The 113933-nt window shown below is 41.6% G+C and overlaps 2 protein-coding genes, 2 non-coding genes and 1 pseudogene across 8 annotated transcripts; 2 read left to right on the top strand and 3 right to left on the bottom strand.

Annotated features, from left to right (window-relative positions):
• Positions 1-16356: 16356 nt before the first annotated feature.
• On the top strand, positions 16357-20169 carry MIXL1 (Mix paired-like homeobox). Its single transcript, XM_034947910.3, has 2 exons — positions 16357-17185; positions 18621-20169. Exons 1-2 carry the CDS (start codon positions 16793-16795, stop codon positions 18924-18926), a joined length of 699 nt encoding a protein of 232 aa, XP_034803801.1. The 5' UTR covers positions 16357-16792; the 3' UTR covers positions 18927-20169.
• A 4076-nt stretch (positions 20170-24245) lies between these two features.
• LIN9 (lin-9 DREAM MuvB core complex component) lies at positions 24246-103994 on the bottom strand. 5 transcript variants are annotated; one of them, XM_003814925.5, is made up of 15 exons: positions 102994-103994; positions 95045-95077; positions 91585-91679; positions 89705-89809; positions 81520-81653; positions 80189-80314; positions 71672-71829; positions 61887-62020; positions 60152-60271; positions 59476-59577; positions 44806-44886; positions 32071-32196; positions 26437-26616; positions 26189-26286; positions 24246-25697 (listed from the first exon to the last, which is right to left on the bottom strand). In XM_003814925.5, exons 1-15 carry the CDS (start codon positions 103364-103366, stop codon positions 25592-25594), a joined length of 1971 nt encoding a protein of 656 aa, XP_003814973.4. In that variant the 5' UTR covers positions 103367-103994; the 3' UTR covers positions 24246-25591. The 5 variants fall into 5 exon arrangements, with proteins under 5 accessions (XP_003814973.4, XP_057157182.1, XP_008966050.3 ...); XM_057301199.2 differs by having other exon boundaries at positions 103512-103994; XM_008967802.4 differs by lacking the exon at positions 59476-59577.
• LOC112438707 (small nucleolar RNA U13) lies at positions 98145-98246 on the top strand. Its single transcript, XR_003027084.1, has one exon. It is a non-coding gene; the product is annotated as a small nucleolar RNA U13 (small nucleolar RNA).
• Positions 103995-109932: 5938 nt separating the features above from the next.
• Positions 109933-110036, bottom strand: LOC112438675 (small nucleolar RNA U13). The gene has a single exon (XR_003027051.1). It is a non-coding gene; the product is annotated as a small nucleolar RNA U13 (small nucleolar RNA).
• A 1467-nt stretch (positions 110037-111503) lies between these two features.
• Positions 111504-113933, bottom strand: part of LOC100981857 (Y-box-binding protein 1-like) — a 3600-nt pseudogene continuing 1170 nt past the window's right edge.

Genomic DNA, 113933 nt, shown 5'->3' with positions numbered 1-113933 from the left:
CAGTGTGTGCTGAGGGGAGGAGAGAAGGGCAGGTCACGGCCCTGTCTTCAGGAAGCCAACCATCCACAAACACAGCTCCAGGAATGACACGAGACTGTGTGTTGCTAACTTGGGAGGTTATGAATGTGCTGGAGTTGAAGAAGTGAGTGATGGAGCATTGGAGGGTTGCCGTGGTGAGGTTAGACTGTGGTATCAGGCAGACCTGGGTTTGAGTCCAGGCTTGGCTGCCAAACAACTTGAGTAACCAGGTTTTGGGTAAGTTACTTGGTCCTGTCCCAAAGCCCCAGCAACTTCATTTGTAAAATAAATTGTGGTATCTATACAATGGAATATTATTCAGCCATAAAAAGGAGTAAAGTTCTGATACATGCAATAACATTAGATGAACCTCAAAAACACTACACTAAGTGAAAGAAACCAGGCACAAAAGATCACATCTTGTATGACTCCGTTTTATTTTTTTAAGAGACAAGGTCAGCTGGGCATGGTGGCTCACGCCTGTAATCCAGCACTTTGGGAGGCTGAGGTGGGCGGATCACTTGAGGTCAGTAGTTGGAGACCAGCCCGAGCAACATGGTGAAACCCCGTCTCTACTAAAAATACAAAACTTAGCTGGGCGTGGTGGCACACGCCTATAGTCCCAGCTATTCGGGAGGCTGAGGCATGAGAATCGCTTGAACCTGGGAGGCGGAGGCTGCAGTGAGCCAAGATCATGCCACTGCACTCCAGCCTGGGCGACAGAGCAAGACCCTGTCTTGGGAAAAAAAAAGAGACAGGGTCTCTCTCTCACCCAGGCTGGAGTGCAATGGTGTCATCATAGCTCATTGCAGCCTCAAATTACTGGGCTCAACTGATTCTCCTGTGTCAGCCTCCCAAAGTGCTGGGATTACAGGCATGAGCCACTGCGTGCAACTCTAACCATCCTATTTAAAAGTGTAATCTCCACCCTATTCCCTATCCTCCTTCCCAGACTATATGGACAAGAAATCAGGGGTTAAGTGTTGGCCCAAGTCACTACCAGTTGACGGAAAAGACCCTACCACTTCTAACAAAAAACATAATTATACCACACTAAATTATTGTATAATCATGTATTGATTTTGTTTATTGTCCCCAAGATGGCTGAGATTTTGCTGTTTTGTTCCCTGCTGTGTTCACAGGGCCTAGAACAGGTAAGCTCAAGCGAGGTGCTCCATGAATACCTTGTGAATGTGTCAGTTCCCGGAGGCCAGGACGTCTTCCAGGAGATGCATGGAATGGAGGGGCCGGGGCCAGAGAGAAGGTCTGGGGCTGAGTGAGGGACCTTAGGGGCTCAGAAATCCTAAACTTCTGGCCAGGCGTGGTGGCTCATGCCTGTAATCCCAGCTTTTTTGGAGGCCAAGATGGGCGGATCGCTTGAGGCCAGGAACCCTGTCTCCACAAAAAATACAAAAATTAGCCAGGCTTGGTGGTACCTGCCTGTAATCCTAGCTACTCAGAAGGCTGAGGCAGGATAATCACTTGAACCTGGGAGGCAGAGTTTGCAGTGAGCCGAGATCATGCCACTGCACTCCAGCCTGGGTGACAGAGTGACTCTGTCTCAAAAAAAAAAAAAAAGAAATACTAAACTTCTGGTTGATTTTCTGATTGTTCTGAGAGAGGTTGGGAAGGAGGGCACACTGACCAGATGGTAGGTTCCAGCAGAGCCAGGGCATAACTGTTTTTCCCCAAACGGATTGTCTGAGTACACAGTTGTCATCTCAAGGTCCAGTCCCTCTGGGGTTCCCGTGGAAGAAATAGCTTCATTCCTGGATGCTCCTCAATGGCTGGAAGGGAGTAGCAAAGCTCTGAGACAGGTGACTCTGGCTTTCCCATGGTCTCCAATGGAGTGCCAGGAGTCCACAGGGTAGTGGCAGAAATGGAGTGGGGTTTGGAGGGGGTGAGCAGACCCATCTATACCACATACAAGCTATGGAAGCTTGGGCACTTCATCTACATTCTCAGAACCTCAGTTTCCCAACCTGTCAAATGGGAGAAACAGTGCATAAAGAGTGGATTGTCGGGGAATTTGTCGAGGTAATAATGCACAGAACACCTAGAAAAGTGCCGAGCCTAGCACAGACACTGCTTTCTCCTTCTTGCCATAGGCCGCAGTGGGCTGTAGAGCTTCACTGGATTGTAGAGTCACTGCTCATTTCTAGGTGGGTGTGTTTGAGAGCAAAGCCTCAGCAGGTTTGCAACTGGAACCTCCATGCAGCGCACTGTTGATCAGAGTCCACGAAAAGGTCTTGTAATAAAAGCCCAACATATTCATTCCTAAGGGTTTTTATCGGTGGTCAGATGAACACACGACTCCATCTCCAGCGGAGCCGGGGAAACGAGGGGAGCTGCCTGGGCAGTTTGGGGCCACCTTCTGTCTGCCAGACCTGGTGCGATATGATGGACAGTGAGGGCCTGCCCCAGGGCCTTCTACAGAGCCTCAGACACTGGGGGTGCGGGGAGAGTCTGGATCATTGAGGGGACACACATCCAATCCCAGCACAGGAGGGTCCAGGTGGCACCAGTGAAAAGCCCACCAGGCATTTGGCCGTCTCCGTCTGTCCGCGCTGTTCCTGCAACTCAACACGGCACCGCTCGTTTTCCATTCTCTGAAGCTGCCTCCGGCAGATGGCTGAAATGCCCCTCTGAGCCAGGAGGCACCTGCGCTACGTGCGGGAAGTGGTCGGACTCCCAAGGTCATCTCCTCTCTGGAGTCATTTCCTCTCCTGAGATGACAACTCTGTTCTCAGAGTGTCCTTGATGCTCAGGCACTGCAGGTTCCCTCTCTGCACCCAGGGTCCCAGGACAGGTCCAGAGCCCCATCATGGGACTTGGTGAGAATCTGGAGCTGGTGCTCTTCCGGGGCCACTCTGGACAGGGATGAGGAAAGTTGATTGGAGTCTCTGAGGCAGAGAGAGGGAGAGGAGCCAGGCCTCAGGCTTTCCAAACCCTTCTCCTTCTGGTGATTTGAGGTTGGTGAATAATCCTTGTGCTGCTTCCCTCTCCCGGCTGCTGGCTTTCAGATCATATTTCACTGTTCACTGAGGTTTCTACCAAAGAGTGCCAGGAGAAAAGAAAAGAGATAAAAAATACCAAATCGTTTAATGAGATTATCTACTTGCAACTCTAAGTTTAAAAAAAAAATTGGCCAATGGGGAGAATAAAACCTGACCAAAAAGAGTACTGGAAAGATTATAGGTTGATTTCAATTCTGCCATATTTTACCTTCTGATGTACAATTGAGAAATGGTTGAAAATAAGTTAATACTTAAGTACTGTACACATAGGGTGTTCCAAAGACTCAGACAGAGCAGTTAAATTTCCAGATCCCCTACCAAAGCCCCCAGAGCCTGCTCATGTGGTAGGAAGTTGAGTTATGATTATGGAGTCACAGAATTCTAGAAATCCTCTATTCCAGTCTTCGAATCAGGCCGCATATTGGAATCACCCGGGGAGCTTTAAAAACTCCTAATATTGGGGTCCCACCCGCCCCAAGAGACCCAGATTTCTTCCATCTGGGGTGCAGCCCGGTATCCAAATTTTAAAAATGCCCCCAGGAGATTCTGATATGCAGCTAAGTTTGGGAAGCTCCCCATCTTCTCCTTTGACACATCTGGAAACTGAGGCTCAGAGAGGAAAGGCCTCACCTGAAGTTACCAAGGCGGCCTTGCGGGCCTCCATCCCTTGGGCCCAGTTTCCTCAGCATGTTGTCACAAGTCCCCTCCTCAGGGAAATCACAGATTCTCATTCCTGATAAGCGCTGTCCTCCCGCATCCCATCCCCCCTCGCGCCCTAGGTGTGACTGATTGGCATGCTAATTCCCCACCGGCATCACCCTCTGGGGGGCTTCACAAGTACCTGTCAGCTGACCACTTCCTCTTGCTGCTCCTCCAAGGCTTCAAAAACCCAGGAGAAACTTAATATGGCCCCAAGACCCTTTCATCCCATGGCTGCCTTTCATCTGAACCTTTGAAAGTGCCGTGAAAAGTTTCAACTATCAAAGAACCCCCAGGAAGAAGGCAGCAGGCAAGGACCACTTCCCCATTTCAATGCTGGCAAAACTGAGGCTCTGGGAGAAGCTGACAGTTGCTCCAGGCTGTAAAGCTGCAAATCTTCAGCTCTGCCCTCTGGTTCCTTTTTGAGATAAATCAGTTGACAGAAACCTGTAGGGGCTGAAAGAACCCCTGCTGAGTCTTCCAGAAAGAGAGAGTGAACCAGACAGTTGCTCTTGGGTGGACACTGTCCCTTGTCCTTGTCCTTATCCTCTTGAATCTCAGCAACTTGAATGGGTTCCTTACCTCTGCACCCTCAGGAGTTGGGGTTCCAGCATTTCCTACAACCACTGCCTGAGCGACCACCATTTGAGCTGGTCACTGAGTTTGCCATTAACATGGAGTCCTGCCCACCAGGAGCTCACAGACCAGATGGGATCCAAGATGAGCACACCTGAAAAAACACTGATTTTGCAGAGCAGTGTGGTGAGATGTGACAGACTGGCAGTGTGAGTGCCTGCCAGGGGCCTGGCCAGGTGGAGGCCATGGACGGCAGGAGGGGCTGTCGACTGAGCTAAAGTGAGTGTCTCCACCTCATGAAATCTGCAGCATCAATAACATCAGCACCAACATTAGTGTAGGAAGAATCACCAAGATACTCCATGAGCAGTGGTTTGTAATGTGTTCATTACTATGCACACGTTGGTTTTGGCTTGTATGGGCAGGGCTGTACAGCTTAAAAAATGTAAATATGCCAGGCACAGTGGCTCACACTTGTCATCCCAGCACTTGGGAGGATCGCTTGAGGCCAGGAGTTGGAGGCGAGCCTGGGCAATATAGCGAGACCTCATCTCTATTAAAAAAAAAAAAATTCAAAATTAATCAGGCATGGTGGCATGCACCACCTATAGTCCTAGCTACTTGGGAGGCTGAGGTGTGAGGATAGCTTGAACCCAGGAGTTGGAGGCTGCAGTGAGCTATGATTGCACCACTGCACTCCAGCCTGGGCAATAGAGTGAGACAGTGTCTCAAAAAAAAGGTAACTAGGTAAGCTCATGTGTTCACTGCTGGCACATTTTGCAAAAGAGAAAACCGATGCTCAGAGAGGTTAAGGGACTTGCCTGAGGGCCAGCAACTGATGAGGAACTAAAGTGAAGACAGTCGGGCATGGTGGCTCATGCCTGTAATCCCAGGACTTTGGGAGGCCGAGGCGGGTGGATCACCTGAGGTTAGGGGTTCAAGACCAGCCTGCGCAACATGGCAAAACCCTGTCTCTACTAAAAATACAAAAATTAGCCGGGTGTGGTGGCAGGTTCCTGTAGTCCCAGCTACTTGGGAGGCTGAGATCACGCCACTGCACTCCAGCCTAGGTAACAGAGCAAGACTCCATCTCAAAATAATAATAATAATAATAATAAAATAAAAAATAGGGCGAAGACAAATTCAAGAACCTGCACTATTTGTAGTGTTAGAGTCTTGACCCAGCAAGGGCAGGACCTGTCAGAGCTCATACAGGAGGCCAGCAACAGAGGCACCTTCGCCCCTGCATATTTATTCATTTCTGAAGTGTTCATTGGGCATTATCCAGTACCACATTCTGGGCTGGGGTTGGAAGTGTGGTGAACAAGGCAGACCCGGCTTCCGACAGTCTCCCAGGGATGACAGCCCATCACACAGGGAATCCCGGTCCACGGAGATGAAGAGTGCACATGGGAGGGCTGACGGTGCCCTGCAGAAGACCTTGACCTGGTCTTGGGGTCTGGGCTCTTTTAGGGTGTCCTCACCCACATTTCCACGTGGGACAGACCTCAAGCCATCTACCTAGCTCAGGTCAGGAACTTTGATGGCTGTGTGGGTGGAAGGGGGAGTCACTTGGACGGAGCTGTGTGTGAGGGGGTGCCCCTGTCTGGATCCTGGCTGTGGAATGACACCCAGCCACAGTTTAGTATTAGGCCTGAATGGATGCCTGCTGCGAGGAAAAGCTGTGGGGCTAAACCAGGGAGACTAATTTTAGGGTCTGAGATGGATGCTCGCCCAACAGCCTCCACCAGCCCTTCCTTCCCCAGGCCCTGGCTGGTGCAACCCCTTCACCCCTCAGACTTAGGGTGCCTCATGGAGGCCCAAGTAAGAGATGCGAGCTTGTCCTCACACCATGCTCTCCACCACGCCTCATTCTCTTTCTAGGAAGCAGAGGCCTGCTCACGTTCCTGATCTTCTGACTTAGCGGCTTTCAAAACATCTTTGAGTCTAAACAAAGGCTGTCGCAAAGTTCCTCGCTCAAGACAGATCTCTCTCAAGGCCCTCCTGGAGTAAATGTAACTATGTTCCTCTCCCACCCCCAGACTGAGCAGGCCTGGCCCTGGTCAAGGCAGAGATTATTACAGATTTTGTAGCATCCGAGTTGTACAGCAGACACAGTAATACCAAATATTTGTGCCCTCAAAGAAATTATATTCTGCTTAGGGGAACAAGATTAGTTTACATAAAAACTATACATGAAATTTACATAAATTTACATATGTATATGCACACACAGAGAAGGCTTTATTTGAAAGGGTTGATAATGGCTACCCCAACATAGATTTATTTATGGGTTTTTTTTTATGGTTTATGTTTGATGTATCTGTAGTAAGCATAGAATACTTTGTTCTTTGTAGAGACAGGGTCTCCCTTTGTTGCTCAGGCGGTCTTGAACTCCTGGACTCAAGCGATCCTCTTGCCTCAGCCTCCCAAAGTGTGGGATCACAGGTGTGAGCCACCAAGCCTAGCCTAGCATATAATATATAAAAATATTACACTAATATAATATATATATTATATATATAATAATAAGAGAAAATTTTACAAAAAATAGGACTAGCATAAGGTGATAGAGAACAGCACATAATTAACAGAAACACTGTGATGTGGGCAGCTCCGGGCAGAGAAACCTTGGTTTCCAAGGGAAGGAGGACTTGAACCAGCTGTGCAGCAAGGTGGGTGGGTGGGACTTGCAGCAGGAGGAGGAACCGTCTTAGGCTAGAGAAGGAACAGGGAGTGGAGAGTGGGGTATGCGAGGTGAGGAAGGATGGCCTAAAGCAGGGCCAGATGGCTAGGCCCTGGATTTGGTCCACCTTGTTCTCATTCCAACAACCTGGTGCCTATTGAGCCCGTTCCCTCCGCCTGGGTCATCCTCCACCCCATGGGGTGCAGGGATGAAAGGCCACATCTATGAAATCATACATAAAAGGCCTGTCTTTGTTGCCTCTGAGAGCCACTCAGGGACTTCCAAGCTGGGCAGCGCCTGGCAAATCCTCCGTTAGGCCTGCAGGAGGCAATGTGGATAATTAATTAATTTATTTATTTATTTATTATTTTTTTGAGACGGAGTCTTGCTCTATCGCCCAGGCTGGAGTGCAGTGGCGCGATCTCGGCTCACTGCAAGCTCCGCCCCCGCATTCACGCCATTCTCCTGCCTCAGCCTCCCGAGTAGCTGGGACTACAGGCGCCCACCACCATGCCCGGCTAATTTTTTTTTTTTTTGTATTTTTAGTAGAGACAGGGTTTCACCGTGTTAGCCAGGATGATCTCGATCTCCTGACCTCGTGATCCGCCCGTCTCGGCCTCCCAAAGTGCTGGGATTACAGGCGTGAGCCACCGCGCCCGGCCGGCAATGTGGAGAATTTAAAGCAGGTTCTCCTGCTGCAGTGGACCAAGAGTGGGCTACCCAACTGGAAATTTCCCAGGCTGGGCTCCTGGGCTCAGCACTGCCCAGACAAGTACCTGCTTGCCCCAGTCTGTGCCTCCAGCCCAGGAACCCAGGACTGAGTGTGCAGGAGGTGGGAGTGGCCTTCCAGAGTGGGCTCCCTATCCCCAGCTGCTTCCCCAAGATGAGGCCTGGGCCTATGCACCCCATCCCTGCTAGAGCTACCAGAAAGGATGCACCCTCTGTGTGGCCCGATGCTGGGTGTGTTTCTGATGCCTCACTGAGGGTCACTGTTAGGGGCTGTGGTTAGGGAAGTCCCTTCTCCCAGACTTCTAAATGAACAGTTGTAAGCTGATCCACTGTGTGGCCATCTTGCCACCTGTGCTGATATAGCCTCCAGCGCCTCATTTGGAGTAAATTTAACAGATAAGAAAAAATTCCTGGAGACATCCAGAACTCAACCCAGAGGCCCCAGAAACTTGCACAGGACAACAGGGGAGAAGAGATGGGCCTCCCGGATAAAGGGTTGTTGGTGGAAGGAAAAGCATCCCCCTTGATTTTCCTTGTCTGTGTGTCCCAGATCTTCCTCTGGGGCCGCTGGGTCCTCAGGGTCCATGCCCCACAGCCTCATGCCTGTGCTGGGGGTAGAGTGCGGTCTTCCAAGCCTGGGCCCCAGCCTGCCTGCTGTGCTGGCTCTCTGCAGGCCTGGCACATTCTGCATTTGTACTTTTGTTCACACCTCTGCTCCCAGGGTCCTTCTCACGACCTACCTAAACCCTGCCTCCTTTCAGGCTCGGCCCTGGCCCCCTTCATCCAGAAAGCCTCCTCCCCACACTCAAACCCGCCCCTACCTCTCCACCAAGCCCATATTCCCCAGACACTGAGCACAGCCAGGTGTTCTGTGGGGGGTGTAGGAACTAGGGCTTGGTGGCTGTGGCTTGTGCAGCCTGCCCTGGGGAGGATTCCCCAGAGGAAAAGTCATGCTCACATCCGGCACTGCACTCCTCCAGCCCCTGGCTCCACAGGGAGGGACTGGGGCTGTCGAGTCTCCTCTGGGTTCACAAAGCGAGAGTCACCTCAGACCAGAAGACCTTGCCTTCCCAAAATGGTACTTTTGTTCTCATGCTCACTATCTTCTACCTCTCTCAAAGACGCTTTTTTTTTTAAGCTTTTTATTCTGGAAAATCTCAAATATACACAAAAGTAGAGAGAGTCGTAGAATGAATCCTCATGACCTAGCTTCAACTGTTACCAGTTTCCAGCCGGCAACCTTGCTTCTTCTCCATTTCCCTCTCCTTCCCTTAGCCTCAAACTAGATTATTTTGAAGCAAATCCCAGACATTTTATTATTTCATCTGCCAAAATTTCTGCATATATCTCTAAAAGACGAGGAGGCTTTTAAAAATATGACCCCAAAATCACCATATAAACTAAAAGAAAATTAACCACAATTCCATTATCTCACATCTAATGCTTAAAATGTCCCAACTTTTCCTAGAAATAAATATTTACAGATAGTTTGCTTCAATCAGGATCCAATCATTGCATTTGGTTCATATGTCTTTTAGGTCTCTTTGAATCTATAGGTTCTTTTTCTATCTCTATCTTTTGCAGTTGCTTTGATTATCTGATGAAGCAGCTGGCTGTTTATCCTGTAGACCCCGCAGCAGTCTGGTTTTTGTTGATTGTCTTCCTGTAGCGATGTGGGGAGAGTTCTTGTTCCCTGCAGTTCTTTTGAATAGGCAGTGAGTTCCAATGCTGGATTCGATTCTGGTTTTATATTTTGGCAAGAATGATTCATAGGTGGTAGTGTGTATTTCTACAGGAAAATAGTTATCAGTAGCCACGAAGGTCATTGCTTAGGCCCATTATTGGATCAGAGGTTGCCAAATGGGGCTATTCTAACTGTAGCATCCCTTCTTTATTTACTAGCAGAATACTTCCATAAGGAGGAACTTTTCTTCGTCAGCAGTCTGTTTACCTTGTGTTGCAGTAATACAGAAAAGGCAGGACAAATGCTTGCCTCCTTCTCTTGGCTAACCAGTTTGCAGAATTAAGCATTTTTTCCCTAGAACCTTCCAAGGGGATCAGTTTTGTTTCCCCAGGATCATCACAAAATAATAGATTTTAACACATTTAATGTGTTTCAGTCTACTGCTGTTATTTTTCTTATTGATGCTCACACTCTCATATGTTTGGCTAGTGGGAGCCTCCTCATATTATTTATTGAGAGTGTTTGCTACCTTGGTAGATGGTTACAGTTTTCTTGTCTTCAGCTATGACTATTCCAGGCCTGTGGTGTTTTTTTTTGTTTTTGTTTTTGTTTTTGTTTTTGAGGCAGATTCTTGCTCTGATGCCCAGGCTGGAGTGCAGTGGTGCGATCTCAGCTCACTGTAACCTCTGCCTCCCGGGTTCAAGCGATCCTCCTGCCTTAGCCTCCCAAGTAGCTGGGACTATAGGTGTGCGCCACCATGCCCAGCTAATTTTTGTATTTTTGGTAGAGACAGGATTTTGCCATGTTGGCCAGGCTGGTCTCGAACTCCTGACCTCAAGCGATCAGCACGCCTTGGCCTCCCAAAGTGCTGGGATTACAGGCATGAGCCACTGCACCTGGCCCAGGTTTGTGTATTTTTTCTCCCAGGCCTAGAATGAGCCATTTCTCAGTGGAGTGTTTTTTTCTCTTGTGGGAAATGGTATGGAGAGACGAGAGTCTGAGTGCTAATGGCTTTCAATGATCGCACAATGGGCAACCATGTTATAAACACAGCTCTCTTTGGCACTATTTGTACAAGTGATAAACCCAAAGTGAATGCAGATTTGGGGCAATATATGAGAATGAGCTGAGTGTAGGTCTAAGGGAGATTCCCGAGAGGGGTGAGTCGGCTGAGCCAGATGGACTTCCTCAGTGCAGGCCAGCCACTCACCCAAGCAGCCAGGCTGCTGAACAGAAGAGATTCTTCTTACGTACTGCAACTCGGGGCCTGGCCTGACACGAGTTGGTGCTTGGAGCACGTGAGTTCAATGTAAAAGAAGAGGTCAAAATTATTTCCTCTTCCATCTACATGAGTACAGAAAGCAGGTTACTATGAAGGCTAAATGCCAAATCGCCTGAGAGAGTAGAACTGTTGATTTCAAACCACATCTTCCTAGTGCACACTGAAATGAATGAGGATCTATTTGAAAGTGTCTTATTATATCCCAGATCCTCCAAGAATCTGTGTTTGATTAGATAACAGAGTGGCATTTTACCTGCAGGATGTCTTCCAGCGATTACAGGCAATCCAAAGAGACAATGTTTGGGAAATACACACCCAATGTGTGCAGGCTGGGACAGAGTCCAGAATTGATCTTAGGTTACTCTGGGTGTCTGCTAACACTTTAATAAATTATTTGGGGCAGGGTGCAGTGGCTCACGCCTGTAATCCCAAAACACTGGAGGCTGAGGCGGGCAGATCACTTGAGGTCAGGTGTTTGAGACCAGCCTGGCCAACATGGCAAAACCCCATCTCTACTAAAAATACAAAAAAATAGCTGGGCATGGTGGTGCGCACCTGTAATTCCAGCTACTTGGGAGGCTGAGGCAGGAGAATTGCCTGAATCTGGGAAGTAGAGGTTGCAGTGAGCCGAGATTGTGCCATTGCACTTGAGTCTGGGCGACAAGAGCAAAACTCCGTCTCAAAAAATGAATAAATAAAAATTAAAAAAATAAATTATTTGGGAGCAGAAAAGACAAATATTGGCAGATTCTATGTTCTCCTAATGCCTCTCTCTTTACTTGTCCTTGTCCAGTATGACTTCATGCAAGATATGTGATACACATGAATTCAATATCATGTTATATCCCACAGAGTCAGTGAATGACAGCAGAGTTTCACTGTATGGTTAGAAAATAATTAAATGAGGTTTAAGTCAAATGACAATGTTAAAGAAACTTATATTATTATTCCTTAGTAGTATCATAATTCTTTAGCCAGCAAGTGACCTCAAATTGTCACTTTTGAAGAAAGATAATTTACGAATGCTACAGTAACGTGTTTTTGTTTTTTAAAGACAGGGTCTTGCTCTGGTGTCCAGGCTGGAGTGCAGTGGTGTAATTATAGCTCACTGCAGCTTCAAACTCCTCCTGGGCTCAAGCAATCTTCCCACCTCAGCCTCCTGAGTAGCTGGGACTATACGTGTGCACCTCCATACCCGACTAATTACAATAATATTTAACACGCTTTTTGCCAAATCTATAGGAGTGTGTCAGGTATAAAATGAAGTAACGGGCTGGGCGCGGTGGCTAACGCCTATAATCCCGGCACTTTGGGAGGCTGAGATGGGCGGATCACCAGAGGTCAGGAGTTCAAGACCAGCCTGGCCAACATGGTGAAACCCCATCTCTACTAAAAATACAAAAATTAGCTGGGCGGGGTAGCACACGTCTGTAATCCCAGCTACTTGGGAGGCTGAGGCAGGAGAATTGCTTGAACCTGGGAGGCAGAGGTTGCAGTGAGCTGAGATCATGCCACTGCATTCCCACCTGGGTAACAGAGTGAGACTCTGTCTCAATAAAATAAAATAATAAAATAACAACTTTGATGATCTAGAGTTGTGATTAAACAATAAAAATGAGAGTCTAGAATTCAAGTCTAGTGTATTATTTTGTACCAACTGGATACCTCTCTGTATATACACATAAAAGGTTATCAGAGCCGGGCACGGTGGCTCACACCTGTAATCCCAGCACTTTGGGAGGCTAAGATGGGTGGATCGCTTGAACCCAGAAGTTTCAGACCAGTCTGAGCAACATGGCGAAACCCTCATCTCTACAAAAAATACAAAAATTAGCTGGGCATAGTGGTGCGCACTTGTAGTCCCAGCTATTTGGGAGGCTGAGGTGGGAGAATCACCTGAGCCTGAGGAGGTAGAGGTGGCGGTGAGCTGTGATCCACTGCACTCCAGCCTGGGTGACAGAGCAAGACCCTGTCTCGAAAAAAGTAAATAAAATAAAATTATCAAAAAAGGGTGATTGGCCGGGTGCGGTGGCTCACGCCTGTAATCCCAGCACTTTGGGAGGCCGAGGCGGGTGGATCACGAGGTCAGGAGATCGAGACCATCCTGGCTAACATGGTGAAACCCCGTCTCTACTAAAAATACAAAAAATTAGCTGGGCATGGTAGCAGGCGCCTGTAGTCCCACCTACTCAGGAGGCTGAGGCAGGAGAATGGCATGAATCTGGGGGGTGGAGCTTGCAGTGAGCTGAGATCGCACCACTGCACTCCAGCCTGGGTGACAGAGAGAGACTTCATCTCAAAACAAACAAACAAACAAACAAACAAACAAAAAGGGTGATTTGCTGGATGACGGTTTAGAGCTGTGCTGATAGATATGGAAGCTACTAGCCACCTATGGGTAAATTCAAATCTGCTAAAATGAAATGAAAAATTCAGTTCTTCCGTCACAGTAGCCCCATTTCAAGTGCTCAGTGCATACACTGAAGAAAGGAATATCAGTCAAATGTCAGGTTTGAGAATATTCTGCTAGTTGTTTCAGTTCTTCGTTTCAAGTATGCAGATATAAGTTTGGAAAACTTCTGGATTCTGTTCTCTGAGGTTGAAATGTTATTTTAACTTTATTGGTTAACTGTGTGGATTGGGGTTGCAAAAGACTCCTCTGTGTGAGACGAGGCTTCAGGCAAAAATAGTGGGAGGAAGAAAAGGAATCACTATTTTAAAATACACGTTGGGTTCAGCATCTATTGTGTGCTTGGTTTTTGAATGTATATGGTGCCAAATACACAACAACAAACAAGGCTTCTTAACGAGGGGATTTAATCACTTTCCTGGCACATTAATACCTTTTGGGGGGTGTTGTCTTTCAGTCTGTTGTAACCACTGGTTCTGAAATAAACTTCAGGAATTGTGGAGGCCTGGGCAGCCAGAGGAGAGGAAATCAAAGTGAGGCCAGGATCAAAGGGGCAAACAGCGCTGCGGATCTCAAGGTGGAAGCAGAGCCGTCGACTCCCCTCGGCTGTCTTTTCCTGGTTTTCCCTTTAATAAATACCCAGGATCTCGGCCAGGTCTTAGGCAGTGGAGGGCCTGACTTGAACAACAAAGAGAGCCCGGGGAAGAGAGTACTTAGCACTTGGGGAGGAAAGACAGGCCTCTGTGATATTTGGGTGATTCAGTGACAGGAACCGTGGTGGGAAATGTTGAGGACGCAGAACAGGACAGTGACCCCAAGTGGCCCCATCCTGCCCAGACTGGGCTGCTGTAGAACCGGCCCCGGATCCAGATAATCATGGGTTTTTTTTTTCCCTACTGCCTCTTGTATTTACTGGTCTTCCCCCATTATACAGGAAGCATCCTTGAGGATTGTCTTCTATTTCACCTTGCCTTCCCTTGTGTCTATTTCAAGTTACTGACAGACTAAATGTAAATAATGGCCAAAATCTCTCAGCGAATCAAGTGGTGAGCTCGCCCAGGTGCTGGAGAGGGAGGAATCCAGATCCTAATCTCAGTGACTGCTGTCTTCAGCTAACCCTGAACTTAAGTTTGCTATGCTGGAGCTGGTCAGCTGATGTGCTTCTGTAGAAAAAAAGCACTTTATGGAGCTTTATACATCACAGGGTATCTGTTTTGGGAAAATAACTTGCAATAATTATTTTAAAAATTATATTGTCAAGGATAGGGCTCTTCCCATTTTCCTATTGAAAAATTGAATATAGAAGAATTAGCAAATGGATATGTGATATACATATCCATTGTATGCCTGCAGCAGGGTAACTGAGTCGGGAACCTAGAACTTGGATATAGTGAAAACCATTTATATGTTTATAAGTGTCTGTCAAAGAAGAGAAGTAGCAAATCATTTTAATTTCAAGTGCTTTTGTAGAAACTCAATATGACTTCTATCTTTCCAACCCTAGTCAATGAAAATCCCAAGTGAAATGGGAAATCCACTCGCATGGAGAAGTAATTTCTTTTTTCTTTTTCTTTTCTTTTTTTTTTTTTTTTTGAGATGGAGTCTCACTCAGTCACCCAGGCTGGAGTGCAGTGGCGTGATCTTGGCTCACTGCAACCTCTGCCTCCCGGGTTCAAGCAATTCTCCTGCCTCAGCCTCCTGAGTAGCTGGGATTACAGGCTTGTGCCACCACGCCCGGCTAATAATTGTTTATTTATTTATTTATTTATTTTGAGACGGAGTCTCGCTCTGTCACCCAGGCTGGAGTGCAGTGGCGTGATCTCAGCTCACTGCAAACTCCACCTCCCAGGTTCACGCCATTCTCCTGCCTCAGCCTCCTGAGTAGCTGGGACTACAGGTGCCCACCACCATGCCCGGCTAATTTTTTTTTTGTATTTTTAGTAGAGACGGGGTTACACCGTGTTAGCCAGGATAGTCTCGATCTCCTGACCTGGTGATCCGCCCGCCTCAGCCTCCCAAAGTGCTGGGATTACAGGCATGAGCCACTGCACCTGGCCAACGGATGTTGGCTGTTTTGGAGATGCCGGGGAATTAACTTTTTTTTTTTTTTCTGAGTCAGAGTTTCACTCTTGTTGCCCAGGCTGGAGTGCAATGGCACAATCTTGGCTCACTGCAACCAAGAGAAGAGGGGGAAAGAAAGGAGAAGGGGTGGAAGGAAGATGGAAGGGCAGGCGGTAAGTATATCAGCTGCCCAGAAGAGCCTCAGGGGCTACACAGGACACAGTCCCTGCCAACCCCACCCCTTACCACAGCCAGGAGAGAATCAAGCCCAAAATTCTTCTCTGCAGCAGCTCCAAGAAAACTTTCCGCTTTGCCACCTGGAATGTCCACCCAGGATAAAAAGATCCAAGCTCTTCTGAGACTGTCTTTTGACCTTCTAGAATGCAGAGACAGGACGGGGATTGTGCCCTGAAAGATCCTCCCAATAAAGATCTCCCTTTGAGTCGACCACAGTGAGTGATCCCCGTGAAATCAGCGCTCAGGTGCTGGGAGCAAAAAGACCTGGGCCTCTATGTTCCTCTCTTGAGTTCTTGCACTGTGGTGGGGCAGTTCCCATAGTGGACCATGGGTTTCTCTTTCAATAAGGAGAGCTCAGTGACATCCAATTCGACAGACATTCACTAAGGGGCCTAGCACCGCGCCTCACGCAGAATAGGTGTACAAAGCAGACACTCAATAAACTCAGAAAGGGAGAGGTGGGTTCCTGCTTGCTAAGACTTTATATCTAGCAGATAGAGAAACCATAACCATAGCACAAAGTAGAGAAAATGGGAGCTTTCAGAGCCCCAAGGGGCAGAGGAAAGAATGATGATTCAGGGCGCGTGGAAACTTCATGAGGTGGCTTTCATCTCCTCCCATCCAATAGACGGGTCTTAAGCATTGTTGAGTATCTCCAGAAAGGCCAAACTGCGCCGTCTCCTCTGCTAATGGGGCACGTTGCCAACCCCGCCCTACCTAGGGTATCTTTATTGGTGGGCCCATGGACATTCCAGCCAGACCCCCCCACCCCCCCTACCCATTTAATCAGGAGGAATGCGCTGCCCCCTGGATCCTTTATCTTCACCCCCCTCCCCGCTTGGATTCAGGATGTGTTAGGGAGGCTTGCAGAAGACAGGGGCCGGGCTGTTTGACCAACCTGGTACAGGGTCTAGCACATAGCAGGGGTGGTAAATAAATAGCTTTGATGAGGACAGACGGGACTAGGGCAAGGCTCAAGGCCCAGGCCATGTAAGGCACAGGCCAGGCAAGGTGCTTCCGCCGCTCTTAACGGGGATTTGACCCGGAGAAGAGAGTTCTGTCGCCTGCGGCCCGCGCACCCGGGCCCCTCCGGGCTGCCCCTCCCAGGCAAATAGTCCTTCGGGGATGTGGATTGCGCCGTCCGGGCGGGTGGGCGGGGAAGGACACGGAGGGGGCCGGGACCCAAGTTCACGCCTCCCTCCTGCATCCCGCAGCCGGCGGAAGCGATTATTCCCCGGCGTCTGGCGGGGCCGGGGGCGGGCTCGCACCCGGAGGAGACACGGGTCTCCCCGAGCCCACCTTTGATCGCGCCGCCCCGCCTTCCCCGCCCCTGGCCCGGGAGGGTATAAGTGCGGCCCGCGCCCCTCCGAGCGGCGCGCTGGGCTCCGGAGCGATGGCCGCAGCCGAGTCCCGTGCGCTCCAGTTTGCCGAGGGCGCCGCGTTCCCAGCGTACCGGGCCCCCCACGCCGGCGGGGCGCTCCTGCCGCCCCCGAGCCCTGCGGCAGCCCTGCTCCCTGCGCCGCCCGCGGGCCCCGGCCCAGCGACCTTTGCGGGCTTCCTCGGCCGGGACCCCGGGCCGGCCCCGCCGCCCCCCGCCAGCCTGGGCTCGCCTGCGCCCCCCAAAGGCGCGGCCGCCCCGTCGGCGTCGCAGCGCCGCAAGCGCACGTCTTTCAGCGCCGAACAGCTGCAGCTGCTGGAGCTCGTCTTCCGCCGGACCCGGTACCCCGACATCCACTTGCGCGAGCGCCTGGCCGCGCTCACCCTGCTCCCCGAGTCCAGGATCCAGGTGAGGGCCCGCTGCGTTCGCAAGTGCGCGCTGGAGCGGAGGCGCTGCGGAGTCAAGGTCTGGACTGCGGGCTCCTGAGGCCACACCCGGGACGTTGCAGGCACGGTGCTTCCCCTGAGGCTCTGTGTACTAGACTGAAATAGGGGGTGATATCGGCACCTGCTGCACAGGGTGGTTGTGAGGCTTGTGTGAAATAATTTAGGCCTGCACTGAACGATTTCTAACTCTCATTATTTAATATAATAAGGGCTCCTAGGAGGCTAGCCGGTCCCCTGAAATGGCCAGAAAGTAATTCCCAGCAGGAAGATAAGAAGTTTTACACTTTTTCTTTATCCAGGAAGAAGACACAGATGAGGGGCAGTTGGGGTTTTCCTCTGGCTTTGAGTGTGAGAATGGTAGCTGAAAGCGGGGAAGGCTGGCTCGCCAAGTTACCCCCATGCTACTTTCTTGGCAAGTGTTACGTTTTGGGATTAGATTTGAAAGGATGTAGCGAATTGAGGTAAAGCGAGAAGCACCTGGAGCTTGTTTTCAGTTTGAAAAATCTAGTGCAAGGTGTGTTTATTTTTATTTATTTATTTTTTATTTGAGACGGAGTTTTACTCTTGTTGCCCAGGCTGGAGTGCAATGGCGCGATCTGGGCTCACTGCAACCTCCGCCTCCCAGGTTCAAGTGATTCTCCTGCCTCAGCCTCCCGAGTAGCTGAGATTACAGGCGCCAGCCACCACGCCCAGCTAATTTTTGTATTTTTAGTAGAGACGGGGTTTTACCATGTTGGTCAGGCTGGTTTCGAACTCCTGACCTCAGGTGATCCACCCGCCTCAAAGCGCTGGGATTACAGGCGTGAGCCACCGCGCCCGGCCGTGTTTATTATCTAAAGTAATTTAGATCAGAATCTTAGAGTTGGTAAGGAGAAGCCTGCCTTTTTGTCTGTCTGTAGCCCCGTGGTCGGTGTCCAAGCGCAGTTTTAAGTAGCAGCCCTCATTTAAACACTGGGAGAGTGGACTTGTTTTCTCTGCACCCCTGGCGGTCATACAGCTGTCAGTCTCAACAGCTGGCATGAGCAAAATACCTCCCTGATTAGTTTGACAAGGGAGTGCAGACCTTAAAAAACAGGTTTTCTTCATAATTTAATGCAGTTTTTTTCTAAGAATTCTAAGTGCTTCCGTTTTTGTGACCCCATTTTTCATGAAAATTTTTCTAACTAAAGAGTAGATAGAACTAGGCATTATTCCAATGTTTCCATCTGGGAATGGGGAGGCAAGGAAAGCCAGGTGCTCTGAACTTCTAATCGTCAACCCAAGTGCTTTCTGAAGACAAGGCTCTGGAGAGGAAGCCAGGGGATGTTAAACTGGAACTTACTAGTATGAACTGTGAACATAATGTTAGCATAAAAAACTCCAACCAAAAGCAGCTTTTATTTTCTCCCCTCTTCCAGGTATGGTTCCAGAACAGGCGTGCCAAGTCTCGGCGTCAGAGTGGGAAATCCTTCCAACCTTTGGCTAGGCCGGGGATTATCCTCAACCACTGTGCTCCTGGAACTGAAACGAAATGTCTGAAGCCCCAGCTGCCTCCTGAGGTAGATGTGAACTGCCTGCCCGAACCAAACGGGGTTGGAGGGGGCATCTCTGACTCTAGCTCCCAAGGTCAGAATTTTGAAACCTGTTCCCCTCTCTCTGAAGACATTGGTTCAAAGCTGGACTCATGGGAGGAACACATCTTTTCTGCCTTTGGTAACTTTTGAGGATTCTGGGAGAATTCGGGATAAGCTCTGAGGAGCCATGACTGACAGCCTGGGGGAGACACATCAGCATACTGTCCTTTCTGACTTCCATGCTAAGGACATGTCCTTGTTAACCTTGATGATGGTTTTGACAGCACCTCTCACATTTGAAGGTACCCCGCCACTTTGTCAATGATGTTTTAAGCCCACACTCCCACCCCAGAGTTCCCTCATTCGTTTTTACCTGTGTTCTCTCCAAGCCTGCACATTCCATTGGTCTGCATCCCTATGCCTTCTTGCCAGGCCTGTTTTTAGTTTTTGGACTGGTTGTTCAGAACTCATTATTTTCTTCACAAGAATGCCTCAGCTTGACTCAGTTTCCCCTTGTGTTTGACAGCTGCCATTTTCTCCTGGTCCCTCCAAGGCTTATAATCTTAAACTCACTCTACCCCGTCTCTTCAACCCTCATCCTAGGTTTATTACTTTTTAAAATTGGGCCTGTCATCTTCACGTTCAATCATAGCTCCAATGACTCTGCATGCAGATTATTTCGACAGCCCCCTTGCCTCTAGCTTCTCAACTACTTAAAAAAAAATTACCCTCTGTGGGCCAGGTGCAGTGGCTCACTCCTGCAATCTCAGCACTTTGGGAGGCCGAGTGGGTGGATCACCTGAAGTCAGGAGTTCAAGACCAGCCTGGCCAATATGGCGAAACCCCATCTCTGCTAAAAATATAAAACTTAGCTGGGCACGGTGGCGGGAGCCTGTAGTCCCAGCTACTCAGGAGGCTGAGGCAGGAGAATCACTTGAGCCTGGGAGGTGGAGGTTGCAGTGATCTAAGATCTTGCCACTGCACTTCAGCCTGGGAGACAGAGGGAGGCTCTCAAAAAAAAAAAAAAAAAAAAAAATTAACTCTATGGTTCTGTGGTAGCCTCCAGTTGCTACCAAATTATAAAAAGCTTTCAGTTACCCTCCCAGATAACTGATATCATCCTTAGCCTGCAGGACAGCTATGCAAATCTGAAGGTCAACTATCCACAATATATGCTTTGGTCTTAAAGTCACTCCTTTCAGTTTTGAACCAAATTCATACCTTTTGCTTTCAAAACACTCGAGGACTCCCCACCTGCCTTCTGAAGTCTGAAATTTTCTCTAAGTAATCCTGATTTTGCACCTGTTACTTCGATCACTCCATTACCCTTAGCACTTGTTATTGTACTTCCTGTGCAAGTTTTGTGGATTATTAAATGTCTTTCACAAATGTTCCAATGTAATTTCTATTTAAATGAATTCTTCTAGATAACTCCTAGTACAGTGCTTCACTCCACAATTGCTCAGTACATACTATGTGGCCATGAAAGACATTTCTAAAAGTTTCTGCAAATGTAGTTTTTAGCCAGTAATCAATATTATATCAGCAGGCCACTGAGCTGAGAAATTTAATTTGGTTAAAAACATTTTTGCTTGAATGTTTAATAATATTTTATGAGTATGTTGGTTTTGGGAAATTTCTCTTTGCAATTTATAATTCTAAATGTATGTAAATAACCGTTTCTAAGTCAGTCTAAGATCAATTAAAATATTTTGATATTTTGAGAGTTTTCAAACTCCTTTAGAGTCAAAGGAAATGGTCTGTGTATGAGGCAACCACAGGTGAGGTTTCCTTGTAAACTGTGCTTTAAAGTAGGCTCATGGGATGCCATAGCTGGCTAGGGCCAGGACATCATGTCTTGATGGTTACTAGAAGAGCATGAGATTATACATGCCAGATGCCCTAATTTTCAGAGATGTTATTCAAGTGGTTTGTACTTTTCTTTTTCTGAGATGGAGTTTTGCTCTGTCACCCAGGCTGGAGTGTAGTGGCATGATCTTGGCTCACTGCAACCTCTGCCTCCCGGGTTCAAGCGATTCTCCTGCCTCAGCCTCCCGAGTAGCTGGGATTACAGGCGCCCGTCACCACGCCCAGCTAATTTTGTATTTTTAGTAGAGACAGGGTTTCACCATGTTGGCCAGGCTGGTCTCGAGTTCCTGACCTCAGGTCATCTGCCTGCCTTGGCCTCCCAAAGTGCTGGGATTACAGGTGTGAGCCACCACGCCTGGCCTTTACTTTACTTTTCAGGGTAGCAAATCCACCATTTAAAGCAACCAAGAGCTGGGCAACAGAGCAAGACTGTGTCAAAAAACACCACCACATACAAAAATTAGCTGGGCATGGTGGCACATGCCTGTAATCCCAGCTACTCAGGAGGTGGAGGCAGGAGAACTGCTTGAACCTGGGAGGTGGAGGTTGCAGTGAGCCAAGATCGTGCCACTGCACTCCAGCCTGGGCAACAGAGCAAGAATCCATCTCAAAAAACAAAAACAACAAAAACCAACCAAGAGTTTCCAAGCACTTAGGAGTTGAGGAAAAAAGCAAGCAAGCAAGCAAGCAACCAGGAGGTTGGGCACAGTAGCTCATGCCTGTAATTCCAGCAGTTTGGGAGGCTGAAGTGGGAGGTTTGCCTGACCCCAGGAGTTTGAGACCAGTCTGGACAACATAGCAAGACCCTGTCTCTTGAAGGAAAAAAAAAAAAAAAAAGCCAGGCACGGTGGCTCACGCTGTAATCCCAGGACTTTGGGAGGCTAAGGCGGGCAGATCACTTGAGGTCAGGAGTTCAAGACCAGCCTGGCCAACATGGTGAAACCCTCTCTCTACTAAAAATACAAAAATTAGCTGGGCATGGTGGCATGTGCCTGTGGTCCCAGCTAATTGGGAGGCTGATGTGGGAGGACTGCTTGAGTTCAGGAGTTCAAGGCTGCAGTGACCTATGAGCGTGCCACTGCACTCAGCCTGAGTGACAGAGTGAGACCTTGTCCCTGCCATTCCCCCAGCAAAAAGCAGCCAAGAGAACATAGTTGAGGCCTTAGCAGCAAAGTGTACTTACCAATTCTTTGAAAACTGTTTGAAACCAAAAATGAGCTGATAAACATTAGCTATTAACACTGTGCTCAGGGCCCATCCTGGAGGTGCTCAGGAGGTCTCACAATCACAGAGCTTTACATTTAAACTTGTGACTTACATTTAAACTTGTGACATGGCCAAATGAGATACTGCAAATACATCCACAAAACTGAAAGACATATAACACTTTAAATTATGGTCCACTAAGAATCGCACTTACGAAAAAATCTGGTAATTATTTTATTATTGCTTTTATATTGTCTCATGTTGTTTCCCCAGTGAACTGTAAAAATCTATAAATATGTAAATCCTGTTGTCACATTTTAAATTGTGGGATCCTCTAAGAAGCAGCCTGCAGCTCTCTCAAACTCTAAGAGGCCCTAACTGCTAAATGTGTTACAGACATTATCTATTTTATCCTCACACCTACCATGTAAGACAGGGACTAATCTTCCTACTTTAAAGATCAAAAAACTGAATCTAAGTAGTGTCTCACAATTATACAGCTTATAAATGGCATGGCCAGGACTCAAACTCAGCCTACCCATTAGTCTACCACCATACAGTGCCTCCTATATTGCAGTGGTCTTGTTAGTCAGGACTAATGATAAAGTAATGTGATAGGTTTAAAAGCAATCACCAAGTCAGAATTTCTACATGCCAGTCATTACTGTCTCATCTTTCAAGGAAATCACCATGGAAGACCATACTCTTATTCTGATGACATTAATGTTGCTTAGAGCTTTTTTGAAACTCTCATTTGCCCACTCATTACACAAATATTTATTTGTTGCCCATGAACAGGCCCTTTACCAGGACCTGGAAATAAATGGTGAACAAAAACAGAAACAGTCCCTCCCCTCATGGAGCAGAGGCTAGTAGGAGACAAAAGACCTCCAAGAAATATTAATATTAAATTGCAAATGTGCCAAGTGCTGGAAGGAGAGATATATGATCTGGAGACATTGTAATAGATGTGCTGTGGTTAATGAAAGCTTCCTTGAAAAAGTGATGCTGAAGGTGAGATCTGGAAGATGATCAAGAGTTACAAGGAGAGGAGAGGGAACACACTGCATGTGCAAAGACCCTGTGAAGTAACGAGCAGATAAAGAAGGGGGGGGGGCCAGATCATGCATGGCTTTATAGGTCTTGTAAAAGAGTTCTGAATTTGTCCTGAAAGCCAAATGAAGACTTTAAAAGCATTTATAGACAGAGGGATAACATGATCCATTCTGCATTTTAAGATGATCCCTCTGACTGCATTTGAAGAGGGCTGAGTAGATGCTGGGAGGTAAGTTAGGAGACAAGTGCAGTGTTCCAGGCCAGTGATGATGGCAGCTGGGCTGCAAGTAGTGGTGATAATGAAGATGGAGAGAGGTGCATTGATTCAAAAATGCTAATGGGCAAATATTTTTGTAGATTCTCAATGGTTACGAGTGAATGTGACTTTTGGAACTAGCTTAAAGTAACTCAGAACCAAATCTATATAAATAAAAGCCATGTATGTGCTTGCATGTTTGCTCAATCTGGCTTTGATAGCTTTCTTTAGAGCTCCGAAAGTGTGTTAAGCAGTGGCATATCATTCAAATCAATGTATGGCTGACCCAACATGACTACTTGGAAATATAGATTTCTTCCTCCCAAAACAGAAATAAAATTCAACTGTATTCTCCAGCACAGTCCCTGCTGTCAACCCATTAAGGCACTGAAAGATAAACAGTGCTCAATTAAATATGTGTAAAATGAGGCACTATTTAAGTGTGACAAGTAAGCCTTAAGAAATGTAAGACAGGCCGGGTATGGTGGCTCACACCTGTAATCCCAGCACTTTGGGAGGCTGAGGCAGGTGGATCACTTGAGGTTGGGAGCTCGAGACCAGCCTGACCAATACGGTGAAACTCTGTTTCTACTACAAATACAAAAATTAGCCAGGCGTGGTGGCGCGTGCCTGTAATCCCAGCTACTCAGGAGGCTGAGGTGGAAGAATCCCTTGAACCCAAGACCTGGAGGTTGTGGTGAGCTGAGATTGCATCACTGCATTCCAGCCTGGGCGACAGAGAAAAAAAAAAAAAGAAATAGAAAAAATGCACAAAATACCCAATTCTAGGCAGAATATATTAAAATCAACCTTTCACTAGGTCTATACCAGGCCAAATAACTTACCTGCTTAATACCATACCACTGGATGGTATGGTAATAAATAAAATCCGTATCACTGGATGGTATGGTATGGTAATAAATAAAATCCATACCATTGGATGGTATGGTACTTCAGAGAGACTCGGTAATCTGTACTGTTTCCCCTAAAAAATATAACTTAATGGAAATTACAATTCTTCAAAACTTTTTAAACAGAAGGAATGCATATTGACTTGAATTAAATGAAAATATAGAAAATAATAATTTTCATAGATCAATTTATTTAGAATTACAAATATTAAGAATAGAAGATTTATGCATTTCTTAATTAACATAACAGTTTAGCTAAATATAAACTCTGCACTAAAGTTCTGCAGTGGCACAATACCAACAAAGAATACGGAAGCCTTTTTAAACTATACAAAAATTTCAAATGGAAAATAATCTTGTTTCAGTTTTATTATACATTAACATATAAAAAGTCTCATTTTATGAGACATCTAAAGGAATTAAAACCACCTCTACAGCTATATCTTAAACTCCAAATTTGAAAAAAATTTATATTTTGACTTTATAATATTCTATTAAAACGAAGAAAATTCCAAATACATACTTTTTACAAGATTAACATTTTAGGCAGGGTTTTCCTAAAAAAGAAAAACAACCAAAACAAGCCTTTCTTCTGCATTTCACAGCACTGGTTATTATATTTGTTTTCCTTATAAAATCTTTTTACTTTATAAATTGTGTACTGTTGGATTTTAACCAGTAATCTGGTTTAAAAGTTGTGCAAATAAACAAAAAAATATGAAAATAGTGTGTTATCATTTTTTTTTAAAATAAATCTCATAACAATGCACTTTTGACCTGAACTGATGGGAAGACATGCCAAATCCATTTTTAGAAATTTAGCATTTTGCACCTTTTTTCCCCCGTTCCTTCATTTTCTTTCAACAAACAACAAAGGTTTCTTTTATATAAGTTATGATAAATTAAAATATTTATTATTATAAAATGATCTACAGAACCATGTCACATTGCAAGTATATATAACATATACTTGTAAAGTCCACATTTCCCATCTATATTTCAGTGGTTTCCTTAAAACTAGGACTTCCCACACCTCATGATGTTATCTTTTGAAGATTGAGATGGTGATCAACTAAATCAAGTGGAGTTGTAATTTTCTGGATGGAATTTCCACACTGCCACCGACATGAATAAAAAGACCAGGTTTCTTCATACTCTCCATTGCAGCAGTTGTCTGCATGTGTTTCGGTGAATTCATGCACATTAAAAAAAATGGTCAATGTATTCTTCCACGAAATTATATTATGTTCAGATATTTCAGTTTAAAAATATTTGTGAATATAAACATATGTAACATAAGCAATGCTACTGCATCTGAATAATAAAAGAAAAATAAATATAATGCTGGTCAGCAATGCTGGTTTAAGAAGCAGTACAGTCTATTAAAATGCCTTATTTGGAGATTTAAATTTCCCTTGTTTTCCAGCAGTTAGGTTATTTGGTGTTGGAAGCCTATATAAAGGAAAAGAACTTCTCAAAAACAATGTCCCGTGCAGTTGGAATAATGAAATCTTTACTCAGTCTCTGTTGGTGTTATTTGCTGCAAAGGCATGTAAGTTTCCCATCTGGCTCAGGCCACTCTGAATATGTGCAACATGGATTTCTACATTATTCTGAAAGCAACTAAAGAAAGAAGAAACATGGTTAACTACTTTATTTCAAAAAATTAAGAAAAAAATTTTTAAAAGAAGACCTGAATTTTAGTTAGGAAACAGCTATGATAAATCTTAGGGAAGGAATAAATCTCCTCTAATATATTAGCCATAATTCTACTTCAGTAGTAGTTGAACAAATATGCTCTAAAGAAGTAAAGGAGCCACACGGGGGGCTGGAAAGAGAAGATGAGTCTCTCACTGACTGGGGAAGCTCTACCTCTAAGCTCAACCTCCATGCTGACCCCAAACCTAAATATATGTCCTGATTTCTTTATATACAAAATCCATGTGAAATTTCTATTCTGTCCATAGGCTGGATATAAGTGAAAAGCTCTTACAAATATATTTAACGGATAATAATATATGAGTACTTCACAAATATGCATAATTCTTAAAACTTGGACTGAAAATTACTATGAACTTCACATTAAAATGATTAGAGTGTACCTAACGAATTACCTGATATTAGAAGCGTCTATTGTACTCTTGATATCATTTAATGAGTCTGTAAGTGATTTGAATTCAAAGGAATTCAGGTCTCCTCCTTCTGCTAGACACTAAAGGGAAAAAAATTTCAAAATTTAATTGTATTATAGCTCAAATATAGTCATAAAATACCTGATATAATCAATGAATTAATTTCTTAGCAACAAATTAGCGTGGGGTGCTTTGTGTCAAATTAAGAAAATATTTTCTCTAAGATTTACCTTAATTTGTAACAAAATAGCTGTAAGCCTGGAAATTAAGTCTGTCAGATTTTCATTTTCAACGCAGGGCTGTCCTGTTGAGGAATTTGCATGCCGAACAATTTCCTGTGCTTCTTCCTCACACCTGCGTCTCATATCTGTTGGCTGATCTGCAGGCTGGAGCCCCTGGTCTGGAGCAAGCTGAATACAGATGATTGAAGCATGAGACGCATGTTCGAGAAGCCATGATTATTTCTGTATGTGTTTGTGCCCTCTTTTCAGATTTTAATTTTTATAAAACTAGCATTTAAAACTAAAGTGGTACTCTTACCTTAGAAGTTTTTTTCCTTTAACAGTTTCTGATTTATTTTCTATTTTTTGTAATTTTTAATTTTGATATAATTTCAAACTTCTAAAAAAAGTTAAAAGAATAAAACAAAGAACTCTTGGTAACATTTACTCAGATTTACTGTTTATGTTTTACTACATTTGATCTGCCATTTGATCTCTGTGAATGTATAATTCTTCCCGTTACTAATTTAAGAATAAGTTGCAAACACTGTGCCTCATTACCTCTAATCATTCCAGTTTGTATTTCCTTGGTATTTTTGAAGAGTACGAGCCAATTATTTTGTGTAATATCCCCCAATGTGGGTTTGTCTGTTTCCTTATGATTAGACTGAAGTTATGCATTTTTGGGCAGAAATACTACAAATGTGGTGCTGAGTTCTCTGGCATCTTTATTAGAAGGCACGTGATGTTGACCTGTCCCATTACTGGTGATGTTCTCTTTGATCAATTGGTAAGTTAAGTGTCTGCCAGATTTCCCTACAGTAAAGGATTTCCTTTTTGTAAGTACTAAGTAGTTGTGAAGAGATACTTTGAGGCTATGTAAACATCCTATTTGTCATCAAACTTTTACCTACCAATTTTAGCATCTGTTGATGATTCTTGTCTATATCAATTATTACTATGATGGTTGCAAAACGGTGTTTTTCTCACTCTTAACACTGCTTCTGTATTTATTAGTTGGCATTTTACTACAAAGTAGTTTCCCTTAAAAAATGAATTAGTATCAGTATGAACCCATACTGACATGACTTTTATTCTATGGGTTATAATCTCTTACTATATTTATTTATTCTGAAGCTCAAATTGTCCCAGATTTGGCCAGTGGGAACCCTGTCAAGCTGGCCCTTTTTGACACGTCCCCGTAATTTGGGGGCACATTTTACTTCCTTGGCATAATAAGGTGGGCTGGGCTCATCTTCTTTCTCTGCCTCAGGTCTGGAATCAGTCTCTTTTTCAAGGAGTCCTGCTTTTTTAAATTGGAGAACAGAGTTAAGAGACCAAGATCTGGGTCTAGTGTGTTCTTTGCTATTAGGGTGTCTTTGCTTTTGGATCTCTCAGCAGACATATACACTCACTTATACATATAGCATAAAGATAAAATAAACCATGAATTCATACTGATTCCCCCTATTCCCATCTAATGCCACAGGGTTCACTCTAGTCTTCCCCCTCTTCATAACTGCCTTCTTCAACAGTGAGAAACCTGGCTTGCGTTATCCTAAATTTTTTTTTTTTTTTTGAGACAGTCTCACTCTGTTGCCCAGGCTGGAGTGCAGTGGTGCGATCTCAGCTCACTGCAACCTCTGCCTCCCAGGTTCAATATACTTATTTGCTTCTTTGCTCAGTCCTAGAGTACACAGTAAGAGTTTCAGAACTGCTGCCAGGTGTGGTGGCTCATGCCTGTAATCCCAGTACTTTGGGAGGCCGAGGTGGGTGGATCACCTGAGGTCAGGAGTTCAAGACCAGCCTGGCCAACATGTCTCTACTAAAAATATAAAAATTAGCTGGGCATGGTGGTACATGCCTGTAATCATAGCTACTGGGGAGGCTGAGGCAGGAGAATCGCTTGAACCCCGGAGGCAGAGGTTGCAGTGAACCGAGATTGCGCCACTGTACTCCAGCCTGGTGGACAAGAGCGAAAATCCGTCTCAAAAAAAAAAAAAAAAAAAAAAAGAGTTTCAGGACTGCTATGCATGCCACCAAGAGAAAAAATTCTACTAACTAGAGTTCAATGTTTATTTAAATTTTGGTTCAGACTAAAGGTATACAGTCAAAATACAAGTTGAGTATCCCTTATCCAAAATGCTTGGGACCGGAAGTGTTTTGGATTTAGGATTTTTTAAAATTTTAGAATATTTGCATTATACTTACCGGTTGAGAATCCCAAATACAAAACTCCAAAATCCAAACTGCTCCAGGGAGCATTTCCTTTGAGTTTCACTTTGGCACTCAAAAAATTTTGGACTTTGGAGCATTTCAGACTTGGGATGCTCAACCTATGCTATGTTCAAGCTATCTGAATCAGTTTTTATCCCCTTCAGTAAGTTTATGTCACTCCTTTGAAATATAGTTAGGTTCATTTATTTCTGTTTGCATTTACTTGTATTTGTTGGGGAAACAAACACTCAGAAAAATGTCATTCCTTCTTGCTCACCAACTCCTACCCCATTCCCAAATTAGTTTCTAATGTATCCTTTCTGTTTCCTTTTGAAAAATTAAGCTGATACATATACATTGTATTTCCACTTATTTCCTACTCGTAATATACTTTGGAATATGTATGTGTATTTTTGTATTTGCTTTTTGCATCTAATAACATATCCTGGAAATCACTCCGTGTCAGTAAATAGAGAACTTCCTCTCTTACAGCAGCATAGTATTCAACTGTGTGGATGTACCATAAATAGTCAGTTCCCTATGTGTGGGCATTTATGTTTATTTCTAATATTTTTTAATTACCAATAATGCTTCAATGAATAACTGTATCCTTTAATACTTTTCTAAAATTTAAATTGAAGCATACATAAATACATAAAAGTACACAAATCGTAAAGTGTACAGGTTAATGAGTTTTCACAAATCAAACATGCCTGAGAAGTCAGCAACTAGATTAAGAACCAGAATATTACCAATGCCCCAGACCCCCTGATAATGCCATCTTCCAGTACCACCTCCCTCAGGGTAATCACCATCCTGACTTCTAGCATCAGAGGTTAGCTTTTGAGCTTTATAAAAATGTAATCATACATTATATATTCTCTTGTGTCTGACTTTATTTATTTATTTATTTATTTTTTCTTGAGACTGAGTCTCGCTCTGTTGCCCAGGCTGGAGTGCAGTGGCGCGATCTCGGCTCACTGCAAGCTCCACCTCCTGGGTTCACGCCATTCTCCTGCCTCAGCCTCCCGAGTAGCTGGGACTACAGGCGCCCGCCACCACGCCCAGCTAATTTTTTTTGTATTTTTAGTAGAGACAGGTTTTCACCGTGTTAGCCAGGATGGTCTCGATCTCCTGACCTCGTGATCCGCCTGCCTTGGCCTCCCAAAGTGCTGGGATTACAGGCGTGAGCCACCGCACCCGGCGTGTCTGACTTTATTTGTTCAACATTGTATTTGTGAGATCCATCTATGGCACTGAGTTGTAGTCGAGTTCATTCATTCTCATTGCTGGGTAGCATTTCCATTGTGTAATTATACCATGTTTATTAGTTGATTGTAGTACTGATGGGTATTTGGGTACTTTGTGATTTCTGGCTATAAGGAACAGTGATGCTATGAACATTCTAGTATATGTATTTTGGTAAATACATGTTGATGTATCTTTTTGGTATATATTGAGAAGTAGAATTGCTTAGTCATGGTGTTCTCTCTGATATGTTCTTATTTTAAAATCTATATTGTAGTTCCATAAGAGCTTTGAGAAGATTAAATCACTTTACTTCATTAGGAAAGGAGCCTATCACAAATGGCCTTGGGTACTACAAAAAGATTGATGAGCAACCCGTTTCTGCATGTACCATCAGCTTTGTTATGTGTCATCCTGGACTGCATAGTCTGCATGTCTTGTGAATAATTGCTAGTCCAGGGGAGAAAATCTATTTACTAATACAATGCATATTGTTATGTGGATGACTGACAACTATCAGGAAAATAAGCCAACTGTTTAAAAATCTGATATTGCTGGGCGTGGTGACTCATGCCTGTAATCCCAGCACTTTGGGAGGCTGAGGCAGGCGGATCACCTGAGGTCGGGAGTTTGAGACCAGCCTCATCAACATGGAGAAACCCCGTCTCTACTAAAAATACAAAATTAGCTGGGCGTGGTAATGCATGCCTGTAATCCCAGCTACTCGGGAGGCTGAGGCAGGAGAATCACTTGAACCTGGGAGGGAGAGGTTGCAGTGGGCCGAGATGATGCCACTGCACTCCAGCCTGGGCAACAAGGGCGAAACTCTGTCTCAAAAAAAAAAAAAAAAAAATCTGGTATCACGGCTGGGCACAGTGGCTCATGTCTCTAATCCAAGCACTTTGGGAGGCCGAGGAGGGCGGATCACTTGAGGTCAGGAGTTCGAGACCAGCCTGGCCTATAATATGGTGAAACCCCATCTCTACTAAAAATACAAAAAAATTAGCCGGGCATGGTGGTGCACAGCTGTAATCCTAGCTACTCAGAAGGCTGAGGCAGAAGAATTGCTTGAACCTGGGAGGCAGAGGTTCCAGTGAGCCGAGATTGTGCCATTGCACTCCAGCCTGGGCAACAGAGCAAGACTCTGTCTCAAAAAAAAAAAAAATCTGATATCACAAATAGAGGTGGCTTTCCTGGAAACACACAACCTCAAAGTATGCAAATTCAGGAGCATTTTAAACTCAACTGAATCATTTTAATTCTTACCCTGTAGTAGGAAACTCAAATTTTGGATGAAACTGTTGAACCACTCTCATATGATCACATGTGAATGAAAATTCACAAATAACCCTGTTATCTATGTATTTGAAATTCAAGAATTCATAGTTCTAATGCTAATTTAAGGTTTAAAAGAGAAGGCAACAAAATTGTATGGCCAGCATGATCAGAACTTTATGAGAAAAAGCAGGTATTGTTTAAAAAACAAAAACAAAAAAAACCCAAAAAAGACTAAGAAGAAATAAAGCAAAATTTGGTCTTTGGGGCTGGGCACAGTGGCTCACGCCTATATCTCAGTACTTTGGAAGGCCAAGGTAGGAGGATCGCTTGAGCCCACGAGTTTGAGACCAGCCTGAGCAACATAGCGAGACTTCATCTCTATAAAAAATAAACTGGGCATGTCGTGCACCTGTGGTTCCAGCTACTCAGGAGGCTGAGGTTGGGGGATAGCTTGAGCCTGGGAAGTTGAGGCTGTAGTTCGCCAAGATTGCAAGATTGTATCACTGTACTCCAGCCTGGTCAACAGAGCTAGACCCTGTCTCAAAATAAATAAATAAATAAATAAATAAATAAATAAATAAGAAGAAAAAACAATGACAACAACAAAATTTGGTTTCTGGGGTAGTAGAATTAAGAGTAATTAGTTTTCTGGATTTTTCCAAATTTTTTTGGAGGGCCTTATCATTTGTATCTTGAACCAAAAAACTCAGAATTGACAGCTTTCTGTGTATAAAGCACTCTTCAACACTGACGCTGGGAGGAGTAAGAAACTTTATATAATACAGTTCTGCTAAAGGACTTTATGAAGATATTGGCTTGGTATGGATTTTCTAAAGTGTGAAAGTAAAAGGATTAAGCTTCAAATACAAATATGGAGGGAAATCTATACATATCACTTACCTCATAGCAATACTGTTGAACTTTATGCAAAACTTTGTTTAGGTCCTTGTTCAGCTGTTCAAGCTCCAGAACAATTGTTGCATATCTCCGCTGAAATTCAATGCTGATGGGCATGGAATATGATTTCTGAGAAGAGAAAAAAATCAGATCTTGGTAAGAGTTTGTTTTTTAGCAATGCAATTTCAATGATCTAAAAGGAGATTTGACTTATCTAAAAAGCAAACTAAAGGTTATTAAATTTGTCTCTTAATTGTTATAGTCTTGTCTGTGATAATGGCATTGTTATTTAGGAGATTGTCCTTGTTTATTGGAGCATCATGATGTCTGCCATTTGCTTTTTTGAAAAGGAGATCTTCTATAGAGATAAATTAAATGGAGCAAAATGTTAATTGATAAATGTGTAAGCAATGTTTGTTATATTCGTCTTTCAACTTTTTCATAGGATTGTTAGTTGTTAAACCGTATGTTCTCATTTAAAGCATTCTAGTTATTTAAATCAATTGACGCTGTACCTGGAATCAATTCAGTATAGCATAATGGTTTAAGAGCGTGGGTATTAGAATCAGATTATATATGTTCAAATTCCACCTCTATCACCATCTAGCTGTGTGATGTTAAGGAAGTTTCTTAATCTCTCTGTGCCTCATGTTCCTCAACTGCAAAATGGGGATTATAAGAATATCTATCTAGTGGGGTTGTTGCAAAGATTAAATGAGATAATACATGCTAGCACAGTGCTTCCCACATAGAAGATGCTCAATGGATATTAACTTTTTATTGTGTCATCATTCCATATATGCTCCTTACCAACAAGTGTTAATGGACTTTGATGCCATTTCCTTCCCTCTCTTCACAGTACTTCCAATAAATTATACTCTCCATTTCATTCCTGCTAAAAATGCTGGCAATGAAACCTCTCTAGTCAAGGAAAATTTAACATTTCTTTTTTCAGAGGATTTCTGAGAAAGCACGTTGTTATGCACTAAGGAAGCAAAATCGCTCCTTCTAGTAAGTATAGGTAGGGAAAGAAAACTTTCCTAGACCTAGGGAGGAACTACTTATATAGGTTCCAAATCACGGAATTATAGACTGAGCTAACAGAAACCTCAGAGGTCATCTAGTTAAGCCATACCATTTTACAGAGGAGAAAACTGAGGCCTAGAAAAGTTAAATGACTTAACAGCACACACTATTAATGATGTGCTGATTACTTAATGATGACAACAGATGTACTAAATAGAGCTGACTAACGTGCCATGCACTAAGAGTGGTTTTGTTGTTGTTGTTTTTGGGATGGCGTCTTGCTATGTTGCCCAGGCTAGACTCGAACTCCCGGCCTGAAGCCATCCTCCTGCCTCAGCCTCCCAAGTAGCTGTGACTATAGCATGTGCCACCACACCCAGCTTGTTCTAAGTTTTTTTTTTTTTTTTGAGACAGGGTTTCACTCCCGTCACCCAGGCTGGAGTGCAATGACGTGATCTCCGCTCACTACAACCTCTGCCTCCTAAGCTCAAGCAATCCTTCTGCCTCAGCCTCTCAAGTAGGTGGGACTACAGGTGCGTGCCATCACACCTGGCTAATTTTTGTATTTTTAGTGGAGATGGGGTTTCATCATGTTGGCCAGGCTGGTCTCAAACTCCTGACCTCAAGTGATCCGCCTGCCTTGGCCTCCCTAAGTGCTGGGATTACAGGCGTGAGCCACCGCGCCTGGCCTGTTTTGTTTTTTAGAGACAGGGTCTCACTCTGTTGCCCAGGCAGGACTGCAGTGGCATGATCATAACTCAGTGCAGCCTCAAACTCCTGGACTCAAAGGATCCCCTGTCTCAGCCTCCCAAGTAGCTTGGACTACAGGCATGTGCCACTATGCCTGGCTAATGTTCTAAGTGTTTTTAAAGGATTTCATTGAATCCTCACAATAACCCCATGAGAAAGAAGATATTATTGCTTATTGTCTCCATTTTACATATGAGGCCCATGTACTGCAGCCAGTAAGTGGTAACCTTGTGGGATCTGAAGCCAGTTTGCCTCAGAATTCCTCTGCTACTATAGATCTGAAGCAGTAAAAGAGAAAGAGGGGAGGGAATGCCACAGTGGGAGTAGGGAAGGGATAATTTCCACATAGTCCTGGAATCATATCCAGGACATCCTACTTTTAGTTTACCATTGGTGCTTCCTGAATTGCTTCCTATTCGTAAACCTCAGTTTTTGTGAAGTTAAAACCATTGGATCATCCGAAAGATTTTCTATAAGAATGCAGGGATAATGCAGGACATGCTGAATTTAATTTCATTTCCTTGTTGGGAATTGGGGGTTACTGAGGATATAGTGTAACATAAATTATAACTAAGTATTTGATCAAGCCTCTTCTCGGGGAAAAGTGTATACTTTTGCAGACTCAGAACTAGTTAATCAAAATCAAAATCATTAAAAGTTCTATCTCTTACAGCGAATTTGAGGGTGTCAAAAGTCTCTATCTTCATCTTTTGTGTTCAACATTTTAATGAATTAAAGATGTACAAAGGATTTACATATACAGTATACATCAAAATGTATGAAATTGGGAGATGGCTAATGCATTACAAAATGGGGTGATATAGGCCGGGTGCGGTGGCTCACGCCTGTAATCCCAGCACTTTGGGAGGCTGAGGCGGGTGGATCACAAGGTCAGGAGATCGAGACCATCCTGGCTAACACGGTGAAACCCCGTCTCTACTAAAAATACAAAAAATTAGCTGGGTGTGGTGGCAGGTGCCTGCAGTCCCAGCTACTCAGGAGGCTGAGGCAGGAGAATGGCGTGAACCCGGGAGGCGGAGCTTGCAGTGAACTGAGATCGCGCCACTGCACTCCAGCCTGGGCGACAGAGCGAGACTCTGTTTCAAAAAAAAAAAAAAAAAAAGGGGGTGATGTAACTAATCAACCATAAAAAAAATTCCAACACTAAACAGATATATACTTCCTGTCAAAATTATCATCTGGTTATATCTCCAACTTCTAAAAATATTTTGAGCCCCCTTTTTTGAAGCTGTTCTCAAAGTCTTTATCTTTTTGAGTATCTCCCAATGATGGAAAAAATTTCCCTTATCTTCTTAAACATCTAAATAATAAAGGGTTAATATAGAAGAATAAATGTACAAGAATGACCAAACCAATTTTGAAAGAGAAAGACAAATGGAGGGACTTGTACTGGTAGTTATCAAACAGTATGGTATTGACATGGGAGACAAATACACCAATGGGAGAGAATGGTGGCCAGTCTATACTAAATTCCAACACATATGTATATGTATGCCTGGCACATATGTTTGTGTGTGTATGAATATATGTATATTGTTTGGAAATTTTGTATATAGTAAAGCTGGCCTTTCAAATCAGTGGGAAAGGATGAACTATTAATAAATTGGAACAATTATCTATTTGAGGAAAAAAGCTCTCTGTACTCAAATCATTCACAAAATTTTAGGATGTACTGAAGGTCTAAATATTAAAAGAAACTATAAAAGTATCATGAGAAGACAGGAGAATATGTTTATGAATAAGAGGTAAAGAAGCTATTTTAAACAAGTTACAAATACCAGAAAAAGGAACAGGCTGATATAGAGCTGACCCTCAGACAACACAGGTTTGAATGGTGCAGGTCCACTTACATTACTTATATGCAGACTTTTTTTAAAATTAATTTTTGCAACAGCCTACCAGATCGTATAGATGCAGACTTTTTCAAAAGTTACACCAGTGTGCCTGCTTCTCCTGCCTTCCCTTCCATCTCCTCTACCTCTTCTGCCTCTGCCACCTGAGACAGCAAAACCAACCGCTCCACTTCCTCCTTCTCCTCAGCCTACTCAACGTGAAGATGACAAGGATGAAAACCTTTATGATCTACTCCCGCTTAATGAATAATGAATATGTTTTCTTTACCTTATGATTTTCTTAATAACATTTCCTTTTCTCTAGCTTACTTTATGTAAGGATACAGTATATAATGCATATAGAAGATATGTGTTCATCTACTATTTAGGTTATCAGTAAAGCTCCTGGTCAACAGTAGGCTATTAGTAGTTAAGTTTTAGGGGAGTCAAAAGCTGTATGTGGATTTTTGACTGCTGGCGGGGGTTGCACCCCTAACCCCCATGTTGTTTGAGGGTCAACTGTATTTGACTACATCAAAATTTAAATTTTCTGTACTATGGTAACATGCGAAACAAATAATTTTGTTAATATAAATGGCCAATTAAAATACAAAAAGATGCTTAATTCCACTAGTAGCCTTAGAAATACAAAATAAAACAATGAGATTTATATTTCACCTATCAGACTGCTAACAATTTAAAGATCTTCTAACACTAGGATTGAAGAGAGTGATCTATATTTACTGATACTATACAGTGAAAAGCAGACTGTTACATAGTATAACATTTATTTAAAAATGTCTGCCCTTGGCCGGGCATGGTGGTTCAGGCCTGTAATCCCTGCACTTTGGGAGGCCAAGGCAGGCAGATCACTTGAGGTCAGGAGTTCGAGACCAGCCTGGCCAACATGGTGAAACCCCATCTCTACTAAAAATACACAAAATTAGCTGGGCGTGGTGGTGCGTGCCTGTAATCCCAGCTACTTGGGAGGTTGAGGCAGGAGAATCGCTTAAACCCAGGAGGTAGAGATTGCAGTAAGCCAAGATTACAGCACTGCACTCCAGCCTGGGCAACAGAGCGAGACTCCGTCTCAAAAAAAAAAAAAAGGTCCCCTCCTCAAAAAAACCCAATAGTATATATTGTATAGGTATTTATACATTAAAAAATAAATACAAAGAAAGAAAAACACACATGAAACTCAATAAGAATGGTAATTTTTTTAAGAAAAGTATATTCATTTTACACATATACACATACAATTAAAAATTATTATTATTATTTTTTGAGATGGAGTCTTGCTCTGTCGCCCAGGCTGGAGTGCAGTGGCACAATCTCGGCTTACTGCAACCTCCACCTCCAAGGTTCAAGTGATTCTCCTGCCTCAGCCTCCCGAATAGCTGGGATTACAGGTGCGGGCTACCTGCGCCGGGCTGAGTTTTGTATTTTTACTAGAGGTGGGGTTTCACCATGTTGGCCAGGCAGATCTCGAACTCCTGACCTCAAGTGATCCACCCACCTCAGCCTCCCAAAGTGCTGGGATTACAGGCGTGAGCCACCGTGCCTGGCCTAAAAATTACTTTTGGAGGTTGAGGAGGGTAGATTACTTGAGGCCAGGAGTTAAAGACTAGCCTGGCCAGCATGGTGAAACCCCGTCTCTACCAAAAATATAAAAAATTAGCCGGGCACGGTGGCGCATGCCTGTAATCCCAGCTACTCGGGAGGCTGAGGCAGGAGAATCGCTTGAACCTGGGAGGCAGACGTTGCAGTGAGCCCAGATCGTGCCTCTCCACTCCAGCCTGGGTGACAAAGCAAGACTCCGTCTCAAAAAATAAATAAATAAAATAAAAACAAGTCAAAAATATGACATTCAATTAGGCTTGTATGAATAAGGTGAGGCATTTGAACCATTAGAAATAACTAATACATTCTGATAAAAAACCAGGTATGATCACAAAGTAATGAAAGATTTTCTTGTGTGGCTTACAGGTTCATGTTGAAGGCAAACAGTCTGTAAAAATATGAGCTTATAAGGGACAAGATGGAAAATACCAGATTTAGCAGTTCATGATCAAGGGTATGGATTTATTTGACTAGTCCTCTACAGATATTCATTTAACCATTTACAATTTTTTGCTATTACAACAATGCTGTGATGAACATCCTTGTATGCGCATCTTCTGAATGATACTCTAGAAGTAAAATTTCTGGCCCATCAGTATGGCCAAGCTACCTTCCAAAAAGACTTCAATTAACTTATATTCCCACCTAAAGTGTATAAACATGCTCCTTGATGAACATTCAGGTTGTTTCTAACCTTCGGATCTTGCAAACATGCTGCAATGAACATGTAGTCATTTTGGACAAAGGCAAACATAAGTGTAGAAGTTTCCAGGAGTGCAACTGCTAAATCAAAGGATTTGAGCATTTTAAATCTTGATAGATATTGCCAAAGCACCTGTAGAGGCCAGAAGGAACTCCCCTTCACCATCTGAAGGCTCACTGAAAATCACTGACAAAAGAGAGATTAATAGGAAAAAAGGCATACACATTTATTTGGTTATAATTTTATGTGACGCCAGAGTCTTCAGAATGAAGAATACAAAATAAACTGTCAATTTTTGTGCTTAGGTTCACAAAGCATATGGACAGTGGTATAGAAATATGATTGGACACAGGAGACTGAGGCATAAGAATTGCTTGAGCCCAGGAGGCGGAGGCTGCAGTGAGCCAAGGTTATACCACTGCACTCCAGCCTAGGCAACAGAGTAAGACTCTGTCTCCAAAAAAAAAAAAAAAAAAGAAAAAAAGAAAATAAAAAACAAAAAAGAAATATGACTGGACAAACGGTATGATCTAATGCTAACAGACAAAGTAGGGAAATCCAGCAAGGCCTATCTAGATGTCGCTTGGCCTGTCTCTGCGGCAATCCTTCCTACGGGTATGAGGCAGAATCCTGTCTGGAATGGGGGTCTTATGACCTATAGTCAAAGTAGGTCAAATCATTTCTTTATGACCAATTTTTACACAGAAATGTGACGGGCAAGCTGGAGTAATATTCTCAGGTTTTATATAAGGCTGGCTTCTGGGAAAAGGAGTTCTGGTTTCTATGACTTGCTTTGGGGAAGAGGGATTCTGGTTTCTATGGTTAGCCTCAGAAGAAAATGAGAGATCAAAGATAGATGGGCAGAAAAAGGTCAGAGAGAGCTGCTTCTGAGGCCTTCATTTCGGGGTATCATTTTCTGAGACCCTGTACACCCTTCATAAAAGATGTACTAATTTATGGGTAAGAATGCCTACTTGTCTACATCCTCACCAATACAGTGTTTTGTTAAAGTTTCTTAGTTCTGCCAGTCACATACTTGTCTTTTTTTTCCCCCACAAGAAACAGGGTCTCACTCTGTCACCCAGACTGGAGTTCAGTGGTACCATCCTAGCTCACCACAGCCTCAAACTTCTGGGCTCAAGCAATCCTCCCCCATCAGTCTCCTGAGTAGCTGGAACTATACCATGCCTGGCTAATTTTTCTAAAAAACAAATTTTTTTTTTTTTTTTTTTGAGACTCAGTCTTGCTCTGCTGGCCAGGCTGGAGTGCAGTGGCGTGGTCTTGGCTCTCACTGCAACCTCTGCTTCCTGGGTTCAAGTGATTCTCCTGCCTCAGCCTCCTGCGTAGCTGGGATTATAGCTGTGTGCCACCACGCCTGGCTAATTTTTGTATTTTTACTAGAAACGGGGTTTGGCTACGTTGGCCAGGCTAGTCTCAAACTCCTGGCCTCAAGCAATCCAATGGCATGAGCCATTATACCCAGCCCCAATTAAACATTTTTATTGTTCCATTTCCCACCTACTTCCCCCTAATTAGCTTGATAAATATTCATCTTTTACTATTATTTTAATAGGTTAGAGATTAAAATGTCATCCATCTTTGATTTATCTAGGCCTATATGTATATACACCCCTACCCTGACCAACAGACAACTGTATAATTCTCTCTATACTTTAAGTGCCACAAGAGTTATTTAATATGTCACTTAGATTAATCCACATATTTACTCTTTTTGTTGTTTCTTCATTCCCTGAATCTTCATGTTTCTTTTACAAACTTCAAGTTTTTTCTTCTGCTTAAACAAAAACTTTAGCATTTCCTTTAATGTAGGTATTCTGGTAGGAAAGTCCATAAATTTGCCTACAACTGTCCTTGTAACTTTATCCTTGAAGGCATTTTCACTGGTTATGGAAATCTAGGTTGGTAGTTACTTTGTTTCAACCCTGTGAAGATGTCATTCCATTATCTTCTGTCTTCTATTGTTTCTGTGGAGATGGTAGCTCTCAGACAAATTGTTGGTTGCTCGTTTGTACATACTCCCCACTCCCATCCTGCCCTGGGTACTCTAACATTTTTTCACTTTGTGTTTAGTTTCAGCAGTTTTAAGATAATGTGCCTAGGTCGGGCGCGGTGGCTCACGCCTGTAATCCCAGCACTTTGGGAGGCCAAGGCTGGTGGATCATGAGGTCAGGAGATCGAGACCATCCTGGCCAACATGGTGAAACCCCGTCTCTACTAAAAAAAAAAAAAAATACAAAAAATTAGCTGGGTGTGGTGGCAGGCGCCTGTAGTCCCAGCTACTTGGGAGGCTAAGGCAGGAGAATGGCATGAATCTGGGAGTCGGAGCTTGCAGTGAGCTGAGATTGTGCCACTGCACTCCAGCCTGGGCGACAGAGCGAGACTCTGTCTCAAAAAAAAAAAAAAAAAAAAAAAGATAATGTGTCTAAAAGTCACTATCAATTTACTTATCTCATTGGGGTTGATAGGAATTTATCTGTGGCTTGTTGCCTTTTGACGGTTTTGGAACGCCTTTAGTCATTATCTTTTAAAATACTGCTTTTGTCCCATTCTTTCTTTTTCCTTCTGCTATTCCGTTACACATTAGACCTTCCTCACTGTATTTCCTATTTATCGACTCTTCTAAATTTTCCACTCATTTTTATCTTCATGTTTTATTCGGGATATTTTCTTCTGATCTATTTTAAATTACTAGCTCTCTCTTTAGCTGTTTCTAATCTGCTGTGGTTGTATCCACCGAGTTCTTAATTTTGATTGCTAGAGTTTATAGTTTTCATTTGGTCTTTTTTATTGTTGTTTCCAGTTCTCTTCTAAAATTCTCAATTTTGTCTCATCTCTTTTAACAAATTAAGCATTTAAAATATATTTCTAAAAACTCCATTGTCTGGTCTACCTACTGTCTACAGTTGATTTTCTTTTTTCCTTAGGGTTATTGTGTCTCCTATTGTGTCTTGAATTTAAATTGAGTTTTAGATACTATATATAAAAATTTATAGAAATAATTTGAGGCCTATAAAAATGCTATATTCCTCCAAAGAGGACTTAAAGTTTGCCAACTTCCCCCAACCCTTGGTGGGTCTCTGGACTCTAATTTTGGCCTCCAACCCACTTAAGCCTTTCAAGAATGCCACTTAGCTTCTCAGCTAGCTTTTCTGGAAGTTGCAGAAGTCCCCAAGGAAAAAGCAACCCTGAACATCAGGTTCCCCCTTACTTCTTTCCTTCTTTTCCCAGATCCTATAATTCCTTAATGCCTTGTTGTTTGTTTTCTTTCTTTCTTTTTTTTTTTTTGAGACAGAGTCTTGCTCTGTTGCCCAGGCTAGAGTACAGTGGCACAATCTTGGCTCACTGCAATGTCTGCTTCGTGGCTTCAAGTGACTCTCCTGCCTCAGCCTCCCAAGTAGCTGGGATTACAGGTGCACACCTATCACACCCAGCTAATTTTTTTATTTTCAGTAGAGACAGGGTTTTGCCATGTTGGCCAGGCTTGTCTTGAACTCGTGACCTCAAGTGATCCACTCGCCTTGGCCTCCCAAAGTGCTGGGATTACAGGTATGAGCCACTGCGCCCGGCCTCCTTAATGCCTTGTTAATGCTCCAGTGTTCTTCAAGCAGGTTATTTTAATATTTTATTCCAGAGGAAACAGTTATTTACAGCAGGAAGGTTAATCCAAATTACCTAGTCTACTCTTACCAAAAGCAGAAAAAAACCTTAACTTTCCCCAAATAGTACATTCAAATTCTTTAGAGAAGTGCTTCTTTCTCTCCATTTAACTTGAGTAAATGCCACGTTTGAGTTCTGTCACTGAGATGAAGAAGGGGAACAAGGAGAAAGACCTTGAATTAATTGCCTTTTAAAATACTAATCTCACTTCTGCACTTCATCATATTTGCCAACTCTGGATCTAGGGCCTCTTGTAGCTATGGTTTCTGTTTCATTTAAAAACATGCCAGAAAAAATTTTGAAATCTCATAGACATTGTTAAGCAGACTGCTTCATTTTTTCTGTTTACTTCTTTTTGTACTTCATATTCTATGTGCAATTATAAAGGATATGAAAAAAATATGTTCAGCCTACCATCTTTAAACTTTCATTAAATCTTTCATTTTACTTTCTAAAATTTATCCTACAGATAGACACAAACAAATGCACAAAAATATTAGCATTATATTAATAAAATGCTGGAAATAAATATGTTAACAGGAAGTTGTTTAAATTATGGTACAATACAATCATTTTAAAAGATAAGCCAATATATCATAATTTAATTCCATTTTGCATGAAAATAATTTTTAGTATATGCACAGAAAAAGAAATCCATATGGTAAACATATAAACAAACATATTTATAACATATGCTAACTTAATACTATTTATGGAGAAGGCATTATAAAGAACTACAGTTTGACTCATTAAATCATTTCGTAATATTTGAATTTTTATAGGGAAACTATTTTTACATAAATAAAACAAATAATAAAACATATCAAGCCAACTAGATTACTTCTACAGAGTTCTCATATGCTAAGAAGCCAAGCCAACATCAAAACGGTCTCTGGGAATACAAATTCGTTTTACACTGAAGCCTACATCTCCTTGGTTTGCGAAACAACCCAAAATAGGTCTCTATTTGAAAGCAGATAAGATTAACTGGGCAAAGGCAAGCCCACTGCTTTAAAGCATGGAACTTAGAAGAAAACAGTCCTAACTAGTGATATTAAAGGGAAATAATTCATTTATACATAAAGATAGAAGAGATGATAAGGTGACCAGAGAAAAACAGAAGTGGGGTGGAGGAGCACTGAAAAGGCATCGAATATAAAGGGCAGAAGTAGAACTGATGGAAACCAAGAATTAGAGTCCAGTAGGAAAGAAGCACGCACATACATTTCTATGTTTAAGATATGTAATGGCAATATGCTATAGCTAATCCTTTTCATTTTCGGATGGCTTGTGTATCTGATAATACTAATTTCATGTTATGCTTAAATGAGTTAAACTGGGAAATAAACCCAAGTTTTAATACCTGTACTGCTAAAGAGAGCAGTATGATCTTACGCTGAAATCACCTGACATTTTTGGTCTTAAAAATTCAGTAATTTTCGGATAAAAAAAATTCTATAATCCTAAAAAAGGATTGTTCTTTGTTCACTTAGGTATCTACTTTTGCAGCTGTAGATACCTAACTGTATCCACACCTATACCCTTATAACATTTCATTCCAGAGATTCCCAGTGCTACTATTCCCATTCCTGCACTTACAACAGACACTGATCATCAGTCACAGCACTTTGCCCCCTGAGCACAGTCAGAGCCCTCCCTTTCAGACTTCTATACAGTCATTTTCAATAAACTGGAGATAGTACATGAGATAAAACCTATTTGCCATCCTACATATCCTTAAGCAAGATGTGAATTTCATTACAATTCAAAGACTTTCTTAGTGAATAGTGTCTACATAAACAGCTTTTTAAAAAACTCTGGGCCGGGCGCGGTGGCTCACGCCTGTAATCCCAGCACTTTGGGAGGCCGAGGCGGGCGGATCACGAGGTCAGGAGATCAAGACCATCCTGGCTAACACAGTGAAACCCCGTCTCTACTAAAAATACAAAAAATTAGCCGGGCGTGGTAGCGGGCGCCTGTAGTCCCAGCTACTCGGGAGGCTGAGGCAGGAGAATGGCGTGAACCCGGGAGGCGGAGCTTGCAGTGAGCCGAGATCGCGCCACTGCACTCCAGCCTGGGCGACAGAGCGAGACTCCGTCTCAAAAAAAAAAAAAAAAAAAAAAACTCTGGGCCGGGTGCTGTGGCTGGCTGGGTGCTGTGGCTCACACCTGTAATCCCGAGGTGGGTGGATCACCTGAGGTCAGGAGTTCCAGAGCAGCCTGGCCAACATGGCGAAACCCTGTCTCTACTAAAAATACAAAAATTAGCTGGTCGTGGTGGTGTGCGCCTGTAATCCTAGCTACTTGAGAGGCTGAGGCAGGCGAATCACTTGAACCCGGGAGGTGGAGGTTGCAGTGAGCCAAGATTGCACCATTGCACTCCAGCCTGGGCGATGAGCAAAATTCCATCTCAGAAAAAAAAAAAAAAAAGACTTCTGGTAATTATCTTATGAATAAAATTGGCTCTCATTTTTTGAACTCATTAGATAATAAATTAGGATATAAACGTTGTCAAGATAACCTAAAGATGACAACATAGATATTTCCTGACTTACTTATTCTGAAACATTTTTTATAACCTGCCATTACAACTTCCTTGGTCACAGGTATCTGAGCAATTCTAGACTCATGCAAACTGCTGAAAGAACCTAATATATCCATTAATCCTATTCAACTGTACAGTCAATGGCATAATGAGGTCTGGGGCAATGCACTGCCAATTTACTTAGCATATGTTCTGTATAACAAGAGATAGTGATAGCAATGAAGATTTACTGTTGTATGTATGTATGTATGTATGTATGTATGTATGTATGTATGTATTCCTGTATTCATTCATTTACTGAGATAGGGTCTCGCTATCACCCAGGCTAGACTGTAGTGGTAGAATCATAGCTCACTGCAGTCTCTGACTCTAGACTCAAGCAATCCTTTTGCTTCAGCCTCCCAAGAAGGTGGACTACAGGTGTGGACCTCATGCAAATGAGGATTTAAAAATAATATTTATCTGAAGGTTTCCTCCCATAGATATTTTTAAATCATTAGATATAGATGGTCTCACTATTTTAAAATTAGACAAGCAAATGAAGAAAAAAAAAGAAATTCTTACCAATTTTTCTGCTTCTGTGTTCATTTCCCTTAATTTCTTGATATGTTCCTTTTTAATCATGAGAATTTTTGATAATCTGGTCTACAGACAAAGAAGAAATATTTTAGAATAAACAGAGGCATTTAGGTATATTGGTTAGACATTAAATTTCCAATATTTTAGTAAGATATTTCAGCAACAGATTTTAGTGTTTCAACATATATATATAGCATAGCATTGTTTTGTTTTGTTTTTCTGAGACAGAGTCTCACTCTGTCACCCAGGCTGGAGTGCAGTGGCACAGTCTTGGCTCACTGCAACCTCTGCCTCCCAGTTCAAGCAATTCTCAACTCAGCCTCCCAAGTAGCAGGGATTACAGGCACACGCAACCATGCCTGGCTAATTTTTGTAACTTTTTTTTTTTTTTGGAGACGGAGTCTTGCTCTGCTGCCCAGGCTGGAGTGCAATGGCGTGATCTTGGCTCACTGCAACCTCCGCCTCCCAGGCTCAAGCAATTCTCCTGCCTCAGCCTCCCAAGTAGCTGGGATTACAGGCACCCGCCACCATGCCCGACTAATTTTTGTATCTTTAGTAGAGATGGGGTTTTGCCATGTTGGCCAGGCTGGTCTTGAACTCCTGACCTCAGATGATCCACTCACCTTGGCCTCCCAAAGTGCTGGGATTACAGGTATGAGCCAGGGCACCCAACCATTTTTATATTTTTAGTAGAGACAGGGTTTCACCATGCTGGCCAGACTGGTCTCGAACTCCTGACCTCAAGTGATCTGCCCACCTTGGCCTCCCAAACTGCTGGGATTACAGACATGAGTCACCACGCTCAGCGTCATAGCACTGTATTTTATATATCTGATTAAACCGACAAGCAACTATTATTTTAAAAATCCATTGTAACTAGGACATGTCAAAAGGACTAAGGAGTCAATCTGAACAAGCTTTCACTGGTCCAAAATAGGGCAATTTGCAGACCAGTAAGAACAATAACTGAAATGAACTAAAGCCAAATGTTAAAATCCATGAGTTACAATGATACTTAGGAAGAAGAAATGACACAGTGAGAGCAAGTCTGAAATCTTATTGAATGAATGGATCTAAGCATTGATAATCAATGGCAGCTAACATTAAAAAATAATTAGGTCAGAGATGCAGTGGCTCACACCTGTAATCCCAGTACTTTGGGAGGCCAAGGCGGGAAGATCACTTAAGCCCAAGAGTTTGTGACCAGCCTCAGCTTCCCAAGTAGCTGGGATCGTGAGTCTAGGAGTTTGAGACCTCATCTCCACAAAAAATAAACAAAATTAGCTGGGTTTGGTGGCTTGCATCTGTAGTCCCAGTTACTCAGGAGGCTGAGGTGGGAGAACTTTGAGCCTGGGAGGTGGAGGATGCAGTGAGCTGAAATCATGCCACCGCACTCCAGCCTGGGCAACAGAGCAAGACCCCATCTCATAATAAATAAATAAATAAATAAATAAATAAATAAATAAATAAATAAATAAATAAATGTCTCCTATCAAAAGAACACAAAACCACCCGTAAAAGTAGTCACATAAAAACAAATAATCAGCCAACCAAAAAACCTAAATCCAGTCAAACCTCTAGAAATAATTTTCAATTTACGTAAGATACAAAGAACATGTTAAATAATCCCACAAGGATTTAGTCAAAAAATCGAGACTGTGGGAGACCGTATGGATAAATAATCCAGTTTCTTCAATAAGTTGAATGGAGAAAAAAGGCACTCAACATTTAAAAAACAACGGAAAAATCTGAATACCAACTGAATATTTGATATTGACATTTAAATTTTTATAGATGTAATGATGGTATTGTAGTTACGTTGCTTAAAAAAAAGAAATCCAGGCCAGGTGTGGTAGCTCACGCCTATAATCCCAGCACTTTGGGAGGCGGGTGGATCACCTGAGGTCAGGGGTTTGAGACCAACCTGGCCAACATAGTAAAACCCCGTCTCTACTAAAAATACAAAAATTAGCAGTGCGTGGTGGTGGACACCTGTAGTTCCAGCTACTCGGGAGGCTGAGGCAGGAGAATCGCTTGAACCCGGGAGGCAGAGGCTGCAGTGAGCAAAGTGGCGCCACTGAACTCCAGCCTGGGGGACAAGAGCGAAACACCCTCTCAAAAAAGAAATCCCAGCTGGGCACAGTGGCTCACACCTATAATCCCAGGACTTTGGGAGGCAGAGGTGGGAGGATCACTTGAGTCCAGGAGTTTGAGACCAGCCTGGGCAACATAGCAAGACCCCATCTCTATGAAAAAGTAAAAAATTAGCCAGGTGTGGTGGCGCCCACCTGTAGTCCCAGCTACTCAGGAGGCTGAGGCGGGAGGATTGCTTGAGCCCAGGGGTTTGAGGCTGTAGTGATCTGTGATCATGCCACTGCACTCAGCCTGGGTGACAAAGTGACTGAAACCCTGTCTCAAAAAAAAAAAAAAAAAAAAGAGAAAGAAAGAAAGAAAAAAATTTCTCTTTTTTTTTGGAGATGGAATCTTGCTCTGTCGCCCAGGCTAGAACGCAACTGCATGATCTTGGCTTCACCTCCCAGGTTCAAGGAATCCTCATGGCTCAGGCTCCCGAGTAGCTGGGACTACAGGCTCGCACCACCACGCCTGGATAATTTTTGTATTTTTAGTAGAGATGAGGTTTTACCATGTTGGCCAGGCTGGTCTTGAACTTCCTGACCTCAGGTGATCCGTTAGCCTCAGCCTCCCAAAGTGCTGGGATTACATACAGGCATAAGCCATCATGCCTGGCCAAAAAAAGGGTTATCTCTTAGAAATAAATAAAAAGGGCCGGGTACGGTGGCTCACGCCTGTAATCCCAGCACTTTGGGAGGCCAAGGTGGGTGGATCACCTGAGGTCAGGAGTTTGAGACCAACCTGGCCAACATGGTAAAACCCCATCTCTACTAAAAATACAAAATTTAGCCGGCATGATGGCAGGCACCTGTAATCCTGGCTACTCAGAAGGCTGAGGCAGGAGAATCACATGAACCCAGGAAGCGGAGTCTGCAATGAGCCAAGATCACGCCACTGCACTCCAGCCTGGGCAACAGAGTAAGATTCTGTTTCAAAAAAGAAAAAAAAGAAAGAAAGAAATAATAAGGCCGCGTGTGGTAGCTTATAGCTACCCAGGCTGAGTGTAGTAGCGTGATCATGGCTCACTGCAGCCTCAACCTCCTGGGCTCAAGTAATCTTCCCACCTCAGACTCCTGAGTAGTTGGGACTACAGGGGCGTATCACCACACCTGGCTAATTTTTGTATTTTTTTTGTACAGATGGGGTCTCACTATGTTGCCCAGGCTTGTCTTCAACTCCTAGACTCAATCCTTGTCTATGTTGCCCAGGCTTGTCTTGAACTCCTAGACTTCCAATCCTCCCAGCTTGGCCACCTAAAGTGCTGGGATTGTAGGTGTGAACCACTGTGCCTGGCGGCAAAACATTTTTAATGTTTATTTTGTCATAAGAAAAAATACATTTGGAATAGCAAAAAAATCAAAATATCAACTTCACTTAAGAGCAAAACTGAGAGTTTTATAAAACCTCACATACTATAAAAGGTAGGGACATAAAATAACTTTTATTTTTACCTCTTAAATATCTTAATAGTGGAAGTAGTATTTTAACTAGGCTTTACATATAGATTATAAATTTTAAATTAAGTACTAAAATCAAATACATAGACTTTCAGTTTACAGTCTGGGATATAAGAAGCTTGGAAGGTGCTACTCCATCCTAACACCAGGTAAAAAGCTGACATACTTAAAAAAATCAATGACACTTGGCCGGGCGCGGTGGCTCATGCCTGTAATCCCAGCACTTTGGGAGGACGAGACGGGCGGACCACGAGGTCAGGAGATCGAGACCATCCTGGCTAACACGGTGAAACCCCATCTCTACTAAAAATACAAAAAATTAGCCGGGCGTAGTGGAGGGTGACTGTAGTCCCAGCTACTCGGGAGGCTGAGGCAGAAGAATGGCGTGAACCCGGAAGGCGGAGCTTGCAGTGAGCTGAGATCGTGCCACTACACTCTTGCCCGGGCGACAGAGCGAGACTCTGTCTCAAAAAAAAAAAAAAAAAAAAAAAAAAAAGTCAACGACACTTCTTAGATCTCTAAGAAAATTGAGGGCCAAGGCAAACTGTTCACAAAATTGGAAAGAATGAAAGGCAAGTATGTAGAATCACAATTTACTGGAGCAGAAACCCATGAGCAAAAACCTCTAGGAACCAGTGCTGGGGTAGGGAAAACTGAACTGTAATTTATGTGGTAGGTGCATTAAGCATTTACTCTACGGGACCCAGTTAGGAGGCTTTTTTTGAAAAGCATACTTTGTGAGTTTTACTTCCAGGGGCTTAATCTGGTTCTTTGTGAATACTGCAGAAATACTCCCTCTTGCTTCCTGCAAGGGGAAGGAAAACTAACGATTTTGAATTAAGATGGAGCATTCTGTTCTTAGCAAGGCCTGCCCTCAGGAAAAACTATTTAACCAGAAGCTAACATGCTAGGGTTTTATCAGAGGCTTACTGACCTGGGGGAAGAGAAAAACCCAACCCCAGCCCACTCTAGCCACCCTGTACCACATAAGAGGAGGAAAAACTGAGGTGCATTTGTGAAGTTCACAGTCCAGAGGCTCAGGCGGACACAGTTCCTTTTACATAGTACATCATGTTTGGCAATTAAGAAAAAATTACAAGGTACGCCAGGAGGCAAAAAAAACAGTTTGAAGAGACAAAGCAAGCATAAAAACCAGCCTTAGATATGGCAGGGATGTTGAAATTTGAAAGAACTATGAGTAATAAGCTAAGGCCTCTAATGGATAAAATAGCATGCAAGAACAGATGGGCAATGCAAGCAGAGAGATGAAAATTTCTCGAGCTTGAGGATATATTATTTATTTTTCTTTTTTTTCTTCCACAACAGTTATCTCAGAAGAGGATATATTAATAGGAACTTCCAAAACTAAAAAACAAAGAGAACAAAGACTGAAAAAATCAGCACAGAATGTCCAAGGATTGTGGGACAACTACAAAAGGTATAACTTATGCATTAATGGAAATACAAGAAGGAGAGGAAAGAGAGAAAAAAAGGAAGAACTATCTGAAATATAATGAATGAGAATTTTAATGTCAAATACCAAACCAAAGATCTAAGAATCTCAGAGAATACCAAGCAGAAGAAACACCACAAAAACCTCTAGATTTACACATATCATATTCAAACTACAGAAAATCCAAGATAAAGAAAAATTCTGGTCCAGCTATGGTGGCTCACACCTCTAATCCCAGCACTTTGGGAGGCTAAGGCGGGCAGACTGCTTGAGCCTAGCAGCTCGAGACCAGCCTGGACAACATGGCAAAACCCCATCTCTACATACTAAAAAAAAGGAAAAAAAAATCCTGAAAGAAAACACTTTACCGATAGAGGAGCAAAGATAAGAATTTCATCTGACTTCTTCTTAGAAACCAGGCAAGCAAGAGGAGACTGGAGTGAAATATCTTGCGTTGAGAAAAAAAATCTGGCAATCTAAACCTCTGCACCCTATGAAATTATCATTCAAAAGTAAAACAGGACTGGGCATCATAGCTCACGCCTGTAATCTCAGCACTTTGGAAGGCCAAGAGGGAGGACTGCTTAAGCCCAGGAGTTGTGCAGCAGCCTGAGAAACACCGCCAGACCTTATCTCTACAATAATAAATAAAATAAATATATACATATATATTTTTTGAGACAGAGTCTCGCTCTGTCGCCCAGGCTGGAGTGCAGTGGTGCGATCTTGGCTCACTGCAAGCTCCGCCTCCTGGGTTCACACCAGTCTCCTGCCTCAGCCTCCTGAGTAGCTAGGACTACAGGCGCCCACCACCATGCCCAGCTAATTTTTTGTATTTTTAGTAGAGACGGGGTTTCACCATGTTAGTCAGGATGGTCTGGATCTCCTGACCTCGTGATCCGCCCGCCTGGCCTCCCAAAGTGCTGGGATTACAGGCATGAGCCACCGCACCCGGCCAATAAAATAAAATTTTTTTTAAGTGAAAGAAAAATACTTTCTCAGAGAAAAAAACTTGAGAAAATCTGTCGCCAGTAGGACTGCCTTGTAAGAAATGATTTTTTTCTTTTTTTTTGAGACGGAATCTTGCTCTGTTGCCCAGGCTGGAGTGCAGTGGAGCGATTTTGGCTCCCTGCAGCCTCCACCTCCCAGGTCCAAGCAATTCTCGTGCCTCAGCCTCCCAAGTAGCTGGGACTATAAGTGCCACCAGGCCCGGCTAATTTTTGTATTTTTAGTAGAGACGGGGTTTCACCATGTTGGCCAGGCTGGTCTCGAACTCCTGACCTCAAGTGATCTACCCACCTCAGCCTCCCAAAGTGCTAGGATCACAGGCGTGAGCCACCACACCCGGCCAGAAATGTTAAATGATGTTCTTTAAAGAAAAAGAAAATTTTACATGTCAGAAACTCAGATATAAATAAAGGAAATGTATCAAAGAAAGAATACGTTGAAGGTAAAATACAAACTTTTATTTTCCTTATTCCTAATTGTTCCAACAGATAACAGTTTGTTCAAAATAATAACAGCAACAGCATATTTGATTATATATGATTATGTGTATATATGCTTATGCATGCTTAGGTATAAATAAAATAATGACAGCAATGATACAAAGGAAAGGAGGGATGAATTAGGATTATTTTGTTATTATCAGGTACTAGCACTACCCATGAAGCTGTACAGTGTTATTTGAAAGTGGATATGGATTAGTTGTAAAAGTATATAATGTAAACTCTAGGGCAACCATTAAAGAAAGCTAAAAGAAAAAAAGTATAACCTATATGCTAAGAAAGCAGAGAAAAATGGAATTATATAAAGTAAATCATAAAACACAAAAAAAGAGTGGAATATAAAAATAGAAATAAAGAATATGAGCAACAAATAGAACATAGTAATAAACGCGGTAGATATTTATTACTATATGATAATCCAACTACATCAACAATCACTTTGAAATCTACTTTAAACATAAAGACACAGATAGATTAAAAGTAAATGCATGAAGGCCAGGTGTGGTGGCTCATGCCTATAATCCCAGTACTTTGGGAGGCCGAGGTGGGTCCCATCGCTTGAGCCAAGGAGTTGAAGACCAGCCTGGGGTACACTGACACCCCATGTCTATACAAAAAATACAAAAATTAGCAGGTGTGGTGTCTTGTGCCTGTAGTCCCAGCTACTTGGGAGGCTGAGGTGGGAGGATTGCTTAAGTCCAGGAGGTTGAGGCTGTAGTGAGCCACCGCACTCCAGCCTAGGCTACAGAGGGAGACCCTGTTCTCAAAAACAAACAAACAAACAAACAAACAAACAAAACCGGGCTAGTCTCAGTGGCTGACACTTGTAATTCCAGCACTTTGGGAGGCTGAGGCAGGCAGATTTCTTGTGGTCAGGAGTTCCAGACCAGCCTGGCCAACATGGTGAAAACCTGTCTCTACTAAAAATACAAATATTAGCCAGATGTGGTGGAGGACACATGTAATCCTAGCTACTTGGGAGGCTGAGGCATGAGAATCATTTGAACCCATGAGGCAGAGGCTGCCTGGGTGACAGAGCAACACTTTGTCTCAAAAAAAAAAAAAAAAAAAAAGTAAATGGATAAAGAATATGCCATGCTAACACTAATCAAAAGAAAGCAGGAGCAGTTATATCAATTTCAGACAAAGCTGACTCCAGAGCAAGAAAAGGTGTCAGGAATAAAAAGGGGCATTATGGCCGGGTGTGGTGGCTCACGCCTGTAATCCCAGCACTTTGGGAGGCTGATGCGAGCGGATCACAAGGTCAGGAGATCGAGACTGTCCTGGCTAACACGGTGAAACCCCGTCTCTACTAAAAATACAAAAAAATTAGCCAGGTGTGGTGGCGGGCACCTGTAGTCCCAGCTACTCAGGAGACTGAGGCAGGAGAATGGCATGAACCTGGGACGCGGAGCTTGCAGTGAGCCGAGATCACGCCACTGCACTCCAGCCAAGGGTGACAGAGCAAGACTCTGTCTCAAAAAAAAAAAAAAAAAAAAAAGGCATTACATAATGAGAAAGGGGTCAATGTTCCAAGAAGACATAATAATTTTTTTTTTTTTTTTTTTTGAGACAGAGTCTTGCTCTGTCACCCAGGCCAGAGGGCAGTGTTGCAATGTCAGCTCACGCCTCCTGGGTTCAAGCAATTCTCCTGTCTCAGCCTCCCAAGTAGCTGGGATTACAGGTGTCTGCCACCACACCTAGCTAATTTTGTATTTTTAGTAGAGACGGGGTTTCACCACGTTGGCCAGGCTGGTCTCGAATTCCTGACCTCAAGTGATCTGCCCGCCTAAGCTTCCCAAAGGGCTGGGATTACAGGGGTGAGCCACCACACCCGGCCAACAATACTTAATATTTATATGCCTAATAACAGAACATCAAAACATGAGGCAAAATGATTAACTATTGACAAATACATCAATCCACCATTAGAGTTGGAGATTTTGATACCCCTCTATCAGAAATGAACAGATTCAATGGGCAGAAAATCAGCAAGGACATAAACTCAACAATACCATCAATTAACTGGATATAATTGGTATCTATAGACTACTTCATCCAACAACCACAGAATATACTTTCTACTCAAGGTCGTGTGGAAAATTCATGAAGATCTCATTCTGGGCCACAAAACATACCTTAACAAAATTAAAACAATAGAAATCATACAATATATGCTCTTACACCACAATGAACTTCTACTAGAAATCAATAACAAAGAAAGCTGTAAAATCCGAAGATATGTCTAAATAATACGAGTCAAAAAAGCAATCTAAAAGAAGAAATGAAAAAATATTCTGAACTAGATAAAAATAAAAAGACAACTTGTCAAAATTTGTGTGATGCAGCCAAAGCAGTGCTTAGTGGGAAACTTGTAGTATCAAATGCATATATTAGTAAAGAAGACTTAAAATCAGTAATTTAAGCTTCCACCTTAGGAAACTAAAAAAAAAAATAGGAAATTAAATACAAAGTAATCAGAATAATATAAACTAGAGCAGAAATCAATAAAATTGAAAACAGGAAATTAATAGAAAAAAAATCAACAAAACCAAAAGCTGGTTCTTTAAAAAGATCAATGATACTGATAAGCCTCTAGCTAGGCTAAGAAAAAAGAGAGAGGACACAAATTATTAATTTCAGAAATGAAAAAGGGGCATCACTACAGATCCTATGGACTTTAAAAAGATAAACTCCTTGAAATTTCTAAATTTGCACAAGAAAAAAATGGAAGGCTCTGAATAGGCTTATATCTACTAAATAAATTGAGTCAATAATTAACCTTCCAAAACAGATAGCACCAGGCCCAGATGGGTTCACTAAGGAATTCTACTAAACATTTGAGGAAGAAATTATACCCAACCTCTGTTATGTTTTAGAGGATAGAAGCAGAGGAAATACTTCCTAACTCATTCTCCAAGGTTAGCATTACCTTAATACCAAAATCTGACAAAGACACGGTGAAAGAAAACTATAAGCCAGGCACAATGGAATGTACTCATAGTCCTAGCTACTGGGAGGCTGAAGTGGGAGGATCACTTGAACCCAGGAGTTTGCGCCTAGCCTGGGCAACATAGATCCCCTGTCCAAACATGAAAAGAAAAAAACTATAGAGCAGTATCTTTCATAAACACAGATGCAAAAATCCTCAATAAAATATTAGCAAATTGAATCCAATGATGTATAAAAGAATTTAAGATCACAGCCAAGTGAGTTTTTTGTTTTTTGTTTTGTTTTGAGACAGAGTCTTGCTCTGTCACCCAGGCTGGAGTGCAGTGGTGCGAACTCGGCTCACTGCAAGCTCCGCCTCCCAGGTTCACGCCAGTCTCCTGTCTCAGCCTCCCGAGTAACTGGGACTACAGGCACTGGCCACCATGCCTGGCTAATTTTTTTGTATTTTTAGTAGAGACGGGGTTTCACCATGTTAGCCAGGATGGTCTCGATCTCCTGACCTCGTGATCTGCCTGCCTCGGCCTCCCAAAGTGCTGGGATTACAGGCGTGAGCCACCACACCCAGCCCCAAGTGAGATTTACCTGAAGTATGCAAGGCTGATTCAATGTTTGAAAATTAATTAATATAATCCATCACATCAGTAGGCTAAAGAAGAAAAATATGATCAGATTGATAGAGGCAAAGTATTTGACAAAATTCAACACTCATTCATGATAAAAACTCTCAGTAAACTAGGAATAGACAACGTCCCCAACCTGATAAAAAAAAAAAATCTACAAAAAAACCGCATGTTTAATATCATACTTAATGGTGAGAAACTAGAAGTTTTCCCACTAAGATCAGGACAAAGGCAACAATGTCCTCTCTTATCACTCTTTTCAACATCATACTGGAAGTCCTAGCTAATGCAATAAGATAAGAAAGAGAAATAAAAGGTAGAATTGGGGAGGAAAAAAACAACTATCTGTTTTAGGCGGGTGACATGACTGTCTACGTAGACAATCTGAAAGAAATGAGAAAAAAAAAAAATCCCTGGAACTAATAAGTGACTACAGCAAAGTTGCAGGATACAAAGTTAACATACAAAAGTCAATTGCTTTGTCAAACAATAAACAATTATGATGTGAAATTAAAAACACAGTATCATTTACCTTAACACCCCCCAAAATGAAATACTTAAGTATAAATCCAACAAATATGTACAAGACCTATGTGAGCAAAACTCTGATGAAAGAAATCAAAGAACTAAATAAATAAGAGATATTTCATGTTCATGGATAAGAAGACACAACACTGTCAAGATACCAGTTCTTCTCAACTTGATCTATAAATTCAATGCAATACAAGTCAAAATCCCAGCGAGTTGTTTTATGGATATTGACAAAATGATTCTAAAGTCTATATTGAAAGGCAAAAGACCTACTATAGCCAACACAATATTGAAGTAGAAGAACAAAGTTGAAGGACTGACACTATTCAACTTCAAAACATACTATAAACCTACAGTAATCAAGACAGTGTGGTAGTGGCAAAGAATAAAATAAAATAGATCAATGAAACAGAATAGAGAGCCCAGAAATAAATCCACATAGTCAATTATCTTCAACAAATGGGCAAAGGCAGTTGCCCAACAAATGGGCAACAGTGGAGAAAAGTCAGTCTTCAACAAATGGTGCTGCAACAACTGGACATCCACAAACAACAAAAAAATGAATCTAGACAAAAACTTTACACCTTTCACAAAGGGAATCACAAACATAGATGTAAAATCCAAAACTATAAAACTCCTAGAAAGTAACACAGGAAAAAAAATCTAGATGACTTTGGTTTTGTGACAACCAACTTTAGATATGACATCAAAGGCATGATCCATGTAAGAATGAAATGATGAGCTGAACTTCATTAAAATTAAAAACTTCTGTTTGGTTAAAGACATTGTAAAGAGAATGAAAAGACAAGCCACAGACTGGGAGAAAATATTTGTAAAATATACATCCGATAAGGAACTGCTTTCCAAAATATACAAAGAACTCTTAAAACCCAACAATAAGAAAACAAACAATTGGATTAAAAAATGAGCCAAAGAACTTAACAGACACCTCACCAAAGAAGATATACAGATGGCAGATAAGCATATGAAAAGATGGTCAATGAGGAAATGTATATGTCATCAGGGAAATGCAAATTTAAATAATAAGATACCACAACAAACCTATTAGAATGGCCAAAATCCAGAACACTGACAACACCAAATGCTAACGAGGATGTGGAGCAACAGGAAATCCTATTCACTGCTGCTGGGAATGCAAAATGGTACAGCCACTTTAGAACACAGCTTGTCAGTTTCTTATATAACTAAGCATACTCTTACCATATGAACCAGCAATTACACTCCTTGGTATTTACCCAAAGGAGCTGAAAACTTACGGCTACACAAAAACCTGCACACAGATGTTTATGGCACCTTTATTCATAATTGCCAAAATTTGAAAGCAACCAAGATGTCTTTCAGTTTGTCAATGAGTAAATAAACTGTGGTACATCCCAACAATGTAATATTACTCAATGCTAAAAAGAAATGAGCTATCAAGCCACGAATAGACATGAAAGAAACTTAAATGTATACTAGTAAGTGAAAGAAACCAATATAAAAAGGCTATATACTGTATGACTTCAAATATATGACAGTCTGCAAAAGATAAAACTATGGAAACAGTAAAAAGATCAGTGATTTCCAGGGGCTCAGGGGAAGAGATAAAAAGGTGAAACACAGAAGATTTTTAGGGCAGCAAAACTACTCTATATGATACATAATGGTGGATACATGATATTATACATTTGTCAAAACTCTTAAAATGTTCCACATCTTTAAATACATTAATGTGAACTATGGTCTTTAGGTGAAATGATGTGTTAATGAAAGTTCACTGACTGTAACAAATGTACCATCTGCTGGGAGATAATAGGGGGAGACTACACAGGTGTGGGGTCAGGAAGTATATGGGAAATATCTGTATCTTCTTCTCAATTTTGCTATGAACCTAAAATTGGTCTAAAAAAATAAAGTGTATTGAATTAAAAATCAAATATAACAAGGATCGATAAAAATATCACATAGTGATATTTAGACATAGTGTAGTAGTACTTAGCTTCTGGCTCCCTTTGCTTATTGATCTCTCTCAAACTCTCTCACACACACAACACCTGTTCAAATATAACATATTAGCTTTGTTTTTACTTCTACTATTTAAAAGAAAGAATTAAAAACAAGTGTCTTCTTTGTGAAAAGAATAAGTCTTTGCTCTTATCACATTTTCAATCTTTCATATAAAATATCCATCTGCCTTGAGAAGCCAAAGGTATAAGAAATTTTATATTGCAAGGATAACTAACAATATATCATTGGCTGGGCATGGTGACTCAAGCCTGTAATCTTAGCACTTTGGAAAGCCAAGGTGGGAGGAACATTTGAGCCCAGGAGTTCAAGACCAGCCTAGGTAACATAGTGAGACTCCATCTCTACAAAACCAATAAAAAATATATTAGCTGGGAGTGGTGGTACATGCCTGCAGTCTCAGCTACTTGGGAGGCTGAGGTGGGAGGACTGCCTGAGATTGAAGGTTAAGGCTGCAGTGAGCCATAATGGCACCCCTGTACTCCAGCCTGGACAACAGAGCAAGACTTTGTCTCAAACAAACAAATAAATAAATAGGCCAGGTGCAGTCGCTCATGCCTGCAATTCCAGCACTTTGGGAGGCCGAGGGCGATCATGTGAGGTCAGGAGTTTGAGACCAGCCTGGCCAACATGGTGAAACCCCGTCTCTACTAAAAATACAAAAAATTAGCTGGGTGTGGTGGCGTGCGCCTGTAATCCCAGCAACTTGGGAGGCTGAGGTGATTCCACTGGAACCCGGGAGGTAGAGGCTACAGTGAGCTGAGATCGTGCCACTGCACTCCAGCCTGGGAGACAGAGTGAGACTCTGTCTCAAATAAAATAAATAAACAAATAAATAAATAAATAAATAAATATTAAATAAAAAAATGTGATTGAGGAACACAGAATGCTATATACAGACACACAACTGACAAGACTTTTCCTCAAAATAACATCAACTGCAAAAGAACACTGTGAATATTTTCATGGATTATGTTATAAACATTTTTATTTATAAAGATCATATCAGCCAGGTGCGGTAGCTCACGCCTCTAATCCCAGCACTTTGGGAGGCCAAGGTTGGGGGATCACTTGAAGTTAGGAACTGGAGACCAGCCTGGCCAGCACAGTGAAACCCCATCTCTATTAAAATTACAAAAAAAATTAGCCGGGCATAGTGGTGCATGCCTGTAATCCCAGCTACTCAGGAGGCTGAAGCAGGAGAAAAGCTTGAATCCGGGAGGTGGAGGTTGCAGTGAGCCAAGACTGACCCACTGCACTCCAGCCTGGGCAACAGAGCAAGACTCAGTCTCAAAATGAATAAATAAATAAACAAATGAAAATAAAGATCATTTCTATCCCAAGACAAAGTAGTTTTCATTTTCCAAAAATGAAATGAAACATTATTAGACTATGATTCAAACTAAAAAATTTATTTAATCTAATTTTCAAACTCACTACATTTTTAAGAGTCCAGCTATAAGGAAAATTTCCAATATAATACTTCTACACTTAGTTCAGTTTAGGCTTAGATTTCTTAGTGTCTAATCACTAAGTACTTAGCAGGTGAATACCTGTTTCTAGTCTCTGAAAAGAAATAAAATTTCTTCTAACCATATAAGCTAGCCAGGACATCATAACTGTTGAACTGACTGATGATGGCAGAATATGCTGAGGTTACTAAATAAAAGCCTTCATAGTTACCCAAGTTATTAACAGCCAAACATTCAGAATTTCACAGAACATATGCAAGAATGTTTGAGCCCTTAAAATAGCAGAATAATAAGAACTCAGACACAAGACAAAGCTCAAGAAGAAAGATCTTTAAGTCTTTTTTCGTTTTTATAACTTTTATTTTCAGGCTTTGTTGGAAATAGCAGCTCTTAAAACCTACATGGTGATAAACCTACATGGCCCTAGAAAAATTTTCAACTTTAATAACATAAAAGGCATTGAGTTTTTAAACAAACAGCCAAGATATTCAGAACAATTCTTACCACTTGGATAAGAAATTCTACTGGAAAACCACCTAATGTTTCAGTGTCAGAGCCAGAAATTTTACTTCTCCACGGCGACTGTCCTAATAAAGGATCATTATCCTATGGGAATAAAAAGGAATTATTTAATCATTGACTATTCAGAGGAAGTATCTTATTTTTTTATTTTTATTTTTTTTTAGACGGAGTCTCACTCTGTTGCCACTTGTGATCTCGGCTCACTGCAATCTCTGACTCCTGGGTTCAAGCGATTCTCCTGCCTCAGCCTCCCGAGCAGCTGGGATTACAGGCGCGCGCCACCACGCCCAGCTAATTTTTGTATTTTTAGCAGAGACGGCGTTTCACCATGTTGGTCAGGTTGGTCTCGAACTCCTGACCTCGTGATCCGCCTGCCTCGGCCTCCCAAAGTGCTGGGATTACAGGCGTGAGCCACTGCGCCCGGCCAGGAAGTATCTTATTTTTAGAAAAAGAGGAAATTCTGTTATAATTAATATTATATTAAAATCCAATAAAAAGGAAATTATTTCTGGAGATGAAGCAACTATTTTATTTAATATTTTCAATTCAAAATAGTGTGCATACTTTGAAGTTGCTGTAATAGATGTGTATTTCTTAAGAACATAGTTCACCTTCATAATAATCAATTAAATTATTGATATTTCTAAAATATACTTACTATAATTGGTGACTGGAGAGGAGGAGTATAATGTAACCGTGGTGGGGTCATAAAAAATCGAGAAGGCCGCTGTTTTTGTCCAAAGGCAGCAATTGGCATTGTCTCATGAGGTTCATTACTCTGAGAAAACAGAATAATTCACAAAACTTAAAGAAAGTTACCAATCATTTAAGCTTTATAATCATTGTATTTCAGCTTGAGATATATATTCACGCATATTCTATGATTCATATAGAATTTATTACTTATATATTTAATTATTTATAGAGTAGCATATTAGTCTATACAGATCAAAGGCTAGAACTTGAAACAGAGTATGAAAACACTACTTTGCTGCCAAAAGGATGAACCTCCAGAAGAAAAAAAGAAAAAAAAAGGGGGGGGGTCAAAATAGTTCAGAGAATCAAAGATTAATATTAAAGTTTTCTATGGCCACATTTGGTTATCTGCATTTAGACTGTCTGAATATACCCTACAATTAAAAATCAACTCTTATTTAGCCAGGGAGAAATATTTGGGTGATCTCATAAAAACAGTTAAATTAATGAAACAGAGAAGCAATTTACTTTTTGTTTTTTTTGAGACCGAGTTTTACTCTTGTTGACCAAACTGGAGTGCAATGGCGCGATCTCGGCTCACTGCAGCCTCCACCTCCTGGGTTCAAGCAATTCTCCTGCCTCAGCCTCCCAAGTAGCTGGGATTACAGACATGTGCTACCCCACCCAGCTAATTTTTGTATTTTTAGTAGAGATGGGGTTTCACCATGTTGGCCAGGCTGGTCTTGAACTCCTGACCTCAGGTGATCCGCCCATCTCAGCCTCCCAAAGTGCTGGGATTATAGGTGTGAGCAACCGCGCCCGGCCAATTTACTTTTTTTGAAAGGAGAGTTTAAAGCTTTCATCCTTTAATGTAAAAACTTAAGAGCAGTGTACTCTATTCTACATTTAGTTCTAATTTTCTTTCTCTCCTATTGCGGAGAGATATCAAGCAATATTGTATTTCTGCACTAAGGAGATATATATATATATATTTCTTTTAAGAAATACATTTACAAAGACATACATATATGTGTGTGTATATATATTATGTATGTATGTATGTATGTATGTATGTATGTATGTATGTATATTCTAGGCAGAGGTTGCAGTGAGCCGAGATCACACCACTGCACTCCAGCCTGGGCGACAGAGCAAGACTCCGTCTCAAAAAAAAAAAAAAAAGATCTCAATTCTGGTCTCAGCCTAATAGGAAACCAGATCTAGAGCCTTGAATAAATTACACAACTGTACTTATGTCTGAGTTTCATCATGCAAAAGTGAAGGTAATTAACACCCACCCTGCATGCCTCTGAAGATAAAACAGGAGAACAAATAAGTACAAGATGTTACTATACTTTAAAAACAATTTTGCAAGAGGACTATACTTTAACCTAACAGCTGCAATGAAAATGTTATGTAGCTTCTTCTCCAAGGTTGTTTAGTCAGGACTCATCAGTTTGGTTATACTAAAGTGCTGTGTCGTTAAGGTCCAACAGAGAAATTCTAGTTCCTGGAAAATGGAAGACTTAAGTATAGATCCGAACCAGGGGTCTAGCAGATAGGACTGGGGTCCCCTAAGGATCTCTTCCTCTGTGAGATAAAGTCTTGATTCTATCATAAAATACGATTTCTAAAAAAACTCTATATAACACATTTAACAGGCATAAAACACAAATGTATTATGAAATACTACTTACGAGAACTTCATAGTCAGGGATGGTATGGGTTCCAAGCCCTGTCCTATCAAAAGTTACTCTATAAGTAGCATTAAGAGTATCCACAGCATCTATTTGTCCAGTGAACAAACCATCATGAACACCACGTAATCGTGCTGAGAAAAGAACAAAGGCATTATGATGTGTGGGAGATACAAAGAATAGTCAAATATAAAACTGTTCCAAGCATGTAATTTAAATCATAGTACAGTATTTTGTCTATTAGAGTTTCAAAACAAGCACACACTTTATTTTTGGCTTAGAGAAACAACAAAGAATTTTTGAAACAAAAACAAAAACTATAAATGATGATCCCTAATTTCATATTTGAATAAAATTATATTACTCCCAAATTAAGAGAAAAATATTTTAAATCATTTAACTGCAAAAAAACCAACAAAAGAACTTTGGTCATTATACTCATGAGTGAAGCACCAGGAGTAGTTCAATTTTAAAAAAAAGATAAAGATGTTGTGTAGAAAATAATTAAAGAAGTTAATACTGCAGGCCTGATGCTGCTATACTTAGGAAAACCTCCTTGCAAGGTTGGCCTTTGTCTGGTATCTGGGAACTTGGATTTCGGAAGTGTTCCCACTGTTCCCTAATTAATAATGGTGGTTTTACTGTGTCTAGATTGTGCAAACGATGTGGTTAATGCTGGACACCTGCTTTCCCTCTGGAAGACTGAAATTTTAGTATGTACTAGGCAAAAGATGCCTACATACTCAGCCCCCAGTAGAACTCTGGTCACTGAGACTCTAATGAGCTTCCCTGGTAGACAACACTTATAAGCATTGTGACAACTTGTTTCTGGGAGAATTAAAAGTCTTGCATGACTCTATTGGGAGAGGACTTTTGAAAACTTGCACGTGGTTTCCTCTGGACTTTGCCCCAGGCACCTTATTCTTTTGCCAATTTTGTTTTGTGTCCTTCACTGTAACAAATCTTACCCATGAGTACATGTGCTGAGTATTCTGAGTCTTTCTAGTGAATCACCAAAACTAGTAGTCTTGGAACTGATGACACAGATGAACTGTGTCACTATTATTTAAGTCCAGCCTAAAATAACATCAGAGAAATCCAAACAAACATCCAGCATGAGTAAAAAATTTAAGAACAACAGCATTGATGGCTTTTTAAACTGGGCAAAGTAATACATTTTATACTAACCAAAAAGTATAATACACAACATTTTAATAGAACACAGAAATACACAATGCAAGACTGTTTAAAATAAAAGGATCAATTGATAAAAACACAACTGTAGAGGACTAAAATCTCTCTCAGTTTCTGACAGATCCTTTAAGGGAAAAGTAAACATGGATACAGAAGATGTAAATAATGAAGCTGAATAAACAAATATAAGCATAGAAAAGGACTACTAGTTATGGTGGCATGAAGAGGCTGGTAATTCCTCTCCATAAAAAACAAGTACAAACCTGAAAGAGATTGTGAAAAACAACCATTCCAGGGTACTGGAAATGGATCAAATGTAGAAAACAAGAAACGTTTATTGTTGAAGAAGTGCTAGAGCTTCAGGTTAGGGCAGGGGGACTCAGTGGCCTCTTTGCACGAGGTTATTCACACACCCACTACTACCACCAACGTGGTCGATGAGAATGGTTTTATTAGTTCAGGGTTGGTCACGAAAACCAGCCAGAATTTTGACTGGTCATGAAAGACAGCCAGAAATTTAACAGGGAGATCATGGAAACTAGAGAGCCATAAAAGGGTGGAAATAAGCTCTCTACCATCCCTGGCTAACTGGGTTACTATGCAAATGGACGGGGAAGATCCAATAGTCTGGCAAAAAGTAAAAGCTAAGGATGACTTGAAAACTAGCAGCAACTTTGTATTTACATTCCCCAACTCACATATAAATCAATGTGAGGCTTTTCCCGATCAAGATGTTTGAGCATAACCTCTGTTCAAATCATTAGGTGACCACTAAATTATTATTATTATTTTGAGATGGGAGTCTTGCTCCGTTGCCCAGGATGGAATGCAGTGGCACGATCTCGGCTCACTGCAACCTCCACCTCCCGGGTTCAAGTGATTCTCCTGCCTCAGCCTCCTGAGTAGCTGGGATTACAAGTGCCCGCCACCACACCCGGCTAATTTTTTTTTGTATTTTTAGTAGAGACAGGGTTTCACATGCTGGCCAGGCTGGTCACAAACTCCTGACATCAGGTGATCCGCCCGCCTCAGACTCCCAAAGTGTTGGGATTACAGGCGTGAGCCACCGCACCCAGCCCTGACCACTAAATTATATGCAGACACGGGTAACTCTTTGGAAACCAAGTTTAATAATAATAATAAATATAAGAATAAAAAAATGAAGCAGAGACATCAGTATTTGCATGGCCAAGTTATTAAAGCAAATCCAACAACTCTCCAAAAAATTAGAATACATAGTTGCTGCAATATATTATCTGAAATATCAAGTTTTCCACCAAAAATTACTAGACATGTAAAGAAGTAGGAAAGCATGGCTCTAAAAGTACAGTAAGAAATTGAGAGATATTTAGCAAAGACTTAAAAAAGCAGCTGTTATAAATATGTGCAAAGAATTAAAGTAGGCTGGGCGTGGTGGCTCACTTTGGGAGGCCCAAGAGGGTGGATCGCTGGAGCTCAGGAGTTCAAGACCAGTCTGTGCAACATGGTGAAACCCCATCTCTACAAAAACATACAAAAAAATTAGCCAGGCATGGTGGCATGTGCCTGTAGTCCCTGGAGGCTGAGGTGGGAGGATTGCTTGAGCCCAAGAGGTAGAGATTGCAGTGAGCCAGGATAGTACCACTGCACTCCAGCCTGGAAGACAGAGCAAGACTGTCTCAAAAAAAAAAAAAAAAAAAAAAAAAGTTTGTGTATGTATGTACTTTTTTCCTATTCTCTTCATTTGTTTTTTGAAAAATTTATTTGATAAATAAAATCTTTTTTATTTCTTTTCCATTTACTCCTTTAGATAGCCTACAGAAAATCCCAGATAACCTGGAATTATCGTTCATTTTACAAAGATTACTTTTAGGATAGTTCAGATTCTTATAATTTCTTAACAAATCAATGATTTTAATATCTTTTTTAACACTCTCATTTCTCCAGGGGTAAACAACTGTGGCTTAAGTATCACGTCTCAAACAACTTTCTATATACTGTAGCTAAAGTATCATGTCTAGACATTTTTCCAAACTTCTCTACTATTCAAATTTTCCATTACTTTGAATACCCAGTGCATCTGTCAAAACTCTTGTGCTTCTAACTCTGTATCTGACAATCACAAAGTCCAGTCACTTTTTACCTGCCAGATTCTTTGTTCCTACAGCAAAATCCCTAATAGAGTGACTTTTTAATTCTTTTTGCTCTTGTTTTTGAGGAAAAATCTACTACTCTTTGTTTACTAAAATATTTTCTAAAGAAGGAATATGTTTAATTAAATTCTATTGTGGTCAGAGAAATTCTCTATATGATTTCAATCTTTCAAAATTTATTGACATTTTTAATGGGCCAGTATATGGTATATGTCAATAAACAAGCCATTTGCCTATGTAAATAATATGTATTCTGCAGTTGAGTGTATTGTTCTAAACATATTATTTAGATCAAGATGACTGATAGTGTTGTTGAGATCCTCTATATGTGTATTAACATTTTTTGGCTTCTTCTACCTATTAATTACTGGAAGTGAGGTGTTAAAATCTACAACTATGATTGTGGATTTGTCTATTTCTTTCTTTAGTTATCTCAACTGTTGCTTTCATGTATTTTGAAGCTCTATCGTTAAGTATATAGTAATATACATACATAATATTAGGATTGGTATACCTTTCTGAACTGGCCATTTTTATCATTATGAAATACTTCTCTCTGACAATACTGTCTTGATGCCTATTTTTCTCTGATGTTAAAATAGCCACTTTAGCTTTCTTACAGTTACTATTTGCACTGCATATCTTTTTCATCTTTTTGCTTTCAACCTGTCTATGATTTTATATTTAAGTATAACTCTTGAAGACAGCATATAGATGAGTCTTACTTTTTTTTAATCCGGTCTCATTATCTTAACTTTTTTTTTTTTGAGACAGAGTCTCACTGTTGCACAGACTAGAGTGCAGAGTGCAGTGGGTGCGATCTTGGCTCGCTGCAACTTCTACCTCCCAGGTTCAAGTGATTCTCCTGCCTCAGCCTCCTGAGTAGCTGGGATTACAGGCGCGTGCCACTATGTCTGGCTAGTTTTGTGTTTTTAGTGGAGACAGGGTTTCACCATGTTGGCCAGGCTGGTCTTGAACTCCTGACCTCAAGTGATCTGCCTGCCTCGGCCTCCCAAAGTGCTGGGATTACAGGCATGAGCCACCATGCCCAGCCAATCATTACTTTTTAATTGAAGTGGCTTTTTTTTTTTTTTTTTGAGACAGAGTCTAGCTGTGTCACCCAAACTGGAGTGCAGTGGCATGATCATAGCTCACTGTAGCCTTGAACTCCTGTGCTCAAGCGATCCTCTCAGCATCCTGAGTAGCTGGGACTACAGGTGCCCACTACCATGCTTGACCTTTTTTTTTTTTTTTTTAATTTTTGTAGAGACAGGGTCTCACTATGTTGGGAAAAAGCTGAGTGTTAGGAAAAAAGCTGAGGCAGGGCTTGCATGTCTGATATAATGTCCCCTGGAATGTGTTAGACTTGCTGGCTCCTTGCTTCTAGCCCTCCTAGGCTCCTAGATTGATTGTATTCCCATTATCTCAAGTAGCAGAACATGTTCTATATAAAGGCTAAGCCGTCACAGCTGTAGATCATGTGCCTGCCTTTTTGACCCCCACATTCTCACCACCTGTTTCTTTGTTGGATTACCAATAAACAGCGTAGGGTCCCAGAGCTTGGGGCCTTCACAGCCTCCACAATCGCGATGGGTCCCTGGTCCCACTTTCTTTCTCAAACTGTCTTTTTCTCAATCCTTTGATTCAGCTGGACATCATCACCCCGACGACCTGGTGTTGGGTCTGATCACCCCAACACACTATGTAGCCCAGGCTAGTCTCAAACTCCTGTGCTTAAGTGATCCTCGTGCCTTGGCCTCCCCAAAGTGCTGGGATTAGAGGTGTGAGCCAGTGTGCTTGGCAGAAGTGTTTATAGTTCATTGGCATTTAATACAACAATAGGATGGCCAGACTTAAGTCTACCACCTTGCTATTTTCTATTTATCCCATTTGGGTTTTTTGTTGTTCTCTGTCCCTTCTTTCTTGCCATCTTTTTTTTTAATTAGGTAATTTTTTTTTTTTTTTTTTTTTTTTTTGAGACAAGGTCTCACTCTGTCCAGGCTGGAGTGCTGTGGTATAATCACTGCTCACTGCAGTTGAGACTAAGGTAATCCTCCCATCTCAGCCTTCCAAGGAACTGGAACTACAGGAGCACATCACCACACCTGACCAATTTTTGTATTTTTTGTAGAAACAGTGTTTCACCACGTTGCCAGGCTGGTCTCAAACTCCTGGGCTCAGGTGAGTGGCTTGCCTCAGCCTCCCAAAGTGCTGGGATTATAGGCATGAGCCACTGCACCTGGCCAAATTCAATATTTAAAAAACCAAATTCTCTTTTGACTTTTTAACTATACCTCTTTGCATTTGTTTTTTTCTTTTTTCTTTTTTTAAAAAAGGCAGTTCCCAAACCAGCAGCATTACTTTGAAACTTGTCAGACATGCAAATTCCCAGGCCCTATCCCAGACCTTCTGAATCAGAAACTCAGAGGTAGAGCCCAACAATATGGTTTATCAAGCCCTCCAGGTAATTCTGATGCATACTAAAGTTTTTGAGCCACAATGGGCTAGGAACTACAATGCTCCCTCTCAACATTACTTTTTTTTTTTTTTTTTTTTTCTTTGAGACGGAGTCTCACTCTGTCACCCAGGCTGGAGTGCAGTGGCGCAATCTCGGCTCACTGCAACCTCCGCCTCCTGGGTTCAAGTGATTCTCATGCCTCAGCCTCCCAAGTAGCTAGGATTACAGGCGTACATCACTATTCCCAGCTAATTTTTGTATTTTTAGTAGAGACAGGGTTTCACCATGTTGGTCAGGCTGCAACTCCTGGCCTCAAGTGATCCACTTGCCTTGGCCTCCCAAAATGCTGGGATTACAGGCATGACCCACTACGCCTGGCCTTAACATTACTTTCTACTAAATTAATACTGTGTGTTCTTACATAAAATTTAAGAACTTGGCAACACAATAATTTCATTTTATTCATTTATTCATTTCTGGTGCTCTATGGTCCTTTCCGTAGATTCCAGTTTACATATGATATCATGTAATGTAAAAAAGTTCCTTTCAGTATGAAGAACTTTTTTGGCATTACTTCTAGCATTTTTTCTGATATGAAGTTGGCTGCCATCCATATCAGTGCTCCTCTTACATAATATGCTGTTTTTCTGTGACGGCTTTTAAGAGTTTCTCTGAAGATTTTCTGTATTGTGTCTAATGATGGGTTTTGTGTATATGTGGGTATCCTGCTTGGGGTTCAGAGTACCTTAGATCTATATTTTTGGAAAAATTTCAGCTTTTGTTTCGTCTAATATTTTTTATGTGCATCGGCACATAAAATAATGTCCCCTCTCTCCTGTTTTTACGGGGACTACAATTACACATATGTTATCTTGCTTAATATTGTCTCAGAGGGATCTGAGGGTCTATTTTTTTTTTCATTTTTTTCCTACCTGTTTTCATACTTGGATAATTTCTACTGATAACATTCTCAAGTTCACCGACCCATTCTTTTAGTGTTTCCAATTTGCTTTTAAGTTCATTCAGAAGTTTTTCTTTTCAAATATTATACTTTTCAGTTCTAAATTCATTTTCTTTATCTGAAAAAATGTCCATTTATTCACTCAGATTTCCTCTGTTCATTATATTTATATTTACATTTAAGTTCATGAACATGTCTTATGATAGCTATTTTGAAGTCACTGTCGGCTAATCCCAACATCTGAGTCATCTCAGAGTCTACCTCTATTGATGGCTTTTTTATTGACTATGGAATAGTCTTTTTTTCCCCACAAGTACAGCAACTTTTTTATTGTATGCTACACAGGGTGTTGAATTTTTTTCTTGCAGACAAAAAAAAATTACTGGCAGATCTTTTTGATCCCATCACACTTGCTTTTATATTTTGTAGGGGCTGGTCTGTTTCAGTTATGAACTTATTTAGAGCATGTTTACTCCTTAAGGAGGCCCTGTGAACTTGATATAATTTCCATAAGTCACAACATATCATTATTCTTTTGATTTTTTTCAACGACTTACAAATATAAAAAGTATTCTTAGCTCACAAACTATGCATAAATAGGTGGCAGCCTAGATTTGGCCTATAGGCCGTAAGTTTGCTGACCCCTGCACTAGCCCAAAGAGAAAATGTAAAACATTGCTTTACAAAAGCTCTAGGCTAGGCTGGGTGCGGTGGCTCACACCTGTAATCCCAGCACTTTGGGAGGCCGAGGCGGGTGGATTACGAGGTCAGGAGTTCGAGACCAGCCTGACCAATATGGTGAAACCCCGTCTCTACTAAAAATACAAAATATGTCGGGTGTGGTGGCGTGCACCTGCAGTCACAGCTACTCGGGAGGCTGAGGCAGGAGAATCGCTTGAACCTGGGAGGCAGAGGCTGCAGTGAGCCGAGACTGAGGCACTGCACTCCAGCCTGGCGACAGAGCAAGACTCCGTCTCAAAAAAAAAGAAAAAAGAAAAAATAGCTCTAGGCTGGGTGCAGCGGCTCACGCCTGTAATCCCAACACTTTGGGAGGCCGAGGTGGACAGAAGATCACTTGAGGTTGGGAGTTTGAGACCAACCAGCCTGGCCAACTTGGTGGAATCTCATCTCTACTAAAAAAATTACAAAAATTAGCCAGGCGTGGTGGCGGGTGCCGGTAATCCCAGTTACTCAGGAAGCTGAGGCAGGAGAATTGCTTGAACCCTGGAGGTGGAGGTTGTAGTGAGCGAGATCACACCACTGCACTCCAGCCTGGGCAACAGAGCAAGACTTTGTCTCAAAAAACAAAAACAAAAATAAAAAACACAACACACAAAACAGCTCTAGTAGTTTTCTCACATTTTGCTATAGCCTGTCTAACCTATTCTCCACTGTAACAAGAGTACTTATATAAAAACACTATCTAAGATTTTCAGTCTTGTCAAATAATATCACCAGTTCTTAAAATTCTAAAACAATGAATTTCTAAGGATTTCCTAATGAGTCTGAGAGTCACTCTTCATGTCAGCATTTCTCTGGCATAAATCAGTATGTCAGCATTAGTACTTATACTAGACTTTATTGCTGTAGTTATTTATATGGAGTTTTTACAACTAAATATTTTTCAAATATGCTGTCTACCCATCTCATCCCATTTCCACCTCTACTTCCAGACTAGTTTTAAGACAGAGATCATATCATCTATAATCTGATTACAGTGAGTTGTCAATATACACTCATTTATTACCAAATCTAGTCTCTCCTAGATAAACTGTGTTTGCATTTCATATGCATGATTCAGTCTCTTCTCTATTTTCTACCTTTCATCTTAATCGTTTTTACAATATAATGGAAACAAGTACCATTTTTATAGCCAGGAAAAATGATATAAATATATAACTCCAGGTTCCCTTCCCTCCAAAAACTATTCTCGAATTACTCCAACCATTTTTCAATGGTTGAAGTACAATTACAATTACTCAGTACAATTACTAGCCTATTCTATCCACTTAACACCTTATTTCTTGTATTACATATATTGTAATTTGCCTTCACCAAGCAATTAAGGATTAACTTAAACCTGAGATTTTGCACTTTCTCTCCATGAGTACACAGAATCACATCTATAAAATGGACAAAATTTACACCCCTATAAAATGTTGAGCAGACTAGTGAATAATTTAGTTTTATTCCATCATTAGAAATGGACTATTTCTAGACCCAAAGTCCACGAGAACAATGGTATTTGTGAACTAACCAGACAAGGCTAGTTAGGAAAGGAAAACAAATAATGTAGAAGGAAAATATAGAATAATTAAAAATAAAAAAAATTTACGGCCAGGTGTGGTGATTCATGCCTGTAATCCCGCACTTTGGGAAACTGAGGCAGGAGGATTGCTTGAGCCCGGGAGGTCGAGGCCACAGTGAGCCAAGATCCAGCCTAGGTGCACTCCAGCCTAGGTGACAGAGGGAGACTCAGTCTCAAAAAGAAAAAAAAAAAAAAAAAAACTTTAAAATAATACATAGCTATACTTACTCCAATAGATTATTAAATTTCATCTTTGTAGCAGTTGGCTTTAGTTTATATTGTAGTAGATGTTACTTTGAACCAATACACTTTTTCCCAATTACTTTAAAAAATAGATTTCATGCATGAAGAAAGAGTAACTTCTATAGTAAACTGCACAGAGCTACAGTTTAAGCTTTCTAAATTTAAAAGCCATTTCTCGAATAGAGATTATCTGGGTTATTTACACCTTCAGAATTTTGTCCCATGTGTAAACACATTCTAGTGAAAAATCAAAGTCACTAAGGAAAAAAAATATCAAGTGATGTGTACTACAGAACCCCTACTCCATCCCTGAGCATCAACCAGGCTCAGAGAGAGTTGAGGGATAGGGATAGGGTGAGGGTTAACGATGTCTATTGTAAATATTTCTTGGTAATTAAAAATGAAATAAAATAAGAACCAAAGAAACAAAAAAGATTACCTTGATTAAAAATTACAAGTCAAAAGAGTAATTAGCTTGTTTTCACTTACCTGTAACTTTCGTTCCAATAACCAGAGGCAAAGGAATTTCATCTGGGAGATCTTTGAATTGTGAAACATCTGCAACTTTCCTTTGTTGTAAGAGCCTTATTTTCTGCCGTTTCTGTTTTAATGCTGATCTCTCTTCCTCAAAAAATGCAGAAGAACATCTAGAATAAATTATAAAAAACATACAAACTGATAACTACCCCATATAAAAACTTAAAATCTTTTTTTTTTTTCTTTTTTTGAGATAGAGTCTGGCTCTGTCATCCAGGCTGGAGTGCAGTGGCACAATCTTGGCTCACTGCAACCTCCATCTCCGGCTCAAGCGATTCTGGGCTCCACCTCCTGGACTCAAGTGCTGAGATTAAAAACTTAAAATCAGCTGGACGTGGTGGCTCACGCCTGTTATCCCAGCACTTTGGGAGGCCGAGGCGGACAGATCAATTGAGGTCAGGAGTTTGAGACCAGCCTGGCCAACATGGCCAAACCCCGTCTCTACTAAAACTACAAAAATTAGCCGGGCGTGGTGGCAGGTGCCTGTAATCCCAGCTACTCAGGGGGCTGAGGCAGGAGAATCGCTTGAATCTGGGAGGCGGAGGTTGCAGTGAGCCGAGATTGCGCCACTGCACTCCAGCCTGGGCGACAAGAGTGAGACTCCATCTTAAAAAAAACAAAAACAAAAACAAAAAAACCTTAACATCTATTCATCTCACCACTCCTTTTTTTCTTCTCATTAAGTATACTGTATTCAAAAATAGGTTCTTAGATTGTTTCTGGCCGGGCGTGGTGGCTCATGCCTGTAATCCTAGCAGTATGGGAGGCCAAGGCGGGTGGATCACCTGAGGTCAGGAGTTCGAGACTAACCTGGCCAACATGGCAAAACCCCGTCTCTACTAAAAATGCAAAAATTAGACAGGCGTGGTGGCAGGCGCCTATAATCCCAGCTACTCAGGAGGCTGAGGCAGGGGAATCGCTTGAACCCAGAGGGCAGAGGCTACAGTGGGCCAAGATTGAGCCACTTCACTCCAGCCTGGGTGACAGAGTAAAACTCCGTCTCAAAAAAAAAAAAAGAAAGGCCGGGCGCGGTGGCTCACGCCTGTAATCCCAGCACTTTGGGAGGCCGAGGTGGGTGGATATCGAGGTCAGGAGATCCAGACCATCCTGGCTAACACGGTGAAACCCCGTCTCTACTAAAAAAAAAAAAAACAAAAAACAAACAAACAAACAAAAAAAACACAAAAAATTAGCAGGGCATGGCGGCGGGCGCCTGTAGTCCCTGGTACTTGGGAGGCTGAGGCAGGAGAATGGCGTGAACCCGGGAGGCTGAGCTTGCAGTGAGCCGAGATCGTGCCACTGCGCTCCAGCCTGGGCAACAGAGCGAGACTCCGTCTTGGGGGGAAAAAAAAAATTGTTTCTTTTTGGCCAAGCATGGTGGCTCATGTTTTAATCCTGGCACTTTGTAGTCCGAGGTGGAAGAATTGCTTGAGCCCAGGAGTTTGAGACCAGCCTGGGCAACATAGTGAGACTTTGTTTCTGCTAAAAATAAAAAAATTAGCTAGGCATAATGGTGTGCATCCAGCTACTTGGGAGGCTGAGGCCAGAGGATCATTTGAGCCCAGGAAGTTGAGGCTGCAATGAGCTAAGCTGTGATTGTACCACTGCACTCCAGCCTGCACAACAGAGGGAGACTGTTCCCGCCCCCCCCCGCCCAAAAAAAAGAGCTGGGCAAACTGGTAATCTCAGCACTTTGGGAGGCTGAGGCGGATGGACTGCCTGAGCTCAGGAGTTTGAGACCAGCCTGGGCAACATGGTGAAACTCCATTTCTGCCAAAAATACAAAAAAAAAAAAAAAAAAAAAAAAAAAGCTGGGTGTGGCGGAATGAGCCTGTAGTCCCAGCTAGTCGGGAGGCTGAGGTGGGAGGATTGTTTGAGCCTGGGAGACAGAAGTTGTAGTGAGCCGAGATTGCACCACTCCAGCCTGGGCAACAGAGCAAGACCCAGTCTCAAAAAAAAAAAAAAAAAGAAAGGAAAGAAAAAGGAACTGTTTCTTTTCACAGTAAATTACCTTTCATTTTTTAAAAAACAGGACCTTCCAAGACTCAAAGATTTTGCAGGTTATTCCTTCCTACAAAGCAAAATAATTTTTTCACCATCCTTTGATGAAATTGTGCCTGGAATCTAGATCTCATAGGGACCAAGTTCAATTTCAATATTCTACCCAAAAGAACATGACATTTTCTCTGTGACCCAGTAAACACACCAATATAGCAGTTAAAGATGAGACTTCCTACTATGTAAACTTTTAATCATAATTTTTGCCTTAAAAGTATAAATGCTGAATTCCCTCTTATTTCTAGAGCCTATCTTCCTTCCGTTTTCAAATCCCAGGATGAAGCAAAGTATTTAAACATCACTTTCATGCCATGTTATGGCTTTCACTTTCAAAGGTACATTATGAGCTCTATTGTCATTTGTCTCAAAAACTAAATAAAAACAATGAGAAAAAAGGATATAAAGACCAGCACTGTATAAAGTGAATTGTTGTAAGCAATGATGAATAAGGACTGGAAATACACAGAAAGAGCTTAGCTGATAATAATGATTTTTTTGTTATGATTTCTGAACTTGTTGAATATTGATTCAAGCAGTATATATGGGAAGAATATGAGAAGATAAAGCAAAGGATAATGAGTTACTAGTAAGCTAAGTAGTACTATAAAAACAGACTTGCGGCCGGGCGCAGTGGCTCACACCTGTAATCCCAGCACTTTGGGAGGCCGAGGTGGGCGGATCATGAGGTCAGGAGATCGAGACCATCCTGGCCAATATGGTGAAACCCATCTCTACCAAAAACACAAAAATTAGCTAGGCGTGGCAGTGTGTGCCTGTAATCCCAGCTACTTGAGAGGCTGAGGCAGGAGAATCGCTTGAACCTGGGAGACAGAGATTGCAGTGAGCCGAAATCACACCACTGCACTCCAGCCTGGCAACAGAGCGAGACTCCATCTCAAAAACAAACACATAAACAAAAAAACCAGACTTGCTTCTGGTGTAAACAACATCTTTTAGAAATCTTCCTGGTATATAACCATTATGGAAATTAGTATGGAGGTTCCTCAAAAAAACTAAAAATCCAGCAATCCCATGGTTAGGTGTATATTCAAAAAAAGGAAATCAGTATATCAAAGAGATATCTGTACTCCCATGTTTATTGTAGCACTATTTACAATAGCCAAGATATGGAATCACCCTAAGCGTCCATCAACAGATGAATGGAATTTTAAAATATGGTATATATGCACAATGGAATCTTATTCAGCCACAAAATATAATGAAATCCTGTCATTTGCAGCAACATAGATGATATTGGAAGTCATTATGCTAAGTGTAATACGCCAGGCACAGAAAAACAAGTATAAGATGTTCTCATTCATACATGGAAACTAAAAATGTGGATCTCATGGAGGTAGAAATTATTAATAGAATGGTGGTTACCAGAGGCTGGGAAGGGAAAAGGGAGGGGAGGATGAAGAGAAGTTAGCTAAGGGGTACAAAAATATAGTGAGATAGAAGGAATAAGTTCTAGTATTTGACAGTATGGTAGGAAAATTATAGTGAATAATTTATTGACTATTTTTTGTTTTTACTTTGTTTTTTATTGACTATTTCCACATAATTAGAAGAGAAAAATTATAATGTTCCCAACACAAAGAAAAATGTTTGAGGTAATGGATATCCCAATTACCCTGATTTGATCATTACACACTGTACACATGTACTCCCAAAATATGTACAACTATTATATATCAATTTAAAAAATATACCAAAAAAAGTCTTCTTGACATAAGAACCCAGGACCCATACTATTTCCCTATAGTTGACAATTTTTTTTCTTTTTCTTTTTTTTTTTTTTGAGATGGAGTCTCGCTCTGTTGCCCAGGCTAGAGTGCAGTGGTGTGATCTCGGCTCACTGCAACCTCCACTACCCGGGCTCAAGCAATTCTCCTGCCTCAGCCCCCTGAGTAGCTGGGACTACAGGTATGTGCCACCACGCCCAGCTAATTTTTGTGTTTTTAGTAGAGACGGGGTTTCACCATATTGGCCAGGCTGCTCTCGAACTCCTGACCTCATGATTCACCTGCCCTGGCCTCCCAAAGTGCTGGGATTATAGTGTTAGCCACCGGTGCCCAGCCATTATACTTTTCTTACAGATCCTTTGTTGACACCTTAGACATATACAATCAAAAAATGCATATGTTCCTCTATTTTTCTCAAATAGCTACAGTATGCACTGTTGTGTATTTTGCTTTCTTTTCTTGACACAGCATAGCAATCATTTCCATATTAGTACATAGAAACCATCTTCTGTTTTTGTTTTATGTTAAATGGTTTCAGGGTTTTCTATTATATGGAGTGCCAATACTATAATCATTCCCCCATTTATGGACTTTTAGGCTGTTGCCAATCTTTTACTACTACAAACAATACTGCAATAAATACCTTTGTACATGTAATTTCATCTGTGTGCAAGTAGCTCTGTGTTGTACATTCTTGAAAGTGCTACATGAAGGCAATGGAAATTTGTAAATTTTATAGATATTACCAAATTGTCCTCCACAGAGATTATATAAAATTAGTCTCTCACCAGTAATATGTATGAGTGACTAACCATGCCATTACCAACCCAATACATTAAAACCTTTATGAACTCTGCCCATCTGATAGTTAAAAGCAGTATCTCGGCCGGGCACGGTGGCTCACGCCTGTGATCCCAGCACTTTGGGAGGCCGAGGCGGGCAGATCACCTGAGGTCAGGAGTTCAAGACCAGCCTGGCCAAGAGGGTGAAACCCCATCTCTACTAAAAATACAAAAATTAGCCAGGCGTGGTGGCAGGCGCCTGTAATCCCAGCTACTCAGGAGCCTGAGGCAGGAGAATCACTTGAACCTGGGAGGCAGAGGTTGCAGTGAGCCAAGATCGCGCCACTGCACTCCAGCCTGGGCAACAGAGTGAGACTCTGTCTCAAAAAACAAAAAACAAAAAAAAACTGTATCTCAGCATACTTTGATTTTGCATTTCCCATTATGAGTAAAATGGAATTTTTTTCATGTTTACAAGAGCCATTTCTTTTTCTTTTCCTATCAATTACCTGTTGTTGTTCTTGCTTTTAAACAGACAGGGTCTCCCTTTGTTGCCCAGGCTGGAGTGCAAGGGGGCAATCACAGCTCACTGCAGTCTCAAGTCCTGGGTTCAAGTGATCCTCCCACCTTGGCCTTGTGAGTAGCTAGGATCACAGTCATGTGTCACCCAACTGGCTAAGTTTATTTTATTTACTTATTTTTGAGGCAGGGTCTTGTTCTGTTGCCCAGGCTTGAGTGCAGTGGCGTGAGCATGGCTCACTGCAGCCTCAACATCCAGAGCTCAAGCGATACTCCCACCTCAGCCTCCTGAGTAGCATGCCTGGGTAATTTTTGAATTTTTTTTTTTTTTTGGTGGAGATGGGGTCTCACCATGGTGCCCAGGCTGGTCTTGAGTTCCTGAGCTCAAGTGATCTTCCTGCCTGAGCCTCCCAAAGTGCTGGGATTACAGGTGTGAGCCACCACACCCAGCCTGAATCATCTACTTATAATCATTTTTATTATGCGTTACCTGACATTTTCTTATTGATAGGAGTTCTTTATATAGTAGGGAATTAGCTCTCTGTAATAAGATGTGATGGATATTTCTGTACTATCTTTCAACTCTGTTTACAGGCTTTTGTTTTTGGCCATGTAAAATGTTCTTATTTTTGTATAGTCAAATTTATTAATGTTTTCTTTTATGGCTCCTAGGTTTGAAGCCTGCTTTTCCAGGCCAGGCATGGTAGCTCATACCCATAATCCCAGCACTCTGGGAGGCCGGGGCAGGCGGATTGCCTGAGGTCAGATGTTTGAGACCAGTCTGACCAACATGGTGAAACCCCGTCTCTACTAAAAATACAAAAGTTAGCCAGGCATGGTGGCGGGCACCTGTAGTCCCAGCTACTCTACTCAGGAGGCTGAGGTAGGAGCTTAGGAGGCAGAGGTTGCAGTGAGCTGAGATTGTGCAACCACATGTCAGCCTGGGTGACAGAGCAAGACTCCCATCTCAAAAAAAAAAAAAGGGAGAAAGGCCTTTTCCAATTCAAGATTAAGTAAAACTCTCCTATGTTTTCCTCTTGTGGTTTTATTCTTTCATTTAAAAAAATATTTAAATCTTCAATCCTTTTCAAATATTTCCTAGTTGTAAGGCATGAGAACAACTTGTTTTTTTCTATAGACTACTAAACAGTAGTCTCAGTTTCCATTAAACAAACAATCCACCCTCTTCTTCACCATGTACTTGAGAGTCAACCATTGCAACTATTATACTAAACTCCCAGAGACATCTGTGACTGTATCTAGATTTTCTTTTCTTTTTCATTCATTTTTCTATTTATGCACCACTACCACTCTGCTTTAATTATGATCACTTTATAATCTATTTTAAAGTGCTCTTTAAAGTGGAATCTCTCTTCATTACTTTGCTTTTTCAGAATTTTCCTGCTTGATTTCTCCCCTCTTAAATGTGAATTTTAGAATTAACTCATCTAATTAAAAAAAGAGGCCAGGTGTAGTGGCTCACACCTGTAATCCTAGCACTTTGGGAGGCTGAGGCGGGTGGATCACCTGAGGTCAGGAGTTCAAAACCAGCCTGGCCAACATGGCAAAACCTTGTCTCTACTAAAAATACAAAAATTAGCTGGGCATGGTGGCGAGCACCTATAATCCCAGCTACTCAGGAGGCTGAGGCAGGAGAATCACTTGAACCCAGAAGGCAGAGGCTGCAGTAAGCCGAGATCATGCCACTGCACTCCAGCCTGGGTGACAGAGCAAGACTCTGTCTCAACAAAACAACAAAAAAGGCCTGTTAATATTTTTATTGGGACTGATTTTAACTTATAGACTAATTTAGGATGTTGAGTCTTCTTTTCCAAGATCCTGTATGTCTTAACATTTCTTCATATGTATCTTGCATATTTCCTCTTAGGTTCTTTCCTGGTAGTTTATCTTTCTTTGTTTCTTCCTTTTTATCTTCCAAGTGGATGGAGTTTCACCAATTGATTTTTAAAATTAAGATATTTTAAGGTTTATTGTATCAATAATTTGTATTATACCTGGACTTCCTCAAAGAAAGAAAAACTACACATTTTATTGAAAAAGACTTCAACTATTAATTAACCTTGATGAATTAAAGGACTATAAGATTAAATAATGTTATGGTAAGAGAATAGAAGATCAATTAACAAGAAATATTATGACACTCAAACTACAGAACTATGACAAAACAGTAAATAGTGACCAATATCCCACTCTGATGGACAATAATTAGAAACAGTGTAACTCAATTTGCTCAAACACGCAAAATGATAGCAAAAAGTCACCAAATGGCTACTGTAATTACCAAAGGCCATAAATTATGAGTATGAAACACACTAAATAACATATCAAATTTTAATTCTGTTATTATAAGAAATATTAAAAACATCATCATCAAGGTCATCTTTTAATACAAAAAAATTGGCAGTTTAATTAAAAGTTCTCTCTCTATTTCATCACCATCTAAAGAAATCATTAAATCTAAATTCCATTTCTATTTGTCCAAATCACTTTATATTTACAGACCTTCCTTGAACTTTCCCACCATTTAAAATGAAAAAGTCTTGCACATACTTTTTACCAGGCAGATAGACATAATGTGAGAACTAATGATCTAATTATTCTTCTAACATATTTCCAATTTTCACTCAAAAGTAATATAAGGTTTTCCAATGTGTTACCAGGATAACACTGGAAAAGAAAAAATCATTTCACATGAAGAGCAATTCTCAGGAAGTAACATATTAGATAGATAAATTTGTTTTCTACTTTTATATAAAATAAAATAGGCACTTCTGGGAAGGCTCCTGAGATTATAAAGGATTTCACAAAAGATAACAAAAATGTACACAAAACTTTACAGCATCCTTAAATACTTTTTAGGACATTCTTAAATATTTTTTGGAACACAGAGGGACATAGATAATGTAAACTAAAAAATTATGTTGAAAACCTGTGATCCTAACAAAAATGAAATTGTGCATTTAATTATAAGATGCATACGTATAAACAGCACCTACATTAAAGTTGGTTAACAGGATATATTTAACATATAATCAATTATTCTGAAAAGTTATGTTTTGGTACTAGTCATTTTAAAGATTAAAAAAATCAATGTACTAATGATACTAACAACTATTATTTATTGATTTTATTTTTTAATTCTTTTTTAGAGGAACGGTCTCACTGTGTTGCCCAGGCTAGAGTGCAGTGACTATTCACAGGTGTAATCACAGCATACTACAGCCCTGAACCCCTGGCCTTAAGCAAATACCCCATCTTAGCCTTCCAAGTAACTGGGATTATAAGTACATGCACTGCTCCTGGCTTGATTTTATTTTAAACAAAAACAAAAACATTATTTTTACCTCCGTGGTTTTCCCATAAGCCGCCGAATTTTTCCCCATTCTACTCTTGTTAACTTTCTTGTTTTCAAATTAGGAAAAGATTCCTTTAGACATACACAGAAGTCATTATCACCTTCAAAAAGTGGTCTGTAAAACAGATATAGTATTTTAATGGTTACATACAATGTGTTACTTTCTTAAAACACATAAAATCACAAAACGCTAAACTTTCACTTCTACCCCATATATATATATAAACTGGCACAAATTCAAAGTGCTAAAACTAAATCCTTGGCATTTGTGAAACATCTAATGTCGTGTAAAAGTTGCTCAGGAAATATTATTTGTGTTGTGATTCCAAGAGACACTGATTTTTGTTCAATCTCTTATACAGGTATATCCTTTGGGAGGCTATCGTGGCCCTGGCCTTGTATCAGGTGAAGATAAACCAAGTTAGCTACAAAGTATCTTTGTCCCAAAGGAATACCATCACCAAGGAGTCCTCTTTGGAATTAAACCAGTCTTGGGACACTGGAGGACTCCAGAGGGTTAGATTAGCTTGGGGGATCCCAGAAGAACTCGGATCACACTGAGACACCCTGAAAACTCTCTTAAGCCTATGGACAAAAATAAAACAATTCTATTCATGAGTCTGGGAAACCAGGAACCAGTGTTGGCAATGATACATAAATGCCTTGGGCTCAAATATGAACATTCATGAGATTCACAAGCTCCAGAGTAGGCAATTGGTATAGAAAACAGAGAAGGGAAGTAAATATAAATATCCAGCAGAGCAAGCAGCAATGACTGGCATATGAGGAAGGATTATAAATAAGAACTTTTCCTCAGTAAATTCCATTGTTGAATAATTGTATTTCAGCCAAATCTCATACTACGTCATACTTAAGCATATGTGTATACCTAGCGTGCTTAAGTACCACATCCAAACTAGAAAGACTACCCTCCTAAAAATCTTAAGCCATTTTTACCATTAGTAATGGTTTCTCTATGATTATACCAGCACTTAACATCTCAATTATAAAATGAATCTCATTCACTGCAAATAATGGTGTTTTAAGGTATCTCTACTCCATAGTCTTTAAGAATTCTAACACAGAAATTATACTGTAATCAATTCTTCACAAAAATATACAGTTTTCTTCCCCAAAAAGGATAACAGGGAAGAAAACTATGACAAATAGAATAGATCCAACTGGAATGTGGAATAGAAAAATGAATTTAGGGAAAAATAAGATCAAAGTAGACCTATAGAAAATGTTGTAGCTTAAAACACTTGAAAAACTTAAATTTCTGATTCAAGTAATATTCATAGTATAAGCCATGATACATACTTATCTATATTTGAATAGAACCATTCGTATATACACCATTTATGTGCTTTAGGAAGCTTGAGCAGATTACGTAATCGAAAACCAATCTTCTGTGAAGCTTTCTTATCTGGTGTTGACATTGTTGCTGTAAATTTCTATACAATAAAAAAAAAGAGATTAATTTATGGCTCCATTAAGTAAAAATGAACATTTATAACCCTGAATAAATTTGCAAAAGGTAAATTATGTTTAAGTACTCAAAAAGATTCACTGATATTCAGCATGGAATTTTGTTGCTGTTTTAAACACTCTGATTATTTTTGATTATTGCCTTTTTTTTTTGTTTGTTTGACAGTCTTGCTCTGTTGCCCAGGCTGGAATGCAGTGGCACAATCTCGGCTCACTGCAACCTCTGCCTCCCGGGTTCAAGCTATTCTCTTGCCTCAACCTCCCAAGTAGCTGGGACTACAGGCGCACGCCACCACACCCAGCTAATATTTGTATTTTTAGTAGAGATGGGGTTTCACCATGTTGGCCAGGCTGGTCTCAAACTCCTGACCTCAGGTAATCCGCCTGCCTCAGCCTCCCAAAGTGCTGGGATTACAGGTGTGAGCCACAGCGCCCAGCTTAGATGGATACTTTTTAAACCTAATAAAATATTTCTCCCCACTCCAACCCAAAAACCAGTATCGTAATATTAAAAGACGATGAGAATGACAAATATTTCAACTACCACCACTAACCTAGTATGACAAAGATTTCAACTACCACCACTATTTCATAACACTGTTTTGAAGGAGTTGGCCAATCAGGTAAGAAGAATAAAATTTAGAAAGATAAAACTACCATTTCCTTGTAGGTGAAAACTCAAGAAAATCAACTGTAACAATTAAAAACAGTAAGAAAATTTAATGAAATGGGTAAATACAAAGTTGATATACAAAAACCATGATTCAAAAAAATCACTATATGTAAATAATAACTGGACAGGCCATAAGAGTTTATATCCTGTTTATAACAGCACAAAAATGGACATAAACAAAAAAATTAAATATGTAGGAATATACTCAAGAAACATGCAAGACTGATATGGAAAAAAATGTTTAAGTCTACTGTGGAATACTAAGAACTAAGTGGAACTACAATCAGTTCTTAGGTAGTATCAATGTTACCTATATATATCATTTCCCATAAATTATAATATTAGTCCAATCCCAGTCAAAATGCCAACAGGATTTTTTTTTCCTAGTCAAGTTGATTCTAAAGTCTACATGGAAAAATAAATGCACAAAAATATTTAGGAAAAAATATTAGGCTGGGCGCAGTGGCTCACGCCTGTAATCCCAGCACTTTGGGAGACCGAGACGGGCGGATCACAAGGTCAGGAGTTCCAGACAGCCTGGCCAATATAGTGAAACCCCATCTCTACTAAAAATACAAAAATTAGCCGGTCGTGGTGGCTGTGCCTGTAGTCCCAGCTACTCGGGAGGCTGAGGCAGAAGACTAGCTTGAACCTGGGAGGCGGAGGTTGCAGTGAGCAGAGATCGCACCACTGCACTCCAGCCTGGGCGACAGAGTGAGACTCCGTGTCAAAAAAAAAAAAAAAGAAAAGGAAAAAAATCTTAAAAAAAGAATATGTGATAATATCTTACCAGGCATTAAAACACAGTATAAAGTCATGTTAAACCAATTTTGTGTGTGTGTGTGTGTGTGTGTGTGTGTGTGTGTGTGTGTTTTGGTTTTGTTTGTTCTTTTGAGACAGGGTCTCTCTCTCTGTCACTTAGGCTGAAGTGCAGTGGTGCAAACATTGCTCACTACAGCCTTGACCTCCTGGGCTCAAGCCATCCTCCCACCTGAACCTCCCAAGTAGCTGGGACTGCAGGCATGTGCCACCACACTGGGCTAATTCATGCATTTTTTGTGGAGACGGGCTCTCGCTATGTTACCAGGTTGGTCCCAAACTCCTGGGCTCAAGCGATCTTCCTGCCTCAGCCTCCCAAAGAGCTAGGATTACAGGTATGAGCTGCCATGCCCAGCCAAAGTAATTTGATACTAGCACATATAGAGATATGCTAGATGTAGAGATAGAAAGCCTAAAAGTAATCCCAAATACTTATACGAATTTAGCTTTGATGAAGGCAGCATTTTAAATCAATGTTTAAAAAGATGGATTACCCAATAAATGTTACTAGGATAACTAAGTAGTCCTCCGGGGTGGGAAAAAAAAAGCTAGGTTGCAATTTTACTTCATCCCTTACTGCAAAATAAATTCCAGATGTACTGAAGATTCAAACCAAAAAAATGAAATAATATGAGAGAATTCTAAAACGATAAATTTTAGTGTAGAAAAGGTCTTTCTGAGCATGACAAACTCAAGAAGTCATTAAAAGGTAAGAAAGTTACTTTTGATCCTTAAAATATTTTAAAATCCCATATGTTAAAAAATACAGAAACAAATCAAAAGACAAACTATAAACTCTAAAAAAAATTACAGCCATTATAAACATCCAAAGGGCCAATATTTTTAATATATACAAAATTCTTATAAACTAGTAACACAATGACCCACAATCCAATAGAAAAATGGGAAAAAGGCATAAACAGTTTACAGAAAAGAAATAATTTTTAAACATATGAAAAGTGTCTCAACTTTGCTCTTATATAAAATGCCAACTAAAACAAGTGAGAGGCTATTTCTTTTTTTTTTTTTTTTCTTCTTTTTGAGATGGAGTCTCACTCTGTTGCCCAGGCTGGAGTGCAGTGGCACGATCTTGGCTCACTGCAAGCTCCACCTCCCGGGTTCATGCCATTCTCCTGTCTCAGCCTCCCGAGTAGCTGGGACTACAGGCGCCCGCCACCACGCCCAGCTAATTTTTTGTATTTTTTGTAGAGACGGGGTTTCACCGTGTTAGCCAGGGTGGTCTTGATCTCCTGACCTCGTGATCCGCCCACCTCGGCCTCCCAAAGTGCTGGGATTACAGGCATAAGCCACCGCACCCGGCCAAGGCTATTTCTATATATCAGATTAGCAAAAATCTAGATGCTTGGTTCTGTACTGAGTTGGAGGCATTTGGAAAATAGGAACTCTAACATATATAAACTAGTACAATTTCTTTCTTTTAAAAAAATTTTTTAACACAGCATCTTGCTCTGTCACCTAGGCTGCAGCATACTGACACGATCGTGGCTCACTGCAGCCTTCGCCTCCCAGGTTCAACCTATTCTCATGCCTCAGCCTCCGGAGTAGCTGGGACTACAGGCACGTGCCACCACACCTGGCTAATTTTTCTATTTTTAGTAGAGATGCAGTTTTGCCATGTTGGCCAGGCTGGTCTTGAACTCCTGACCTCAGGTGATCTGCCCACCTCGGCCTCCCAAAGTGCTGCTATTACAGGTGTGAGCCACTGTGCATGGTCCCAGTTCAATTTATTCGGAGAGTATTTGTTACTGCTTTAAAAACTTTAAATGTACATAATTTACGATCCAGCAATTCCACATCTTAGGCATCTGTCCTAGAAAAAAACTTGCAAATTTATATAAACATGCTCAGGATGTTCACTGCAGCATTATTTGTCAAAGTAAAAATTTACAAACAATTTAAATGCTCCCAAATGGGAGAATTAATAAATAATGATATAAAATTGAATACTATTCAACAGTAAAAAGAAGTGAAACACTGAATCCGATTTATCTATCTCAATCAATCAACATGGCCAGATCTCAAAAAAAGACAGTGAAAAAATTACAGAATGACACATGGCACAATACCATGAAAATGATACTACAAATGTAATTTTTAGAATACATTTAGAAAAAGAAAAAATATATATATATTTAACAATATTAAATATTTTCTATGAATACATTAAAAGTATATTTAAAAGGTCTCAAAAGGATAATCTAATTATAGTGGCTGCCACTGTATGAGGGAAGTACATATTGGAATGGTAAGTTAGGGTCAAAATTTTAAAATTTTTATTATAAACTTTGTATTTTGGAAAAGTTGTAGATTTACAGGCAAGTTGCAAAGATAGTACATATTCCCACATGCCCTTCACCTGGCTTTCCCTAACATCAATATCTTATAGTAACTTTGGTATATTTGTCAAAACTAGTGCAATACTATTAACTAAACTACAGGCTTTATTTGGATTTTACCAGTTTTTTCACTAACATCCTTTTTCTGTTCCAGAAACCAATTCAGGATACCACACTGCATTTAGAAAAATAACTTTGTTTTTCTTTGTTTTCCCTCAGTGACCATTCTCAGGAGAAAAAAAAATTTAAATGTAAAAAGAAGAAAAAAGAAAAAATTTATAAGTGAGGAGATGTTTAGCATAAATAACCAAATTACTATAAAATATTCTTATCACAAAAAGTGTTATTTCTTTCTACTACATTATTGACCCAGATTTTTAAATAGGGTATATAGGGTATTAGCAGCTCATCGAATATAAAACTATATTAAGGACCCGCCTGTTGGGTATGGGAAAATAGATTCAAATTGTTATATGGAATCTTCTATTGACTGATTGAGACAGGGTCTCACTCTGTCACCCAGGCTGGAGTGTAGTGGCGCAATTTCGGCTCACTGCAGCTTCCACCTCCCAGATTCAAGTGATTCTCCTGTCTCAGCCTCCTGAGTAGCTGGGACTACAGGCGTGTGCACCACACCCAGCTAATTTTTGTATTTTTGGTAGAGACGGGGTTTCACCATGTTGCCCAGGCCAGTCTGGAACTCCTGAGCTTAAGCCATCCACCTGCCTTAGCCTCCCAAAGTGCTACAGGCGGGCACCACTGCACCAGACCAGAAACATAAATTATTAAAACTGACAGGGTCTCTGTTCTATTGCCCAGGCTGGACTGCAGTGGTCTGATCATAGCTCACTACAGCCTCAATCTCCTGGGCTGAAGTGATCCTACTTTGGCCTCCCAAAGAGCTGGTACCACAGGTGCCCACCACCATGCCTGGCTAATTTTAAAAAAAATTTTTTTTGTAGAGACAGGGTCTCACTCTGTTGCCCAAGCTGGTCTCAAACTCCTGAGCTCAAGCGATCCTCCCACCTTGGCCTCTCAAAATGAGCCACTGCCCAGCCAAACTAAATGCTTTAAATATATGATTTGTATATGTAAAGTCTATCTCAACAAAGCTGGTTTTTTTTCTTTTTAAAGTAGGACTCTGGAGACAGGCTGCCTGACTGTTACTAGCCTTTACTTCCTAGCTTTGAGTTCTTGGGCAAGATACTTATCTGTGTCTGTTTTCTCATCTACAAAATGGGAAATAATGTAACAGTAACCTATCTCATAGGAGTTGTTGAAGATTAAATCAAAGTAATACCTATGAAGTGCTTAGAACAGGACTCAACACATAAGTAATCAGTAAAAGTTAGTTTTCATAATTTTTCAGCTCTGGGTGGTGTTCTTTAAATAAACATACAGACAAAATACAAGAGATTTAGAAGATATGACTAAGGAGGGTAAGGGAACAAGCCATGTCAGGTAAATGAAGATGGAAAGAACTAGAGATGCTACAACTAGTAAAGATAAAACTCAGAGGATATAAAAACTTTTCACATACTTGAAGAAGTCTCATATCATGTTTATCCTACATTATATTTGTTCTGTATTGCTCAGAATTCTCTGTATTGCTAAAAAGGGCTCTGTAAAATAGTCCAGAAGGAGTGATGTGCTCAGGAAGGAAGGCAGTGGATAGAGTTGCGACAGGACAGTGTCACAGTCATAAAGATCAGTTTTCTGTATGTTTGTGAATCATCTAGATTATCCTAGTAACATAGCTATTCCAAAGTCTAGCTAACAAAATTGTTATTTAACTATTTCTTGTTCATTCAACCTTGTATACAACCGCTAACTTAGCCAAGAAATGCACACTGCATTTTAGTTTCAACAAGATCAAACTATTATTATTTTTAAATTTATTTTATTTTTTGAGACAGACTCTTGTTCTGTCACCCTTGCTGGAGTGTACAGCTGTGATCTCGGCTCACTGCAACCTCTGCCTCCCAGGTTCAAGTAAGTAGCTGGGATTACAGGTGTGTGCCACCACGCCCAACTAATTTTTGTATTTACTGTAGAGATGGCATTTTGCCATGTTGGCCAGACTCGTCTCAAACTCCTGACATCAAGTGATCTGCCTGCCTTGGCCTCCCAAAGTGCTGGGATTACAAGATCAAATTATTAGATGCTTATGTGCACTTGTCCTTGACAACTTTTTTTTTTGAAGTTCAAGATACATTTTTCATTCTACAGAACATGAACATATTTTCCTGTTTAAAATTATCATAAGGCATTTAAGAGTTTTTATTGGTAGGGTAGATTGCTGGTCATGCTTTTAATTTATTTAATGCTAAGTCCTTGGGTCGGGTGTGGTGGCTCACGCCTGTAATCCCAGCAGTTTAGGAGGCTGAGGTGAGTGGATCGCTTGAGGTCAGGAGTTTGAGACCAGCCTGGCCAACGTGGCAAAACCCTGTCTCTACTGAAAATACAAAAATTAGCCAGGTCTGGTGGTGCGTGCCTATAGTCCCAGCTACTTGGGAGGCTGAGGGACAAGAATCACTTCAGTATGGGATGCAGAGATTGCAGTGAGCCAAGATCGTGCCAATGCAGTCCAAAAAAAAAAAAAAAAAAAAAAACCTGGCTGGGCGCAGTGGCTCACGCCTGTAATCCCAGCACTTTGGGAGGCCGAGGTGGGCAGATCACCTGAGGTCGGGAGTTCAAGATCGGCCTAACATGCAGAAACCCCATCTCTACTAAAAATACAAAATTAGCCAGGCGTGGTGGCGCATGCCTGTAATCCCAGCTACTCGGGAGGCTAAGGCAGGAGAATCACTTGAACCAAGGAGCTGGAGATTGCAGTGAGCTGAGATCACACCACTGCACTCCACCTGGGCAACAAGAGCAAAACTCTGTCTCAAAAAAAAAAAAAAAACAAAAACCTAATGCTAAATTCTTGGTTGAGAATATCACCTCTACCATCCATTATACTAGAAAATCTTGTTTTATAAGGCTTTGGAAAATAATGAAAGAGAAATAGGGAATGATTATATCAGAAGTTTTAAATTGAATAAGACAAAAATTACATTACCCTTAAAGTTAATATTTCCGTATCTAATTTTCATTCCTTTAATTTTTACATGTCTACTTTTTTTTTTTTTGAGATAGAGCCTTGCTCTTTTGCCCAGGCTGGAGTGCAGTGGCATGATCTCGGCTCACTGCAACCTCAGCCTCCTGGGTTCAAACAATTCTCATGCCTCAGCCTCTCAAGTAGCTGAGATTACAGGCGTGTGCCACTATGCTAGCTAGTTTTTTTGTATGTTTAGTAGAGACAGGGTTTCGCCATGTTGGCCAGGCTGATCTCGAACTCCTGGCCTCAAGTGATGCACTCACCTTGGCTTTCCAAAGTGCTGTGATTATAGTCATGAGCCACCATGCCCAGCCCACTATGAGTTTTTAAATGCCAAAAATAAATAAGGAGATACGATTTCATGCTAAATATTTTCCTCTCAGCAGGGTGCAGTGGCTCACGACTGTAATCCCAGCACTTTGGGAGGCTGAGGCGGGTAGATCACTTGAGGTCAGGAGTTCAAGACCAGCCTGGCCAACATGGTGAAACCCCGTCTCTACTAAAATATAAAAATCAGCTGGGCGTGGTGGTGTGATCCTGTAATCCCAGGTACTCGGGAGGCTGAGGCAGGAGAATCATTTGAACCCGGGAGGCAAAAGTAGCAGTAAGCTGAGATCACGCCACTGTACTCCAGCCTGGGCGACAGAGTGAGACTCCGTCTCAAAATATATATATATAAATAAACATATATATATATATATATTTTTTTTCCTCTCTTGGATAAAGGAAGTCTTCAATGTACTTCTCTTGGTGATCAAGTAAAACATTTTTTCCCTCTTATATCTGTGCAAACCTACAAATTGATGCCATGTTGCCAAATTCTTCCACTATCTCCATGCTTAAAAGAAAAGTGTGCATTTGTAGGACTAATGACTGGCTTTCTATCCTGTTTTAAAGTTGATCAAAAAAATAACATTTTCTAGGTAACTAAAACAGGACCAGAGTAGCCGTACGAATTTAAAGAAAAGAACTTGTTACTCAAAATGTAACAGAAATATAAACTTTATTAGGCTGAGCATTTGCTTACTTCCTTTCCAATGAAACAAAATTTTAGCACACACATACCTGTGGAACCATTGCAACCCTCTGGTTTCTTTTAGGTGACCTTGTATTTATTTGCCTATCATCTTCATCAGAAAAAAGTCGACTTCGTTTTGAATTTCTGAAAGGCTATGATAGAAATGTTTTCATTTAATGAAAAAGCTGAACCCTCCCATTTTTGTTCCAAAATACAATTCTATAGTTGGAAAACTGAGCTAACTCTGGATTATCAGCAGTATGGAAGGATAAAGTATGGGCAACACAAAGCACACAAAGCCAAATATAAATAATCTCAGATTTAGAAAGCAGTAAGATGTATTTATACAAGGTGCTTATGAATGAAATACCTAGCTGATGAATAAAGTAAAACTTGAACCCCAAGTCTCCTTAGTACACTGGCAGCCTTCGACAGTGATGATAGGAAAATAAGTTCCAGAAATTCCAGTTCAAATTATGTTGTTGCTTGGGTTAATACCAATTGGGTGTGTGACATGATATGTCTGCTGCATAGGGCTGGGCTGGGCCAAAGGTTCTAAATCACTCTAGAAGAGTAAGCCTAAATGTGTATACTATTATACTATATCTGCTGTCAAAAATTGTTAACCGAATTTTCACTTGTAAATAAAAGATACATATGATAGATATCTGATAATTACCCATAGAACTAAAAAAATTGTTTAAGTACCAAAAGTACATCATACACTTAAGGGTCTGTAATAGTAAAGATTTTACAGTTCACCCTAGGTTCAGAGGTTTCATTAACAGAGAGAAAAAGAAATAATATCCCAATAAGACCTACATCCTTTTCAAAGCCTTCTCCCACCCCTCATGGCTATTTGGAAGAGAAACAGGTGCAGGCGGCTAACAACATATGGGCAACATCCACTCGGGTCTATGAACCCTTGAAATTAAACCCACTCTGGCTGGGCACAGTGGCTCATGCCTATAATCCCAGCACTTTGGAAGGCCGAGGCAGGAGGATCACTTGAGCCCAGGAGCTGGAAACCAGCCTGGGCAACACAAGGAGACCCCATCTCTACAAAAAAAAATTTTTTTATTAGCTGGGCGTGGTGGCACACACCTGTAGTCCCAGCTACTAGGGAGGCTGAGCGGGCAGGATCGCTTGAGCCTGGGAGTTCCTGACCAGCCTGGGCGACAGAGCGAGACCTCGTCTCAAAAAAAGAAAAACAAAAAGAAATTAAACCCACTCAGAGTCTTGATACTCTATAGCCCTGACAGGAATTCCATTCTACACTGCCCCCCTTCCCTGACCACAAGCAGAGAAGAGGAAGGGAATGAAGATGATGGAATTGACACAGTGAGGAAAGCCCCTCACATTCACTGTGGTCAGCTGCCCAGGCTACTGTGACTGCTGCTGTCTATCCCAACTCCAGGATTGTTTCATGACAGACCCTTAAAACCTCCTGGCTACCTGGCAGGGCAGGAGAGAAAGAGAGTTCCTAAAACTGTTAGTCATGTCAATTATATGCTCATCTCTACTTCCCACCTCTAAATGCACTTACCTTTGAGCTACACAATGATTTCTTTTTTTTTTCTTTTTGTCTATACAAGATTTTAATACCTTACCACATATATATATTTTTGCAGGTATCAAAGCCATGTAAAATTTTTTGCGTATCTAATAAAAGTATAAGTTGTAGTTTTTTTGTTTTTCCTATTTAAAGAAACTATTACACAATTACTGAACAAATGCTTACTGATGACCAGATTATCACTGGGTACAGGTTAATTTACCTAAATAAGATCAAACAGTGCTTAATGACACTTGAGGTTGGGAAAAAAACTTGTAAATTTTTTACTGTGCTGCAAGAATTTACACATGACAATAATACAGACAACTTAGCTAGAATTATTCTAAAATGTAAGAAAAACTCACTCCTTACCATTTCCACAGCAGAGCTTGTATTCCTGCCTTTCCAAACAGGTGTTTTCTGTAAAGAACTGTACTTTTCATTCCACGTGTTAGATAAGCTTCCTTCTGTAATAAATAGTTAATACTAATGGAATTTTGGCTTAGTTCAAAGGATTTCATACCATGAATACTGCCTTTTTCATAACAGCCATATATCTAAAATATTTAATATGGAAAAAATATACTGACTATAATAATTTTAGATTATTATAAATGAAAAAGCTCTTCCGTATTTTTCTGTCAAACTCTCTAAATAATTTGATAAAGCAATGCATCTTGAAAGTATTAAATGTCCATACTGAAACATGTGCTTCTTTTTCTTTGTTTTTGGATTTTTAATAATTTCTCCATTCCAACTTGCCAAGAACTATCTCATAACTTTTGGTACAATTCTGAAAGCAGGGGAATCAAAAATGGAAAAAGCCTTTTCTAACCTTGAATTTAGAGCACATTTCTTTTTTTACTTTTTCTTTGTGTGTGAGACAGAGTACTTGCTCCATCGCCCAGGCTGGAGTGCAGTGGCACAATCTTGGCTCACTACAACCTCTGCCTCCCAGGTTAAAGTGGTTCTCCTGCCTCAGCCTCCCCAGTAGTGGGATTACAGGTGTGTGCCACCACGCCTAGCTAATTTTTGTATTTTTAGTAGAGACAGGGTTTCTCCATGTTGGCCAGGCTGGTCTCAAACTCCTGACTTCAGGTGATCTACCCGCCTCAGTGTCTCGAAGTGCTGAGATTACAGGCATGAGCCACCAGGCCAGCCTGTATTTAGAGCACATTTCTAAATGTTTTCTGCTTTAATATGTGAATCACTTGATATATAAAAAGGAAATTAGGCCAGGTGCAATGGCTCATGCCTATAATTCCAGGACTTTGGGAGGCCGAGGCGGGTGGATCATTTGAGGCCATGAGTTCGAGACCAACCTGCCCAACATGGTGAAATGCCACCTCTACAAAAAATACAAAAATTAGCTGGGCATGGTGGCACGCACCTGTAGTCCCAGCTATTCAGGAGGCTGAGGCAGAGAATCGCTGGAACCTGGGAGGCGAAGGTCGAAGTGAGCCAGGGTCAAAGCGAGCCAGGGTCAAAGCAAGCCGAGATAGCACCACTGCACTTCAGTCTGGGCAACATGGCAAGTCTCTGTCCCCTCACAAAAAAAGAAAAAGTAAATCAGCGTGGTTATTTCTGTTTTCCTTAATTCAGAGAAATGTCTTCAGAGTTGTACACAACCAGAAAAAAATTCTATCGAATAGACATATTATGATTTACACATATTATAATGATTAGACATATTGTGAAAATAAAGAGGGGTAAGTTTAATTTTTGTAAAAAAGATGTTTATATAGAGGCATAGAAAACTGGGATGAATAAACAAGCTGGTTATTTTTATTTTCTTCTAGTGGCTCATCAGCATTTTCTCATTTTTTCCATAAGAAATGTACATTACTTATATAAATGATTTATCAAGACGAATGAGTGCCGGGTGCAGTGGCTCACATCTGTAATCCCAGCACATTGGGAGGCCAAAGTGGGAGGATCACCTGAGGTCAGGAGTTCAAAACCAGCCTGGCCAACATGATGAAAACCCATCTCTATTAAAAATACAAAAATTAGCCAGGTGTGGTGACGCATGCCTGCAGTCCCAGCTACTCAGGAGGCTGAGGCACAAGAATCACTTGACCCAGGAGGCAGAGGTTGCAGTGAGCCAAGATATTGTGCCACTGCACTCCAGCCTGGGCGACAAACCGAGACTCAGTCTCAAAAAAAAAAAAAAAAAAAAAAGCGGGGGGGAGAGAAATGAGTTTAATATTGGGAGAAAAAGAATAATGGAATACTTTTTAAGAATCACAAAAGACAAACAAACTGGGGTGTTCTGGAAGACAAATTGTCTTCTCAAGCTAGAAGGATTTAATTTGGTAAATCACCAATCCAAAGCACAATATAGTAGCTTTAAAGACTAAAAGTACTTTGAGAATATTTAGCTTGGTTCCAAATTTATTGACCTACCAGAATCTTAATCAAGAGGTAAAATTTTAAAGAAACTATGTTAAAAAGGTTAGTCTAATGTACCTGCCAAAAGAAATAGTGAGACCAAGGAACATGTCAAACTTTTTCTTAGAATGAGAAAAGTACTATTATTCTTTTATTTTTATTTCAGGGCATTATTACTTAGAAAGCAAGATTCTTTTTTTTTTTTTTTTTTTGGAATTTGAGACAGAGTCTTACTCTGTCACCCAGACTCCCAGACTGGAGTGTGGTGGCGCGATCTTGGCTTACGGCAATCTCCGCCTCCCAGGTTCAAACAATTCTCCTGCCTCAGCCTCTCAAGTAGCTGGGATTATAGGCACCTGCCACCACTCCCGGATAATTTTGTATTTTTAGTAGAGATGGGGTTTCACCTTGTTAGCCAGGCTGATCACAAACTCCTGAGCTCAAGTGGTCCGCTTGCCTCAGCCTCCCAAAGTGCCGGGATTACAGGCGTGAGCCACCGTGCCCAATGAAAGCAAGACTCTTAAAAATAAGCTATTACGGGCCAGGTGTGGTGGCTCACGCCTGTAATCTCAGCACTTTGCAAAGCTGAGGCAGCAGGATCCCTTGAGCCCAGGAGTTCGAGACCAGCCTGGGCAACAAAGTGAGGCCTCCTCTCTACAAAAAATAAAGAAATTAGCTGGGCACGGTAGCATGTGCCTGTGGTCCCAGCTACATGGGAGGCTGAGGCAAGAGGATCACTTGAGCCCAGGAGGTCGAGGCTATAGTGAACTGTAATCACGTCACCACACTCTAGCCTGTGTGACAAAGCGAGACCCTGTCTCAAAAAATAAATAAACAAAAAATCTGCTGGGCGCAGTGGCTCACGCCTGTAATCCCAGCACTTTGGGAGGCCAAGGTGGGTAGATCACTTGAGGCCAGGAGTTTGAGGCCAGCCTGGCCAATATGGTGAAATCTCATCTCTACTGAAATTACAAAAATTAGCCAGGCATGGTGGCACATGCCTGTAATCCCAGCTACTCAGGGGGCTGAGGCAGGAGAATCGCTTGAGCCTGGGAGGCAGAGGTTGCAGTGAGCCAAGATTGCACCGTTGTACTCCAGCCTGGGCAAGAGAGAGACTGTCTCAAAAACAAACAAACAAACAATTATGCTAACATATAGCTCAGCACAGTCGTTTAACAAATGCTTTTAATCTAAATATTTATGGAATGTTTAATTAGAAAGGTTTTTAATCAATAATTTTAGAAATTTTAAAAAATAATTTCTAACAACTGAGGATCAAGTCTCCTATAAAAGCATATTAATTTAAGGTCATCAGTGAAAACCAATACTGAAAAGCTACAATGAATCATAACTTAGAAGGAAAATGGAAACACTATATCCAGATTAATTTAACGAATTAGACTTTTAGCTATGGTATACCTAAAAATGCTATACTTCTTACCTTTTAAACTGACAAGGGCTTTTGCTGAAGAGCCTGCAATTAAAAATAAAACAAATAAATAATTATTTCATAACCAAAGTGAGAGAAAAAGACCTTGGTTTGGGGGTAAAAGTGATCCATTTAGTTTTAGTAATGTTGAGTTTGAAGAGATGGTGGAATGTGCAATTCGAAATATCTGGCAGACAATTCAAACTATAAACCAGAACTCAGATAAAGAAAGAACTGGAGAGAGACATATGAGAGTCTTGCTGAAGTTGTGAGAACTGGAGACCATTCCAGGAGAAGAAAGTAAAGAAACAGAAGAAAGAGGAAGAGTGGGGACAGAGGTAATTTTGGATCCTCATCCAGGCGTGCTGTGGTGCTGGAAGAAAAGAGAAAGGGAACTGACATCCATTGAGGCAAAGACTGATGTAGTAATGGAGTGGAAAAAAACAGGCAATGGAAATGATTCAGGGACTGTCAGAGCAAGCAATAAGTCCCTTGAAAGTCTAGAATGCAGGTATATGTGATACTTCAAGATCTAAGCTGGAAAAGGGAATACAGAATGACCAAGAGGGGCTAGAATAAAGTTGGAGGGGTCCACTGGATAAAACAAACTCCAGTGTACACTAGAGGCCAGGTATGATGGCTGACACCTGTAATCCCAGTGCTTTGGAAGGCCAAGGTGGGAAGGATAGCTTGAGGCCAGGAGTCTGAGACCAGCCTGGGCAACATAGGGAGATCCTGTCTCTAAAAAAATTTTTTTAATTCACTGGGTATGGGGGCACGTGCCTCCAGTCTCAGCTACTCAGGGGGCTGATGTGAGAGGCCTGCTGGAGCCTGGGAGGTTGAGGTGGCAGTGAGCTGTGACCGTGCCACTGCACTTCAGCCTGACAGACAGAGTAAGACTCTGCCTCAAAAAAATAAAAAAGACATTAGAATAACAAGGAAGCTCCTCATACATGCAAAATCTAGACTGAATCTATATTATTAATAAACAACAGGGGATTCTGTTGCAGGTAACCCACTCTGAGAAACATCAGGCTACAGGTTCTGGTGTGAATGAATTATAGGATCTATGGGTAGGGAAAGTAGAAAAATCAACAGAGAGGCCGGGTGCGGTGGCTCACGCCTGTAATCCCAGCACTTTGGGAGGCCGAGGTGGGCAGATCACAAGGTCAGGAGATCAAGACCATCTTGGCTAACACGGTGAAAACCCATCTCTACTAAAAACACAAAAAATTAACTGGGTGTGGTGGCGAGTACCTGTAGTCCCAGCTACTCGGGAGGCTGAGGTGGGAGAATGGCGTGAGCCCGCAAGGCAGAGCTTGCAGTGAGCAAAGATCGCACCACTGCACTCCATCCAGCCTGGGTGACAGAGTGAGACTCCATGTCAAAAAAAAAAAAAAAATAGAGAAAGAAGCTTTTTGAGAGTGAGAAAGCACTAAATTTAAAAATCTCAGAATTGGATGTATACATTGCAAAGTCCAAGTCATCTGAAAAATAATAATTAAGGATGATCTCAGGGGATTAAATAAAAAAGAACATGAACTAGGAACAAAAATCAGAGAGGACGGATTAATCCTCCTTGCTATTTAACAAAAGCAGCTATGATTTACATCTCATATAAATGGATAACAGACTTAAAATGAGAAGCAACAGATAAAGTATGGCAGTTATGAAACACTTCATCTCAGATCCTTAAACACTATGCATCTCTGATCACTAAACCTCAACTGACTTTTTCCTCCACAGGTCTGTGTAAGAGACTTGTGAAACAGACACCTATTAGCATTAAAGACACTTACTTTCACTCTACTCTCTTGCCCAGATGTGAAGAATAGTTAACAGGACACCATAAAAGCTTCTGCATGGCAAATGAAGCTTAATGACAAAAGGCAGTAAAGTCATGGGGGTGAATGACATAAAATCTTGCTAAAAAGTCTCAAACAATGAAACACAACTGTAAAGCAGCGATAGTAGACAATACACACATCTGTGTACCAAAAGATATGCAGGGCATTTGAGAAAAAGTAGTAACCACTCACTGAATATGTAGAGTACTGATGGCATGCCAGTCCGTACCTGCTCTAGGCAATGGGAATACAACAGCAAGCAAAATAGTCAAAGTCCCTGCTCTCATGGAATGTACATTCTAGTGATGGGAGGCAAACAAAAACAGCTATCGACTAATGATAAGCACTCTGGAAAAAATAAAGCAGAATAAGAAGAATACGCAGGGTGGGGATGGAGGGAAGGAAAACTATTTGTATATAAGGTGTTCATGATGAGCTTCTATGAAAGGTGATGCTTAAGCAGAGATCTGAAGGAAGAGGTACAGGCCATAAGAATATCCTGCTCCACGAAGGCAGGAACCATATCTTGGGGATTCTGACCAATCACCTTTAACCTTTTTTTTCCTTTTTCGTTTTCTTTCTTTCTTTCTTTCTTTTTTTGAAATGGAGTCTCACTCTGTCACCCAGGTTGGAGTGCGGTGGCGCAATCTCAGCTCACTGCAACCTCCACCTCCCGGGTTCAAGAAATTCTCCCCACCTCAGCCTTCCAGGTAGCTAGGATTACAGATGCATGCCACCACACGCAGCTAATTTTTGTATTTTTAGTAGAGACAGGGTTTCGCCATGTTGGCCAGGCTGGTCTCGAACTCCTGACCTCAGGTGACCACCCGGCTCGGCCTCCCAAAGTGCTGGGATTACAGGCGTGAGCCACCGCAACCGCTTTACAGGCGTGAGCCACCGCAACCGGTCCTTTTTTCCTTTTTCTAGATGCAGGATACCATAGTGGTTAAGAAAACAGGTTCTAGATTGAGACTAGCTATGTTTGAATCTTGGTCCTGACACTTTCTTGCATGCTACCTTAAGCAAGTTACTTTACCTCTCTGTGCTATTGTTTCTTCATGTGTAAAATGAGGATTAAATGAGTTAATACATGTAAAAGTGCATAGAACAATGCATATATTACACTGTTAATTTTGATATAATGCTGTTAGTATTATTTTGAGCAATCAAAAAATAATAGGTTAAGAACATGGATTTTTCAGTCAGGCGAATCTGATTAAATTAGAATCTTGCTCTAACGAGGTGTTCATTAATCCAAAGATTCTACCCTTCTTAGTTCATAAGCATGATGATTGGGTTTTCATACTCATGTGTGAGATGTGTCTCTCTCAAACTTTGTGAAAAGTCAGCACATGACCCATCTGATGTGGAAAAAAAAATTGTATTGAATGCCTACCATAAGCACTGTTAGGGGCGAGGGTTACCCCAAAGAACAAGACAAACAAAGCCTCTGCTCTCAGGAAGCTTAAACTCTAGTGGAAAGAGACATATATATATAAAACACGTACATAATAATTATAGCTCATGATAAAGGAAATAAACAGGGTGATATTGGTGGGGATGGGGGAATTACTCTAAGTACTAGCTACCTTACTTTTGAGTACAGACGGTTTCTCTGAGGAGGTAACATCTAAAAAACTAGCTGTGAGAGAGCAGGAAATCAAAGCAATGAGTCTGGGCAGAAGAAACAGGTTAAGTCCTAAGAAGGGAGGAGGGGTGACTGTGCTTGCATAGGGAAGAATGGTATGAAAGGGCAGAGGTAAGCCAGGTGTTATGCATGGAACTGGGAATGCAATTAAGAAGACAGTACCTGCTCTGATGGGGCTACTAACCAATCACATAAACAAATACAAAACTGCAACTGTAATAGCTGTCACTAGGAAGTTACATAGTAATACAAAAACATTTAAAGAATATGGGCCTGGCCTGGCACAGTGGCTCACACCTGTAATCCCAGCACTTTGGGGGGCTAAATGACTTGAAGGCAGGAGTTCGAGACCAGCCAGGTTCTACTAAAAATACAAAAATTAGCCAGGCTTGGTGGCACACATCTGTAATCACAGCTACTCAGGAGGCTGAGGCAGGAGAATTGCTTGAACTCTAGAGGCGGAGGTTGCAGTGAGCAAAGACTGCACCGCTGCACTCCAGCCTGGGTGACAGAGCAAGACTCCATCTTTAAAAAAAAATAAAGATAGGCCCTGCATGGTGGCTGAAGCCTGTAATCCCAGCACTTTGGAAGGCTAAGGCAGGAGGATCACTTGAGGCCAGGAGTTTGAGACCAGCCTGAGCAACATAGGGAGACCTCGTCTCTACAAAAAATAGAAAAGGAAAAAAAAAAAAAACCTTAGTTGGGCATGGTGGTACATGCCTGTGGTCCCAGCTACTGGGGAGACTGATGCCGGAGGATCTCCTTAGCCCAGAAGATCAAGGCTGCAGTGAGCCACGATCATGCCTCTGCACTCCAGTCTACACAACAGAGGGAGACCCTGTCTCTTTAAAAAACAAAAAACAGATTTAAAGAAGACATAATTTAGTCAGGGAGGATGGGAAATGGCTCTCTGAAGAAGCATAAAATGGGATCTAAAAGACAATTAGAAGTTAACTGAAAGTAAGGGGGGTGTGGGGGTAGCATTCCAGGTTGAGAGAACAGCATGTGCAAAGACCCTGGAGAAAAGGGGAGACTGGCGAGTATAGGGAATGAAAAAGGTCCAATTTACCCCAAGGGATAGAATGAGGGGACAAGTGGTAAAACATAAAGCTGAGAGGTAGGGAGCAGCCAGACCACAAAGGGTCTTATAGCTACTAAAGGGTTTGTAACAGGAGGATGACATACATTCATTTTCAAAGGATCCCTCTTGCTGTGTGTTTGTGGGAAGGGGGCTGAATTAATGAGAGGCTGAGGTAATTGGTAAAGAGAAGAAATGGTAACAGTTTGGGCTATGGTGATGGTAAGAAATGGGTAGAATTGATAGATATTTAGAAGGTAAAATTTACAGACTTAGTAAAGGCTTAAATATGGGAAGTGAAAGAGAGGAAAGTGGCTGGGGGCACGGTGGCTCACCCCTGTAATCCCAGCACTTTGGGAGGTTGAGGCCGGTGCATCACCTGAGGTCAGGAGTTTGAGACCAGCCTAGCCAACATGGTGAAACCCCGCCTCTACTGAAAATACAAGAATTAGCCAGGTGTGGTGGCGGGCGCCTGTAAACCCAGCTACTCAGGAGGCCGAGGCAGGAGAATGGCTTGAACCCGGGAGGCGGAGGCTGCAGTGAGCTGAGATTGCACACTGCACTCCAGCCTAGGTGACACAACAAGACTCTGTCTCAAAAAAAAAAAAACAAAAGAAAAGAAAGAGAGGGAAGTGCCAAAGAAAATCTCTAGGTTTCTGCCCTGCCAGCTGAATGCACAGCGGAACCATTCGAATCACTAGAAGTATCTGTCCTGGGGTAGGACTGAGGTGGATTTTACACCTGTGCAGTTTGAGGGGCCTTTGAAGCATCTAAGAAGAAATGTGAAACAGGCAAGAGATATCAAGAAAGGGAGCTCAGGAAAGATCTGGGCTGAAGATAGCCTTAATTTCCTTATATAAAATGTGAGCACTTACATCAACTGAAATGAAGATTAAATGAGCAAATACGTGTAATATCCTTTGCATGGCATCTGGTTCATAGTAAATAATAAATGGTAGCTTTCATTATTGATAATGTTATATCGACTCCTGAACAATATATTAGCTAGCCTCCTTGACTAAATGTGGCCAAAAAACATACCGCTATTTCCAGTATCAAATTGAAATAGCTTTTCCTTTTCAAGACCCTGCTCTAGTTTCAGTAATAATACCTGTTACTTTGCACTAATTCCATAAAAATTATTTATGTATACTTGATTTGTGGCACTGTATGACAAAGAAAGAAAGAAAATCCCTGGTTTCAACAAAGCTGAAGTCTGCCTAAACAAGACATACGCTTCACAAATACACACCAATGCACTAGAGATGTCACAAAGTAATATAAATGATTAGGTTATATAATTTGAAAGTGGAGCTGGAATTTGAACCCTAATATAAATCCCAAGTCCCTACAAAGAACCACAGTAAATTCTCAATAAATGCTGGATGATATGAAGCAAATATTCCTAATGGCAGTTGTAAGAAAGCCACTTAAAACGCCTCTCATTACAACAGAATGACTACAGTAACCAAAACACTAGCTCCAGTGATTGTGACATCCAAGAGGTGATAAGACATGTTTATGATAAAGATACCAAGGATGATGAAAAACATTTTCGGATGACAAATACACTGTGCTTAGTAGGTCCACACTCATTTGGGAGCATTCTAAGTCACAATCAAGGCCAGCTGCGGTGGCTCACGCCTGTAATCCCAGCACTTTGGGAGGCCGAGGCGGGTGGATCACCTGAGGTCAGGAGTTCGAGACCAGCCTGACCAACATGGAGAAACCCCGTCTCTACTAAAAATACAAAAAAATTAGGCAGGCGTGGAGGCACATGCCTGTAACCCCAGCTACTCGGGAGGCTGAGGTAGGAGAATCGCTTGAACCTGGGAGGCAGAGGTTGCAATAAGCCGAGATAGTACCATTGCACCCAGCCTGGGCAATGAGTGAAACTCCATCTCAAAATAAATAAATAAATAAAATAAATCACAATCAATTGTATTCTACAAATAAACAATACAGCTCATGACTGGTCAATAGCTGTGCCCTACCCAATACAGTGACTAACTAGCTACATGTGACTATGCAAGTTAAAATTAAATAAAATTCAAAATTCAGTTCCTCCACCACTCTAGCCACATTTGAAATGTTCCATAGCCACATATGGCTAGTAGCTTGGCTACCCTACTGGACATCACAAAAGAGAACAGTTCCATCATGGACAAAGTTCCTTGGGGGACTTAGTGCTGCTCTCTATCAAATTTAAAACACAAACACTTTTAATACGACTTTTCACCAGCTTGGCAACTTGAATTTTTAACTTTATAACTTACTAAGAACACATGACCTCACAAAGAAAATGGAATCGGTAGTATGTTGAGTCCTCATTTTTAAGTCCATTTGCCTTGTGCATAGATAAATTCAATAGTAATTGAGCCTTTCACAAATATGTATAAACTGAATAGTGAATGTGGATTCAGGACTTTTTTTTTTTTGTAATTAACTAACATATTTGTCTTTTCATATAATTTATGCAATATTGTAAATTACAAAATTAAGTTCCATTGCCCTTAAACTATGGAATTGGTGCTTTTACTTACTCAACACAAGTGAGCATACATGTCTTAGATGTCAGGGTGAGTAAACATGGTTAGGGGAGGCAATGCCCTAGGGTGGGTGTCAGGCAGGGTACTGCACACGTACGCTGTGTTGGTCACATCCATGCATAAAGGTACCTTTATGGCTCTTAAGACACATATAGAATAAAGTCTGCGGGACGGGGTCTACCTGAACACTGAGTATCCGGGCTGGATGATCTCAGGAAAGGTCCACAGCCACCTGTGGTCCCAGGGGAAGGGGCCAACCCTCTGACACGGAAACACTTCCAGGGGTGGACACACCGGTGGGGGGGTGGGGAGGACAGTGAAGATCACAAGTGCCCGTAGAGGCAGGAGCTGTGACAGGACAAGATCAGAGGCTGGGACAAGAAGAAGGGGCCGTGGACCACCCCGTGCCCAGCCCGAGCCCTCCCCCGGCCCCGGGACAGGCGAGTTACATAACCCCGGCGGGCGTCTCTCGGCGCCGGGCGAGTGGTGCAGGCGGCGAGGACAGCCCCCGCGCCCGGGGGCCGCTCTTCCCCTAACCTCGGCTGGGGGCCGGAGTGGCGCCAGGGGAGCAGCCACCGCCTCCGCCTGGCACAGGCTGGACTCCCGGGCTCTCGGTTTCCGGCCCTGGCGCTCACACAACCCCAGAAACCAACACACAGACACCATAACAAAGGCGGCGACGCGGCGGCAACACCGGAGTGGGAGGACTAGGGGACCACAGTGGGGCTGGCAGTCAGCCCACCTGCCCAGCGGAGGGCACGGCCGTCCGTCCCGGCCGGTGCAACCGCTGGGCAAGCAGCAGGCGGGAAAAGGGGGGGGTGCTTTGAGGTGCTACTCACTCTCGTCAGGCAACTGGTCGAGCTCCGCCATCTTGAACGAGCCGCGCCGCTTTTTCAAAGGCTGCCCGCCGCGGTGCATTGTGGGGCGGAGACTGTCTTTGCGAGGGAGGTTCGAATGCGGAGCTCGCTGCCCGCGGCGCCGCGCTGCGCTGCTCCCGCCGCGGCTGGCTGAGGCGGGCCCGGCTCCGCCCGCGCCTGCCCGGGGAGGAGGTGCCGCCGAGGGGGGGGCCGCGCCTCGCCCCTCCGCCGCCGCCTCCGGCCGAGCCGGGCGGGAGGAAGGGAGGAAGGAGGCCGCGCGGCGAGGCCCGGCGCCGGAGCGCGGGGGGAGCAGTACCAGCTCCAGAGTCCCGCCCGGGCCCCGCTCCCGGCGCATGTTCCGCGGCCCGCGCTGCAGCTGCGGGAACTGCAGGCTGTTTGTTCCGAGTGGAGAACGGGAGGGAGGCCCCGGCGGGGGGAAAGAAGCCCTCGGTTCTGGGTCGCATTGCCCGAGGGGGCTCTACGCAAAGTGAAATATTCACAGTTCCCGAAACCCACGTTGCTTGGGCGCCTCCGTCCCCTCACTTTTCCCGAGACCGCCGGCCGCAGCAGCCCCCTGCGCGTCGCGACGTCCGGGACTCGGTCCCAGCGGCCCCTCGCGATCCGGGAACGCCTTTCCCGAATGTTGGAAGCTGAGCTGCGTGCAGCCGGGGAGCGAGACCTTGAGAGGTCATGAAGTTGGTCATTTAGGCCGACAGCTAAAGAACTGTTCTGCTCAGCTGTTTCATCCATTCGACACTAGATCGTGCAGTGGGCTGGAAGAGAATTAGAAAACGAGTAACAGGAGGCTTCGAGAGGATACAGAAAGGAACAGTGACACTACAAGGTGATAAAGTACCTGATCCAAATGTTATGAGAATACTGGACGAGAATTGAACGAAATTGAAAGAAGCCCAAGGAAAAATTTCACAATATCTGTCTGTAACACTTTCCAGTAATAAAACACTGTTGCTTTTCAAAAATTCATTTAACAAATGTCATTGAGCTCCAATCCTTTTCTCCAGGAATTTATGGGGGTTGGAGGAATGAGACCGTTAAGCAGTCAAAAGACAACATGGGTGAATTCCAGGAACTACAAAGTTAAAAGGCAGTAGACTAAGATGACAGAGTGGTACACAGAGGCCCGCCCAGGCTAAGGAGTTGAACTTGCTTAGTCCACTGGAGCAGTGGAAAAGTCGGGTGTAAGAGGGGCATGTTTCTATTTGTGTTTTAGAACAAAAATATGGGAAATGGATTGGTGGGGGACAAGATGAGAGCCTAGAAACCAGTCAGGAAGAAGCTTATTTGGGGCATGCAAAGGACAGAAGAGAGATGCCTGCACTGGTAGCTAGAGAGGTGCAGCGGGTGGGCTCTGGAGCCCCAGGGCCTCGATGGGAAGAATCCAGATGGGCTGCTAGTTGTATAATCTCAGGCACGTTGGTTTCTTAACCCAATTCTCTGTGCCTCAGTTTCTTATCTGTAAAATGCAAATAACAGGGTTATTCTGAGGGCTAAATGATTTGATAGATGTAAGGACCTTATACTAGCTGCTAGCACCCATCAGCTAGCTACTATTACCACCATCACCACAGCATAGGCAGTATTAGAGAGAGGTGGCAGCATGCACTCCACCTTTCAAGACGTGGGAAATAAAGAATTGGGTGAGTCACTGGGTGTGAGGAGAAGGAAGTCTCATTGCTGATGCCAGCTTTGTGCCTTGGGTAACTGGGTGCTGCCATGCTAAGGTAGGAGGGAGAGCAGGGAGTGAGCAGGGAGGGTGAAAGTTCAATTTTACAAAGTAATCCTTCCTTCAGAGCTAGCTTAACCTCTCCTTTGCCTTCTAAACACACTCTGATCTGCTCCCTAAGAAGATTAAAACACTGGTCCTTGTTGTCAGCACCTGGGGGGTGCTTCAGCAGCTTGCACTTCAGTATCAATTTGGAGATGAGATCAAGAAAAGGTCAGCCCTTTAAGAATGGAAGAATAGAAATTAAAAAAACATGAGAGGTTACCAGAGTGGGAGAAGCAAAAGCTTTGTGAATGTCATGATAGTCAAGGTGTCATTAGACCAAGGCAAACCTGGTTTTATTCTGAGGCAGTTTTCATGTACACGCAACAACACAACTACTGTTTAAATCAATGTTTTTAGGCCCTTGCCTGATAATCTGCATTTTAAACAAAAACTTTGACTCTTCTCATAAATCCAAAGCCTGAAGCTGTATCCTAGCCCCAGATCTAGCGCTTAGCTGTGTGATCGAAGCCAAGGCACACCTAACTCTTCAATAAGTTTCGTTATTGAATATTTATGACAGGTTTTACAATGATTGGCTTACTTGATTCTCCCAACAACCTGGTAATTTGTCCAAAGACAATGGCAAGCAAGTGCTAGAATCAGGAATCTAGCCCACTTTTTGGTGCCTCAGTGACTCCCTCTGTGATGGGAGGATTACACGTATGCCTTTGTCCATTTGTGCTGCTATAACAAAACATCTGAGACTGGGTAATTTATAGACAACAAGAATTTTTTTTTTTTTTTTTTTTTTTGAGACGGAGTTTAGCTCTTGTCACCCACGCTGGAGTACAATGGTGTGATCTCGGCTCACTGCAACCTCTGCCTCCTGGGTTCAAGCGATTCTCCTGCCTCTGCCTCCAGAGTAGCTGGGATTACAGGCGCCTGCCACCACTCCTGGCTAATTTTTGTGTTCTTAGTAGAGACAGGGTTTCACCAGGTTGGCCAGGCTGGTCTTGAACTCCTGATCTCAAGTGATCTACCTGCCTCAGCCTCCCAAAGTGCTGGGATTACAGGCATGAGCCACCGTGCCCAGCCGACAACAAGAATTTATTTCTCACAGTTTCAAACGCTGGGAAGTCCAAGATCAAGGTGCCAACGTTGGTGTCTGGTGAGGGCAGCTCTCTGTTTCCAAGATGGTGGCTCGTTGCTCCATCCTCTGGAGGGGATGCATGCTGTGTCCTCACATGGTAGAAGGGACAGAAAGGCAAGAGAACACCTCCTTCAGTCTTGAGCCCTTTCATAAGGGTGCTAACCCCATTCACGAGAGCAGAACCCTCATGACTTAATCACCTCCCAGAGGCCACACCACTTAATACTGTTGCATTGGGGATTATGTTACAACTGAATTTTGGAGGGAATACCATCATTCAAACCATAGCAACATGCAACACAGGGGTATTAAATTCCTGCAATCACTTATTCCAATTTTAAATGACATGACTGTGTGTGGTGTTTGCTTTTTAAAAAAAACAAACCACGGTATGGATAAGGTCATTAAGTCATGAAAAACCTAAATAAAAATACACCATAAGAAACATCTCATGTACCTCATAAATATATCCACCTACTATGTACCCACAAAAATTCTAAAAAATTTTAAAAATACCATAAGAAAAATAAACATGGCCACGTTTTAGAAATACCAGGTTTGACCATTTCTAGTCCTGTGGCCTATTTATCAATTATTGGGTTGGATTATTTTTGTGAAAACAGTTGCAATGACTAAAGATAAAATGTGTGTGTTGGGGGCCTGGTGCAGTGGCTCACACCTGTAATCCCAGCACTTTGGGAGGCTGAGGCAGGTGGATCGCCTGAGCACCTGAGATCAGGGGTTTGAGACCAGCCTGACCAACATGGTGAAACCCAGTCTCTACTAAAAATACAAAACTAGCCAGGCGTGGTGGCTTGCGCCTGTAATTCAAGCTACTTGGAAGGCTGAGGCAGGAGAATTGCTTGAACCTAGGAGGTGAAGACTGCAGTGAGCTGAGATCACACCACTGCACTCCAGCCTGGGTGACAGGGTGAGACTCCGTCTCAAAAAAAAAAAAAAAAAAAGTGTGTGTGTGTATAGTATGTGTGTGAATGTTTTTATAAATACTTTTGATAAAGTTGGGAATTTGAGTTAGTAATGAAAAAACAAAGCCAATTCAGTTTGCCTTGCTTGAGTATCTCAGCCGTAATGAGGTAAAAAGGCTCTCCAGCCTATAAATATATATATTTTTAAGTTATGTTGCTGGTAGGACTCCACACTCAGCATTTCCTCTTCCAGCATCCAAGTACACCAGGAGTACTGATGGCCCCAGGATCTAGGTTCAAATTGCAGTTCACCTACTTCCCTTGTGTGTATTCTTGAACAAATTACTCTCAGTAGTAGTTTTTAGTTTTCTTCTCCCTTTCTTGAAGGGTTATCATGAAGATTAAATTACATATTGTAAATTAAGTGCCTACCAAGATCTCCAGTGACTGTTGGTATCCTTCCTTGATGAGAATCCCTCTTTTACAACATAAATATTCTCAAAAATGTGCCCAGTGGCCATCCTGGTAATTCCCTTCAGAATCCTCTCCCTGAACATGTTCAGAGCAGTGGAAACAGGCATGAGGAGTGAGAGCAGAAGACATGGGTTCTAAGCCTTGCTTTACCTCTTGTGAGCACCATGATCTCGGACAAGTCATTGAACCTTTCTGCCTTCGTCTTTCCCATTTGGGGAGTGAATATAACTACACTGCCCTACCTAGATCACAATGTGAGGATGCATGTCCATAAAATTGAGATAATAAAAGATAAAATTCTCTACATGTGCTAGATATTATGGATAACATCCAAGTTTAGTGGAGTTTAGTATGTTACACTACTCTAATGAAAACTATAACAAAGCTTTTTAAAAAATCATATACAATACAAATGTGAAACTCATAATGAACCGAAGACCTAAATGTAAAAGCTAAACCATAAAAATTCCTAAAAGAAAACATAGGTGTAAATCTTCATGACCTTAGATTAAGCAACAGTTTCTCAGCTATGACACAAAAGCACAATCAACCAAAGAAAGTATAAATTGGACCTCATCAAAATTAAAAATTTGTGTGTTTCAAAGGGCACTATCAAGAAAGTGAAAAGACAACCCTTAGAATGGGAGAAAATATTTGCAAATCTTATATCTGATAAAGCACTTGTATCCAAAACATTTAAACACTTATAACTTGGTAATAAAAAGACAACCCAATTCAAAAATGTGCGAAGGATCTGAATAGACATTTCTCCACAGTAGATAAGTCAATAAGCACACAAAAGGCTGTTCAAGATCATTATCATTGGGGAGCTACAAATCAAAACCACAATGAGACACCAATTCACACCCACTGGGATAGCTATGATAAAAAAGACAGATAATAACAAGTGTTGGCAAGGATGTGAAGAAATCAGAACACTGTGTACTGCTATTGGGAATGTAAAATGGTGCAGCTGCTATGGAAAACAATATGGTGGTTCTTCAAAGATTTATACATAAAAGTACTATGCTATATGATCCAGCAATTCTACTCTGAATATAAATACCCAAAATAATGAAAAGCAAGGACTCAAACAAATATTTGTACACCCATGTTCTTAGCAGTATTACTTCACAATAGCCAAGAGTTGGATGCAACCTAAGTATTTATTGATGGATGAATGGAAAAAGAAAATGTGGTACATAAATACAATAGAAAATTATTTAGTCTAAAAAAGGAAGAAAATTCTGTCATATATGAGGGGTCTTAAGAAAGTTCATGGAAAATGCATATTATGAAAAAACTGGTCATGCATGGTGGCTCGTGTCTGTAACCCCAGCACTTTGGGAGGCCAAGGCAAGCAGATCACCTGAGGTCGGGAGTTCGAGACCAGACTGGCCAAAATGGCAAAACCCTGTCTCTATTGAAAATACAAAAATTAGCCGGGCGTGGTGGTGGGCACCTGTAATCCCAGCTATTCGGGAGGCTGAGGCAGGAAAATTGCTTGAACCCGGGTGGTGGAGGTTGCAGTGAGCCGAGATCGCACCACTGCACTCCAGCCTGGGCAACAGAGTGAGATTCCGTCTCAAAAAAACGGAAAAAAGAAAAAAGGTATGCATGGATTTCAAAATTTTTTGCACCAAAATAAACTTGTACTTACTTGTTATAACATGCCTGAATGGGATCTAGTCTGAAACACTAAGAAGGATAAGACATCAGTTTGAACAGAGTACCTTTCAGAGCAACATAAATTCTGCTAAAATTGAAGCAAGAACAAAAATCAATGGTGAAGCTTGATGGTGGACAAATGGAAGCTTTACGGTGAAGCTTGGGTGAAAGAATGATGAAATTATTGATGCTCTTAAAGCAAACTAAATATAGCCTGAGAAGAAAGTCCATACTTCTGTATTTGAGTCCTTGTGGACTAACTGTAACCTAGTGTAATAGGCAGACAAGATTAAAAACTTAACTTAGGAGTATGTGCCTATAACTAAATTACTGAGTCTTGGCCAATCCCAGCAGCCATACTTCAAGCACTCTTAGACTGCTGAGTGTTCAAACTGTGTTCAAATAAGGCAAATGTCAACCTGTAACCAATCCAGCTGTTTCTGTACCTCACTTCTGATTTCTGTACATCACTTTACTTTTTTTGCCTATAAATTTGTTCTGACCATGAGGCACCCCTGGAGTCTCTCTGAATCTGCTGTAATTCTAGGGGCTGCCCAATTTGGGAATTGTCCATTGCTCAATTAAACTCCTTTAATTAGGCTGAAGTTTTTCTTTTAACAATGCTTTGCAAAAAGTTTATGAGGATGATGCACCAAAGAATTCAGCAGTTTACAAATAGATAACTCATTTTAAGAGAGGACAAGACGATATTGAAGATGAAACCTGAAGCAACAGAGCATCCACTTCAATTTTCAAGGAAAAAGTTAACCTTATTTGTACCCTAATTGAAGAAGACTGATTATTAACAGCAGAAACAATACCCAACACCATAGATATCTCAATTGGCTCAGTTTACACAATTCTAATAGAAAAATTAAAGGTGAGCAAACTTTTCATTTGATGGATGCCAAAACAGTTGCATTCAGATCAGCTGCAGACAAAAGCAGAGAGCACAGCATTTTTTTTTCCTTCCATGTCAGACAGGTAATGTGCCGATGTTGTAACAAGGTTCAAGGGTGGGACATCTCACACATGAGCATGAACACACAATCATCGTGCTCAGGAGCTACAAAAGGATTGAGCAGAGCTTTCAATGGAAATTTTAAACGAGTGGGGTCAGGATCCTGAAGCACTTCCTTGAAGAATTATAACAGGAGATGAGACGTGGCTTTACCAGTATGATCCTGAAGACAAAGCACAATCTAAACAATGGCAACCAAGAGGTGGAAGTGGTCCAGTCACAGCAAAAGTGGACCAGTCAAGAGCAAAGGTCATGGCAATAGCTTTTTGGGATGCTTGAGGTATTTTACTTGTTAACTGTCCGGAGGGCCAAAGAATGATAACATCTGCTTATTACAGGAGTGTTTTGAGAAAGTTAGTCAAAGCTTTAGCAGAAAATCCCTAAGAAATCTTCACTAGGGAGTCTTTCTCTGCCACGCCAATGCTACTGTTCATTCCTCTCATCAAAATGGGTGCAAGCAAGAGTTTCACCAGGCTGGACACGGTGGCTCATGCCTGTAATCCAGCACTTTGGGAGGCCAAGGCACGTGAATTGCTTGAGCCCAGGAATTAGAGACCAGCCTGGGCAACATGGTGAAACCCTGTCTCTACAAAAAATACAAAAATTAGCCAGGCGTGGTTGTGCATGCCTGTAGTCCCAGCTGCTCGGAAGGCTGAGGTGGGAGAATTGCTTGGGCCCAGGAGGTAGAGGTTGTGGTAAGCCGTGATTGTGTCACTCCACTCCAGTCTGGGCTACAGAGTGAGGCCCTGCCTCAAAAAACAAACAAACAAACAAATAAATAAATAGAGTTTCAAAAGGAAATCATTAGGCATCCACCTTACAGTCCTGATTTGCCTCCTTCTGCCTTCATTTCCTAATCTTTAAAAAAACCCATAAAACTACACCTATTTTTCTTCAGTTAGTATCGTAAAAGAGACTGCACTGACATGGTTACATTCCCAGGACCCTCAGTTCTTTAGGGATGGACTAAATGGCTGGTATCATTGCTTACAAAAGAAAGTGTCCCGAACTTGGTGAAGTCTATGTTGAGAAATAAAGTTTATATTTTTTATTTTAACTTTTTTGACAATTATTTAAGATCTTTATTGACAAGTGCTTGCAGTTCATTGACTATTTTGAAAAAACACCAAGTTGTAAACTTTTATTACAAATTTAAAATGAAGTTCTTAAGTCTCAACTTGACAGATAGGAAACAATTTAAAAATCTTTAGAGGCATATTGAGAAAAGCCAGACTTTTTTTTTTTTTTTTTAAGAAAACCACATTTGTTATCACCAAAAAGAGTTGTCTTTAGGAAAAAAGTGATTTTAAAAACCCATGCTGCACAGATAATGCAGATAGTTCTAATAATTGGTCAGCAGCAAAGAGCAAACAATGTCTTCAGTGCCAATCTTTTGTTCATTTCTTATTGCTGCAGTTTCACATTCATTTCTTCTTGTTGTACGACTAAAGGGGATGATGGTAGAGATGGTAAGCTGGTATTTACTCAGCCCTACCCTGCTCAGCCTTGGCCATGGGCAAATTTTCAGCTGCTTTGTCTCTTTGCCATATTTTCTGGGTCTCCACCTGGGCACCGACCTTGCTGCTGACCTGGGGTCTCATCTCCTTGATTTCTTTTTATCCTCTTCATCACCATCCTCTCTAGGCTGTCTTTGGCTAAGAGGGCCCCAGCGGAATCATGGCCTATAGCCACATACACATCTTGCCTCACTGGTCTACCTGGTGCTCCTGCACCCTGGCTGTCAGCATCCTCCATCTCCGCTCCCTGCGCTGGAGGGCTGGAACACTGTGGTCCACGCCCATAGGGTCTCTTCAGGTAGTAGGGCAGGAACCTTCTCCAGGAACCTTCTCCTGAGGAAGGGCCAGTCTTGTTGGGCCTGGCCTTTGGGAGCACTCTCCTATCCTTCCTCCTTTTCCCCACGCTCACTATTCTGGTAATTCTGCTGGTAATTGTGTGGAGGACCCCCAGGACGTGGATTGCTTCCATAATGGTTACGGCCTGCTCCACATTTACTGCCTTGCAGTGGAATTCAACCAGGGCTGTGACATCTGCTGCTTCCGCACCCTTTTCTCCTTCAGCGTCAGACTCCACAGTCTCTCCAGTTCCTACACAGCCAAGGTACTCCCTGGGGTTCTTTTTTAATGGCAGATCTGTTTCTTACATTGAATCATTTTCCTTTTCCCAAAAATCTTCGCCATGACCTTCTTGTCCCTACCCACAGAACCATGGATGTGAGGCCGCCGAGGCCACTACTCCCTGGGCAGCCAAAGCTGGTGGTAGAGATGTGGCTACTTTCAGGGCTTTCTGGGGTATCTCAGCTCCTGATCAAACTTTATTTTTTTATTTTTATTTTTTGAGACAGGGTCTCACTCTGTTGCTTAAGCTGAAGTGCAGTGGTACAATCATAGCTTACTGCAGCCTCAACCTCCCTGGCTCAAGGAATCCTCCCACTTCAGCCTCCCAAGTAGCTGGGAATACAGATACGCACCACCACACCCAGCTAATTTTTTATTTTTTGAGACAAAGTCTTGCTGTGACGCCCAGGTTGGAGAGCAATGGCACAATTTTGGTTCACTGCAACCTCCACTTACCAGGTTCAAGCGATTCTCCTGCCTCAGCCTCCCGAGTAGCTGGAATTACAGGCACGTGCCACCACACCCAGCTAATTTTTGTATTTTTAGTAGACATGGGGTTTCACCATGTTGGCCAGGCTGGAATCAAACTCCTGAGCTCAAGTGATCCTCCTACCTTGGCCTCCCAAAGTGCTGCGATTACAGGTGTAAGTCACTGCACCCAGTCCTAAAAAAAATCATTTAATTCAATTTTTCCACTAACTTCTTGAAGTCCGCTCGTACTACAGCATAGATCAATCTTGAAGACTTTATGCTTAGCCGAATAAGCCAGCGAAATAACACATAAGGAGAAATACTGTAGGATTCCACTTAGGTGAGGAACCTGGAGTTCTCGAATTCATAGAGAAAAAGCAGAATGGTGCTTGCCAGGGGTTGAAGGGGAGAGGAGTGAGGAGTTATTGTTTAATGGGTACAGAGTTTCAGTTTTGGATGATAAAAAAGTTCTGGAGGTGGATGGTGGTGGTTTCACAACAATGTGAATGTACTTAGTGTACTTAGTGCCACTGAACTGTACGCTTTAAAATGGCTAAAATGGTAAATATGATATTATGTGCATTTTACCACAAGAAAAAAATTCATATTACACAAACATTACAAGTATGATTCCAATTACTAAATATATTTGCATAGATTAAGCTCAGAACAAAAGATATCCAATGTTTATGGTGGTTATCTCTGAGTGATAGGGTTATGGGTGCTTTTAATTTTCTCTGAATCTGTATTTATAATAGAGAAATTATAAGTAGTAAATTATATAAAATTATGAGCAGTAAAATGTTTTTTATTACTTTTGCCAGTATTGCAAGTCCAAAATATTTTGTATTATCTTTTTTTTTTTTTTTGAGACAGAGTTTCTCTCTTGTCACCCAGGCTGTATTGCAATGGCACAATCTTGGCTCACTGCAACCTCTGCCTCCCAGATTCAAGGTTCAAGCAATTTCACTTCAGCCTCCCGAGTAGCTGGGATTATAGGCACCTGCCACCACACTGGCTAATTTTTATATCTTTGGTAGACATAGGATTTCGCCATGTTGGACAGGCTGGTCTCCAACTCCTGACCTCAGGTGATCCGCTCACCTTGGCCTCCCAAAGTGCTGGTATTACAGGCGTGAGCCACCGTGCCTGGCCTTGTATTACTTTTATAATAAAAGCAGGCATTGAAAAATGTGGTAAAAGAGGGAAACAACAGACACTTGAGGGTGGAGAGTGGGAGGAGGGAGCGGATCAGAAAAAATAACTGTTGGCTATTAGGCTTAGTAACTGGGTGATGAAATAATCTGTACAACAAACCCCCATGACATGAGTTTACCTATATAACAAC

This window comes from Pan paniscus, chromosome 1, assembly GCF_029289425.2.
Source record: "Pan paniscus chromosome 1, NHGRI_mPanPan1-v2.0_pri, whole genome shotgun sequence".
Lineage (NCBI taxonomy): Eukaryota > Metazoa > Chordata > Mammalia > Primates > Hominidae > Pan > Pan paniscus.
Note: the sequence above shows the minus strand (reverse complement) of the source record. Positions and strands in the feature narration are given on the sequence as shown.

Coding starts and splice junctions, on each gene's coding strand:
- MIXL1 (XM_034947910.3), top strand. CDS start 16,793: ATGGCCGCAGCCGAGTCCCGTGCGCTCCAGTTTGCCGAGGGCGCCGCG. Junction 17,186..18,620: donor TCCCCGAGTCCAGGATCCAG/GTGAGGGCCCGC, acceptor CCCCTCTTCCAG/GTATGGTTCCAGAACAGGCG.
- LIN9 (XM_003814925.5), bottom strand. CDS start 103,366: ATGCGCCGGGAGCGGGGCCCGGGCGGGACTCTGGAGCTGGTACTGCTC. Junction 60,272..61,886: donor TCCCTGACTATGAAGTTCTC/GTAAGTAGTATT, acceptor CTGTTTTCTCAG/AGTAATGAACCTCATGAGAC. Junction 59,578..60,151: donor CTCTCCAGTCACCAATTATA/GTAAGTATATTT, acceptor TTATTCCCATAG/GATAATGATCCTTTATTAGG.